The 144,179-nt window shown below is 40.4% G+C and overlaps 4 protein-coding genes across 20 annotated transcripts in view; 2 read left to right on the forward strand and 2 right to left on the reverse strand.

The window, feature by feature from the left end:
• Nucleotides 1-46,552: 46,552 nt before the first annotated feature.
• AASDHPPT (aminoadipate-semialdehyde dehydrogenase-phosphopantetheinyl transferase) lies at nucleotides 46,553-74,482 on the reverse strand. Of its 2 annotated transcripts, none has more exons than XM_035327515.1 (6): nucleotides 74,349-74,482; nucleotides 72,837-73,062; nucleotides 54,080-54,201; nucleotides 53,448-53,609; nucleotides 47,647-47,724; nucleotides 46,553-46,739 (listed from the first exon to the last, which is right to left on the reverse strand). In XM_035327515.1, the coding sequence occupies exons 2-6, from the start codon at nucleotides 73,045-73,047 to the stop codon at nucleotides 46,581-46,583; spliced, it is 732 nt and encodes a 243-aa protein (XP_035183406.1). In that variant the 5' UTR covers nucleotides 73,048-73,062; nucleotides 74,349-74,482; the 3' UTR covers nucleotides 46,553-46,580. The 2 variants fall into 2 exon arrangements, with proteins under 2 accessions (XP_035183406.1, XP_035183397.1); XM_035327506.1 differs by lacking the exon at nucleotides 74,349-74,482 and adding an exon at nucleotides 74,099-74,337.
• A 39-nt stretch (nucleotides 74,483-74,521) lies between these two features.
• On the forward strand, nucleotides 74,522-90,245 carry KBTBD3 (kelch repeat and BTB domain containing 3). 3 transcript variants are annotated; one of them, XM_035327482.1, is made up of 4 exons: nucleotides 74,581-74,644; nucleotides 81,059-81,411; nucleotides 82,523-82,764; nucleotides 85,239-90,245. In XM_035327482.1, exons 3-4 carry the CDS (start codon nucleotides 82,541-82,543, stop codon nucleotides 86,857-86,859), a joined length of 1,845 nt encoding a protein of 614 aa, XP_035183373.1. In that variant the 5' UTR covers nucleotides 74,581-74,644; nucleotides 81,059-81,411; nucleotides 82,523-82,540; the 3' UTR covers nucleotides 86,860-90,245. The 3 variants fall into 3 exon arrangements, with proteins under 3 accessions (XP_035183378.1, XP_035183373.1, XP_035183385.1); XM_035327487.1 differs by lacking the exon at nucleotides 81,059-81,411 and having other exon boundaries at nucleotides 74,522-74,644; XM_035327494.1 differs by lacking the exons at nucleotides 74,581-74,644; nucleotides 81,059-81,411 and adding an exon at nucleotides 82,181-82,284.
• A 3,327-nt stretch (nucleotides 90,246-93,572) lies between these two features.
• On the forward strand, nucleotides 93,573-101,312 carry MSANTD4 (Myb/SANT DNA binding domain containing 4 with coiled-coils). 6 transcript variants are annotated; one of them, XM_035327543.1, is made up of 4 exons: nucleotides 93,573-93,788; nucleotides 94,608-94,732; nucleotides 98,071-98,687; nucleotides 100,503-101,312. In XM_035327543.1, the coding sequence occupies exons 3-4, from the start codon at nucleotides 98,226-98,228 to the stop codon at nucleotides 101,076-101,078; spliced, it is 1,038 nt and encodes a 345-aa protein (XP_035183434.1). In that variant the 5' UTR covers nucleotides 93,573-93,788; nucleotides 94,608-94,732; nucleotides 98,071-98,225; the 3' UTR covers nucleotides 101,079-101,312. The 6 variants fall into 6 exon arrangements, with proteins under 6 accessions (XP_035183434.1, XP_035183443.1, XP_035183458.1 ...); XM_035327552.1 differs by having other exon boundaries at nucleotides 93,573-93,778; XM_035327536.1 differs by lacking the exon at nucleotides 93,573-93,788 and adding an exon at nucleotides 94,191-94,225.
• A 27,498-nt stretch (nucleotides 101,313-128,810) lies between these two features.
• Nucleotides 128,811-144,179, reverse strand: part of GRIA4 (glutamate ionotropic receptor AMPA type subunit 4) — a 236,995-nt gene continuing 221,626 nt past the window's right edge. Inside the window, exons 14-17 of one of the 9 annotated variants that reach the window (XM_035327592.1) lie at nucleotides 138,922-139,036; nucleotides 136,587-136,721; nucleotides 135,082-135,264; nucleotides 129,814-129,950 (exon numbers count right to left, since the gene is read on the reverse strand). In XM_035327592.1, the coding sequence (XP_035183483.1) occupies nucleotides 135,130-135,264; nucleotides 136,587-136,721; nucleotides 138,922-139,036 (385 nt within the window). In that variant the 3' untranslated portion in view covers nucleotides 129,814-129,950; nucleotides 135,082-135,129. Of the gene's footprint in view, nucleotides 129,951-135,081; nucleotides 135,265-136,473; nucleotides 136,722-138,883; nucleotides 139,037-144,179 lie in introns of those variants that run through there. The other 8 variants (XM_035327577.1, XM_035327618.1, XM_035327599.1 and 5 more) reach the window with 8 other exon arrangements.

Here is a 144,179-nt window from a genome sequence, read left to right on the forward strand (position 1 = left end):
ACAGTCTGTGCAATGATATGCTTGGAAACCTTGCTGTTAATCACGTAAGAGGGTTTCTGCTTACCCATAAAAATGGGTATAGCAGATCAAACCAAGACCTATCCCCTTTCCTTTCATTTTGACCCAAAATCTTGAGGCACCATGTGGGAGCAGGCCAAAAATATATGGTGTTCTTCTGATGTTTCTCCAAGCCTGTTACTACTTACAGCTCAGGCACTGTGGTGGTTTCACCCAGATGTGCACCTAAACTCCACCACACCACTCTCTCACTCCCCTTTCTCAAAGCAACAAGGGTTGAAAATATGATGAAAAAGGTCTCAAAGGTTGAAGTGTGGGCAGGGATATCACTCACCAATTACCATCATGAGAAAAACAAAACAAACAAACAAAAACAAACAAACAAACTACAAAAAAAAAAACTCTGCATAATTAGATTAATGCAATTTATAGCCAATTGCTAGCAGATTAGACCAGTGAGAAATAAAAGCAAATCAAAACCCACCTTCCGCCATCCACCCTATTCCACCTCCTCCTCCCGAGCAGCGCAGTGGAACGGGCAATGGGGGCTGCGGTCAGTCCCTGACGCTTCATCTCCGCCGCTCCTTCTCGGTCCCTCTCTGCCCCTGCTCCCCGTGGGGTCCCTCCCACGGGATGCCGTCCTTCCCCAGCTGAGCCTGCGGGGGCTGCCCACAGGCTGCAGCTCTTCAGGAACTGCTCCCACAGAGGCCACCCCTGCAGGCCCCGTGCTACCAAACTCTTCCACTTAAGCCCAATAGAGGCAACCCCTGAGCTGTGAGTACTATGTACTTCACAACCCTCATCGGATTTGTCTTACGTGAACTTTTCCAGCCTCTCCTTGAAGCCATGTAAACTTTAAGAAATCATGCTGAAGAGTTCTGCTTCTCAGCTGCAACACTGAGTGCAAGAAAAATCTTGTTTGCTTTGAGCCTTATTTCTGGCAGCTTCATTGGATGTCCCTACAGCCAAAACAACATGTCTTTGGGAGCTGCAGTTGGGAAAAACTGTGGTAATGGAAGACAGCACTTTGTAGGAGGCTGTCAGTGTTTTGTAAAGTCAGGTCCCAGCTGAGAGCAATGCTCCATTTCTTCACAAAAATGCTTAAAGTACATGAAACTGTAACTGTACTGGTGAGGGTAAGGATTTGGGGCACTTGTGATCAGAACTGGTAGGATTCAATATAACTATCACTTCTTCTGCTCTCTGCCAGGTTCAATATATATATATTTGGTCTCATCAGTAGGGGAATAGGACACTGCAAGAACATCTAAATAAACATTTTAATGCTTGCAGTAATGCTGTAGCTATGTCAAAAGCAGTAAAGATGAATTTTAATAATTTAATAACAATGTTCCCCTCACCTCTGTAACAAATTTTACATTTGGAATTAGCAAGGGAAAAGGACAGTGAAAGGGGGGAGGACAGAGGTTTTGCAGCCCTCTCACTGCAGCTCCATGTGCTGTAGGTAACTCCTCTCTGCAAGCCCCTCCACACCCTCCCTCCATGGAGACACAGCCAGCTGGACCACCAGGCTGAACTGCCTCTTTGTCCAGTCATCAGTGTCATCAGCATGTCAGGTCAGTGGGAGATGGCAAAGCAGACCACTGAGGACCAAGCCCAGGAGCTGAGGTGACCAACCCTTCCCCTCCTGCCCCTCAGCTCTGGGGTGCTTTGTGGGGTGGTCAGCACCACTGGGCTCCTTAAATCCCAGCTATCTTTTCAGTTGTTACCCAATAAATAATTGTTTCATACCTTCAAGGTACATGTATCCTTATTTTGGAGTCTTTTTATGCACAGCTTAAAGATGTCCAAAACAACACATAAGAGGGGTTGTGATACCTGTTATGTGTCAGCTTCCTTTCAGGCTTCTCTTCAACAAAACTTGAGGAAAGCTCATCACCTTGTAACCTGCAAATGTTGCTAAAAGATCACTGCAGTCTGATCTGATGAGAAAAATCAGAAAGGGAGGTGGAGATGGAGGCCACCCAGCTTTCCCCCTTGACTACCAAATAACCCGAATATTTAGTCTAATCATGTTGTGCTTGTTCTTGTTTTTCTCCTGAAGTACCTTCCAGAGTTCAATATAATCTTTCTCAGTCAAAAGGATGCATTTTGCTCTTGTATTTAGGGCTAAACCAACAATGGTGTTTTTCCTCTCATGTGAAAGACTTTGACAGAGCTGAGAATCTACTTTGACTTTCAAAATTCGCTAAATGACCTCCAAGTAAGTCAGTTTAGCTGCAGCTCAGAGGACCACCACAGGACTGACAAATAATAAATGGACTTATCCTCTATTATGACTTAGGGTTTAGTCTGACAGCCTCAAATATCATTTATAATGAATTCTTACCTTTACAGTCTTCTGTATACACAATTTAAAAATGCAGAATATAATATAATATAATACAATACAATACAATATTAGACTGAAATAAGAGGAACTTTCTAATATTCCTGTTTTTCATTAGAACAGTGTTTGCTTATAGAACTACAGATAAGTAGTTTTGAAAGGGAATTTATTCCTCACTAAGCTGGGTAGTAGGGAAATCTCTCTGGGTTAAATCTCATCTTCTGCATCCAGGAACTGTGATGGTGTGAAGCAAAAAGCTCCAGTTGTGGTATCTTGCCCTGCATATAAGCTGGTAATTATTTTTCTAACCAAGCAGAATAAAAAGCTTAATGACTAAATACAGTTTTAAAGAACAACAAAACAGAAGCTAGCTATCAGTTTTTGTCAAGATATTTATGCCAGCAAAATATAGTAGCAAATCTGGCTGCTGTGACTCTGTTGAGGAGATATTCACTGATTTTATCAGAAGCTCAGGAATGTGCAGACACCTGCATGTGCAGATATATTAAGATATCTCCCTCTAAAACTCAGTTCTCAGTACATCTACTTTAAAAATCATCTGCCCAGAATCTTGGGTCTCTTCTTGTTTGTTAATTTTATGCAGTGCCTTCTGACAAACCCAGTTTTTAGCAATTGTGTCTATGCATTTCTAGACATCAGGCATTGACGAAAATTCTGGTAGTTGCGCTTACTAACGGTGCTGGTAGGAGACTGGTTTCTTTTTCTTCTTTTTATTAAAAAAAAAATAAAAAAAAATCACATTTTCTATTGCAGGGAGATGATCAACGTGAATGAAAATCTAATGCTGGGCAAACAACCGTAAGGAAGTAATTCAGTGTTTAATGTACTACATTGGTGATTGAGAGCAAGAATATAGATCCCTTTGGGGATCCTTGGCAGGCAAATCATTAGTCTAGTCCTGCAGACTTACACAATTTGCTATGCATAATTGCAAATAACTAGATTTTTCTAGTGGTTAAGAGGAATTTTAGTGCCTTAAGAATACATTGAAACAACTCACTCCTTATTGGCCACCATTAACTTGCAGCAGTGTTTCATTTCCCATACTGTTGTAATACACAACTCATTTTCTGGAATAGTTCTTTATAGGTGGTAATTAAAGGGAAAGAAAGGAAAGTCAAAAGGTAGTCTGAAAGTTTCTCGAGCAGTTCAGGTTTGTATTGGATGAGGAAGCGCTTCCTAGTAGTGAATCTCTAACACTTGTAGACTGGATGGTGCTTAATGATAAATGCTGAGAAATTCAAAGGTGACTAAGGATTTTGGACAATTTGCTTAAAAGCTCCTTTGGTTTATATAGATGAAGATTTTAAAACCTCCACTACAGAACTAGTTTTCCAGGTGGCTCCTCAGATGGTATGTGATCAGAAACAGAAGGAAATTGTAAAGATTTGGTCTGGTGGAGGCACTACTAATACTGTGTGGAGATGTGGAAAAACAGGAACTGAGGTCCTGGCTACTGAAAGGACAGATTGTTAATGTGTGTCTCCCTGTAGAACTCAGAGACCTGCTCGGAGTTCATTACATGAAGCACAGCTTCCAGGCAGACCGCTGTGCCAGTGGCGGGGGGAGCCTTGGTGAGCTGCTCTGGGGATGATAACCTCCCATATGGAAAGCACCACCTCAGGTATAGCCCGAATTTATCTAATTTCAGTTTCCATACACCATCTTCTCGTGCTTTCTTGACTAGATGAAAGAGCTGTTATCACAAGCCAAAGGAATACGGAAACAATAACCGCTCTTTCCAAAGCCTTCTGAAGCCAATCTGCATGAGCACTGCTCCTCCAACTCTGAGCCTTCTGGGATGGAGCCTTCTGTCCTTTCCTTCCCATCCCAGGCATTTATGGTTTGTCCTGTCCATTACCATGATCCTTGCAGTAGGCCTGGTGTATGTGCCAGTCCTCTTCTCTCACAGTTAGTTCAGATAAAGCAAAGTCCTGCTATTTAGGACAAACTCTTTAAACACAATGAGCAAATGAAATGGCATCCTCTTATCCAAAGGCTACTATGGCAGGCAGAGTATATGCTTCTGTTCATCCTGGGTTTCAGGGCTTTTTCCCCTCCCCTCATACGGTTTGCTCACTTGCTGCCATCACCAAGGCTTTGACAGGAAACTTTCACCAGCACATCCAAACTCACCCAGGCTACGTGGGACTGCAGCCTCTTGGGAGCACTTTTTCTGCCTTGCACTTTGCATTAATTATCTCTGAGCTGCTTTATTTCATGTGCAAAGCTTCTTTAACTCCTCCATGGAGACAGGATCCAATTCATCCACAGAGACAGATGTAACCCCTGCTAGACCTGTCGAACAGCTTCAGAATTATATTTAATATTTATCTACTTGATATTATGGAACTGATTATTCCCTGGGCTTCTGCTGTTTGGCATGCCCATTACCAAAGCTTTTACCGATGTATTTCAATTCCCACTCTCATTTCCTTCTTATTGGTATGAAATGAATCAGAAAATAATATGTTCTACCTCAGAGAAGAGTATTACGTAGAGCTCAGCTGGACACTAAGGACTAGTATTAGTCTGAAAAGAAGGCATGGATGAATCAAAACTTAGAGTGGAGACAAGGGGTAGGAATTAATAACTGGCCAGGATTTTAACACAGAAATGATGAACAAGATGCTCTTTCCAAACATTGGATTTGGAATATGTGAATTTGTAACTCTGTAGAAAAGTACAAAAACATTGCCACGCGAAGGATTATAAAATGCTCATCTCTCAAAGACAATCCTGCATTACAGCACCAGCTAGCTCTCCAGGAACAAGAAGTCACTGATTTACCCTGATGCCTGACTTACCCATGGATTTCATGCACTTCTGCTTAACAGTACCCAGAACCAGAGTGACAACATCCCCCCTCAGAGAAGTTTCACGTGGCTCCCCAGGGAGGCCAGAAAATTTGGACACATTGACCTCCTAGCACTGCACTGAATTCAGCCCATAACATTGTCCTGCTACCTGCCTTTCTCATAATAACCTAATGCATAACGCACTGGCCTCCTGCTGCAGCCAGTGACAGCACAGCACTCCAAAAGCAGACTGGCTGCTCATCCAGCTTGCAAGGAGAGAGGCTGAAGGATTTTGTTTCCATGACTGTGACTTTATCTTCACTAGAAATACACAAACATTTCATAAGAAATAAGTCCTAAGATCTTAGGTCATCGTTATCTTGGATGAGTACCTTCATTTGGAGATGGTGCTTGCCACTGACTTTGCTTTGGAGAGCTTCCACAGATCCATAGCAGCAGTGAGAAGCCTGACTTTGCTACGCAGTCAGCAAAGACAGGTAGCTGCTTACTTAAGTGGTCTAATTTGCCTTCTGAAAGCGTTCAGAGATGGCTGCACTGATTATATAGGACACTTAGCTTGCCTTCAGGGTCTCATATTTAGATATTGCAATACTTATTCCATGCTGCTAACTTAGTCTGAATCTCACTCTTTCTGCAATACATGCCTGAAAAGCTTTTATTATCAAATATAAAAGCAATTCAGAAACGAATAGCTGAATCTTCCATGGGGAAAAAAATAAAAGAAAAAAAGAAAAGAAAACAACAACAACAACAACAACAAAACATTCATACATACATGAAAACACAACAAAACAACAAGAACAAAAAGTTGAATTTCTTTATTGATCTAAATACCAGAGCTAAACTCAGCCTGATGTCTTCCACATTCCATTGTGGGCTCCCACCACTGCGACAGTGCTGCTGACTGATAAATTCACCCTGCATTTTCTCAGTTGTCCTGTCCTGTCCTGTCCAGAAGGACAGCGGGGAGAGAGCCTCAAGATGACTCACTGTACTGGGTCTGGCTGGGATGTTAACTTTCCCTGCAGCAGCCCATACAGTGCTGTGCTCTGCACTTGTAGCTAGAACAGCAGTGGTATCACACCGGTGTTGTGTCTGCTGCTGAGAAGTGCTGGCACAGCATCAGGACTCTCTCTGACCCTCCTAGGGGGTGGGCAAAAAAGTGAGAAAGAAACATCAGCAGGGCAGCTGACCTAAACCAACCAAAGGGATATTCCATACCATATGGTGTCACGCTCAGCAATAAAAGGTGGAAAAAGGAAGAAGAGGGGAGGGGTGGGCTCTTGTTGCGAAAACGTCTGTCCTCCTCCTGAACACTGGCTACGTGCGTTGAGGCCCTGCTTCAAGGATGTGGTCAAGCATCTCATTTGTGGGAAGTAGAGAGTAATTTCTTTCCTCTGCACTTCCACATAGCCTTTACTTGTTTTGTTTTGATATTCCCTTTCCACCTCCCTCTTCCCCTTTCCTTTTTTTCCCTTTAGTTGAATTGTTTAATTAATAATAATATTTCCTTAATTAATTAATAATAATATTTCCTTAATTAATAACAATATTTCCTTAATAATATTTTTTCTCTTAAATTATCCTTATCTCAACCCATGAGTTGTTCTTTCCTTTACTTCTTCCCCTCCTCATCTGAGGAGGGGGAGTGAGAGAGCGGTTGTGGTGTTCAACTGCCTAGCACGGTAAAACCACCACACTCAGCTCCATCCTGCAATCAGGAGCAGAGTACTGGGGGACAAGATAATGCATGCTTAGAAGTTTTCTTATGAAAGTTAAATGTTGTTTGGCCTGTTGCCTTTGGCTTTACTGACCGAGAAGGAGAATTTCTGCATCTTTTTCTCTTTGTCAAGGATAGTCCTAGTTCAGGAAAACATCCAGCTATTTTTGAGTACTGTGCTGAAAAGGTTTGAATGCAAAAGCATGACTAAGCTAGGTCCTGTAGTGGGACTTTTCTGGCATTAAGTTAAATTGAAAACCTGCACAATGGAGTCCTAATTTTCATCAAAAATAGAAATATGTATTTTTCTTTTACACTGTTCTTCCTCAGAGTGCTTTCAAAATATTAATTAGTTAATCCCACAGTGAATCTGGCATTCAAACTTTTCCTACAATAATGATAAAAACTTTCTGTAAATGTTAATGTGCCACTGAACTTTGAAATTGTAGAGACTGTATTGGAAAAGGAATGTATTCTGTCAAAAAGGCTCTGGCTGAAGCATAAAGGGTAGAGAAAGAAAGATTATGCATAAAAATATTGTTCAAAGATACTTAAAGGTCAGACATAGATTTTAAAACTTTCCCCTTCTGAGGGAAAAAGTGTTCCTTCTTTGAAGTACTGTTATCAATTTCTATTTAGGACTTTCTGTGATGCAACCCTTCGATTTTATCTCATTGTGTTAAATATCATCATGCTCCAAGGATGGGTGTTCATTATATTGAATCATTGTTGGTGAATTCTTCCCATGGTAAGAGAAAAAAAAAAAAAAAAGGAAAAAAAAAGGAAAAAAAAAGTTTTAATTTTCAGCTCAAGTTTAATATACTCAAAATGAACTACTAGAAGTTGTCTTAATCTTTATTCTTCAAAGGGAATGCAATCTGGAGGAGTGCTGAGAGCCCAGCTAGGACCAGTACAGGTGTTCAGCAGGGCCCTGCTGTGCTCTCACATACCTGGGTTGTCAGTGACTCCAGAAGGAGCACAATACCAGGGTGCATTTGATAATCGCTGGGTACCTCTGGTCAGAAGAGAATGTAGGACAACCCAAAAGATGATGAATTGTTGCCACCATTTTTTTTTTTTTTTTTTTTTTTTTTTTTTGCACATTAGCTCTGGGCAGAATCTCACCCTGTACCAGAGATACCTTCTCCTCGGCACAGGAAAACCACACCGAGACGTGGAGTCACAACACCCTGCCCCTGTACAGTGGGTGCAAAGGTGACTCCTTGATTCCTGAGCTTTTCATCCTTCTTAAATCACCAAAGCTGAATGTGCTTGGTTAAAAGCCAGACAAAAAGTAATGCCTTGCACACCTGCAGACACAGAATCACAGAATGGTTTGGGTTGGAAGGGAACTTACAGATCATCTGATTCCAACCCTCCTGCCATGAGCAGGGGCACCCTCCACTAGGTCAGGATGCTCAAAGCCCCCTCCAGCCTGACTTCTAACACTTCCAATGATGCAGTGTCCACAGCTTGTCTTGAGCAACCTGTTCCAGTATCTCGCCATCCTCATAGTGAAAAATTTCTTCTTCAGAAGATGAATGCTGGACACTCCTAATGATCTCACTGCTTCAGAGAAGTATCAAACACCTGAAAACTCCATGCTCAGTTCTCCACCTGTACCCATTGCCTTCCCAAGCAGCCACAGCTGTCTGCACCTAATTGCTGCATTGTATGTGACCTGAGGCAACACCCTTCCTCTGCAATAAGGCCTAGTTGGTCTCTCAGCTGAATTAGACGGTGAAATCTATAACATGTCCTTGGTGTGAAGTAAGCATCATTGGTAGGCTGCTATTTTTACTTGCCATAAATCTTTCACATTAAAACCAAGAAACCCCTAAAAAGAGCATGGCTGAGATCACTGGGGTTTACAGCTCTTCACAGAGAATCTTGTAGTGAGAACCTTATCTGAGGAATACTTCCCAGATGCTGTCTCCTTCCCTCGCTGGCAAGCATTGCCAGCTGGCTGCGTGAGATCTTGCAGCTCACTGCAGGCCTCAGTCCTGCCTGCAAGGATGCCATTTAAATATTCACTTTTTGTTCAGCATACTTAATGACCTTTGCAATTATTTACATACTAAATTTCCAATGGCCTTCTGCTGCCTTGAGATCGTTATCTTTAATGAAGGCAGAAAAAGGCAATGAGGTCAAACAGACAGCTCTCTATTGAAACTTTAAGTTCTGCAAAGAGATTGTGGGACTGAATTTACCATTTCCATTCAGCACAGGAGCATCTGCTCTGGGTTCACACAGATTTTTATGATCCTCATAGATGGCTTGCTGTTTTTGGAGTAATTTAGGATTGAGAAAAGTAAAAGTAGGAGCAGCAGTTGCTAAGGATTATTCTGCCTCAGTGTGTCCATGCTTCAGCCAGGATTCAGACAGAGGCAGGGGTACCACTGAGAAATGCTAGCTCATACAAATGTCCCAGGTTGTTCCAGAAACAAATCTGCCCCACACAGTCCCAGATACATGAAGGAGAGCCTATATGCTCTGACTAATGCCAATCTGAGTCCTGTCTTCTGGGCAGGTTGGATGCTCAGCTGACACAGTCAGCCCATGGAAGGCTCTGAGGACCTAATATATGCTCTCAGTCTCCTGAGGGTGGCTATATTGGTTACCCAAAAAGAGAAGCTAAGCAGCTGTCAGTATTAAAGTAATTTAAGAGAGAAAAAAATCACCTTATCTGCTACAAGTTCAGCAGCACACACTGGGTATGGGGGTACATTTCTCACGCGGGTAAGAAATAGTTTCCTTCTGTTGTTAATTTTCTGAGGAAAATTTTTCATCTGTTGAAAACAGAAGATATTTTCTCAGTAAAAAGAAACGATCTTCACTTCATAATCTTATTGAAATTCTGCTGTGGTAAATTCCTTGAGACATACAGACAAGGCAATGCAGCTCTCTCTGGAAGATGGGCCACCACGAGTTAGATCCTACAGCAGAATAAATGGTGCAGTGCTCTCCCGTGCAGAGCTGTATGAATTATTTGTTGTAGTTCCTTTTGCCAAATTTAGCTGATTTTTCTCTTTGTTTAATGGTTCTCAGCAGATGGTGTCTTCAACTTTTTTTTTTTTCAGGTTTGTTTATTTCTATTTATTAAATTAATGTACTGGATTTATGGGAGTTGTGAAATACTGCTACAAGTTTGAAATATGTGCCACGTGATCTGTCATCCATGTCACATGAACTTATTAGGGTGCCCTGAAAAAAAAACAGTAATTTGGGCAGTGGAAAAACATCTTACAGAAAAATATATATATATCAACAGCAACTCTATTCCTAGTATTGATGTAGCAGTGGCAGTTAATGCCAATACAGAAAAAGGTACAGACTGAATGCAAGCTCTGGGAGAGAGGGGTCATTCTGCAGATAACCTTCTTTAGTGGTAGAGGTGAAGCTGCAGCTAAGCCAGCTGGAGATGAGGAAAAGGGCTTAGCCAAAGGTTACAAACCAGAAGAGCTGCTGAGGCTCCCACAGCCCTTGGACTTCCCTGTTTCTCCTCCACATGGTCATCAACAGTATGGCCAAGGAGCCACATCCACCTGGAGTGCGTCTGGAGTGATTGCATGGATCTGTAGGTGATGATCAAGACCATGGGGGCTCAGGTGGTTTTCTCCTTGGTCCTGCCAGCGAAGAGGAAGGTTTGGGGAAGATGGTGTCAGATCCTGCAGATCCACAAAGCCACAGCTGGCATTGTCATTAGGGATTTTTTTGTTGTCAGGGTTTTTACAACCACAGCACCCTCTTTGAGGAGAAGTGGGGAGAGGTGGGGCCTTTTACCTGGAGGACTTCTATGATAAAATGATGTGGATGGCAGGAGAGCAGTGTCTCCCACAGTATGTCCATGCAATGACGTTACTGTCTGGATGGATGGACAAGCAGATGATTAAAAAATATATTTTGAATGGTTAATTGGTTGTACTTGATCTGGAGGCCAATAAGAAAGGGAGTAATTAATTCGTCTATCCCAATACTTACCCTGTAAACATCTCTATCAATGACCCAAAGGAGGAGACAGAGTAAGCTTGTAGGTGTCACCAAACTTGGGGGGCAGGTGGGATCCAGTGTCATGCAACCGGGGGTGGGCGGGGGAGGCTTTCCCTGCTCACACTCTGCCCTGTCATGTGTTATGTGTCACATAGTTATAGATGGAGGTTGTCTTTTGAAGACTTGCTTCCTTTTTGAAATTTTCAGCAACAAAGGCACATCAAGGTTATTTAAGTTTTCAAAGCTTTAGTTGTGTTCGCTAACTTTCCCCCTCCTCCTCATACTAGCAGCTCTGAGTCTTGTTCATGGGGAAGACAAGAATGACAACTTTTCCCAAATCTAGAAAGAGAAGAGAAAGATGAAGAACTGCCATTTCCAAAATGTTTTTGCTTTTGTTCTTGATGCCCTGAAAAAGAACTGGTGCCCCATGAAACCAGCAGAACTGCTTTTATTAAAAAGGTTTCCACATTGCCTTTCAACTCTCTAAAACTCACATGGTCTTTTACCCGGAGCTATTTTTTTGTTGTTGTTCTTTGGGTTGTTTTGTGTATTTTTGTGCTTGTTTGCTTCCTCTCCCTCTCTTGCTTGCTTACTTTCTTTCTCATTGTGTGTTTTGATGATTTATGCATGCCGAAATGCTTCTGGGAATGCCTGTTGCTATTCAGATGCCTGGAGGAAAAATCTTTTGTTGGGAATTGCTGAAGTTACTACTAAAATAATTTTAATATTTTGTTCTTTTGCTTTCCAACTTTAATTGGCTCTGATCCACTTGGAGGCATTATCCTGATCACAAAGTCTTGCCTTATTACTTGGGTTACGTTTCAGTTTAATTTGGTTACAGTGTTTGATACATGGAGGAAGGAGGCTTCTGCGTGTTATTGCTTGGGGAAGGTGCCCTTACATCTCCTCATACTTAGCCTCTGCAGTGCAGAAATCCTTGTGATTATGTGGCTCCAAGAGAGGAGGCACCTGAGAGAAATTAACAGACACCAAATTAGAAGCCCAAATTGCAGCAACCAGGATGTGGGCAGCTGGGCTGAATGCTGACAGCATGTGGTCAGCAGAACAGCACGCACTGTGCTGCTCGTGGGTCCTGGGGGGAAAGTGAAGGGAATATTTCAGTACAACCAGGTGCCACCACCCCACTGCTGTGTTTGACATCTTATGTATCACAGCTGGCCTCAGTGGGTCAGAGCAGCCCCTAAAGTAGTGCCAGACACTGCCCAGATCTACCTCTTTTATCACCCAGCGCCCTGCACTGTCCTCTGCTGTAACAGGGAATCTGGCTTTGGTAACTGTTTGGACTGTTAAAACTGTAGGCTTAATATTCAGATTGCCAAAAAGGTATTACAGGTAATTCTGTGATTCCTTATACATTTGATATTCGTTTTTCAATGTTTAATGTTTTTAAGATTGCACAGATATGGAAACACGGTTATCTGGTCCACCTTCACCTGGCTTGATCCCCAGCTGCTGAGGTGGGTGTAAGTGTTGCAGGCCCCCTCTGCCCACCAGCACTGAGGGACCACGTGTGTGTTTGCACTTCAGTCCTTACCTTGGGGCGTGGAGCAGAGCAGGTCAGAAACCTGTGAGGTTTTCTCTTATTGTGTCAGCTGTCCTTGTTATGGTCGCCAGAAACAGGGAAAATATTTATCCTTATACAGTAAAAGGAAGTGCATTTTTACACACTCAGGAGGAGGGGATAAGGCACAAGAAAAAATTCATCCAATTATCTGAGTGCAGTTCTGGAACTACCCAGAGAAAGACTCAGTAGTGCTGACTCTCCCCCACTGTTTGGTTTTGTCAGCATGGATTGCCTTTCTGGCATGCTTGGTGGTGTCAGAAGGTAACTGCTCCAGCCACAAGATCTCACCATGCTATGTGATATGTGCCTATTAAGCTGCTGCAGCAGTGAGAAGTTTTAATATAAAGATTGCCTCTTGGTGTTACAAGTCATCACGGGCTCTCCCTGATGTATGATTCATGGGCAACTATCTTTTCTGTGTAACCAAAATTATTATAGCCTGGAGGGTGTTTTGTTCTCTGAGAGGAAACATACTGCTTCTTCCTACAAAACTTACTGTTAGCACTTCTGATGCTGATTTTATTCTGAATAAGAAATCACTCCCTATCACAGAAAAGCCTGAACAAACATCACTCTAAGAGCTGAAAATCAACAGTAGTTAAATCTGCAGCATCTGTAGCTAGACCAAACCAATATATGTTTTAATGATAAACAAACTCAAATGGTTGAGTACAGCAGCTGCATCCATCTAATCTTCTTTGATCTTCAAATTGGTTCTTTGGCTGCTTTTCTGGTACAGTACACAAGTACATTAGTGGACTCTTTAATTTGCCGGATAAAAGCACAAATATATAAAACACTGCTTGAAGTTGAAGCAAATAAAATTCAAACTGGAACACACTGAACATTTTTAGTAGTGAATGTAATGATTTTTGATTGGATTATCATTTATAAATTATGTAAAATGTCCAGAATGGATCACACTCCTGAAAAAAATGCTTTAAATGTGTTAAATTGGTGGTTACATGAAGAAACTTGGTAGATTTGTCACTGCTATGAAGCAGTGAGATTATTGTTCATGTGCGCCTCAGCACATTTGTGCAGGCATGTCCCTGGCTGTTACTGAGTGAACCCTCAAGACAAAGCTTTGGCAAATGAGTTCACCCCATCCACCCTTTGGTGTTGTCTCTCCTGAGTGTGCCTCAGAGGCAGAAAGGGCAGAAGGATGTGGATTTGGGGATCTGCCCATGCCTCCATGGTGAGCTGGAAACAGGGATCCCTCCACCCAGACCCACGGCCACAGCTGCAGAAGGCAGGCTGAGTAACGCCAGTAGCTGGCTGTACAAGGCAAACGCAAACAGAAACAACGATCTCAGGTCAACAGTATGAACTGAAAAATGGCCAGATTTAGGAAGTTTCAAACTTTTTTGATTTCTGTAATGAACATACAATTAAATCCTGGTCTCATTAGAACCCATCCAAGGCAGAAGACACAGTAGTAACCCACAGATGACAGTCACACAGGTAATGAGAGAGGCAGAATCACCCATCACGATGTCTTCCTCACAAGTTTTTCAAGAATGGACTGCTACAGATGAAGAAATGCACAATGCTCTTATCTAGGGAGCCCGGTCACACAGCAAACACATTCTCCTTGTCAAGCCCAGCAACATCTCCCTGCGTGCTTATTCATGCTGGGGAGCTGCCATCAGTCCTCATGGTAGCTCCACTTGCTGTGATTTTATTCACAGCTCTTTATCCATCTCTGCAAGACACAATGGCCACACCTGTGAAGACTGGTTGCAAGCTGATTGTGAACTGGCCAGTTTGTAATCTGGTCGGCTGGTCTGGCTGAAGGAACTTCAAACCAAATTGCAGAACTGCTCCTGAGGAACATTTTTCTTATTTTTAATGAGAAACATTTTTCTCACCAGCCTGACTCTAGGCAATCTTTGCTTAGTCTCTTAAAACCACGGGGATTATTTTGAAGACAGCAAAACTACAAGCAAGTTGAAAATATTTGTATGCAATTGAAAAGATCTGCATTAAATGGCAGATGAACAGTAGCCTGGATCTTCTCTAATAGTTCATGAGTTGCATCCCTGTGAAAGAATACGTATGCTTAACACCAGTAGCTACATTAGCAGGTTAAGATAGAAATGTTTTTGTGTGGTACACAGAGTGAAATAAAACCACGTGTCGATCAGCTTGCTCTATGACAAAAATGGCATGAGATGAACAGAGGTCTGCAGCTGAGTTGTGCATTGGAGAGGAATGTGAGTCTGTGCAACCCAGGCTAAGCCATTACAAGGCATTACAAGCTTTAATTTCTGCATGTGTTCCTAAAAGTTCAACATTTTAGCTAACATCATACCAAAGAAAACTAAATGCGGCACACCCGTTAGGATGATATTTAATTTAGATGTTTATACTGACTGCAGCCTGGAAAGTCCTTGACAGCCATTTCATTGTATTTGTTAGAAGATAATATTTTCTGTAGCACTCAAACATCCTTATCATGTCAGAATTTGAAGTAGCAGCCAGGTTAGAGAGTGACTGCTCTGGGAGACCAAGGTGTCTGTTGTCTATATGGGTATTTATGAGTGAAAGGGTAGTGGCTAATCAAAGTACAGCAGGATAATGGGTATGGCAGCACAGAATGAGCTAGGATGCTGTTGATTTACTGTCTTTTTACCTCTATTTCTTGTGAGTTGTCAAAATGGCCTGCTATGAATAGGCAGCTCTACAACACTCTGTAAAATCCTGGACACCTTAAGCAAAACACCAGTGAGACCAAGCAGATCATTGGATGCTGTCAGGTTGAGATCTATTGCCTTTGCTGAGCAGCATGAGTAATCACCAGAAATTGTTTATAGAAGCTGTTTCTTACTGAAACCTAGCTGGACTGGTTATCAAAATGATCTGCACTTCTGTAATATCTGTTGGAAGTCAAACTGTTCCAATAGTTTCCTACATTTCCTACAGAAAAAGGTGATATCATTGCATATGCTTGATAGCAAGGTGCACACAGACTAGCAAGGACCTTAAAGTTTCCAGATCTCTGAAAGTCTGCAATTCCTGTTAATCCCAGTCCTCAGCTGGGCTGTCCAAGGGCGAGAAGTGTCATGTCCCTGATTGCACCAGCAGGCTCTGCAACCCTTTCACTGCTCCAGAAGGCTGTCTGAAGAGGCTGGGGCATTGCTTTTCATAGATGCTCCAAGCTCTTTCAAGGTCTACAGAGGATTTTTGATTTCATGTATATAAATCATTCAGAAATTTGCGCTTCTATTAACCCTGCATTTTTTTTTGTTCTAAAACTGAAAAATGAGTGAGTGTTTGCACCTGTGGTGCTCTTAATGAAGCTCAGGTAGCATATTTGATTCCCAAAACAGTTTGTGAGCTTGATGCAAAGATTCTCACTAAATCCAGTTTTATCTGAATTGCCTCGAATAGGCAGATGTGTATTTTCCTCACGACTATCCTACATACCACAATGGCTTAAGTTTGAAATCAACACTGCATTATTGTGCAGTTGTGACAACCTGCCTTGTAGTTTGTTTTCTAGCTATTTTACCTATTTTTTGTCCATAAAGTCTTTTTTAAGCCTTTTCCTCTCTGCTGGAATTTAAGCTTGCTATTTTGGGACCTGCCAGTTTAAGACATACCCAAATCACACTGTCCAAATATTTTCTGGCACCCAAATAACATCCTGGCACCCAAGACTGCCAGTCTGTGGGAGTGTATTCCTCAGAGGAATGGCAAATCTGAGCAGTTGGACAAACAGGAACTAATCACTGAAATCCAGCTGCTGAAGACCACAATTCATCATCTGGAGGTCAAACTTAGCATTACAGTATTAGACATTTCAGGAGTTTTTTGTTGTACTTTTCTGAGTTGGAGCCAATATAAACATCCACTGACATTTTCTGGATGCTTTTAATCTATATTTGAGACATCTTCTATAGAATGGGTTATTAGATACCTAGATTTAAAAAACTATTTTTATTTTTATTTTTTCTGTTATTACTTGTTTCATATGCATATAGTAACACAGTAGCTCCAATGCAAACATTACTTATTTTTGAATCAGAGGTAGAAAACACCTTTTTGCCCCAAGTGTATTATTTATGAAAAAATGTGATTTCAGAAGAGGTACAGTTTAAATATTTAGTGAGTAAAAATGAATGATAAACACTTATGTAAAAACACAGAATATATGCCTTCATATACAGGTTTGAAAATAAAAACAACACCTGAACTGCTAGAAGAAAAAGAATATATGTTGCTTTTCCAAGCCAACAATAAAATAAAACTTAAAAGCAGGGAAAAAAAAATAAATAGATTCTACTAATGGAATATGATAAACAACAAGGTCACCCAAAATGCTTGCTCTGCCTGAGAATACCTGTTGGAGGCTCACAGGGATCATAACAAAATCCAATGTTATTGAATGTTTTTATTCATAATCTCAAAGTAGGTATGAAATATCTGCTGGGGAAAGCGTGCAGGCAGGGAATGGGGAAGCTTGATAAGGACAGTAAAATCATGCAGACCTGTGAAAAAATGAGGTATTAACAATAATGGTGATTAGGAAAGCACCTGGGAAGATGGTAGCTTTTCCTTCATTTAATGTTTCAGCTAAAGATTTCATTTATCTTCAAATAAAACTTTGATGTCTTTGGGGAAAATAGGCTATAGCCAAACAAGTCATGCTTCACTCAAACCTAAGTTATCTTGCTCAAGATGAAGGTAAGTAGATAAAATTAAAAGAAACACCCCAAGACTTATAGGAGATTCAAGCTCTTCTGCACCTTATTGAAAATTGTCAGAGTGAGTTGAAAATGTAATGTGCTAGTGATTATTCATTCTTTTGTGTGTGTGTGCATGATACAATTAGCTGTAAACAGCAGGTTTGGAACCTTGTAACCCAGATTTTTTTGGATAGTAGTTGACTACTTTAGCCCTCCATACGTTAACAGAAGAATTTAAGTGGAGGGTAGAGAAGGTCTTCAGAGCTCCTGAATCTGTGTGTGCCCCATGGTTCCACCACAGGGGTGACCCTGACGTGTGTTTCATGCCCCTCTTTTTATTCCTGCAATTCCTTGTTTCCACAGAAAAGACACCTGTTGGTGCTGAGCAACAAGAAAGGCAATGAGCAACAAGATGTTCGAAAGTTCCCAGTCTGGGGATCCAGGGGTCCAGAACCTTGTGGGTACCACAACACTCACTGGTACGTAAATCTGAAAAGTAACTATAAAGGACAAAGTACTTAGAGTCTTCACATACTTCACTGAGTACATAATTGAGTCTCATGATATTCTTTTACTGAGTAATAATGAGACAACAAGCTCTTGCAATGATATTGCTACTGTCTCTGACAGTTCGTCTTATAATATTTTTTGTTCTTATTCCATATTTTAACATAGGTCCGGAGAATACAGTTCATCTACCTCAAGTCTGTGTTGGAAATTGCCTTGCACTGATGTCTTGCCATGTCAAGGGGCTTTCACTGACTAACCTGCAAGATCATGATTTGAGTTGCTTGTTGGTAGAGATTGGTGGGTCAGTGCTGGTAAATATTGCTTTTGTGTTTGCCCTACACATACTATATACATTAAGAAAATAATTATATTTTTAAACATACATTTTTGAACACTTTCTCCTACTTTCTTTTTCCCTTGAATTGGAAAGTGCAGGGCAGGGGTAGCCATGAATCTGTTCTCAAACGTGAAACATTTTCCACATGATTGAACAGCATAAGATAACTAAGCACAGTTTGGACCCTTGGAGGGATGAACTCTGCTATTCACATATTCCAGTGTGACTGCAGTATGATTAAATTATAGTTTAAAACTTGATCATTTGCATATTCTCATAAACAAAAGAGTATAGGGAAGATATGTTGTGTACGGTGTTATATAAACTTGGAAACACTATGCCATGGTGGTCCAGATATTTCTGCCCCCAAGCAATGACTTCTGCACAGTAACTCTTTCACCAGTGGCTTTTCAGTTTGGAAGCGCATAAGACTTCTCCTACACTCGTGTCAAAATTTATCTCAGGATCACTTTGAAGCATCACTGTTGATCGCCTAACTCTTTGGTACTGCTCCATGCTGTAAAACTAGCAGTGGTGGAAAGCACCCTGCTGGAATTTACATTTGAGGCAATGCTGAACCTGGTGACAGCCTCTGTGAGAGTGAGGGATGTTCTTTCTCATAAGAGGATGACTTAAATGTATCCCTGTGTTCTCCAAGGATACCTGCATCACATTGCTGTTTTGGATAATCTTCACAACATGCTGACTTAATTTAATTGCTTCAACATGCTTGTAGATGGTTGTATGATAAAAATAGGTGCCTTTTTATGAGATTTTGTTACAAACTCAAGAAAACCAGACACTCACTTCACATTTTAATTGGAAGACAGATCATTATCTGTCAGACTCATCTGAAAAAGCCCATTCTAAATATGCCGTACTGGTGATGTGATATTAGATTTTTTCCTGTAAGGAAAACAGATTGCCTGCTTCTTTCTGGGAAATTACTGTACCATTATACTCAGAACATCACTTAATGTTGGTATAACCTAGTCAGCTGTGCTGTATTATCTAAAGTTTTATTCGGTGGTAAATCTATTGAGTAACTGGACTGCTGTAGGTTAGAGTTTCTGCCTACTTTGTGTCTACTTACTATATTATGGAGACTTCCCCTTAATCTTTCATATCTGTTTTTTCTGGAGCTGGCAGTGTTCTGACAAAGTTGTAGTTAATATTCTAACAGTGCAGTTTGTGTTAGTTGAGTGTTACTCCCCTGAGCAGCTGACATTTTCAATGAAAAATATAATTCTGCACATCCAAGCAGATGTTTCCCAGGGCACCCAGTGCTGCCAGTAGGGATGTGTTAAGGTGTTTTACTGAAGGATGGTTTCTGTTCCAAGCACTGGAGTTAAAGGAGAAATGAACAGAAGAAAATCTGCAATGCCTCATGCTGGAGTTGGTTTCTAGATGCTTACAGTAGTTCCTCCTTAAAATTAAATTTTGTGAAAATTCCTATTCTGTGTTCTAATATATATATTCCCTTTCAAAACTGGTGAAACAAGTGTCAGAGCTGTGATGTTTTATTTGCAACTTCCAAAGCAGAAACAAAAGCCCCTTTTTTCAAAACAACCCCAACATTTTTTTTCAAAGCAGAATTAAGTCAAATTGGAAAGAACAGTGCAGGGGCACTTTCCAAGAGATGTTTCAGCTGAAGTCCCCTGACTGCCCTGCCCTTGTGGGGGTGGCGCTGGTCCCATCCAGGCAGGGCATTTGGAGGCACAGGGATAGGAAGGTGCCTATGCTCCTAACCATGGTGCTAGCACAGCTTCTGCAACGTTAATGAAACACTCTCTCCCTTATTTCTGTAACCAGCTTCTCTTCACTTGCTGCTCCCATGCTTCTTTAACATGAAATTGCTCTGCATCCAAGGAACCCAGGCAGGCAGCCCTTTCCAAGGCTGCTTTCCATGATAAACAAAGTAACAGCATGTAAAGACTGCTAATAAACTGCACCTCTCTCTGGAGGGAAAGCCGTACCTCGGTATCATCCCATTTTCTCTTTATTCCAGGAGTGAGAGTCTCAAGGCCAGCCAAGATGAGCCCCCCCAGAGGTGATGCTGACGCCAGGCTCGCCGTGCACACCAGGCTGCTGGCCCAGGGGCTGCGCATCGTGGGCTGTGAGTGCCTGTGCTCCTAGATTGCTGTTTTCCTCTCTATTTACCATTCTCCTGCACTGCATCACTTTGATATCAGACTTTTTAAAAGCCCTTTCTCCTCCTCCTATGTGTGATTTTCCAAATAACAGGGGTCTTCTGGGAGGTGAAGAAGCAGGTTATGTATACATACATATATACGTTATGCGCAAAAAGCTGGGCTGAAAGAAAAATTTCATGAGAGTAAAGCACTCAGGTACTCAAGAATTAAGAAGAGAAGTGCTATCTGTGCAGTTTTAAATTATGCTCTTTCCATCCTTATATAAAACTGAAGTGACTGAAGTTTTTGTATCTCACAAGACCTGTAGTTCTTCTCCTTTGTCCTGTTTCAAGCTCCATCTGAACCACGTTTGTGCCAACCTGTCAGAGACCAGCACCCCGTGCTGCAGTGCTCCCCATCAGGAGAGGGTTCAGTGATAGGCTGCTACAGCAACTGTTACGCAGGGAAAGAAGTTACTAAGAAAGCCAAACAGCATGCTTTTTATGAGGAATTTGAAAAACAAATCTTTCTGGAGAAATATGGTCTTAAAGGAAATCTGTCATCCAGGCTGCTGTGCAAAAATCTAACAAAAGCAAATTCAGGTTGGCAGTTCCATCCCAAACTTCACTTTTAATTTTTAATCTATTATGTGCAGAGAGACCCGTGAATGTATTTGCATTAGGAAAGACACCTTCAGATGCTGCAAAACTACCTCTGTTCACAGGAAAGGAGAGGATATATGGGGATGGGGGGGGGTATGGGGGGGGGGGGGGATAATTTTTCCCCATTATTCCTCCATTCTGCTGTTGTTGAAATATGTGTTGAATTTTTACAGCAGTGCCATCAGGCTCCCTTGCAGGGCTGTGCCACCGGAGGTGGCTCCAGTAGTGAGGAAAATCATATTCTAGGGTGTCCCCACAACCAAGCTGAGAATTCAGACCAAGCACATATCATTTACCCCCTTGATGCAGTACAGAAATGCCTCCATCCCAGTTCAAGATAAAAATTTGAATTTCAGAGAAAATGTTAACAGGAGAAAGGACTGGACCAGTATTCTGCCTTTGTGAGAGAAAATAAAATTCAAGCTAATTGGATTTTAATGTCTTAAATGTTATAACTCACCTAGAAGCCGGTGTCTCTAGTAGCCTGTAGTCTCAGGATGAGACTTTGCTTCTGCACAAGAAAGTAAGGAGGGCATTGTGTGCATCTCCCTCGCACACATTCCCACCATTCCCTAGACCATCCAGGCTTTATTTTAAATAAATATGTAAAGGGAGATCTATCCTGGGAAAGGCTATTCTATGTATGAGGGCATTGGGAGTTTTGCCAAGGAGAAGGATCTTAGGACAATGCTTTCCATCATGCCATAGAAGTGAAGCACTGGCATCAAACTTGTGTCAGTTGTTGGAGACGTTTCACTCCCAAGGCTGGTGTAAACACTTTGCCTACTGTACCAGAGATAGGACTGTAAATTAGACAATCTCTTGTTGGCCTGGCATCCTTGAATAAACATTCACATATCTGCAGAGTTCAGCTCAATTGCTCTTATCTTCTTTATTCTGCTTCCACTCAGGGTGTAGTCTAGTAACAAGATCAGATCAAGTTACAAAACTGATTTTTCAGCCAGTACCAAGTTTACTCAGAGTATTTCACATCCAAAGCCTGAACAGCCGATTTAGTTCTAATTCTCTGAGCAAATGTGGCATACTGCAGAAGCCTCTACTTGTGTCAGAAATATTTACAAATCTGTACATAAAGGGAACCTGCACCAACAAGGCGGTGACAATTGCTTTCAAGCATCAGAAAGATACCTTCCTTGGTCATCTTGGAAACCCACAGTAAAATTTGCCCAATTCTTCTCTTCTGTGGAAAATTCAAGGAAAATTTTAAGACACAGAGAGAACATCCACTATAGTTCATTATGATTTCCTAAAGCAAAATTTGAGATGTTTAAATCAGATTTGCTAAAGCAGATTAGTTAGAGTTCAGGGTTTTATCCTTTCTGCTAATTTTGCATGGGAATCAGCTATTTCTCTAATCATATTTTGTAGTGGCACTTCAAATATTGTTTAATTATTGCTCACAACAACCTCAAAAGTAATGAAATAGAAGATATGAAAAAGCAGTTGGTTAAAAAACTTTAACACATAAAGCGACTGTTTGCTCAGATCCTAATCATCAAAAAATAATAATTAAGAGTAAGGTGATGAGGCAGCACATTGCATGCTATCCAAAAAAAGCAGACTGAAAAGCTAATTCTGCAGATACTGGTCTCCTCAGGACTCAGGAAGTTAAACACTGCCTTTCACAAAGGGTACGTGGATGGAAGGTCAGCCATGCCACTGGATTACTGTCAGCAATGTGACCTTAGTACAAAATGGAGACATTCCTAAATCCAATGCACAAACTGAGGCTCAGAGGAGACCTTATTGCTCTCTACAACTACCTGAAAGGAAGGTGTGGGGAGCTGGGGGTCAGCCTCTTCTCACAGGTAACTAGCGATAGGACTAGAGGGAATGGTCTCAAGCTGCACCAGGAGAGTTTCAGGTTGGAAATGAGGAGACATTTCTTCTCAGAAAAAGCAGTCAGGCATTGGAATGGGTTGCCCGGGGAGGTGGTGGAGTCACTGTCCCTGGGGGTGTTCAAGGAAAGGTTGGACGTGGTGCTTAGGGACATGGGTTAGTGGGTGACATTGGTGGTTGAGTGATGGTTGGACCAGATGATCTTGGAAGTCTTTTCCAACCTTAATGACTCTGTGATTCTATGACCAAGTTCCTGGACTTTAGCAAGGCTTCTGACACCATCTCAGACAGTATTTTTATATTCAGGTCAGAGCGTAATGATCTGGCTTGGAAACAGAGGCACAGCTGAATCTGGTGAGGCTGAGTGATGTGAAAGGCAACAAGAAAAGCTGAAAAGTCAATAAAAAGAAAACTAAGGGAAATGTGGGACAGCTGCTGAGATCATGGAAAAGGCTGGTGTACTCAATGACTTCTTCACATCAGTCTTACCTGGTAAGATACACCATCAGAAAACCCAGACCGTTGTGATTCATGGGAAAGCCTGGAGCAAGGAAGATTTCTACTCACTAGTGAAAAGTCCAGTTAGAGAATGTTTAAACAAACTAGAAAGCACAAGTCTATGGACCTGATATAATAAACCCACAAGGGTTGAAGGAGCTGGTCAACACCACTCAAGGCCAGTCTTGACTATCCCTGAGGATCTGTGGTGACTGGGTGAGATTCATGAGGACTTGGGGAGAGTAAATATCTCTCTTCTCTTCAAGAAAGGCAAGAAGGGTTTGGGGAACTACAGGCTGGTCAGCCTCATCTTAATCTCTGGGAATGTGATGGAGCAAATCCTCCTGAAAACTGTATTAAATCCTCCTGAAAACACACAAAAAGATAGTGATAGCAAGTAGTCAACATGGTTTTACAAAGAGGAAATTCTGCCTGACCAACATGATAGTCTTCTGAAACAAAAAGATGGAGTCAGTGGGTGAAGGGAGAGCAGTAGATTTGTTTTTCTCCAGTTCAGCAAAGCTTTCAGCACTCTCTCCCATAACATCCTCATAGACAAGCTGATAAAGTTGGGCTAGATAAAAGTACAGTGATGTGGATTATGGAAACAGTCTGCACAGCCAGGTTCAGAGGGTTGTGATCAGTAACATAAAGTCTAGACAGACACCAGTCACTGGTGGTGTGTCCCAGGAAGTGATACTGGGGTGAATACAGTTTATGGTCTTCATTAATGACCTAGATGATGGGATTCACTTATCAAATTCACAGATGATACAAAGCCAGGAGAAGTGGCAGAAAGACCAGCCACTGACACACCAAGGGTTTGCTGCTATTCAGAGGGACCTGGTCAGCCTGGAGAAGTGGGCCAACAAGAATTTCATGTGGTTCAACAAATGAAAATGCCAGTTCCTCTGATAAAGAGAATATTTAAGTGTTATATCAACCCATAGGTTATTATCTGATAGAAGAATAAAATGGGGAGAGGAGAGGAGAGGAGAGGAGAGGAGAGGAGAGGAGAGGAGAGGAGAGGAGAGGAGAGGAGAGGAGAGGAGAGGAGAGGAGAGGAGTTCCACTATTTCTGACAAATAAACAGAATTCCTCTCTTCACTAGCAAAGATATTCTCATTCTGTGCCATTAGTCATTTGAGTTCCACCCAGGTTGGTGAACACCACACCAGTGTACTATGTCAGAGAATGAGCAGATGTGTGGCTGCTGCTATGGGAATTAACTGAGATGTCAGCTTTCATTCACTTTCAGGGCTATAACCCTGAAGTTTCATGTTTATCTTTAAATAGAATATCTCAGAGTTTATGGGAAATCATGAATGTTTTACTACCCAAAATGCAATAAAGCCATTAAACCAATGAAAAACAAATCCCTGGCATTTCTGTAAAAATAAAATAAGGCAAATATAAAAACATCAAAAAGCAGCAAAAGCTACCAAGAGAATTAAGTTATTTCCACTCATTTAAAGAGCATAGTCCTGCAAGCCTTCTGAAGTTCAATTTCTTCTGTTTTTCACAGATCCATTCATATTTGAGAAAGAGAAAAGTATATAGTCAAGCACAACTTGCTGCCAGGAGTCAATCAGGAATTCACAGGACTGCTGAAGGATTAGCTTTTGGATATCTTGAGCAACGCAGGTATCCGACCTCCTGTGGAAGCCGAAGGGTTTTTTCCTGCCATAATCTGAATGAGGTTGTGCACATCTCTGTTGTGCTAACAGCACACAGGTTTGGGACAGCCACAGCACAAGTGCAACACAGCCATATGATTTGGCAGGGCTGTGCTGGTGCAAAGCTGCGCTTGCCACAGAGGGCTCGGTTCACTGGTTGTCTTTCATCTGAGAGCATCCTGAGGGAGCAGGAAAAGGGAAGGCAGCAAAGGAGAAAGACATCACAGTTATAGACAGTGAATGTTAGAAAGAAGCCCTATTCCCATTCTCGCCTCTGTGTAACTCTGTATTCTGGGCAGGGAAAGGGGTGAAAATGAATTTGTGTCAGGATTAATGACAGAGAAAGTGAACAGGAGTATAAGGAAATGAAAATTTTCATTTTCATTCTCTTCCCTTTTCCATTTTCTGTCTTTTGCTTGATACTTCACTCCTCCAGAGAGACAGTCTTTTCCTTCTACATGTGTATGGCATTTAATTTCTTGATATTAATGAGTACAAGCAACTTTTTCATGAAAAGTTGCAAAAAATTACTACTAAGGTAGTAATTGCTGATGCACGTGTCACATCTTCGTTTTCAGGTAATCACTGAATGCAAACAGCAACAAGACTGCATCCTCTGCTTGTCTTTTAGACACCATCTCCCTGCTCATAGCCATTCTCCAGGTGGCAAAATTCACAGCCAGGTGCAGAGCCTTTCGTACTGGGGATTTATTCTGGATATGCATTTGCATTTTTTTTCTACAATTTTGAAATGGTACAGAGGGCTCACCCTCAGGCTGCCCAATTTAAGATCTGGCAAAAAGTGCTGCAGAATTTCCATGCAGAATTCCACAGAGCAGCCATTCCTTCATCATGTTGGAAGCTGGAGTAGCTGTTTATAACTCCGCAAATTCACTTGGTTTCCAGCTGAGATGTTATTTTCCCTAAAGTGTCACACCTTATTTTAATTGCTTTTACTTTTCTTATTGTTATCTCTCATACACTTTGAATTGCCTTTTGCTTGCTCAGTAGCAGGAGAGCAATTATTTGTGAGAAACACATAAATCTCTGGATGCCTCGATACTTCTTTTTGGCTTCAATTGATGGCACTCTCAAATGTTAATTATTTTTTCTACAGATTGTTAAAGTGTTCAGTAATGTTCAAGAAATTGAACTCAAAATACATACAGCAACTTTTACATTTTTGGATGGCTGAGGTTGCAGCTAACTCTGTCCAAACAATCACCGAGAATCAATTTTTTTACAAGCTTTATCGTAACAGCCCATATTAACTTCTGTAATTTGATCTAAAAATGCAAGAAGCTGAACAAAAGTGGTTAACTAAAAAAATCCTCTGGTTTTATCAGAAATAATTAATCACCCTTATCTACATTGAACATTTATAGATGTTTTTCATCCAATAGGTTTAATTCCATAAGGATTGAACTGTGAAAAGCAATGAGCTTCTGAGCTATCTCTGGAGATTGGGCCTGGGAAATTGAAGTAATTACAGATGTTGGTTTTAAAGTGAATGGAAAGCAGCTAAATAAAATTTTTATGAAGTAGTATCTCCATGGCAATACTTGGTCATTGGGCTTAATAGGTACTTGCAATACCTTCAGCTATTTAGACAAGCAGTTTCCCAGGCTATGTTAGTAATTATTAGTCTTCCCATTCCCCTGCACCTGACAAGCATTAGTCTAAGACAAATCAAATTACTGTTCACCTTTTCTCCAGTTTTTAGGTAGACTTCTGAAATACTCTTGGGTTACAGAAATAAAGAAGGAATGTGCTGTAATGTTTCTGAGAAGACATGACACCTGCCATAGGGATTGACTCAGATCCAACACTCACGCCCTATACCAGCACCAGTGCACATCCATACTTGGATGTGGCTGACATTCCCCCTGAGGTCAGTGCATGCCTTTCCTAAGCATTTGCCCTTGAAATCAATGGAATTACTCCCATCAGGAAGTAATTCTCAGTGCTGCCTCTCCCAGCTCCCTCATGTGGATATTCTGACTGTGGCATTGTGCAAAGCACAAGGAATATATTGCCTCTTAAAACAGTAATGAGAATATAGCAAGCTTACATCAATCATCCAAAATGTTTTTGAGGTTCTTCATAATGTAAAATATTGTGTGATAAATTTGAATGTATTGCAAGCCACATAAACACTTTGATTTTAAATGAATTTTTAAACAATCTTCTTCCCATACTTATGCTGATGTTGACATGTTCAAAGTGCTGCACAAGCTTTTGTTCATCCAGTTATCAGAGGAGGAACTGCTGCCCTGTGAGAGACCCTTCACAGCACCAAAACATCACCACTGCTTCCCTCAAGAACTCTGACACCTCACACTTCTCTGATCTTTAGTCTGGGGTGGGCTGGAGGCCACCAAGCTCTTCTGGATGTTCCCTGTCCCAAGTTCTTGCGGGGTAACCCCAGCCAGAACCTGATGAGCAATCATCAAAGGTCAGCTCACGTACACCCATCATGGGTTTGGCTGTCATAGGGTTAATTTTCTTTGTAGATGCTCGCACAGTGCTGTGTTTGATGAAAGCAGCATTGATAACACAGGGATGTTTTAGTTGTTGCACAGCAGCACTCACAGAGCCAAGGACTGTTCAGCTCCTGGTGCTGCCCTGCCAGCGAGGTACCTGGGGGTGCACAGGGAGCTGGGAGGGGACACAGCCAGGAGCTGACCCTGACTGGCCAAAGGGATGTCCCACTCCACATGGCATCAAGCTCAGCAGTAACAGCTGGGGTAGAGGAGGAGGAAGGGGGGAACATTGGAGCAATGGCTTTTGTCTTCCCAAGGAATTGTTACATGTGATGAGCCCTGCTTTCCTGGAGGTGGCTGAACACCTGCCTGCTGATGGGAAGCAGTGAATGGATTCCTTGGTTTGCTTTGCTTGGTGGCTGTTGCTTTACCTGGTGAGCTGTCTGCATCTCAGCCCATGAGGTGTCACACTTTTCCCGTTCCGATTCTCTCCCCCATCCCACCTGGGGACAGCGGGCGAGCCGTTGCATGGTGCTGGGCCGCCTGACAGGGTGAAACCACAACACTCCAGCATGTTTTCTGTTTGACTTCATCTCATGTTGTCAAGCAACAGCTTTCGGAGGTAGTACCTCATTGTACTCCTGTTCTTTTGCATAATTTTGAATATAACCTCTTGCTTGCAGAATTTCATTCCTAAGAAGAGGATAACAGCCTGAGTGCATGAATCGTGGGTATGTCAAAGAAGGCAAAGAGAAAGAAATTGGATGAACATTTATTGATTCAGTTTTATTTACTATTTCATGATCTATCAAAACAGTGGGCCTGTTCAAAGCATCTAATACAGACAACATTTACTGAAAACTTGAGAAGAGTTTTTGAACCAATATTTTTCATACAATAGCCGTCATCTCTTTCTCTCACTGATCAAAGTTTTATTTTAGAAAGCTGTAAATATCTTATCAGAAAGTTCACCAAGGTTTTTCCCTGATCAAATTTCTGAAAGAAAATGACAAGCAGATGTATGAACAGCAACATTCTCATTTGCATTTAGATAAACATTATAAACACAGCTCAAATAGCAGAGGTTCTTGCTTCGCTTGAATCATTACTTTCTATGCACCGTTAGATTTGCAACACACATCATATACTTCTATACTCAAATCGAGGCCAGCCTTGAAAATGTCAGGCAGGGTGTGGATTTAGAATGGGATCATTATTTCAAGAATATTGGGCGAGACTATACGCTGGTTTTAGTATGCAAAGTTTCTTTGACTTCGGTAGTATTAGCCTGATTCAGGCTTGCTAGCTGTCTGGCTCATGGCTATTTTATTATTATTATTATTATTATTATTAAAAAATAAAACCAAACAAGTTTACAATGTGCCCCAGATTGAGGGAAGAGCCCTAAAGTACAAAGTACAAAGTAGAAAATATGATTGCAACACAAAGTGGTGAATATTACATGTTATCTGATGGCAAGGAGAGAATGAAAAATATAAAGCATTTAAATTGGTGCTCAGACAGGTTTTTAGCTGTTATTTCACTAAAACCATCAGAACCCAGGAGGAGCAGTCCTCGTTTACATCCAGCAGAATTTGCAGTCTGCCTGGCAATAGCACCACAGATGTGTTCTCTGGCTACAATTTAAATAAGAACTACATCACAGAACTAATTTAAGCGTGAATTTGTATTGGCATTTAGCATTGTTTTAAAGGCTGTCCAGCACAGTTTAAGCTGTATGAACTGTTCTTCCTACACCTTTAGCATATCCTGTAACTCATTTCAAAATCAAGAGCAAAAGGGGAGATACTGCAGTACTGAAAGTTGGTCTGCTCAAACTTAAATGATGACTTTTTAAATTAAGAATCGTGATTGAGAAATAAATTAGAAAGTAATCAGAAACCTAGCATATAGAATGAAGAAGAGAAATAGGGAATGGCTTTTCTCCAGCAAGCACTCTTGAACAGTATATAAACTTCTTGACCATTTTTAAGGTTATAGCTGAAATCAGGGAGAGGAAGAGCCTCTGTGAGTCTAAAGCAAAATTTAGAGCAGAAGTCTAGATTGTTTTATAACCATGATTCTTTTTTTTTTTTTTTTTTTTTTTGTAGCTGAGAAGTCACAAGGGAAGTGGAAAAAGAGGTAGAACAGTGAGCTCTGGTTTCTGAGTCTTTGTTGGAGCTTTTGTGCCCCTGGAAGGAAGCAGCAGAAGGCCCAGGCCACAAGCCACGTAACGCCACATGCTGGTGTCTCCGGCCGCCACCAAGACATATACAGCTCAGCCCTCATCCAGTCACTGCTCGCATCCTCTCCTCAAACAGAGGGAGAAGGTCTGAAGGCAGGGAGGTCTCTGCATATTAGACATACAGCAGAATAAAGAAAGGGAAGCAGAGGGTAAACGCGTTCCCTTTATCTCACCTTCCCCAGTGCATTCTAGCAGAGCCAGTGCATTCCAATTATTTTGTTTTCATCTTCTTTGTGGCAAAATTCAATTGTGCCTCCATCACTGGAGAGGCCCCGAGCCATTGCAGGGAGCCAGGTCTGTTTCTCACTGGTTACCACTGCACAACAGTGGTCTCTGCGTAACGCTGGCCAGCTGTTACCAGAGCCAAGTAAAGGCAGAGTTGATTACATCTTCCTTCCTCGGTCAAATATAACATTAACAATTACAAAAACTAGCATAAAACAAAATTAAAATCATACAGAGTTTCAAAACCATATCAACATCCCATTAACTAAAACAGTTAATGAGATTCAGTGGGTGCCCAGGCTGCCTTGAGATTTTCTGTCTTGCCTGTACTGCTCCTATTTGTCAAGTGAGTGCAGGCCTATGAGCTCTGGTCATACCTACTGGAGGGTCTATGCCTGTTGGGCTTTGCCACCTGAGATGTCTTTTTGGATTCCAGCTGATACGTTGCCCTTTTCTCCATCCTGCAAGGATGAGAAGATACTGCTGCTTCTTTCACAGTCTGTCTCCATCTGGGCCCGGAACATCTGATATTGAGAACATTAAAACACACAACTCATCAGTTACCATAAAGGTGACTTAGGCACCTGCTTCTGGTTGTGGATTCCCTTCACGGGTCCATGCATCCAGCTTTTGGGCATGGCAGCTCTGAGGAGCGTAGCACCTGGGATCTTTCTGAAGCTGCCCCAAGAAATGCAGACCCATCAACATCGGTGGTAATAAAATGCATAAAGGTATTTTTCTAGATTACTTCATGCCCATTGCCATGATGATGAAACTTTTCACTCCTTGTGGCCGCCATGAAGATTCTACACATCTAGTGAAAGAGAAGTAGCAAACTGGTTGTGTGTCAAGACACTAAAACACTCAAAATATCGGTAAGAGTGGGGCTTTTGAAGTTAGAAATAAATTCTGCTTTGATGGCAGGCTGTTCATTGTCCAATGCAAGTCGGCTGCCAGAATGTCAATATCCAGATTACAAACTCCCCTGCCACAGATGGCATGTCTAACATAATTCTGTCAGACAAATAAGGAAGTAAGAGAAGCAATAGTTCAGTTTATATTTATTGGAGAGAAATACTCTCATGGGAAAATAATAGGAAACATAGTTTATTCAAAAAAGAAAAAAGACACTTTCCTCTTTATGCCCAATTAAGTTAGTCACTGTTTTCATTCCTGTGGTGTATAACATAAATCATTGATAAGCAATAATACAAGACAATCTTTCAAAAGCATTAAGATAGCATAAAACTATTAATTTCTCACATTAAACAAACATTTATCCAAGTATTTCAGCTTAGCAGTTGTGGCCTCTAGCCAGCTCCTACATTTTTATACCTCTGAGATATTATTATGTCCTGACAAATCTTAAATTACATTAACAATAAATGTCATATTTTAATCACCATTTACATGGAATGATCTCATCAAAAGCTCCAGTTGCAATTAGACTTTTCAGACATACCTTGAAAAACAGCTCTATTTTTTGACTTACCACGTTGTTGCGGTGCCTAGCTTTTGAAGTCTTCTGACTAGCATTAAATGATTTGAACATTTTTTGTTTGAATTGACTCAATGCAAGACCAGCTTCAATGATATCCAGCGACAGAAGGTGCAATCATAAAAATTTATCAAACTCAGAAACTGTCTTGCTCACTCACAGATAATTTTAAGAACTGGACATGGGGAGACCTGTCTGCACTGGAAGGTCCAGAGAAGGGGCAGAGCAGAAATGCTTCACAGAGGGCTTACAGATGCAAACTGACTCCTTGCAGAGGGCTTACAGATGCAAACTGACTCCTTGCGTCTACCTGGGCTGCTAGATGTAAAAAGGGTGTGGTAGATTAGCATCTAAACGGCACTCAGGGGATTATGCTGATTTCTGCTTGTCCATTAAGGCTAATAAAGCCTCCAAAAACCATTAAAGCCTCGGGTGGCTTGGGCCAGTCTAACCAGAGCAGCCTTCCCCAGCAGCTAGCACAGGGCAGCCTTCTCTGAGACTGATAAGGATGAAGGGACTGATGAGGAAAAATGCAGGCTTGGGAAAAAGAAATGAAAAACAGCCGCAGAAAGAGCATATAGCTTGAAGAGAGATTTACGGGTTGTGTAGGAGAAAGGAAGAGGATGAAGGATCAACCTGGGAAGTAAAATGTCAATTTATTTTAACAGGAAAATAAGTGGTGTTAGATTGGGGAAGAGGAAAGTGCATCAGGAGAAAAATGGAAGTGAGAAGGAGAAAAGGAAAATCAGAGAAGCTTTTTAAAAAAATGTCCATAGACTTACATTGCAGGTATTCACTTACACTTCTGCAAAATGGGAGCCAAGTGCACTGAGCGGCTTTGCAGACAAGGGAAGGACAATCTCCATCAAAAGAGCACTCAGACTCAGTCCCCCATAGACGGAAATTAAACTGCAAGGGGTAAAAGAATATGAACAGGAAGAAAGCTGGGAGAGTGCACTGTGATTATCCAGTATTTGTGAACTGGCCTGGGATGTAATCAGCATCATAAAAGAGACCTTGCCGAGCAGAAGATAAAAATATTCTGGCCAAGTTGTAGGCTAAGCAGGAAAGCATGGCAAGCAGAGGCCATATACCCTAAGCACAACCGAATTATCTTTTAGTTCATACATACACTCACATTTAATTAAGTTATGATATTGTCAAGCCTTTGGCATGCTGCCTGCTGTATAAACATTTCTGGCGTAGATGTTCTGTAATTCTATTACAGACTTAGTAATTCAAATAGAGGAGTAGGCAGGCATGAAACTACTTAGAAATTTCAGCTGAAAGCCACCTATAGGTTACACAGAACGCCACAACTTGCCAAAGTGGAAGAAGCGATGTCTCCACTCACAGAAGCCACCCGAGGCCTGTGCCCATCTCCTCAGTGCATCAGCAGTCGAACAGCAAAGTCTGTCTTGTATCAGCACAGCCACCCGTGAGCATCCCCCATGTACAAGAGCAGCAGCATCTGAGTTCATAGAAGCTGCTGTTGGATTATTAGGTTTGTCACTGGTGGGATTCAATTATTTCTGTATTATTTGTGTAAGAGTAATGCAGAGAGGCTCCAGCTGAGACCAGGCCTCTGTTTTACTAAGTAATGGGAGACAGTTTCTTCCTCAAAGGGGCCATGCAGTTTCACGTGACAAGATGCAGACGGGGGAAACAGAGGCATCAAGAAGTGATTTTGTTACGGTTGCATAGGCAGACTAACTCCCATTGGCACTTTTGCGGGTGTCCAGTTAAAACGTAACCATATGGTATTTCTTGAATAAAATAGAAGCAAGGCCATCTTAGAACTGTACCATATCAAAAAAATGTTAGAGGTACAGAAATATTTGCTGGAGGAAAGGAGAAAAATATTTTACCACCAGAGTCTGAAACTCCCTGATTCCTCCCTCCCAGCTATGCCTTTGCCCTGTAAGCTATGCCTTTGCCCTGTTCTAACATAAACAAACATTTTGCTTTACACTAAGGAAAAAAAAAATGGTGGTAGCAGATGGACAGACTGGAATCTGATTTTAGATTCTATAATTCTTAGAACAATGGCTTTCACCATGAAAGCTACACTATAAGCCACTCTCTATGGAATCAGGTTTTAGCTGCCCGTATACTTAAGAAGTAAAGTTTCTTCCTCCAAAGCCTTTTTGATACTTATTTGATGCCAGCTCAGGTGATAGATGGGCTTGCAGTCCTTGACCTGCCTTACTCCTCTTACCAATTTTCTCTGGCTACTCAGGACTGTCAGGGGCCTTCTGAAATCAGGAAGAAGTCCCTGCATACTGCAATGGCCCAATGTCTGTGTCCTGCACTAGATGTGAGACTCCTTAGAGTCCAGCAATCTTCCTGAGCACTCACATAAAATCTCAACTCTGTCTCAATTTAGCCAACTCTGTTGTCATGCCAAGAAACTAAACCAAAACCCGTAATCATTTGATCAATCACATTGTTTCAGAAGTCCCAGAAAATTGACTTTCATAAACAAATTAGATATAGTTCAAAATTCCCAGAACTTATGATGTTTCTTCACTATTGCAGCAGCTTTCACCTGGCATTTTTTTCTTCCCTCTCTTCATTGAAGACTCATCTCAGAAGATAAACTTATTCTCCAATTACTTAAATGCATTTACACGACTGAAGCTATATAGCTCTATGGACAGCATATCTGATTTAAGCCAAATGAAAGCTATGCACTTCAACTGCAATGAGCAGTTTACTATTGTCTCTTTTTATCCCAAAAGGTGTCTGAGAAACAGCAATCATTTCTTCAAGTAGGAGCTACCTGACTGCATAATTTAAATGCAAATATCCTACTGTACTTTAGGGAAAACATTTTAAATTAACAAGGTCAATCATTTAAAGATTCGAACAAGCAATTAGAGTGAAACAATGATATCAGAAATATCTGTCTCTTTGTAATACATTGTTTTCACTTGCATGAGAATTTTAATTATGGTATAACCAAGCACACAGCTGAAGTACAACCTTTACCCACACACAGTTTCACCAAACAGAATTAATTCAATACATTTTCCTCATGTTCTACAGGTAGCTAATTAATTGTAGATCACATAACCATCAAAGATTAACAAAATGCTTTTATGTAGGTAGTAAACACTGTATACTGAAAATCCTACTGTATTCAGTATGCGGTATTGGAGCTGAATATACACAGGAAAATTCCATTTTGCCTACAAAGAGACCGGTGACCCTGTTGAACAAGCTGCTCTCTGTGCCTCACAGAGAGGCTCTCAGGGTGGATGAGGTGTACATTGTATAATCTGCTGATACATGGGCTAAAAACCCACTCACCTGATGGCAGCCAAGATAGATGGCATGAAACGATGCTGCTGAAGCTGACAAAATGAAGGATATTCACTCTAAACAGAAAATATTTTCATGCTACTACTTTCAGATCTTTGCCTGTGTACTATTTCAAATGCAAACTCAAAGTAATTCTAATAGGTGGTCCTTTAAATAGATCAAACACTACTTTATGATGAAAAATAATAATACTTTTCAAACTACATATAGGTACTTATGCCTATCCAAACTGCAGAGAAAAACACAGGCTTATCCTTAAGTGAGAAATATCCTTAAGTGTAAGATACTCCAATATGGTACATATATATATATGCATATATATATATATGTATATATATAAAACTCTACATATATATATGTAATAAATTTATAAAACTCTTATGTAACATTATAGATAACGTATTACATAATGTATTACATACACAGCATCCATTATGCATAACACAAGGATATATAAAACCTATAACTATTTGTAAATATCTTTTATATTTTTTGTCTTTTTGCACTACAGTCCCTTCTGCACTGGTTATTAGGATGCACACCTACTACGCCTTAAAATCAAACCCAGCAGTACGTTTGGTATCATGGCAAAAATTGCAAACACTCATGAAAGCAGTCATTAGCATATTCATAGCATAGAAGCAGTGGAAAGATTGAAGAGATTTAATTAGCTATGGATGGTCAGCTCAGGATGTCTGGTGACAGCCATAATTTGGTGAAATGCCACTTAAAACACTTTTTTTTTTTTCTGCGGTGAATTCCAAATTCATAATGCTAACAGAAGTTTAGCATTCTCCATTAATATTTCTTTGGAGCAAGTCTAAACAGGGAAAGTGTTTCCTTTGAATTCTGTAATCTTGCAAATAGTTTCCAATATTTTAGAAACTCATAATGGCTTTGAAAAACTTCAATACCTCCTGTGAAACTGATCTAAAACTATAGTTCAGTAAGCTGCCTACCAATTTCTGTTGTAGTCATAGTGATTAAAGTAATTCCAAGGTGCTTCTCCCATGTGAGGCTGAAATACATTCCTGTGGCATTTTTCCAGAACATGCCAGTCCTATGAAGTTTATGACACAGATCAGTACTCAGATCAATTTTCTACTGCCCAAGATATGGTTTTCTCAATGAGAAAGCCATCAGCAATGGTTATGATTCAAATCCCACTCTCAATTCAGTATATCAGGTCCAACCCTTAGCCATTGTAAATCTGTGCAGATGCACCCTCCAAAAAAATAAATTGGTGCTATGCCAATTTACTCTGAGGGACAGATAGTTAAAAACATAAAGGAAAAAAAAGAAAAAAAAAAAACAACACACCACCATTCTTTTATACACCTTTCTAAAAGTCAAAGACGCATTTGATGATATGAGTGCCAGGATACAAGACTATATGGAGTGATACACACTTGTGTAACTTAAAAGTATGAGGCAGTGGGCACAGCCGGGCACCCAGGAGGCTCCCTCTGAGCACCAGGCAGCACTTCTGTGCTGGGCGGGTGACGGAGCCCTGGCACAGGCTGCCCAGAGAGGCTGTGAGGTCTCCTCCTTGGGGATCTCCAAAAGCCACCTGGACGTGGTCCTGGCTGGGCAGCCTGCTCTGGGTGTCCCTGCTTGAGCAGGGGTGGGACTAGATGGCCTCCGGAGGGCCCTTCCTACCTCAACTGTTGTGTGATTCTGTGATTCTGCTGCAACAAGTTCCCCAAATTTGCTTCTTCCAGCTCACATCACTAGATGTGGTGAAAAAGAATCAAAATTAATTATTAGTCATTAGTTAGGGAGATTAATATTCAGTGACATTAAGTTCAAGGCAGTTCAAGAAACAATGAAGCTACTTAAGAGCCCTTACAACAGAAACATGCACTCTCCACCCCTGCCTGAAACAGGACCAGGTTCAACAACTGTGTAACTGCTGCAGCAGGCTGCAGGAAGCACCACACTCTGCCAGGCTCCTGCTGCTGCTCTATTTGTGTGAGAATACTGAGATGCACTGTGCGACCCCGGCCTTTGCCATCCCTTGGCACTGCTGTACCGATGGAAGGAGCAGAAGCGTGCCCTACCTGGGTAACGAACAGGATCCTGACACACACGGTCAGGCAGAGGAATGGGAAAGTGGCCAGCCTGTATGAGAATTCGAGGGCAGTCCATGTTCATGCTTTCTGTCTGTTATCAGATTCCCCTGGATAAATTGGATGTGAATGGTCACTTGAGTGAAATTCAGACTATTTCAAGATTAAAGGAAAGCAATTTTTTAGAACACTGAACCAAGGCTGGAAACCTTAAACTACTGTGACAACAGAAATTCACTAGTTTGAAAATCTAAGCAGGAACTTCAGAAGTGTGTAAGATGAATACTACTATTTAACCCTGAGGGGAAGGGAAGAAAAAAAAAAAAGAAACACAAGTATTTAAATTATTGACTGAAAAACTGTTTGAAATCATTTCAGATGCTTTGAGACCTTAGAACAAAGTAGAACTACAAACTTCTCTTTGTGAGTTAAAAGCTAGCATGAATACAGTTTCATCTTGTTTTTCATATTTATTTTCCCTCTTCATTTTCGGTTTTAATGTATAATTCATTTAACCATCTTTTCTATTATCTTGCTAGGGCGACATTGCACCAAAGCACTTATAATGATACCACAACATGTCAGCTCAGGGTCAACCCGCTGTCAGCAGGAATTTTCAGCATGCTGAGAGCAGCCGATTGAAAACTTGCAGCAAAAGGCAGATGTTGGAGGGGCTGTGGGACTGAGGGCACAGTGCCAGCCAAGCCGACAGATGAGGAAACAGGATGGAGCTGATACATCAGCTTATTCATGAGCTTTACAAACAAGGGTAAATTTAACCTCAGTGTGGTTGCTGTTGGTAAATCCTCAAAACCCCACTCAATCAAAACCTCAGTGCCCTTGTGGTGGCTACTGGGCAGGTTCTCCCAACACCGTGCCATATGGCAGCACTCTTTACTGCTTTGTAAAGGAGAAATAAAGGTATCTGGGTACCTCTACATGTTCAAGGATCAAAGATGCATTTCAACTAAAATATGCATTATTTACTGTTTACATCACTTATAAATCCAAAGTGTATTTTTTTGTGAGAATGAGGTCCTACTGCAAAAACCTTTGTGTTCCACAACACACTTTCGAAGAAAATTCTTCAGAAATTTCCTTACCTGTATTAGTAAGTGCCACTATGCAACACTGTGGCCTCTTTTATTTGAAAATACCTATCTTCCTACATGCCTTAAATATCACATTATTTTTGCAATTTAGACCAAATGACTCTCTCTAATGTAGAATACAATAATGTTGTTATAGTTTATGTCAAGAAACTGGGTTGCACTTTATTAAATTAAAATTTCAGGAAAAAAACAGGGAGTATCTTTGTCCTGGAAAAGACTTGAACACAGCCAGTATTACACGAATGCCACAGAATGGACAACTGGGCCAGACCTTCATTTTTTGGTTCATCTAAAAGATGTCTCTAAGAGCATGCAGTTTTGTGTTCCCATAAATTGTTTCAGAAATAAGAGTATTAGACAAGTGTTTCAGTAATCCCACATGTCTGGATCTAAAAAACAGCAAGAGAAAAAAAAAACTCCGAAATGTAGAGCCATAAATAGACAACACAAAATCAGAACACAACCATAAAATACACCTTTTATTTCCATGAAGAAATTAAACACTGTCTTAGCAGAAACAGGAATTGTAATTTGTCTCTGCATTATTTTTTTACAGCAAGATACAGCACAAGATGATACAACAAATTACAAAAAAAAAAAAAATTAAATGTTAGCTCTTTTGAGAATAATTTAGAATAGATTTTCATACCAACATTTTTGATAGTGTACAACAATCTAAAATATCTGTACACAGGAGGAACATGCCCAGAAGCACACATATAGGACACTACCATGTCCAGTCACAGGTAGATTTAGGCAGTAGTTAAGGAAGAAAAGTCAAAATGACAGTTTTAGACTTAGTTGTATCAATTTTGCCCAAACACTGCTCATCTTCTTTGTTGACTGTAGAGCTATGGTCATATAAAGCTCCACAAAAGACAAGTTATGCTTACTTGAGGAACTACTTTTTCCTTCCAATCCTTTTCTTTGCAGATCATGGCTTTATTGCAATGTCTTGGGTAAAGGTGATTGTTTGAATGCAAACTGTTGCCTGTGCATTTCCAGGCACCTATAAATTACAACCATATTCACACCACTTCTGCTGATATATCTACCATTTCTTGTTTGAATAAGACCATAGCAGCCTTTGATTAACATCAGTGCAATTAATTCCATAATATAGTAACAAGGTATGTTTTGCATAGGTTTATAGGCTTTGTGAACAACTGAGTGACTTCATAAAATCCACTATTCAAGGCTGCATATTTTCACATCAAATGACACCAGTCATGTCATGTAACTGCAAAATTGTCTTGAGAACAGTTTTGACATTTCAAGTTCCTAATCTGCTCACAAGACAAGGGAGGCTGGACCCTCATCTCTGCTCAGAGCAGAGTGAGGAATCTCTTCCCCTTTGGCCCTGAATTGTCCCTACGCAACAGATATGATGCTCTGGGGATGAAAAAAAGGAGAGGGGGTCAATAACAACAGTGGTAACGGGCAAGACCCAGGAAAGGGCAACTGCAAAAAGGTAGACCAGCAAAGCATGTGTATAAGAACCAGTGCCACAAAAAAAGCACAGAGGGTGCTGGTAATTGGAGATTCCTCTCTGAGAGGCACCAAGGTGCCCATTTGCAGCCCAGACAATCTCTCAAGAGAGGTTTTCTGCCTGCCTGGGGCCCGCATTTGTGACATTGCAAAGAGGCTACGGAGCTTGGTCAAGCCGGAGGACTATCAAGTGTTCTTGTTCTTTCATGTGAGGACACCTAAGCAGTTGTGTGCCATGGGGAATCGTATGGCCTTAGAAACAAAGAATATCCTGGAACCTTCCAGCTTATTCTCAGGAAACAGGGAAAAACTGTGCCCTCTGCAACATTGCAGCAAATGCTTGTATGGGCTACCATGAATGACCCCTCTATTACAAATCAGACAGTTTACAATCCTGAAACATGGGACCAAATTGGGGCCAAGCTTTTGGACTCTGCTACTAAAAACAAAAAGGTTGCGGCTGGACTGCTCAGTCCCTGGCCAGAAATCTGAGGCCTCAAAGAGCCATGTGGGACCACAGTCAGAAACACGTGGTTTGCCAGATAGAGAGAGAGCTGTGGGCTTGTCCACTGATCCACCTGCTGGCCTGGGTAATCAAGAAGAAGAATGGAAAGTGGAAACTGTTACTTGATTTGAGAAATATTAATGAAGTCATGGAAGATATAGGAGCAGTTCCACCAGGATTGCCATCTCCAACTATGCTCCCCCAGTCATGGATATTAATAGTAATAGGCTTAAAGGATTGTTTGATAAGCATTTGTTAGAATTCGGAAAACTTTGCTGTTTCAATTGATAGCTTTTCTGCCTGTATTTTTGCATCTGTCCTCACAGGAGAAAAGACCAAGCATGTATGTAAACATCTTCTGTCAGCTTTTGTGACATTAGGAGTCCCCCAAATTATTAAAACAGATAACGGGCCAGGATATGTGGCCCAGGCAACCCACTCCTTTTTTCAACAATGGTGCATTTGACATCTGACAAGTATACCTCATTCTCCCCATGGGTCAAGCAATTATTGGACGGGCCCATGGTACCCTAAAAGCTATGCTTCAAAAACAAAAAAGGGGGAGTACGGGTATGACCCCCAGGGAAAGGACAGGTAAAGCATGCCATGTTCTTAATTTTTTAAAATCAATGGACAGAGGTCCTCCAATTCACAAACATTTTAATCATAATACCTTAAACTCAGTTAAAGAAAGGGCACAAGTCATGGTAAAAAAAAAAATTAAGCACCAGTCAATAGGAAGGTCCCTACTCTCTAATAACTTGGGGCCAAAGTTATGCTTGTGTTTCAACAGGAGCTGCTCCTAGATGGGTGTCAGCACAACTGGTCTGGCCCGCCTTCTTATCTGCTTTAACATGATCACAGCACTCTCATCCCGGGTTTGGATTCCAGCTCAAACAAAAAACAATGTATGGGGAGGGTCCTGCTGGCACATGCAGGACCCACCAACAGGGGCTCCAGGAGCTGGAGGGGCAGCCAGAGTCCACCCACTGGGCAGCACTCAGTGCCTGCCTCTCCCAGGGATGCGGTTACAGAGTTTGTTAAAGATAGAGAAAAACTACCAGGCATACTAGTCCTGTCTTAATTTGTGTTAATGGTGCTTCCTCTGTTAACAAAGAAGGGGGAGATGTGGGAGTATCGCCATGGGGGTCAACAAGCCCAGTGGTTGGTGATAATATCAGACTCCTGATGAGGAGGCCATGAGGAATGTGAACAAGTTAGAAAGAACAAAGAAGGGTGATTCAGGAGACAGGCCTCCTTTCTCAAACTGCTTGTTCTCCAACTGTTAACACACAGAAGTTGCTAAGTGTAACAACATAAAGGCACAGAAAGTGTATGTCCGAAGAGAAGATGAAAAGGAAAAAGAAACAAGCACGAATGATGGTAGCCGGCAGTACAGGTAGGGCAGAGAGGAGTCGAGCACAGAAGACGGCCACGGATGGTTCTTCAGAGATCGGAAGGAGAAAGAAGGGTGGCTGGCCGAGGATTAATGGATGGGACCTGTTTTTACTGTAATAAAAGGGGTCACACGAAGAGGGAGTGTCGACAGAGAATAGAGGATGAAAAAACGTTTAAAGGTTAGGGGTGTCAGGGGCTATATTTGCTGGGGACCCGAAATAAAACGGAGCCCTTGATAAAATTAAAGAGGTCCCCAGCACGAGCAAGTTGAGTTCCTCATAGATACAGGGACTGAAAGATCTGCAGTCCAAAATTTGCCTTCAGGATGTAAAATTCCGACAGAAAAGGTCCAAGTGATTGGGGCCAAAGGGGAACCCTTCGGGGTCCCTGTTATCAAAGAGGTGTTAATCGAATCGGATTCTAAACTAGGGGTTGGATCTTTGCTCTTAGTACCCGAGGCAGAATATAACCTATTAGGTAGAGACTTAATAATAGAATTAGGTATAAGCTTAGAGATGGTAGATAAGGAATTAAAGATTGGGTTGTGTCCCCTGAGAGCGGAGGATGAGCAAAATATAAATCCTTAAATTTGGTATACTCCAGAAAGCGTAGGAAGATTAAATATTAAGCCCTTTAAGGTAACAGAATCACAGAATAGTCTAGGTTGGAAGAGACCTCCAAGATCACCTAGTCCAACCTCTGACCTAACGCTAACAAATCTTCCACTAAACCATATCCCTAAGCTCTACATCTAAACGTCTTTTCAAGACCTCCAGGGATGGTGACTCAACCACTTCCCTGGGCAGCCTATTCCAGTGACTAACAACCCGTTCAGTAAAGAAGTTCTTCCTAACATCCAACCTAAACCTCCCCTGGCACAACTTTAGCCCATTCCCCCTCGTCCTGTCACCAGGCACGTGGGAGAATAGACCAACCCCCACCTCGCTACAGCCTCCTTTCAGGTACCTGTAGAGTGCAATAAGGTCACCCCTGAGCCTCCTCTTCTCCAGGCTGAACAAGCCCAGCTCCCTCAGCCGCTTCTCGTAAGATTTGTTCTCCAGACCCTTCACCAGCTTCGTTACCCTTCTCTGGACTCGCTCGAGCACCTCCATGTCCTTCTTGTAGCAAGGGGCCCAAAACTGAACACAGTACTCGAGGTGCGGCCTCACCAGAGCCGAGTACAGGGGGACAATCACTTCCCTGGACCTGCTGGCCACGCTGTTTCTTATGCAAGCCAGGATGCTGCTGGCCTTCTTGGCCGCCTGAGCACACTGCTGGCTCATATTCAGCCGACTGTCAACCAATACTCCCAGGTCCTTCTCTGCCAGGCAGCTTTCTAACCACACATCTCCCAGCCTGTAGCTCTGCTTGGGGTTATTGCGCCCCAGGTGCAGGACCCGGCACTTGGCCTTGTTGAACTTCATACCACTGGCTTCGGCCCATCGGTCCAGCCTATCCAGATCCTCCTGCAGAGCCTTCCTACCCTCGAGCAGATCGACACACGCACCTAACTTGGTGTCGTCTGCAAACTTACTGAGGGTGCACTCGATCCCCTCGTCCAGATCATCGGATGAAGATGTTAAAGAGGACTGGTCCCAGTACCGAGCCCTGGGGGACTCCTCTAGTGACCAGCCTCCAACTGGATTTGATTCCATTCACCACAACTCTCTGGGCCCGGCCATCCAGCCAGCTCTTAACCCAATTAAGTGTACACAAGTCCAAGCCATGAGCAGCCAGTTTCCCGAGGAGAATGCTGTGGGGAACGGTGTCAAATGCCTTACTGAAATCAAGGTAGACCACGTCCACAGCCTTTCCCTCATCCACTAAGCGTGTCACCTTGTCATAGAAGGAGATCAGGTTTGTCAAGCAGGACCTGCCCTTCATAAACCCATGCTGACTAGGCCTGATCGCCTGCTTGCCCTGCAACTGCCACATGATGACACCCAAGACAATCTGCTCCATGAGCTTCCCTGGCACTGATGTTAAACTAACAGGCCTATAGTTTCCCAGGTCTACCCTCTGGCCCTTCTTGTAGATGGGCGTCACATTTGCTAGCCGCCAGTCAAGTGGGACCTCTCCCGATAGCCAGGACTGCCGATAAACGATGGAAAGCGGCTTGGCCAGCTCCTCCGCCAGTTCTCTCAGTACCCTCGGGTGGATCCCATCCAGCCCCATCGACTTGCGTACATCCAAATGCTGTAGCAGGTTGCCAGCCATTTCCTCATGGATTGTGGGGGCCACATTCTGCTCCCCATCCCCTTCTACCAGCTCAGGGTACTGGGCGTCCAGAGAACAACTGGTTTTGCTGTTAAAGACTGAGGCAAAGAAGGCGTTAAGCACTTACCTCAGCTTTTTCCTCATCTCTGGTTACTAAGTTTCCCCCCCACATCCAGTAAAGGGTGGAGATTCTCCTTAGTCCTCCTTTTTGTGTTGATGTATTTATAAAAACATTTTTTGTTGTCCTTAACAGCAGTGGCCAGACTGAGCTCCAGATGAGCTTTGGCCTTTCTGATTTTGTCCCCACACCGCCTCACAGCATCCTTGTAGTCCCTCTGAGTGGCCCGCCCTCTTTTCCAAAGATTATAAACCCTCTTTTTTCTCCTAAGCTCGAGCCACAGCTCTCTGCTCAGCCAGGCCGGTCTTCTTCCACACCGGCTCGTCTTTGGACAGACCGCTCCTGAGCCATTAAGATTTCTTTCTTGAAGAGCGTCCAGCCTTCCTGGGGTCCTCTGTCTTTCAGAACCGCCTCCCAAGGGACTCTACCAACCAGCGTCTTGAACAGCTTAAAGTCAGCCCTCCAGAAGTCCAAGACAGCGATTTACTGATCCCCTTCCTGACTTCACCAAGTAAATTTGGACATTCATTTGGACAATGCCCAGACACCTAAAGATCCTGATGAAGTCCAGTGCACAACATCCATGTGGCAGAAGTTTGTACAGGCTGCACCCTCATCACATGCCAGCACACTGGCAGCAATGAATTGGGATGAGAGGATGGGGCCAACAGTGGATGCTGTGTCCAACCAGCTTCATAAATAGGAAGAAAATCTCTCTGCCCCAGTATGGGGCATTTCAGCCATGGAGAGACTGTCCCAACAGTTAGAACACAACTTCCTCCTCACCTAGATGGAAGAATCTTTCAGCCATTAAGTGCCAGCATCCTCCAGCTCTATCAAGGGAGAATCTGGGACACACACCTTGTGGTTTTATTTACGTGACTATGGGGAAGATATGAGCAAGTGGGACGGTGAACTGACCTTGGCCCTAGCTGCGCAGGTACATGAACTGCGGAAATATACAGCAGCAAGAAAAGAGGCCCCTAGGCGGATTGCTGCCCCAATTTCTGCTGGGCAGTGCCTCAGAGGCAGTAGAAGGGCTAGTATTACTCCTGACCCTGACAAAGAGACCTCTGCTTCACCTTTTGAGGAATTAATTGACAGATGCTCCAACCAGGACTAGTGGGGCCCTGCCTCTGGCCAGGTACAGGAGAGAGACAACCGGATTTACTGGACTGTGTGGATTCGATGGCCTGGCTCCCCAGAACTGCAGAAATATCAAGCTTTAGTGGACACAGGCGCACAGTGTACCCTAATGCCATCAGGCCACCTGAACTCATCTCCATCTCTGGAGCGACAGTGGGATCCCGAGAGCTAACCATACTGGAAGCTGAAGTGAACCTAACTGGAAGTGAGTGGCAAAAGCACCCCATTGTGAATGGCCCAGAGGCTCCATGCATCCTCAGCATAGACTACCTCAAGAAAGGGTACTTCAAGGATCCAAAAGGGTAGCGGTGGGCTTTTAGCATAGCTGCCTTGAGCACAGATGATTAAGCAGCTGTCTACCCTGCCTGGTCTCTCAGAAGACCCTTCTGCTGTAGGATTGCTGAGGATTGAAGAACAGCAAGTGCCAATTGCAACTACAACAGTACACCGACAGCAATACTGCACAAACCAAGACTCCCTGATCCCTATCCATGAGTCATTTCATCATCTGGAGAGCCAAGGAGTCATCAGCAAGACTCACTCACCCTTTAATAGTCCCATATGGCCAGTGCGGAAGTCTAACGGCAAGTGGAGACTAACAGTGGACTATCGGGGCCTGAATGAAGTCACGCCACCGAGTGCCACGGTGCCAGACATGGTAGAACTCCAGTATGAACTAGAGTCAAAGGCAGCCAAGTGGTATGCTACAATCAATATTGCTAATGCATTTTTCTCCATCTCTCTGGCAGTAGCACGCAGGTCACAGTTTGCTTTGACTTGGCAGGGAATTCAGTACACTTGGAATCGGCTGCCCCAGGGGTGGAAACACAGCCCTACCATTTGCCATGGACTGATCCAGACAACACTGGAACAGGGGGATGCTCCTAAACACCTGCAATACATCAATGATATCATCATACGGGGTAACACAGCAGAGTAAGTTTTTGAGAAAGGGAAGAAAATTATTCAAATTCTCCTGAGAGCTGGCTTTGCTATTAAACAGAGTAAGGTCAGGGGATCCGCACAGGAAATCCAGTTCTTGGGGGTAAAATGGCAGGATGGACATCACCACATTCTGACAGATGTGATCAACAAAATCATGATTATGTCTCTGCCAACTAGCAAAAAAGAAACAAGCTTTCCTAGGCCTTGTGGGATTTTGGAGAATGCATGTTCCAGGCTATAGCCAGCTTGTGAGTCTTCTATATCAAGAGACTCAAAAGAGTTCCTCTTTTGAGTGGGGCCCTGAGCAACAACAGGCCTTTGAACAACTCAAAAAAGAAATAGCTCATGCAGTAGCCCTTGGGCCTGTCTGTACTGGACCAGCTGTGCAAAACATACTTTACACTGCAGAACCAATGACAGGTCAACTACACAAGGAACTGGGCAAGTGCAACAGTGACGTGAGCTATGCTGGTGCTGGTGTCAAGAAAATCAACTTCACTTGCCCTGAGTGACCACTCTGACAGATGAAGCTGAAACATCAACAGTTTTTATGAACATTTTGGGGAAAGGCCTATGGAATTGAAAGAAGTACAGACGTATAAATACTTTAATGGACAGAGAACAATGGTGATGAGAATATCTATATACTGAACTATGTGGGACCTGAGTGTGGCACAAATGTTATGGAATAAGAGGTGGAGGTTGTGTTGGGTCTGTCTGGGATGGAGTCACCTTTCCCTGCAGCAGCCCACACAGTGCTGCAATTGATAAAGAATGTCAATTTTGAAAAGGTGAGTATCAGACTGTTAAATAAGGAAATATTTTAAATAAAGAAAAACACTTCATTTATACATGTATACATATTCCCACAACCTGAAGAACAGCATGAGAGCTTTGACAATTTCTTCCCTCCCCCTTACCGCTGCTTGTAAGCATTCTTATCTTGAATGTGAACTCTGTTTCACTGGACTCTCCTGCTTAGAACAAAAGTTATCCCAACATGCAGAATCCTCAGGTGCGATTGGAATACCAGACGTGACTAAATCTTCGAAAGTCAATAGTGTAAACTGTGGTTGATTAGGTTCTGTGGAACACACCTACATAAAACACAGTTTTACATGAATTAGTATATATCAATTTTTCTTCCTGCAACCTTCCCTGCCTGGTTTAAACTGCATATTGTTACTGAATAAGAAAGTATTACAGTTAAGACCAATGTCACTGTCTCTAATTTAGGCTATACATTAACTGATAGAAACATATAACAGGACACACAAAAAAGCAAGTTTTTCTTTGAGACTTAGGTCAGAAACCTGAGAGAACAAGGCACAGGGAGTTCTGCAAACACCACAGAATGAATATTTAAGTCCAGAAAAAGGAAAAACAAACTACTCTGTTCTACAGCAGACATGATTATCTGAAATGATAGCATCAGGATTTATTCTAATAGAGGAATGCCTACTCGTATGCCTTTTAAAACCATCAATCACTGGGGTTGTGCATGCACTCAGTCTCCTCCCAGAAACTCATGCTACTTAAGGACAAAAGCTGTAAGAATCAACTCACAATTCCCAATGTTAAACCCAGATTAAGCTCTGATATTGGAGAAGAGTGAGTCACGGTCTCTCCATTAGTCTCATCACATCAAGAAAATTTATATTTCAAAGAAAAAAAGGCTTGTGTTATTGTGCAGTCTGCTGTATGCTACCTGCATGCGTAATTCCAGCAAGGCAAATAGTACAGTTGCAGGAATCTGACAGAGGCTCTAAGTGTCTCTTCTAAATAAAGTCTACACACTATTTCTTTAAACAAAGTCCTTCCCAGCCCTTTTCTGAAAGAGGCACAATAGGACTAAAGTCAGTGAACAACCTGGTTAACACCATGGTTAAGATAAGCTTAATTTTCCTTGGCCCTACATCTGAGACAATAGACTGTTTTAAATAAAGCATCAGGCTAAGCTTACATTCAAGTGATTAGTTACCAAGACCTGCAAACATTTCTTACATCAGAATGTTGCTGTCCAAATCCCTCCTGCTTCCCAAGAGCCACTGCTACATGATGATAGTCATCTAACCGGGTTTCCTAGTAAAGACAAAAACCAGCAATGTAGAAGCATTCCATTTACTCTTGTTTCCATCAAAGACTATTTGCACGGTCAGAATATGGTTCAGAACAACACCAAACCATTAATTAAGATACTTTAAAATAATGACATTGAGAAAGCAATAGTCCTTCTTAGCAGGTTTGTGCTAAGAGAGCTCAAGGACACAAATACAGTTAGCTGGGCTGAACTAGTTACGATAGGTTAGCATCACCTCACCCGTTTGTAGACTTTTACATGCAGGTTTGTGACTTTAGTCTTCCTTTATCAGTCCATTATAAGTCACAAGACATACAACCTATTTTAACCACATGTTTTTTGATGAGATGAGGGTATTCTGAAGAGCAACAATATAAGTATAAGCTTAAACCAATGACTCTCTCACTCTTGGCTTCTGGCATCATGCAAGACCACAACTGACAATTTCTAACAAGACAGTCTGAGCACTGCTCTGTGTTAACATAACTCAATTTTCAAAAAAAATATCTATTTTTAAATATGTAATAGCTATATTTTATGATAGTGTATGTGTAATTTAATAATTTTCTTTAAAAGTCCTCCTCCTCCTCAGAAAGCCTAGCAATTCATCCTAAACAATTTATTTCAGAAGAATCTGCTTTTATACATTATTTCTGAATAATGTTTATTCTATGGTCAAGTAATAAGTCTGTTGGCTTTTCTTTTTTTTTTTTTTTTAATTAAGGGAAAAAGGTTTCCTTTGGTTCTGTATCCAAAACTTTTTACATCATTTCTGCACAACCTTTCTAAAATGGAAATCAAGAATTGAAGAATTCTTGAAGCAAGAATTTTACCTACAAAAACAAACAATTTAGATGTCACCATTAATCTGAATATCAGCTACTAGTCTGGTTGCTCTCTGGAGGTGTATGACTGAATGCATTTCCACTTCCTCAGGAAATACTCCAACGCACTATGTTATATGAAGAAAGCATCACGATGTCCTCCCATTCTTCTGTCAGGTTGTTGTTTGGTTTTTTAGATTTTATCTAAGCAAAATGTCTTCTAAAATAATGCTGTCAATCTGTCTCAGGCTTCCCACAGCTCATCTGCTATACAGCATTTTCAACTATTTCAATTGCAAGGATAACGTTTTTGTGATTCCCCAGTAGCCTTATATATAAAACAGGTGCCAAGATGCTCAGCTCAGATCTATCCAGCTCAGCTAAGACAGCAGCTGCTCTACTCATGTGTAGTAGCACAACTCTTAAGGCTGGGGGACTTTACTGGCAAAGACATGGGTGTCTTGGCAGATATGCGCTGGTGTGGGAGTGCAAGTGTGTTTTACTTCAATCACTTCAGCACCTGAGTTGTGCGTATTTGATTGATTTAGCAGCAAGCTTGGTCTCTGTCACTCACTTAAAACCAAAAACATCAAGCTCATGTTGCTTAGTCTTTCTGCAAAGTGCTGCTAAGAAAATGATCGAGTACTTCAACTTTGTATCAGGAGAAATATTTGATGCCCATAGGAAATGCCAACAAACATGCAGCGTAAACTATTTCTCGTAATTGCAAAAGCTATAGCTGTACTTGCTATAAAGTATTTCAGTAAGCTTTCTACTCCCTTAATATGTCACAAGACTGAAGATGAGCCAAGGATAAAAATGCTACCTCATCATCTGTACACATAACACATTTCTGTAACATTCAAAAAGCAAAAAGAAAACATCTGAGAGGTGATTTATCAAGTATTGGCAAACAATTTATATGGCTATAGGGTGGCAATGTGCTGTACCTGTCTACATGGAAAAATCACCACATCCAGTTTTTATCACCTTCATCACCCTACAACTTTTTTCTCAGTTTTTGTCTGTCCCAGAGGTTGAAGACCGATGAGACTGTGCACACAGCACAGCACAGAGTGGCCTACATCTGCAACTGAACGTCTGAAAACAACTGTGATACAGCTTTAAGCTAAATGCACAGAAATCTGCATTTGTAGAGTGAACATTTGTATTATGTCTTTTTTTACAACTATAAATGTATATAATGTGAAGTCTCTTACGTATTATCAACAATCATTTTTTTGTCAGCTCAAAGCATCGTTTAACAGGAGTAAGGGGGTCACCCCTCTTTAGGTAAGGGGGACCATTCTCCTGCAGAGACCCCACCCAATGCATAGTTCAGAAGGCTCCTAGTCATTTACTTCACATGTCCTTCAGTACATTAGAGATGACAAAACAGTTCCCAGCATCTTATAATAAAACCTAACAAACTCGGCCCTTCATCTTATCTTTGTTGCTTCAGAGAAATGTAAGCCCAGAACAAATACAGAAGGGAAGGAGATCTTCCTGACTCCTGCTAACAGCAGCAAAATCCTTACGTTATGGAGATAATGCAGCAGAGAAACAAACCAAGAAAATCAGCTTCCATATTCATATCCATACTCCATCTTACAAATCAAATTCGACTTCCTACACAGAAATAGAAGATTAATCGAAAGAGCAGTATAGGAAACAAAAAGGACAGTACAGGAACTCCCCAGAGGCCCGGGATTTGTTTTGTTAAGATACATTTGTTTTGTCTGTGAAACAGAAAACTTGTTTTTCTCTGAACCAAACTTACTCAACTCGTTCCAACTAAAGGCACAATGAGAATTATAATTACCACACTTCAAAGGCTTAACAGAATGATGTGTCTGGGATTCAAATCAGTCTGGGTTCACTCAACAGAACAGCTTATGAGGAAACTGTACCTCCTGTCAGCAGAATTGATTGCTATGTAAATCCAGTTGGATTAGCTAGACTTGGGAACAACAAATTTCATTCCTATTTATTCCTGAGAATACAACAGAATGAACTTCTCTTACTGAGGGTGAAAGACTCCATTACTGCTGCATGCCAACAACAATTACCAAATACGCTTCTAATTGAGCCGCGTAATTCCAGTTTGAAATCCATGTTCTGGAAGTAAGGTGTTTGGATATAGACAAAACAAAACAAATATTTGCTGTGAAAAAATGTGAACAATGATTTGTGCAGCAGCAGTGATGGCAGGTGATTCTCAAATGCTGACTGAAGTTTAGGACAAATGGGAGCTTCCTGTATGAACACAGGGATGGGAAAATGGTTTGCTCCCCATTTAAAATTCTTTAATAGAGGCTCCAGTAAGTGCTATTCAACCATCATTCCTGAGTAACAGAATTGTGACTAAAAAGTCACAAATGCACTTAAGTTTTTGCATATCAGTAGCTAGATTTTTTCCCATAGAACAAGTTTGCTACAAATATATATTGTAGACATATTTCTATCTTTAAACTGTAAAACTTGCCAAAATTTTTATTGACCCACTTCCTTCACGTTTATTAACTAGTACTTCATTCTGAAAGTTTTTCTTCAAAAGTACTAAACTGGAGCATAAATAACTATTCAATATTATAATATTAAAAATAATTTAAAAAATCAAGAGTAATGACTCTATGCTAAATTAACAACCTCACACAAATACTAAATACCTCTTCATTTGACTACTATATTTTTAATTGTTACTAAACAAATTATTTTTTTTTAAATGAGCAAAGCATATACGGCTTACATGAACAAACCATACTTAACACACAGATAGCAGACATACCTTAAAATTTAATGTTTCTGAATTACGTTCTACTTTACTCTTCATCCTGTTACCTCCAGTAGAGTTGAAGGGAATCCCATCCCCTTGGATGACTCCCCCATATTTTCCAAAATTAGTGTTTTCTGGTAACAAGTTATTTCAAGAGTTTGGTTCGAGGCCAAATAATCAAATAAAAATAAGAATTCTGTAAGTAACAAAATGGGCATACAATTTTATCTTCTCCAGAGTTTTTTTTTTTTTTTTTAAATGTAAAGTGATGCTTAATTTTAGGCTGGGGATAAGACACTGAAAAAGTGATTTTTTTCCCAATTTAATTTTAATTAATGTTGATATTTAAGAGAAATTATACCCAATAGAGCTAATATTTTAAATTAAAATAGATAATGAATCCTTTCTCTGAGATACTACAATCTGCCTAGTTAGAAGGCTGTGCTCTTGGGAAGTAGGAGGTGAACATGGGAGACGAGACATTGCTCAGACAAAAATTAAATTAAGCTTCTAGAAGTAATTATCGACTAATAAAAAAATAATGCATTTAAGTAATACAGGGAGTTATTTGTATTATCACCTTCAAGCTATTTTAGTCAATCAACAACCAGCATGCCATTGAAGACCAAAATTCGGAGATTCAGATGTCAATCAAAAGAGATAGATGCTTCGCTGACAATGATACAGTTAGCATTAATATAGACAACAGCCCTATTATAAGGGATGTCACAATCCTTTCTATTTTTTTTTATTTTTTTTTGTCAGTCTGTAATTCCCACTGGTGGACTTCATGACATGCTCAGTTCCTAGAGAGCATGGCAATATTAGTATGAGAACTGATTTATTATGGGTAGACTTTTAAAGTAACAGAAATCCAAATGTGACTAGAAATACTGAAAGGAATGAACTGTGAAGGAATGAACTTCCTAACAAAGGAATGAACTTATGCCACAAGTTAAATGTTACCGATATATTTATTATTATGTTTTACTATCATATATGTACTTTGTATACTACATAAAACCAGTACACACCAGAAAACTTATTTTGAGAAGCTCTACTGGGACAGTCGTGTCCAACAACGTAGACGTTTTCAAAATGTAAATGTTTCAAAGCATACTGGAAGCTGAGTACTCAAATGAAAAGTGTGCTTGACTGTTTTGTGAAATAGAACTGCAAAGTCAGTAGGCAGTCAGCTATATGCCTGCTGCACAAACTTGAAGCACAGATAGGGACAACCTGGAGCAAGATGCCCTTTATAAAAAACTTTAAAGTCAACGTCTTTTGCATTTCTTCTGTCCAGTGGTAGACAAAGATCACTCCAGGGTGCTCGTGATTTTTTTTTTTTTGTAGTTTGGATTCTTAGGATAATTAGATAATATAAGATCACAGTACCTCTGTTCTTTCTCTTCCCACCCCTCAAACCTCATTAGATGCCATTGGTCATTTTCATTAATGTTTTACTAGCAACTCTCATTAACTTTAAAGAAAGAAAAACCAAGCAAGCAAAAGCACAACCAAACAAAATCTGGCACTCAGATAGAAGACCGAGCCCAAATTAATGTTTCAAATAAAGGCATTTTTTTTGCATCTACCCATTCCTACACACAACAGCCAGCCAGCACACTAACTCCAAACCCACAAAACCCCATTGCTTATTGTCCATACAAGCAGGTAGAAAAAAACAAATACACCAAACAAACAGCTGAAGACACGTTCTCCATTTTAAGTGTTTAACGTAAATGCTAACTAATGGAGTTAATTGCTAGTCTCATTCTCAACCAACTCAAGAACTTCAAAATTTTAGACACTATTCAGAAGTCAGGCCTGAATACACTTTACTGCACTTCCTACGTCTCTAGGATGTTCCCTAGAGTGCCAGAAAGGTACTCAAAGAACAGAATAAAAAGCCATTATAATGAGTGTACTCTCCGGGGTGCTTTTGTGATCAGAAATATTTTTAGATGCTGCTGATTTATATCCTTTGTTTTAATTTGTATCTCTGCAAAGTGGTTATACAAAATAAAGGTGTGAAGCTGCAATTAAAACATCAAATGTGCAATTTGATTAAGGCATTGAGACTGGTTATTATTATTAAAAATAAATTAGTTTTAAGATTTCTTACCTCAAAAGTCCACTCTTCTTCTTTATCTCCATCCAGCAACATTTGTGTCTCCTTATACACCTTCCCTATTTCCAGTTGCAATGGAGACACATTAAATTCAATTCTTTGTAAGTTAAAGCCAATTCCAACTCCAATAGCCTTTAAAAAGCTTTCTTTTAGGGCCTATAACATAAAATGCTGTTTTCAGAATACGGACTGTTCATATTGGCTGTTGTTAATCAAACTTCTCTGTAAACACTACTTGGGAGCAGACAATGTAGGCCACGTAAATTTAAAGCTTACACCACTCTAAGTGTGAGGGTAGACTGGCACAGTTACCAATAAAAAAAAGTTATCAGCCTTGTTATTACCTGCATTATTGTTTAATAATGAACAGGCAAATAGAATTACTAAATGGTACATACAGATAAGAACCTTTTACTTTGTTCTCTGTGTGATTAAAACTAGCCATAAATCCTAGAAATGTTATCTGTAGTAGTGTTCTTACAAGTTATTCTGGCATTATAAAAGATAAGCTCCGTATGATCATGGAACTATAGAAGTATACAATTTTATCATAGTGAAAATAGTAACAAAAGAAGAATTTGCAGGTTATAGCATTGTAGTCGTTAAATGGAGAAGAAATACATTACCCAGTGCCGATGAAACATATCTAGCTGCATCCATTCATTTTTCATAGACTTGATTACACCCCACTCTGTCTCAGTAAACTGTCGCTTCATGATGTGAAAGAAATTTGGAATTGAGCTGCTACCTGTAAGTTAGAAAAATGTTTACAGAAATGTTAATAGAACAATAGTAAGGAATAAATCACCTCATGTTATTGCTCTAAAGAAAAAAAAAAAAAAGGTCATTCACAAGAAAACAAGAACCAATTCTGCTCTACAATCTGAATTTACTCTACGTAGCCTCAAAGCAGCAAGCAGATGTTGGTGACAGTCTAGGACACAGTATTAAAAGGGAAGTTCCGGTGGCAGAATTACTATATAAAAATGTGATAGGAGGAGTCAAACATATTCTGTATTTTCCGCATTCTCTGAAAAAAGACTGTATTTGACCAGCGCTGACTTCATATAAAAATATATATTCAACTACAAAATAAGCATATACAATCTTCAGTATTTGACAGCTTGATCTAGTAACACTTTATACAACAGCATGCTGTTTGTCAAAATTCATCAAGATATTCTGCCTCCTGTCGTTTGACAGTGGGAATATCAAAGAAAAACTTTTTAAAGCAAATACAAACTCCGAAATTTATCACAGGGAAAAAAAAGGAAAAAAGCCTCAAATACTTAGATTAAATTTAAGTATCCCACAAAAATAAGCACAGCTGTGTACTATTGCCATAGCTTTTCAGGGACTACAGCACTTTTCGCTACTAGTTGGGATTTACTTCGCAAGAGATACTGCAGATTGTGTGGTTGTATTGATCAGTGGCATCTCTAGAATGCACTAGAAGCTATGGACATCGTTACACACTTGACTAATCACCCACAACCTATATCATTAATCAGTATTCCATACAATCTGTCCAACATGGCTTACAGCTGGTTAAACAGACAATGGCACAAAGCGATCTATTTCTTTAGTTGGGATAATCAAAATCTGGATGGAGACAATTACACATATTGAGATGTGTTTTTTTGGTAGGTAATACAATATTCTTGTTAAAGAGAAAAAACAGTTGTATTTAATGTAAAACAATCTCACCTCCCCCATTGCAAGGCCACTCTAATCTCTGATGGATCATGGTGACTGGGAGAAGTGTCTGAAGACTGGAGGGGAAAAAAAGTCTCAATCCTGACATCAAAAATGGCAGGAAAGACTCAGGGAACTACAGGCTGGTCAGCCTCACCTTGATCCCTGGAAAGGTGATGGAGCTGCTAATCCTGGAAACCCTTTCCGGGCACATGAAGGAGAAGAAAAACATCAGAAATCTGCATGAATTCATCAAAGGGCAGCCATGGCTGACCAACTTGTTAAGTTTCTACAATTAAATCATCAGCCTGATGGATGAGGGGGAAGCAGTGGTTATTGTCTTCCTAGACTTCAGTAAGGCCTTTGACGCTGTTCCCCATTAGATTCTCACAGAGAAGCTGTCGAAGTGTGGGCTGGATGAGCAGTGAGGTGGATCAAAAACTGGCTGAACGGATCAATCCAGAGGTGCAAGTCTAGTTGGAGGCCAATAACAAAAGGAGTACCCCATGGGTCAACATTTGGTCCAGCCCTGTTTACATAAACAATCTGGATGATGCAGGTAGAGTGTATCCTCTGCAGGTGACACTGAACTGGGGAGAATGCACCAGAGGGCCATGCTGCCATCCAGAGGGACCCTCACAGGGTAGAGAGGTGGGCTGAGAAGATCTCATGAAGTTCAACATGGATAAATGCAGAGTCCTGCACCTGGGGAGGAACAACCTCAGGCACCAGGACATGCTGGAGGCCACCCAGCTGGAAAGCAGCTCTGCAGAAAAGTACATGGGGGTCCCAGTAGACACCAAGATGAACATGAAACAGCAGTGTGCCCTTGCCACAAGAAAGGCTACTGGTATCGTGGGCTACAATAAAGCATTACCAGAAGCTTACGGGAGGCAATCCCTCCCATCTACTCAGCACTGGTTAGGCCATACCTGGAGCACTGGGTCCAGTTCTGGTCCTTCCAGTACACAAGAGACATGGGAACAACTGGAGAGAATCAAACAAAAAGCCACAAAGATGATCGAATGAACTGGAGTACCTTTCCTACGAGGAAAGGCAGTGAGAGCTGAGACTTTTCACCCTGGAGAAGAAAAGGCTTGGAGATAGGGGTGGAGATCTTATCTAAGTCTACAACTGACTGAAGGGAGAGTGCAGAGAAGACAGAGCCTGGCTCTTTTCAGTGGTGCTCAGTGCTAGAGCAAGAGGCAATGGGCACAAACTGGGACACAGAAGGTTTGGTCTAAATATTAGGGAACACGTTTTTGTGTGTGTATGTCGGTGAGGGAGCCCTGGCACAGGCTGCCCAGAGAGGCTGCGGGGTCTCCTCCTTGGGGATCTCCAAAAGCTGCCTGGACGTGGTCCTGGGCACTCTGCTCTGGGCATTCCTGCTTGAGCCGGGGTGGCACCAGGTGCCTCCAGAGGTCCCCTCTTACCTCAGCCAGCCTGTGATTCTCCCAAACACTACACTACTTTTGAAAACCCATCACTAAATTATCACTTAATGAACACGCAGATGCTAACCGTAGTTCTGTTAATGATTCTTTGAGTGACTAGGGGCAAGTAACTTCCCTTCTTTTTATCAGCGTTCCCCATCTTAAACCCGGGATAAAAGTATTAAACCTTCTTGATAAAGCAGCCATCTTCTACAAGCATTTAAGCACTATATATATATATATATAAAAAAAGATACTGGCTGCAGTAATATTTGATCTGGCAGAATTAGTGTCACAGTAAAGCAGAGATGCAGGTTTTCTGACAATTTCCTTTCCATGTCGTATGTCAAAATGAAACCTGGCATACTCTCTATATATTATAAAACTCATGATGCCCTTAATTTCCTTTATAGACTACAATGGAAAAAAACATCTTAACTCAGAAATTAGGTTGACAGTCGCAGTAGTCAGCTAATGGAATGATCCAGAACAATCTCAGGACAGAACTAACTTTACTTTCAGGAAAAAAGATGATACTAAAAAAGAAAAGCAACCACAATGCCAAGTAGGTCTTGATGGATGACCAAGGCACAGGAAACATCCATCTACTTAGACACTCCAACTTCCTTGAAACAATGAAAAATAACAACAACGTCTTCAACTTGGAGAAAGGCCTTTCATCTTGGCGAGTTTAAATGGCCTATTTTTTATGATCAAATGACTGTATTAAAACATGCTCCATTTTTTTTTTCTTCCTTTTCTTCTCTTGGGTTATTTAAGGGGAGGGTAGTGGTGCACCTGCTTCTTCAGGTAACTGAAATTATGAAACTTTCAAGAATTTCCTGGTATACCTTCCTCCTCAGAGTCCCATTACAGTTCTATTCTTGCTCTCCATAACCCAGGGCTATTCACACCAGAGAAGGCTTTCAGCACCTTGAGTCCTTCTGCCCTACAGGCTGTACCACATAACATGAATGCACTTCATACTTACTAAACTGTTTAGTATACCAAGTGTACAGCACACTCACACAGTACTGCCTTTTCTCTCCTTAATCCTTTTTTTTTTTTTTTTGTCTTAAGTTTCCTCCTCTGTTCAACCCCTGGATGCTCATGCTCAAATTCACACAGTGAGCTGCCACCTCCTCGCTCTGAAAAAGTTCAGGCTCTGCTTTCTCCTGAACTGCCCTCCCCTCCAGTTTCCTTCTTAATAAAGTGCGGTCATTTTGCTCTGAGGAATGGATCAGATTACAGGAGCCAGGGCTATTATTCTCAAGAAATTGCTAGCAGTACTACAGCCTGCCTAGCCTGTTTCCCTGTATCTGTTGGAGTATCAGAGAGGCAGATTCACAGAATTATACAAAAAACTTAGGTAGGAAAGGACCTCTGGAGACCATCTGGTCCAACAGGACCAGACAGAACAGGACCCTGTTTGAAAACAGGGCCTTCTATTGTCCACAGTCCTTTCAAGCAGAGCAGACGTCTTCTGGCAGCCCATGGAGGGGACCATGGTGGAGCAGGTTGCTCTCCTGCCATCCATGCAAGACCACACCAGAGCATATACATGCAGTGCAGCCCATGGAAGACCCCAAGCTGCAGCAGGTGGATGTGCCCTGAAGAAAGCTGCAGCCCACAAATTGACAATGCAGGAGTAGGCTCCTGGCAGAAACCCTAACCCACAGCAGAGCAGATTTTCTGGCAGGATCTGTGTCCTGTGGGGGACCCAAGCTGGAGCATTGTCTTCCAGAAGGGCTGCACTCCATGGAAAGGACCCATGCTGGAGCAGTTCTTGAAGAACTGCAGCCCCTTGGAAGGAAGGGCCATGTTGGAACAGCCCATGAAGGACTGTATCCCGTCCTGCTGGGGTCAGCAAGGGATCAGTGTGAAGAGGAAGGAACGGCAGAGATGAAGCATTATGGACTGACCACCACCCCCATTCCCTGTCCCCTGCACCACGTAGGGTGGCAGATGAGGAAAAAGAGTTGGGAGTGAAGATCAAACTGGGAAGGCAGGAGTTTTTGTCTTCCTCACCATCCTACTATGTTTCTAATAGGCAATAAATTAATCTTCCCCACATCAAGTCTGTTTTGTTTATGTTAGTAACTGATGAGTGATCTCCCTGCCCTGACCTCAACCCATGAGCTCCTCTCTTCTGCCCCTCTCTCCTCCTTTCCTTCACACATTTCAGTGCAGAAGGGGCAGAAGCGTCACTTCCAGTCGCTTCAGTCACTCCCGCAGCTTCTCTCCCTGCCTGATCCGTGGGAATGCAGCAGCAGCAACCAGAAGGCTCCCATCTGCTGTGTTTCTAGGCCAGCCACAGTCTCCAACTGGGAATCGCTGACTTCTTGCTGTGCCTCAGGCAGGTGACTTTCAATTCCAGCCTGGCTTGGACAGGTCCTCTTGCTCTGTCCCCGCCTACATTGCACTTTTGCTTGGAAGCAGCAGCACATCTGATCTGCCTGTGCTTCTTAACATCTACACACTAACAAGCTCCCGAGCAGAAGCCACACAGCTGGGTTCACACAGTACTGAGTCCTTTGTAACATAACCCAGCACTGCTTTCCCAGAAATCAGGGTTATCAAAACAAAACCTCCACAACAAAACACACATGGTGAGAGGAAACATTAGCTGGGAATGCAACTATGTGGAAAAACTTCACTAAAAACTGCATTTTAAATATTCCTTCTTGTAATTCATACTTAGAGCTACTGAAGAATCAGAATTTAGATTCCGATTCCAATACATCCAACACAATTAAACCAATCTTGTCCATCTCAGTTGCAAGTCAGATTTTTTTTTCCCTGTAACACATAACGTGTGCACTTTGGAAAAAAATATTTATGCACATAAATCACTTATTTAGATTGGTTGGCATCAGGAAAGTGGACAGTATTTATCTGATTGGTTTGGGCATCTAACTAGGTGGGGGATCATCACAGAATAAAGTAATTTTTGTGATTTTAGGAATAGGTGAGACAGGTAAGACATTGGCATACATATTTGGAAAACAGAAAAAAATAAATGTAGTTGGAACCAGGGAAAACTGGTAAGCGAGTTCAATGGATGGTTTTGATTAATGGGAAAAGATCCTTATACCCATCAACTATTAGAACTCTAAAAGAACAGACACTAACCTTTTGCTGGTTTTCTCTAAGAGAAAAGTAATTGTGGCAGGAATAGATCTGTGAAAATGCTGCAGAAAAGGTTTCAAGAAATGAAAGAAATCAGAAGAATCTGATTTAGATTCTAAGGGGAAATGAGAGAATGCATTTCAGGAGACAAAAAGCTGAGCCAGTGACACAGAAGGTAATAACATGGCAAGGAGATAGGGATGACATTTCTGAATTAAACATCAAATCAAACTTGCCTGGGTCAAGAGGAATGACAAAAATAAGCTTAAATGTAAGAGTTTTCTTGCTTTGAAATATATTATATTGATTACTGTGAGTGTTCTGTCAAAAATCTAACACCATTTCTTTCCATACCTACCCTTTATTAATATGTTAAAGAGATTTTTTAGTATAGAACCCCAACCATAAAAATGTTGAGTTGTTTTCTTTCCCAAAATGCATGCATCTGTTCAGTCAACCAAATAACTTCATTATAAATTTTATGAAAATCCAACTTAACAGTAGATTTTGAGTGTGATAATTCTTAGCAATGTAAAGTTTCCAAATATATCCAATAATTCGTATAGATACTTCTTTATCAAGTGCCACTTCGTTTACTAGCTTGTATTTATCACCCCTTCCAGCACTTTTAAGAAATTTTGAAATATTTTAATTTGCTTTTCAATAGTAGAGCAAATTGATACTTCTTTACTTATTTGAAAATATATTTTCATTTGTAAATGTTTTCATAATTTACTCCTTTTCCTCCCTTTACGCAAACTGCTGCAAATTCATTCATTTTGCAACTATTAACAAAAATCCCGAAAACATTTCTCTAGTCTACTGCAAACTCCACATGTAAATACTGAAGAGTATTTGTTTTTATATTAGATCATCTTACTGAAGAGCGAAGAGATTCAGCAAGGAAATCTCTAATAAAGTTAACCAAAATATACTGTAGCTTTTTACAATATCCAATTAACTGAAAACAATTTGTACAAGTTATCTGATTGTCTAACAAATACAAATGCTTATTTGCATTAGAAATAAACTGACTGGACGGTCTAGCTGTTCAATATCCGAACTTTAAAAGCACTCTTTCCCCAGAATACGTAGAGTTCCCAAAGCGATTACTAATTTTCTTCTTAAAGAGTAGCCAGTATAGGAAAGGATCTTCATCCACCAAATCTCTGACCACTTCCTCCAGCTGGTGTCTAAATTTGTTTGATAATCACAAAAGAATATCAAGGTTTTATCCTTGAGACCAATACATATTTCATTTCTGCTGACACTTAAGCCTCATACTCCTCTATAGAACATAACACATATTTGAAGGCAGAGTTCACAGAATAAATTAAACGTAAAATTTAGTGAAGCTGTGAAGGCAATTGATTTCTTACCTATATATATATAAGTATATATATATACACACACACACAAAGCTTTATCTCCTTCTAATAAACTTTAAAGCACATTAAATCCTTACAGATACAGTCTCTGTAAACTTTCAAAAATTGTCTTCTATATATTAAAAAGGACTAAATCCAAAGTTCCTGTATTACATTAAAAATATAAGATACCCTGGAAATTTCAGGAAGAGTGAGAAGAAAGGAGTGAGTGACACTGGAAGAATCCAGCACCAAATCTGGAAATAAAACATCTTATATGCAGGCAAGTGTGTACAAGCACACGTGCATGCTCTCCCCCAACAGGCCACTTACATTGAAATATATTTAATAGCATCTTCTCCACTTAAATAACTTTCCTTTCTCCTGAAGGTTAGGTCAAAAATCTGCCTTGTATTTAATCCCTTGAAAACGAACAAGCAAAAAGCCCCACAGTTCTAACTGCCTTGAACTGCATGAAAGGAACAGATCACTGATCAAGAACTAATATCTAATCAATACATACAAGTTCACTTTCAGATGGCAAATGGGCCTAGCCTAGGCCCCTCAAAATGAGCAACTGACATATCAACTGATCAGCCTGCTTAGTACTGTGAAATACAGGCTAGCTATAAATCCTGAAAGCTAATGAACCATATAGGATGAGCACATGCTGAGGTCCTTGGGCTGACCATCCTTTCGGTGAGGGGCACCACACATTTGATTGTATTTTACCATCTCTAGAGGAAACCAAAGTAGATTGATACAGAGGGAACATTTCTTCTGCAACAGATGACCCAGTCCTAATTGTTTATTAATATAAACTAACCCTTATACAGATGTTTAGCAACTGACAACATAGGACAAATAATTTTCTAAATAAATGACTTAAAAGAACCAAACAGAAAATTAACAGAGCATGTTTTTAAATCTATTAGCTCACACAGCTTTAGTGTGAATTGGAAATTGGATTTACAATCTGTGACCTCTCTACTTCCTGCCATTATCCTGAAATTCTCCCAGTGGTACATGTGTTGAACATCTATTCTTGTTTTTCAGTCACTGACGATGTTGTATCTTTGCATGACTCAGAGAAGCAGCATTAACTTTGAAAGTCAGAAAACTTAAGGTTGCTTCCTTTGAATCACTGACCCTTTCCCACACTGTAAAAATGGAAAGGCCATTAAAAAGTCTGCCATAATTAGTGTGTATTATTTTTCTCTGCAGTTAAGATCTTTAAGTCCTTGTAATATTAGCAAAACTGCTAAGGTTTCAATTGCAGTAGTCCTTGGGCCCAGCAGCAATCGATCCTTAAGTAAGCTGCCCTGACAGTCAACAAAAGAAAATAAGGACACATAACTGATTAGATAGCTCTACCTCCGAAAGCGAGGTGGAGAAACATCAATTTTGACACAAGTGTGGCCCTGACAAAAAACTGAAAAAAAAATCACAAATTACCACCTAGATACAGCTTCACATCTGATTCCTCATCAATTCACAGACAGCTCGTTTATGGTCTGCACAAGGTACATGCTGTCTGGTTTTAACTTCTTTTTAGGTAGAGAAAATAAAAATATTTAAAAATATTGAATGATTCAGGAACTATGAACTCTTTTTTAAAAATGTACTTATAACTACAATATAAAAACAATTAAGATAATGAACAATAATAAGAAATAAGAAACCCTTTCTTAACTTGTCTTCTTTATTGCTTGTACCTTTTTCTTGTTTAAACTCTTTCCAAGGTCTTGCATGACCACATCAAGCAGAGATCAAGGTAGCTGCAGTATTCCAGCAAAAAGGTAAATTACCCCCAAGGAAACGGCATTTTAATCAGTTTTCCATTATAGAAGGTATCAAACAGTTACAGCAATTATCTCTTTTTGTTCAACAGCAAGAACTCTGCTTCCTTTTAACACTCATGAAGTTATGATGCATCATGCTGAAATTAAACACAAACCCCCAAAATTGACTTTTATTTATAAAGGCATTATAGCTGTGAGTTGTGAGAACAAAACTAAATATGCAAACCAGCCAACCAAAAAGTCAAACACACTCAGATCTCTTTAAGGGTGACATACATTTAGGAACGTAACGTGTCAACAGAGCCAGGCTTTCTGTCACTCTGTAAAACAACAAAAACCTCCATATGTTGCTAACATGTTTATACATGGCAGCCATGTATAAAATCCTATTTTCCTAACAATCTATAGCCTTGCACTACCAAGCCTTGTGATTGCAGAGGTCAGGACACTGCACAGAAGCCTGTCCCAGAATACAAATCTCAAATCCAGATGGAATAAACATTCCACGATGTCCACAATAAACAACATATAAACATTTTCCACAATTACAATATTCCCATTTCTGTTTATATATTCTCCCTTCTCCCTCTTCAAAATGAAGATGTATTATGGCTTTAAATTTGGGAATCAAAAACAACAACAAAAAACTTTTAAAGCCAACTGTTAGGCTTTCCAAGAGCCAAAAGACTGTCTGGCCTACTCAACAGCTAAAAACCAGCATGTTTTGTTTGGTCTTCCCACAGAGAAGAAACAGCAGTCAGCTGTCCTTCAGCATCTTTCCCCATCAACACACAAATCAACACACACACAGGTCCAAACCAGCCACTGCTGAAGCTGGCTTTTATTGAGCCACTAGGCTACAAAAAAGATGGAAGAGGAAGATGCAACTGCAATGCAGCAAGAACAGAGCACATCCCACAGTTGGAAAAAAAAAAAAGAACTTAAATGACCCATTCACCTCTACCAGTGTACTCTTTTTGGCTGGGATAGAGTTAATTTCCTTTACAGCAGCTGGCAGGGTGCTATGTTTTGGATTTATGATGAAAGCAGCGCTGATAACACAGCAGTGTTTTAGCTGACACTGAGCAGTGCTTACACAGAGCCAGTGTCTTTGCTGGTGGAACAGCAAGAGAAACAATTAGGCTGGAGGTGCACAAGAAGCTGAGATAGGACACTGCCATGACTGCTGATCCAAACTCACCAAAGGGATATTGGCTCAGCAATAAAAGCTGAAGGAAAGCAGAAGGGCAGAGATGTTTTCAGTTATGATGTTTGTTTTCCTACGTAACCACTGTGTGTGATGGAACCCTGCTTTCCTGGAAATGGGTGAACATTTATCTGCCAGTGGGAAGTAGTGAATGAATTCCTTCTTTTGCTTTGCTTCTATGCACAGCTTTGTTTACCTGTCTTTATCTCAACCCATAAGTTCTCTCACTTTTGCCCTTCTGGTTCTCTTCTCTGGGGAGGGGGGATGCTCAAGTGGCCGTCTGGGAAGCACTCACCTGCCTACCAGGATTCATCCACAACAATCAGTTCGGCACCATGCCTAGAGAGATTTCATATTTCAGAGCAGCACAGTCAGCTCAGCAGGGCAATACTCTTATAGACACAATCTCCAAGTGTTTGCTCATGTTTTTATTAAATTGGTTTTTGCCGGGAAAAAGATCAACACGTTTAATACAACAACCAGCAATTCTAATGAAAAGACTTGAAATCTAAACAGAGCAAGTGACAATTTCATTTATGCATGACAAGATTGGATTTTCTGTGAAAATGCAACACAGCACGAAACAGGGATGAATGCCTAAACTTATATTACCAACCTGATACATAGCAAGAAAGAATAGACAAATATTGCACCAGTAAAAAAAGTCTTCAGGTCCTAAACTTCCTCCAAAACCTGACATGACAGCAGCAACCTTATAATGAAGGAACAGAAATATTTGCATTGTTAAAAATAATCAAAGTTTCTCCTAGAAAAGGTGATGTCCCAGGGGAATCCAGACAAAGTTTTTTTTTATTGTTTCATAAAGCAGATGTTAAAATATTTATGATATTTTCTACCATTTTATAAGTCAGACTAAAAATCTGCAAATCTCTCTACAACGTTCTCTTCCACCATTGAAACTAATAAATGAGAGCTCCAAACTGTAACCCTTGCACAAAGAACGTCCAAAGAAACTTTGGACAACACAGAATAAAGACAGCTTTTTTTTTTTTTTTTTTTTGCAACTTTTGCAACAAAAACACATCTACAGAGCTGTTGGAAACTATCAGCGTTACCAATAAACTCCTTTAAAAGCAATGCTTATCATACGTATAATAATTACTGAAACCTTGGCCCTCCTGTTACATCCTTGTGTTAGAATTCCTTAATTTGGAAAGGCAGAGCTAACTGTCATTAGTGTAGGCTGAGAAGTCATTCCTTCATTTAGTTAATATATATATATATATATATATTCAAATCTCTTTAGTCTCTCATTTTGAATGTGTAACTTAATTTCCCCGAATGCCAATTATGGGATAAATTGTGATTACTATAAATTCAGTCTGCAAAAAGATACTTCTGCAACAACCCAGCAAACGTTCTTGTAGTTTCTTTGTTCTACCTCTTATTTTTATGAAAAGCTCCCGTTTTAAGTTTTTTTCCTTTCTTAATTATTAACTTCTCCCTCATTTTAAACATACCTATTCTCCACAAGTTCATTGTCACTGTTCTACGTTTTGCTACCATTTTCTACTTTAATCCAAATGGTTTTATGTTGTCCTATAAAAAAAAAAAAACACACATGTAGGACTGATAAGCTTTTTAGACAGAAACAATTTACCCTCAAAGAGAAGATTCAATCACAAAAATCAAATTCTCCTTTCACAGTTTATTAAAGCATCAGTGCATAATCAATTTTCAGAATGTGAAAGCATTTTTTTTTTTTAACAAACATGATGAAATTCCCACTTAGAACAGTGTTAGAAATTTAAATAAAGCAGAATAATAAAATTGCTATATAATGTGCTCTTTACAAGAATCTTTAAGATGGCTGTTTCTTCCCATCTTCAAACAAAGAACAAAGAAATTCATCCCTGTTTACTCAGTGAAAGGCTTAAAAAAGTGAAAGCACTATGATGCCTTAGTTCAGTAAGGCTAATAGTTAGCTATTTTAACACTACTGTAAATCTGAAATTGAACTGTTTTCATATTTATAAACTCTAACTTCCTACATCAATTAAAAATAGCATTTAACCTAAAACCCTGATTAATTTCTCCAAACAGTGCACGTACTTATTTACAGCTGTACCATTACCTAATAATCCGGCAGTTGTCTATTCTAGCAAAAAATCAGTTGCTGATTCCTGATAAGAGATACAACAATAAAACCAAAACCTATTAAAACTTTGGTCAAGGTAAAGAAAGGCAAGGACAAAAGGACTCCAACAAGGACAAAAGCACTCCAGTCTGTCTTGTCACTTTCTAGGTCAAAAAAATCCTTTTTGCAAAAGCTGAAACACAGAAATTAAAAAAGCATTGTAAGCTCAGAAGCTTAAAGATGGCTGCTAAATGAAAGACTCATGCCAAACATCTTAACTACGATGCAGGTGTGACTAACTCTGAATTTAGTTTATGACTGCCAGAAAAAAACAGCACAAAACTGGCTGGAAAGAGTTTTGCTCCACCAACTGAAGTATGGTATTTTCCATCGTGATGTAGGATTTAAGTACTCTGATTCACATGTGACCTACCACTGAGTTGAAAGTCTCTATCCTGTATTGTGTTATCTCATCTCAGTGAAGAAATAGTGAGAATAAAAATAGAATGAGTTCTGATTGTATTTCTTTGCCTCAGAGAAAAACAGTTTCAAACAATCCAGTATTTGCACATCACGTTCTATTTACTTAAAAAGTATTTCAGGAAGTATTTTTAGATCAAAGTAATATCCTGTAAAATTCACATGTAGAAAAAATACCCTTTTTATAGGGTAATATATATATATATATAATATAGCCTTAATACACTAACCTAGCATATAAAAAGATTCATGAAAAAAAAGCTAACTTCATTGCACATCAGATATTTAATTCTGAAATTATATTAAGATTAAAGATGTCAGGATCAAACTAACTTTAAAGGAATACATACGGAAGATGGCAGGCTGCTGATGAAAGATCAGGAATGAACTGTTCATTTATCTTTATAATTCCATCTATGCTAAGAAACTCTGTTACTGACTAGAAATTCATTTGCATAGTAGAAACATCTAGACTTTTTTCCAAATGCTCAAAGTAATCTTTATTATTATACAATTATTGTCTCTAAAAACTCCCTACTTTACAGGGTTTAAGTGACCAGTAAATCAACAACCCACATAGCACTTAAACCAAGTTAACACTTGTTGCAGGATTTCTTGTCTGCTAGTTAAAAAATTAAATACACTAACACAAGCTGAGGGTTTTTTGCAGGAGATGCTACTAGTACTGTTAGAATCCTTTTCATTTCTTTTGTGAAAGGGTTAAAATAATTTCACATGCATTACCTCTCTAGACAAATGATGCCCACAGCTAATTCCACTAACAAATTTGCAACGCAGTATGCACTTTCCCAAATGACTTTTTAAAAAACATCTTAAAATAATGTTAAGGAAAAAAAAAAAAGAAAGTTTGATCTCATTGATTCTTTCCGAGCAAATAAATTAAAGCCCTGTTTTAAATCTACTACAATAACCTGATGGATAACCAAAAAAAATACCACCACCCTAACACCCTAAGAAACGGTAACATACCATACCTGAAGAGGAGATTTTCCTTTTCTCCTGTCACTACATTATTTTTTTCAGTATTTCAACGGAAGAAAAAGTGATGAACTGTTGCATACCTGCAGAGAGAGTTCTACAAAAGTTCTATTTGCACTGCTAAAAATTGCTATTTGTGTGGCCTGCTTTCACCTTCTAAGACTTAGTTCTTGCAGTAGTTTCAGTTTTAAGATTTTAGTAATAAAGCATAAATAATATTGAAGAAGACTTCTTCAGCACTGAACATAAATAAAACAGAAATAGATGGGACAGATTAAGATGTGACAAAATGTTTATGTGCACCAGGATCTCCTTGTGTATATACTAGCACACTATTAATGAACATATTTCTCAAAACTTGCAGTTGCATGATACTCCGCTGTGTATTTATTCTGCGTATTTTGTTCACTGGTTGAACAATAAAGGAGTGTTAAGAATTAGAGCATTTGAGACCAAGATTTTGTTGGATAACATCACAAGATGGAGCATTCTGTCCTTAACCAAGCATATTAAAAAAATATGTACTCTGTACATATGGAACTCTGTCCTTGTAGCTATTCCAGAGGAAGAGATTATAGCAGATTTAAGCAAGCCTTTATGACCAGAAACATAATATACTTTGCAACTGCAGAGCAACAGCACCACTCAGTGGAACTACCAGATAAAACAATGCTGGTAAAGTCAAAGGTATCCTATATTCATAGCACAGCAGTAAAAAAAAAAATAAATCCTGGTAATTCTGTCAAAAATCATTCTCAGGAAAAAAAAAAAGTGAAAAACCTACTCATATTAGTTCAAAGTACAGAAACTCTAATTACAAATTCTACCCTTAGTATTGCTTATTCACTAACTGACTTTCCCACCACATACCATTACTACGTTTTAGTTACTATTTTATTTCTTTTCCAAAACTACAAATTATAATTTCAAAAATGATACTGTACGGTCATAAACAAAACCTATTTAAAGTTTGGGAGATTTTTTTTTAAACTTAATTCACAAGTGTTTGTGCAAAGTTACATAACATGGAAAATGCAAGATCAGGCACAGACACACTTAAGACATTTATTTTTTACTTAAGATGACAAGCAGTGTCTCTCTCATTACCAAAAGATAGAAAATATATACTCCATATAAGCTGCTGACAGCTGTATCACTTCAGAACAGAGTATGCTAGCTAGGGAACTTCAAAAATTGAAAAAAAAAAAAAAAAAAAAGGCAGTAATTTTGGAAGGATATGTTCCCTACTCCTTTGTATGTACTCTGTAGCTTGCCACTGCAAATTCAGACCGTAGCTACAATGACTTCCCCAATACCACCACTTTCTGTTAACATGCCTACATCTCTGTGAAAATGAAAGAGGCAGATGTGGGTAAAGTAGCATCAAAAGGGACGCATGTTCAGGAATTCTGGCAGCTGATATCTGTCACTAGCTTGTTTCAGTGTGGTAATTTCAATATACACCTTTGCAGTATCACTGCGTTACAAAAAACCATATTCACTCCTTCATTTAAGCCTCTGGAATCACTAGCATCTCCAGAATAACCATCACTTTTCTTTCTCTGGGTAAACTCACTGAGGTCTATTTGTATGATCTCAAAGCACTGTTTTGTCTCGCCAGCTCATGTTCCCAAATTAAATCCACACAGCTGCTCAGCACAGCTGTCAAGGGTGATGTGGCATCATTTGCTCTACAGGGGGAGTTCGTGATCACTGCCATCAACAATACTGGGAAATACTGTCAGGAGCCTCTCTTGATACTGAAGAAGTTAAGAATTTAATGTTGTCCCAAACCCTGTTCTTATAAACTAAAAAAAAAAAAAAAAAAAATGAATTGTTTCACCTCTTTTCCTATATTTACGCCGAGATAAAACTTTTTTCCTGATATCAAATCCTTCTGTGACCTTCAGCTTCACATTATTTGGAAATCCTAGGACAAACAGCTACAAAACTACGTGACAGAAGCCAAACAACAAATTTAACATCATTAGGATGAATACTGCATATTTTTCCTAAATTCAGCTTGCTGAAGTTGACATAACTAAGAGTAAGTGACAATGTGTACTGAGGTGCAGAACCAAAGGCAGGTTGTCTTGTGACAGCATGGATTAAAAATGCTGAAAGAAGATTACACTCAGATACAAGGTAAATGAACCTTGATTTGTTCTGAAACTGCCTGCAGAATGAGCAATAGATCAATGCACCCTAACTTATCCACTATTTCAGTGATTTAATGTGAGGGAAATAGAAAGAAATACTGAAGAACTAAGTTAAAATACAAGAGAAAGAAAGCTGTACAAACAAGATTATTAATATTATTATTTAAATACAGCCAGCTAATATTTAGGTTAAGGGATTTTTTATATTAACTAGAAATAGAGTAAGAACATATCCCCTTACAACGTGGAACGCATTGTATTCCAAAATGGGGAAGTAAAACAAATCCATGTTTCTAAATCTAAGTGATAAATCTAAGTGAAATTAAACCTGTACTCTTCACAATTGCTTACTATTCTCAAAAAAAATAGTTTAACACATTTTCTAAGATTCGTTAGCTGGCTATCAGCAACGTATCTTTAAATTTCCAGTCACATAAAAAAAAACAGGACAGGATGCAAGATACCCTATTTCTATACATTTTATTCATAATCATGTATAAATGACTTTAGTTTTTTTTTTTAGTTCCCAAAAAAGCCTTGAAGTCAACAGAAAATGCGTAACAGTGGCAAGCCTAGCCGACTTGTTTTCAAGCGTAGTTGGTCTTGAGGTTAATTTTTCTTTCACCATGGTTCGTATGGTGCTGTGTTTCAGATCTGTGACTGTAAGTGTTGACAACACACTGACATTTTAGCTACTGCTGCAGTGCTTGCACAGTGTGAAGGCCTTCTCTGCTTCTCAGTCTGCCCCATCAAGCAAACTGGCTAGGGGTGGGCAAGAGATCAGGAAGGGACACAGCCAGGATGGCTAACCTGAACCAGCCAAAGAGATATTCCACATCACAAAATGTCATGCTCAGCAGTAACATGGGGAGTGAGAATGGTTTCAGGAGTAGCCACTGCCTGCGGACTGGCTGGGCATCATCCTGCTGGTGGTGATTGCCTTTGCATCATTTTTTCTCCTTGCTCCCATTTTTCTTCACTTACTAATTTATCCTTACTTCAACCCATAAGGTTTTCCTCACTTGCCTTTCTGGTGGAATTCCCTAGGGGATGGAGGTGAACAAGTGACCTGGTCAGGGCAGAGCTGACAGAAATAGTCAACTCACCACAGTCTTTTTTTTGTCGCACAGCTTGGGACTTGAGGAGTTCAAGTTAACAACAGAGTTGATTGGAGTGCACTAGGTGGAATTTATAGTTGTTATAACTGTTCAACTGTTACTTCCCATTTCTGGTCACAACATCAATTTGTTTTCAATACTGCTTCATTTGTTCACTTACTTGCCCCATGGCATGCTGTTGTTGAACACCAAATTTCAGGGCCTGTTAATGGCTATTTTCAGCACCTGCATTTTGCTGTACTGTTTATCACTTTGCTTTGTTTTGCCTGAAAAAGCCACGATAAAAGCACAGTCCTCGAGCGTAATCTGGTATTTGGGCCCTGCATTGCTCTAGTATCTTCAGCGGTCTCTCTGCTCCTGCCTGACCTGATTCACCGGCCACAGTTTCTGTCAGGAAATGTCCAACTGCTCTGACTATAGCGTGGACGTCTGCTCCAGCACAGTTAAGGAGCGTTTCTACTGCGGTGACAGCACTACATGCTGACCACCATTTTTTGGGTTACCGTCTACAAGTAGAAGGAACAAAGTCAGAGCACTTCACTTTGAACTTCAGTAAAGTTTCTGTGCATCTTACCTAAATGTGCCAATCCAAAAGTTTGATGTTTACAATAAACAGAGTGTAACACTCTCAGAGAGAAAGATGCCAAGTTAAGGTTTGAGTTTTTTAATCCTACAACATTAAAATATTTTGAGCATAAAGTGCTGGACAAATTGAAGATTGCAAATATTTTTTCTTGAGAACACAGCTGTTACTATTTAGTCGGTTTGATTGTTTAATGAGGATTCTCAAAGTCTGAAAAATTGGAGCAAATTGTAAATCCCAGTACGTTTCTTCTTTAACCTAGTCATGCATCAGCCTAGAGAAGAGACGGCTCCAGGGAGGGGTCTTCCAGTACCTAAAGGGGGCCTACAGGAAAGCTGGGGAGGGACTCTCTGTCAGGGGGTGTAATGATAGGACAAGGGGGAATGGCTTTCAAATAAGAAATGGGAGATTAAGACTATATATAAGAAAGAAATTCTTCATTCAGAAGGTGGTGATGCCCTGGCACAGGCTGCCCAGAGAAGCTGTGGATGCCCCATCTCTGCAAGTGTTTAAGGCCAGGCTGGATGGGGCTTTGGGCAACCTGGTCTGGTGGGAGGTGTCCCTGCCCATGGCAGGGGGGTTGGAAGTAGGTGATCTTTAAGGTCCCTTCCAACCTAAACTATCCTACGAGTCTATGAAAATGACCTTTATAAAAGTGCATTTAAAAATACGCTTTACTATCATTCTAATTTACACTTTTGGTCCTTTAGTTCACTAATAGAATCATGTTAGCTTGAAATTTCATACAAGTAAATTAATCAATTTATTTACTTAGTATAAGCCACAGATCTCAATGCTTGTGAAGTTTAGCCCTTTGTGAGGGAGGGGCAACTCTAGCACTTCCTGACGATCCCCTCACTGATCATTACTGCATACAAATAACGAACGCGCCATTTTGCTACGTCACTGGTGTTAATGCATATAACGTCCACATTTATGGGAACGGGAAATAACAGTTAAGGTCTTGCGGGAATGAATCCCATTATCCCTAGCTGGAAAATCATGCCTGCTTCTACCTGCCTACCAGGAAGCAAACTGTAATTAAAATACCTGCAGATGCCAATCCTGCCACTATCACAACAAGATTTATAACTATTTTTGCAGGGTTCCAGTTTTCTAAACTGGAAACATATCCGTATCTGGACTAAAGTGAGCAGCATGTGTAACAACAAAGAAGCAAATATACTACGCATTCATGCATACTCCATGAATAACAGTAAATTCCTAGGACATAGATTGGTTCTTTGGGAAACTTTAAATATGTTAGGCATTTAAATATTACAAAATGAGCTTTCGTCACAATACTGCATTACCTGGTAAACTAGTCTTCATAACATCAATGCCAACTTGGAGCTCAGGCTCAGCTGCAAGAACTGCATAATCCCCTTGATGAGAGACATTGAAGTTGTAATTCGAACAGACATCGAGTATGGTATTTGCCAGGAAAGGTTTCCCTTTTGATGTCCTTTGCAAGTGTATTTCATTCCAAGGTATGCACAGCTTTTCCGCAATTAATTTCCGCATCAGCAGGCGACCAGCCTATGAAATAAAACAGAAGTAATTCACACAGAAGTATTATGCTATGTATGAAGTATTTATGGCTCCTAGAAAACCACTTGCCTAAAAAGAAGTATGCTTTTATTATTGCAGAGAGAAAATGAATGTTTCTGCTAAACCATTTAGGCTTTTCCCTTTTACGAAAGCCCTTGACATATAAACTTAACCAAATCCAAAAACGTTTCACCAGACCTGATTATACAACGTGCTTGCTACCAGTATTAGCACAGAGACAACATAAGGCCCAATATCAAGTAGTCTCGGCCTAGAAAAGTGACAAAGTTGTTCTCTTTTTTGACTTAGGATACTTTACTGCACTGAACAGTAAAACTCTCTCAGAAGCTTTCTTCTCAGTACCTTCAGTTACTTCAGTGCTAAACGAGATACTGAGCAGACAAAAGTGATGAGTAACTATAGGGTAATTAGCAAAATACTGCATTACTGCCCCACTCTTATATAAGATTTTACACCTGAATTGATTATGCAAAAGCCTCTGGATGAAACAGCTTTTTGATTTTACAGATTACACTGCTGTCTTTGTGCAGAATTTCCTAGAACATGCTCGTATTCCCTTCACTCAGAGGGTGGTGAGGCCCTGGCACAGGCTGCCCAGAGAAGCTGTGGATGCCCCATCCCTGGAGGTGTTCAAGGCCGTGCAGGATGGGGCTTTGGGCAACCTGGTCTGGTGGGAGGTGTCCCTGCCCCTGGGTAGGGGGTTGGAACCAGATGGTCTTTAAGGTTTCTTCCAACCCAAACCACTCTATTAATTCTGTGATATGACCTTACCTCCTAAGGCACATCAGACTTGTAAACCTTTCAGAATAACTTCTCATAGCAGAAGGCTACCACCCCTCTTAAGCAAAATTGCAACCAGAGCTGCCAGTGAACAATTCCTAACCCCTTCGTCACCCAGACGTGACCCCGCAGGACCCACTTCTCCACAAGCAGCCCTGCCCGCACCTCCCCGGCCCCAAGGACGAGTCAGCCCCCGGTGCCGTCCCCCCGTTCCCTGTGGTACCAAGGCAGCCTTGGCATCGCGGGCGAACACCAAGCGCCCGATGCGCTCCTTCTCCTCAGGCTGCACCAGCCGCGCCGCCAGCAGCCACTCCTCGCGGCGGGGACGCCAGGAGGCGCAGGGGAAGGCCCAGCGCACGCCGCCCATCGCCCCCTCGGCCAGGACCGCCTCAGCAGCCCCCCCTCCCCCCCCTCTCACGCGGGGCCCCCTCAAGAAGCCCCGCCGCTTTCCTCACACTCCCCCCGCCCCCAACCAGAGCTATCGGTGGGAGGGCCCAGCTGTGGAGCCGCCAGGACCAATCCAGTGCCAGAAAAGCCCTGAGTGACAGGGAAACGCGCCAACCGCAGGCTTACCGGGGAGAAGGAAGATGGGCGGAGGCGTCAGAGCGCTTGGGGAGGGTGGGAGGGGCTTTATCCAGATTGACAGCCCGCCAAGCCATTCCGAGAGAGAGAGCGCGGAGAATGACACCGCAAGGAGCCAATCCGCTCGCGGGGCCCCCGCCGGGGGGTGGGCCAGAGCGGGGCGGTGAGCTGCTGGTGGCGGCTGCAGGTGGGTGCGCGCTGTTCGGCGGGGAGCGCGGAGGTGGGGAGGGAGGCAGCTCTTCGCCGCTTGCAGAGGGGCTGCAGCGGCACCGGCGATCGCCACGTCCCAGAGCCGGGCTGCAAGAGGAAAAAACGGGCCGGCAGGATGAGTCCTGCCTTAGAATGAAGGGAGGCGGCGCCCGGCGCATGCGCGGGCGGGCGGGCATGCGCAGTAGCGGCGCTGAAGCCGCTGCCTGCCCCTGGCGGGCGGGGCGCTGTGAGGGCAGGGGCAGGGACAGGGACGGGAATGGGGTCAGGGACAGGGAGAGGGCTGGTGTCACCGGGTCGGGCCCCTGAAGGCCCCGTCCTGCCCCAGAGGCCTCCTGGGGCCGTTGCTGTGGGTCTCAGTGGGGGGCACGGTGTGTGGAGGTGGTGCCCCCAGCGGCGGGGCCGTTTTGTTCCCCTGGGCTGCGGATTTGGGGCCTCAGGGGAACGGGCAGCCCTTCTGGGCACTTGTGTTTGTGGCTGCGCCTCTCTGTGCTGGCCATCAAGCGGTGAATAAAAGTAATACAGTGGTGTTCTTCAGGCATTTCTTAGAATCTGTTGTTATTCAGCACCCCAGCTCCCTGTAATGTGAAAAAAAAAAAGTGCTGTTTCCCCACAGGCCAGGAGAGCTGTGGTCTTCCTGCCCCAAATAAACCACAGGTATAACTGCATACGGGTTGGTTCTGCAAGGTACTTTGAATGCTGAAGTAACAGCCGGGGAAGAAAGTGTTTCAGCAAGGCATCAGCAGTGTAATTTGTTTCTTTTCAAAAGTGATTCCCAATTTTCCCTGTGACTTAAGCAAGGGATGTCATACCTACTCCCTTGTTGTGCTTTCACACAAAGTGAAATGACAGCTGAGGAGGATTTAGTACAGTCAGAAAAAGCAGGAAAATGCTACTCACAAATACTAATTTTTATTTAACTTTTTTTAATCACATACAGAGCTCAAGAGACTAGAAAACCCAGTAAGAACAGCATTTTTTCTCTTCTGGAATTTGCAGTTATTACTTTTGCCAAAATTTGAAGTACAACATTGCATTTTAATTCCATCTTTTATACTGAAAATGAAAATTACATTTTTTGACATTCCTTATCTAAAATAATTTCCAAAGGAACCTGATGATTTTAAGAAATTTAGCTTTACAATAAAATCCAGGCAGTTTGAGTTCTCCTGATTATTACTTTTTTTTTGTCTTAATGGATTTAAGTGTTTGTGAAAGAATATGCAATTAGAGACTGCTGCTTGCAGAGAGGGAATCTTCCACATTGGGAATGTCTGCAGGAACCAGGGCAATTTCACTGCTTCCTGCTGGTACCATGCTGTTTCTTCTTATTATTATTCCTTTTTATTTTTTTATTTTCATGCTGTTTTTTTGAATCACTTCTAAGGAATTCAAAATGTTAAAGTCTCTGTGTCACTTTTTCTTCTTACAGTACTGTCTCAGTTTGAATTATTGATAAATGTCACTTTTTCATGGAGTAAATGCCTCATAATGTCACATGCATCTTTTTTATTGTCTGAAAATGATTGACTGAGTATTCATTTGCTGTGATGTTCACTTATTTATGAAAAAGCTGTGAGACTGATTTGCACTGAATTTTCCAGACAGGGACCTGGAATTCTGTTACTGTTTGAGACCTTAGATAATTGATACAGTGGAGACAAATAATAATAAAATACAGAAATACAGAACTTTCGACTTAGTATTTATACTTCAATTGTCTTTTAATCCATTCTTGCTTGTATAGTCAACAATTAGAAGAGTTACCAAAGGTGCCCTTTAGACACCAGTTCCACTCATATTTATCTTGCTGAATCATGACCTGTTAAATTAGATGTGTAGCTGGAAGCAGTGTGTGTAAAATTTGACAATAAATTGCTAATTTCTCCCCCTTTGAATAGATCAGGAGTAAAAACAGCAAATCATGTCAATAACTATGTAGTAAACTTGAAATATTAAAAATAAACTTTAAAATATTAATTTAAAACATTGAACTTGACATACTGAACTTGCCAAGATTTTATAGCATTCTAATTCTTACTACACTAAAGCTGATGATGTTTATGAGGGAGTATTTTTTTCAAAACGTGTACTTTCTGTACAGGTAAATTTTGTATTAGAAAACTAAAGCGTCCTCGCAAAAATGAATACAGTTTCTTTATCTTCATTGTCTTAATTCTTTCTTCCTAGATACATAAATATGCTGTAAAATACCAGCACCTACAATCTCTCTTTTTTAAAACCATTTTGTCTAGTAAGACATACCAACCAAGTTGGGAGCAGGTTAAGTGACAAAGGTAATGCTCTCCTGAATGACAATTGGTTTCTCGTGAGATAGTTCTCATAGGTAAGAACTGTTAAGAAATAGTATTTCTTTTCTTCTTTAATTTACAGTGTTGTACAGAGAGTGCTGCAGCACAGTTATATTGTGCTTTGAGATAAAACAGCTAAAGGGTGCTTTACAGCTTTCTGTTGACCTTTATTTGGTATTTCAGTGTTGAGTTTAGACTGTTTTTGATGTGTGCATTATTAGAGGAGAGAGCATCTACACGAGAATGTTATTTGTGCTGTGTGAATGCATTGCTCAAGTAAGATTGGTGTCCATTGTGCTGGGAATGGTCTCGGGTTTCTGTTCAATTGCAGAGGTTCAGTCATGTTTATTGTGAGGCAGGCATGGCCCTGGCATGTTTTTTTCTCACAAAATGCTAGATTAGGCACAATATTTGTGTACGTTCTATACTTTCACAAAGCAACATCCATTTGGCTATTACAAAGTCGGATATATTTCTGTATAGATTTTTATTTTACTGTTATAAATCATCAAAAGAGTTTGGTGTTAGTCTCCTCCAGCGTCACTTTGTCCTCCTCATCTGGGTGTTCATGCTTGATTCTTACTATGCGTGCCTTCGTCCTTTCCTTGTTTAATAAATTTACCTCTGTTATCCACAGCACATCTCATTGCCTTTCTCATCTTCATTAGCACTAAATGTAACTAACCACTTTATCTGTTTGTCGCAGCATCTAAGACTATTTGGGCTGTCAGTTCAGTATGTATAAACACAGGTACTTTCTATGGCTATGTTCTGATCGATGCTCTGGTGACAACCGCAGTAGACACAACCCAAACCAAAGTTTGTTTGCACTCAGAGCTTACTCTGCAGCTCTGTTTGCTTTGCCATTTCACACCTGGAATAAAGTGGATGCTGTCACCTGTTATAGGAAGCATACTGCAGTGGTTATGATTTTAGCATGTGGCTGTTGAGATATTTTGAAAATGGCTGGCTTGGATGTTTTTGGAGGACTGTGTAAGTTTAAAGATACGTGGCATTTACAGTCTCTTCATGTAATGTCTAGGAGTCTACAATTATCCAGGTTATGAAGTTGATATTCAAAAAGGCAGCCGGACTTCCCAGAGGAAGAGTATAAACAGATAAACTGCACATTTCAGTTTCTTCCACACACAGAACTACAAATACATCTAAGAAGGGTTGCCAAAGGTGCCAAATAATAGAAAATCTTTATAATGCTGTTACATCTTTTAACTATTTTTGAAAAGGTAACGAGGTTCAGGGAGTGGTTTCGCAGCAATGTGCTTGGTATACAACCATTAGGGACAGTTAGGCATTTTCTTGAAGCTTTTCACAGAGATAATATACTACTGATGGCAATGTGTCTATACCACATTTTGACTGTAGGCTTATCACACTTTTCAGTGTGGATACCAGACACCTGGGTCATCTAGGTCATTATTTTCTAGACTGCTCTTGGGAAAAGGGCTGTATTGAAATGGGGGGGCCTTGTGAACAGCAGAACTAAAGAGGTCTGGGTCCTTTTTATTGTACTTTGTGATGGACTGTAAGAATGCTCTTACCATCACAACCTTGGTTCTTCCCATAAGGGAAATTCATCCACCCTAACGACTGCCATTTCCTTATGATCCAGTTGTTCGGCTGATAGCTGCTTTGGCTTGCTTTGTGGCCAGACATAAGCTGGCCATTTCTTGACATTCAGCTGTCAGGTGGGCACAAGGCCTCGCATCTCAAGTGGAAATCTAAACAGGCAGCCTTGGAAGGAACATATATCTTCTTGATTATGTGTTAAATGGGGTCGACCTCAATAAATGTCTTTGTCACAGGTCATTGCAGTGGCCAGTGCAGATGTGACTTTCAAGCAGGAAAACTTTAAGGGGGTTTGGTTTCATTTTTTAGAAATCTGGGCTAATACTTAAAAGTACACAGAACTCTGAAATTGGAAAACAAACAAACAAACAAACAAAAAAACAATAATTAAATTCCCTTTGACAAGGCAGAGTGGGAATGCAGGGGGTAGCCATACAGTAAGAGCAGCAGACGATCAGCCATGACCAGATGGAGCCCCCAGGCACAAACCTAGACAGCAACCCAAGGCTCCCTTCTGTCAGGGCGTCTTCATCGAGGAGGCCATACGGCAGGTAGCTGAAGTCTTCCTGAGCCTGTAATCTGTCCCTCCCGACCTCTTCGGGATGCCACGAGTCCTGCTGTTCTTATGGCCAGTGGTGCATCTACCCAGTGACCAAAATGTGGCATCCATCAGCACAAGATGTGAAAATGTTCAGTATGTGAGCAAAGAAGCTTTGCCGAGTGATGGGGTACCCTCAGTCTGGTCACATCAGAGACCATGTTTGATCTCAGAGCAGGCAATCCCCAGCTCCATGTGCCAGCACTCAGGGTCTGATGTGTCACATTATAGCGGGTGCCAGAAGGCAGTTGTCTGAGTATCTGTGGATGGATATCTGAGTATCTGCGTTCTGGAAGAGGGCCTGGGAAGGTACAGCTTTTGTGTGCAATGGGAAGAGGCTATATGGCACGCAGACATATATTAAGGAATTCAAGTAGGAGATCCCAAGTCTAATGAACCGTCTACTGGAGTTTGGTTCGTGGTAATCCACATAAAGACAGAGTCTGTAACTGGAATCCTGTGTTCCTAAAAGGAACAAAAATAAGGAGTCTCATTACCCAGTTTTTCTGAACTCCAGACCTACGCAACATATGTCTGCCCCCCCCATGTTTTAACTCTGCTGTCAGGAACTTGATCAAATATTTATAAATGTAATTGCAACTATTGATTAATTCATATGACTTTGTAGAAGATGCATGAAATAATTATAAATACTACTTGGCTCTGTTTTCAACAGACAAAGTTTTAGCTGAATTGTTCAAGGTATTTTGTAGGGATCTAAAATCATGAACACATCAGTCAAATTGGTAAAATAGTACCAAAAATACCATGTAAGGCAGGAATTTGCTACAGGGGAAATGAGAATTGATGGATGTATTTCTTTTTCAGTGGAGCAGAGGGAGGAGTGAATTAGGCTAAACCACAGCACAGTATTCTGTCTATCTTCCTTAATGGTGGACAAAACCAGTAGCAGTGCATCACTGAAAATTGCTTTTAATACAAAATAAGGAGACACTGCTATCACAGGTTAGGATTAAGGTGCACCGGATGAGTAGTGAGATGCTGCTGAGCATTTAACCATCATGCTGTACAATAAATCTGATAACAATGAAAGAAGGATGAGCTCACACTGGACTGAATGAAGGAAAAGCTGCAAGAAATAATAAACAAAACAAAAATTCAGTCTCATAAATGGCTTTAGAAATTTTGACAGTTGTTTAATTCACCCGAACAAAAGCAAAAGAAAAAGAGGATATCATCACTTGCTCATTGTGAGTGACTAAATATCACAAAGGAAAATTAAGTCAAATGACAGTTTTGTCAGAAGAACAAATATACATAAGCATTAATAAATTGAATGTGTACTTAAAGGAATGCTTGCAGTCTTGTCATCAATAGTAGTGGAAAAGCCTTTCAGTGGAAATAGCAGTGGTAAAAGAAAAATTGGAAAAGATATGCTTTTATGAAAGTGATTATATGATGTCTTTGCCTGCAGAGATGGACCTGATGACAGTAGATCTTTCTGTGTTCCTTATGCAAAGATGAATGTTTCCAAAACTGGTAATTTTACCCACAGAAAACAAGTAGTAAGTCAGAGCTTGACATAGAAATTACATGTAAAAGGAGGAACATGTCTACCATCTATTATCAATGCCAGAATCTTGTGAAAAGGTTTACATTTCCTTTAGAAAAAAAATAATAATAATTTATATAATGCTAATTAAACCTTGAAATTCACTTATTTTAAGTTTCATTCAATTGTGGGAAACTAATTTTACTGAAATGACTGCTTTTTCCAGATCCAGTCTTTTGAGGAGGAAAATTGAAGGTCATAAGAAAAGGGTATTCTAGAGAATTCTGACATACAAAAAAAGCTTTATGATTTATGGAAGTTGGGGTTTATGAGGCCATATGTTATCAGAATAAATGGTGGTCTTGTTCTTCTGTATTTTCCTAGTTCCTCAGGCTTAGAATGGAAAGAGTGAATACATGAGATTGTCTGGCCATGGCAAGGAGAAGATGCCTGCCTGCTCCAAGGGTGCCAGTGCTGGGAGCAAGATCAATGGATCTCTTCTATTCCAGGAGACATGGAGGTCTTTTTGTGGTTGGAGCTACCTGAACTAGATAAAAGCGTAGATCAGTCTGCTGTGAAAGTACCTCCCATGAAGAAGACTGCTTGATGGCGTAGTTTGTTCTGAATGTATCACCTGATTAGATAAGCCTTTTCATGAAATTTAAAAAACAGAATTGGTATTTTTATGGTGTCCGTGTTTGGCTTGGATTTTTTTATCCCCTTCTTTGTCAATTCAGGTGGGCCATTATCTGTTGCTAATTGTAATTGGAATTGTGGAAGCAGAATCCTTTAATAGAAAAACTGTGCCATGTTTCCTTAAGCTTTAAAATAGGCAAGTTTGACACAAGTTTCCAGCAAGGCCAGCTTATGCATCTGTAGCAGTATAAATACATCTCAAGATAGGTGTAAATACAGTATATTTAAAGTTTCTTTATGCCATCAAAGTGGAATAAAATATTTTTAATGTACCAAAAAAAAAAAAAGGGGGCAAAGCCCAACTTACTGTACAAACCATGCACTTTATTCAGTATAGGGCTTTTCACTAGAAAACCTTGTCTACTGAAAGGGAGATTGCATTGTCTTAAGTTTAAATCAGTTCTGAACCCAGTTAACTTACATCTCTGTAAATGGAGCTTCCAGCATGCAGCATAAGCCATAAGCAAACAGAAGGCTTCAGGGGCAAGAGCAGAGGTTGCAAGGTAAAGTTGGTGTCAATTGCCTAAACACTCTGTTGTACTGTCACCAAACTGTCTTGAACTGACCCCACTTGCTAACTCCTAGCAGTCTTGTAATTAGGCCAGGCTGTTGTGTTTGTGCTGTTATTTTCATATGGAGTGCCTAACGGGAATCCAGGAGCCTGTATCTCCTGTGCTCTGTAAGCCTTAGAAAGACCATTGGTCTGCTTTGTGTTTGGGGGTTTGTAGTATGCAGATGAACCTTCTTAGAATCTAAAAATATGATATAAAATTCTCCTTTTCCATCTTCATTTTTCATCAAATTATAAGAGTGCATTTTTTTTAAGGGTAAACCTAGGTTTTTTATGACCATTAAAATGTGTATCACAATCCTTGGCATGTTCCCTGTGGACTCTATTGAAAAAAATCCTACAGGTAGGTACTATTTGTAGATGTGCTTTTTGCTACACGTCAGATATTTTACTTTTCAAAGTATGTCTTCTTTACGTATTTTGTGAAGTAGAAGTATTATTATAAAATTCAGTGTAAAAGTCACTTCAATTTAGAACTGTATATAGGACTTGCAGACCAACTTCAGGATTTGTGTTTTATGGCATATTGATTAAAAAAAATAATGAGACTCTTAAATCAATTACTTATTTTTCCGTTTCAGGAGTAGATTGAAGAAAACATGGCCAATCAACGGGATTACATTAGCAGACCTATTTGCAATGGAATTTCTGTTCCTGAAAGTAAAATCAATTCCTTAGTGGCTGAAGGTCATGGACAACAAATTCTAAAAGTACTACAAAAGTTCAGAGAACAAAATACATTTTTTGACTTTAAAATTATTGTGAAAGATGAAATAATTCCTTGTCATCGTTGTGTACTGGCAGCATGCAGTGATTTTTTCAGGTAAACATAATTTTGGCGTGACTTTGTAGGAAATGGATTGTAAATTCTCTGAGAGGGAGGGAAGGAATACCAAAAAATAAAAGATAAATCAACACAATTTTCATATGTCTGCAGGGTTTTAATCAAAGTAAAAAGGTCAAAGGTCAAACATCATATTAAAGATACTTAAAAATAAAAAAGAAAGAAAGAAAGAGAGAAGGAAACAGAGAAGGAGAGAGAAAGAAAGAGAAAGAAAAAGAGAGAGAGAAAAAAAGAAATTGCAATGTTAAATTTCCAAAGTGATATGAGTACCCTATGAATTTTAGATTCAAACAGCAGTCTGTACTGTGAAATAAAGATATCAAACCATAACTGACTCTGCTGTTTGGTAGAATTGAAATAAGTTGCCTGTATCTGTACCTGAAGGTCTGCAAGTGTATTGTTTGACTTTGTTTGGGACAGTCTATGTACTTAGACATATTTACATTGTGAAACATAACAGGTTGATTCCATATACATCTTGGATTGAACAATTGTGGGTAAATTGTTCATGGTTTTGGAGTGGGTCTGGATTTTGTTATAGTATGATGAGGGCTCAGCATAGCAGTTTTTCTTCATAGTTATCAGATATCTAATCTTTTTTTTTCAAAACTACAGAGTTCAGCCTTTCAGCATAAAACAAATCTGTGATTTTCCTTCCGGTACTTAAAGCTATACATTCTTAAAGGACAGATCATTCACATACAGAACATAAAATTATGAAGAACTTTGCTGAGCTTTTCATTAGGAAGACTCAGTCATGCAATTCCATGCTAAAAATCTGTTTCCAAGTACACTTTTTACTGAAACACAAAGACATTGGTAGAAAGGAATATTAGTATGAAAGAGCTTCCAGTGTTAATTGTTAGAACTGGAGTAAGCACATGGTAACGTGGTCTTTTCACTACCTACAGGCTTTTCAGGATAAATTTGCCAGGAGGGTTTGCATGTAACAGCTGCTAACAGCAGCCATCAAATTCATAAGTTATTGTGGAATGCAAGGCCTTCATGGAATAAAAAGTACCCACATCCTTTAGATAAAAGGTTTTTAATCTGAAAAATGATATTTCTTGCCTTTGGACTTCTCTTAGTTTTGGTTTCATTTTGTATACCTAATATTCAGTAATATTTTGATCCCTACACTTCAGCTTTCAGATTCAAAACTTTTTTTCCTAGACTGCTGTCCTCCTACTGGTATCATTCAGTTGCTGTTGTGTCTAAGTGAAGCTGTAGTGCATTTCCTAGGCATCCTACATCCTTTCCATTTTACTCTACAACTTAGAGATTTACATCATAGCTCTTGGGGCACTGAGGAAAGGTTTCAAAAGATTGGGTTGTTTAGTGTGTAAAAAGGTCTTTGGGATGTAAGGTTCTTACTGTAATTTTACCTTCTTGTTCAGGAGGTCAGGTGAGTTCCTACTTTACCCGATTTTCACTTTCCAAAGAGTATATGCTATACGCAGTGATGTATTTTTTACATTTTGGCTTCATAGAACTATGGGATTTTATAAAACACGTTATACAGATGCTAATTGTGTAACAGAGCTCCTTTTATTAATAGCAACTACATATGATATATTAATAATCCAGATGATATACTTAGTATTTGGAATCATTTGTCTAATTTTTTCTCTGCTATCATTTGTCAAACTCAGGAGCTGTTGCTATTGTGTGCAGTAGTTAAAAGTTAAAAAGTATATCTTAGTAATTTTTAAAAAGCATACTTAGTAATAAAATACTCAGAGTTGCAGTAAAATTTGGACAGACCTACTGATCGATCATGTTTGTTTCATAATTTCAACCACTGTTTGTATTCAGTCACAATCCACTTTCTGCACAAGATTCATTTTATTATCCAATACTATGTCAAAACCTCATTTTTCTGACATCTGCCTGTACCCATAAATCTATCTGTCAACTCTATAGCAAAAATGAAGGTTCTTCATACTATTCTCCTCTTTCACCACTCATCCACTTTTATTACTGAGGAGTGCACCCATCATCCATCCTGCCATTTGTTCCAGCCTGCAATTTTGAAGTCCTTTTTTTCTCTTAATTTTCTGTATTCATCCACAGTGCATGACCTAAATCATGTTAGTTTTTCACTATATATTTTTTAAATCTGCTTTCTTTCTCAGTGTTGAAACTGATGCTGCCCCTAACATTTTCACATCTTTGTTCCTATTGAGAGCTGTGGACTTCATCTCCCTCTGAAAATCCATAGAAAACACAGCTGCTGCTGTCATTTTTATGAGCTATCACTTTGAATACGTTCTTATCACCACTCCTTTATGTCTGCTACCATATCAAGCGAATGTGTTCTTATTTCTGATAACCTTCACATTTTAGATCTATACAGCCATCCCACCTTATTATTTCCTCCTTCTCACATCAGCGTTCTCTTCTGTTTGCTAGATCTTTAATTTCTGTGTATATCTTCTATATTTTATTCACAGAGCCATGTTTGAAGTTAATATGAAAGAACGAGATGATGGCAATGTTACTATTAGTAATCTATCACCCAAGGCAGTGAGAGCTTTTCTTGATTATGCTTACACAGGAAAAACAGAGATAACAAATGATAATGTGGAAATGCTCTTCCAGCTGTCATCATTTCTTCAAGTTTCACTCCTTTCCAAAGCTTGCAGTGACTTTCTAATAAAAAGTATTGATCTTGTGAATTGTTTACAGTTGCTTTCGCTATCAGAAAGTTACGGCTCCGACCGCTTATTTGATCATGCACTAGATTTTGTGCAGCACCACTTTTCCTTGCTACTCAGATCAAGTGACTTCTTGGAGATTAATTTTGAGATACTGCAAAAATGTCTTGAAGCTGATGAACTAGATGTCCCTGAGGAAGAATCAGTGTTGAAAGCTGTCCTTCAATGGACCAAACACAATTTAGAAACACGACAGAAGTATCTGCCTAATTTGATCCAAAAAGTGAGACTACACCAGTTACCTGAAAAGACTTTGCAAGACTTTCTGCATTCTGAAGAATATTTACTGAAAAGTGCTAATTGTTCAGTAATAATCAATGATGCAGTTAAAAGTGTGCAAAACTTTAGTGGACTGTTTCCAGATGCACGTCCTTCAACAACAGAAAAATACATATTTGTTCATAAAACTGATGAAGATGGAGAAAACAGGCATACATTTTGCTACAACATCAAAACAGATAAATGGAAAGAACTACCAAATACACACATGATTGATCTTCCAGGGTCAAGTTTATCTAGCTATGGCGAAAAAATATTTATAACTGGAGGATGCAAAGGGAATTGCTATAGGACTGTCAGGCTTCATATTGCTGAACCGTTTCATGATGCCACAGACCAAACCTGGTGCTACTGCCCAGTCAGCAACGAATTCTCAATCGTGTCAGCTATGACAAAGCCAAGGACAATGCACACCTCTGTTGTAACCTTAAATCAGTTGTTTGTAATAGGTGGAAAGACCAGAGGAGCTCAAGAAACCCGAAGTCTTTTGGATGTAGAATGTTACAATCCTCTTTCCAAAGACTGGAAATCTGTAAGCCAATTACCAAGAGGTATCTACTATCCCGAAGCAAGTGCATGTCAGAATATAATTTATGTCCTTGGCTCAGAAGTAGAGATTACTGATGCCTTTAATCCATCTCTTGACTGTTTCTTTAAGTATAATGCTATGACTGATCAGTGGTCGGAGCTTGTAGCAGAATTTGGGCAGTTTTTCCATGCAACTCTAATCAAAGCTGTTCCAGTGAACTGCACGCTGTATATATGTGATCTCTCCACCTACAAGGTCTACAGCTTTTGCCCAGAAACCTGTGTATGGAAAGGGGAAGGATCTTTCGAATGCGCTGGCTTTAATGCAGGTGCAGTTGGGACAGAAGACAAAATTTATATATTAGGTGGCGATTATGCTCCAGAAGAAATCACAGATGAAGTTCAAGTCTACCACAGTAGTAGGTCTGAGTGGGAAGAAGTTTCCCCAATGCCAAGAGCCTTAACTGAGTTTTACTGTCAGGTCATTCAGTTTAATAAATATAGGGACCCCTGGTCTTCTGTAATGACAATTTGCTCCGGAGAATTTTAAAACTCCTGAGTCAGATGAATCTATTGAAATGCACAAGTTTTAGAACAGATTTTTACGTATTACTTTGCAGAAAAATACATACTATTTTTGTTTTAAGTTATTCAGTTTAAATTGTCAGCTATAGAGTTGTTTTTGAAAGGGTCCATAAAACTGTCATTCATGCTATTCACTATATAAAGTATTACTTAGTTTTATGTACAAGTCTTCTCAGTAGTTATCTGAATAATTTTCAAAACACTACATTTCAAGAAAGAAGTTATGAAGAATTCATCTTGTAATGTGCCATTATTTCTGTAATAATCATAGTTGACCCAGGAGACAAATTGCCGAGTGAGAAAAGTGCTTGCGATACTGTTTTCCCTATGTAACTGAAGTTTAAAAGTAATCTACATTCATGTGCTGTTTTTTTTTTTTTTTTTTTTTTGTCAATTTTATCTTAATAGAACGACCTTAGCAAAGGCAAAAGCCAAAGTGACCTTCACAGCATTAAAACCAGGTATCTAACATGAAGAGACTGATAATTTCTATCATCTCACATCAGCTCTTCCGTTTGACCACTTTTTCTCCATCCTTGTGCCTTAGTAGTAGCTGTACTTTCTGTTGTCATCCCATAGCTGTGGCAAGAAAAACCTTGGTACCATTTTGCAGGATGAGAAAGATTTCTACAGGGTGGACGATTCCTGTGGGAACTTTTCTGTACAGAAGGTCACCTCAGTCGCTGAAAGAAGAAACGCTTTGAACAGAAGTCTTCCATCTCTGAATTCTGCAGCGCTATCTGATAAGCAGCAAGCTGTACAATAAGCTTTAGTTGTTGCTTCAGTTAACTATGGGAAAAGTTTGTATCTTGTAACTCCCAATACTTAAAGTAAATAGTATTTTGAAGTTAAATAACCCTCCCCCCCCCCCTTTTTTTAAAATTTACTTCTATATCAGTTTAAATGAATGACACTTTCATCTTGCACTTCATAGTAATTTTAAGTGTTAAAATATTACATGGTAAACACTACATAATATATTGCTTGAGAAAATTCCTACAGTAATCTATCACCATGTTAAAATTGTAATGGACTTTTCAGTATTACTATTAGTCTAGGCATAAATAGAGAAATGAATTTGATCTCATGCATACAAACTGAGACCTGTGTCTGACGGAAGGACACTGGCATTAGCTAGGTTTCATAAACTCGTTTGTAATCTTCCATAGCCTGAGAATTTTCTTTCTTTCCAGATATTTAAATAAGGTTTTGGGAGCCCTTATGTATTTAAGCCATAAAGTTGTGTTATGCCAGGCAGAATGGTTCTAAACATCTAAGCACGTCTTTTCCAAGTAGCTGAAAAATGAACAAAATTTAGTGAGGTAGCTAAAACATCTTTCACATGGCTTGAGGCAAGTAGGGTAATTTCATTATCACATCTCTACTGCACGTACTGTTTGCAAAAGTCAAGCTCAACATTCGTGCTTAAAGCTTGGTATCACCTAGCAATGTATTTCTCTTTCAGACAGCAAACAATGGCAAGCTCCAATTCTGTGATTTTATTACTTGTTATCAGATATCTTTCAAAAATTACGTAATATTTATCATAAATATTTTCATAAGGATGTAAATGAAAATTATGCACATTCGGATAACCTATTACTAGTGGAACCTTCCCCCTCAGTAATTTCTATTAAGGTATGTGTCAGTTCTGTAGAATTCAATAGTTTGTTGTAGTAGTATTTCAGGTAACTTCCACATTTATTTTGCTCTTTTCATCATGAGTCTCCAGCTCATGTTATAACTACACGTAGACAGGTACCTTTTAGAATTACCATATGGAAATGCAAGTATTTTTATACTGGAACACAACTACTTTTCATTAATGCAAACCAAATGTACTGAATAGTTAAGAGAGATGGAGAAAACTATTCCTGCTTACCAAAACATCAAGAGACAAATAAATAGACATACAGGAGAACAGTAGTTTTAGCTTTAATAAGGCTACTCAAGGTAGCAAAGAGACTTCATTAACCTTTAATTATTGCAACTTGTCACTTTCCATCAGAAATACTAATTCTTTGCTTGTGCTTTCATGCTGTTTTTATACCCAAGTAATAAGTATGCAATTTATGCAATGACAAAAGTGACATATTATGCCCATAACACATGGGTATAAACAGCTATGCAAGTTGGAAGAGACTAGAGAAGTGCGGATTATTTTCAGTTGCCACTGTCCTGACCAAATTGTTGGGCTGCATAAACAGCACTAAGTTAGTCACAAATTCAGGTGATGCTCTTTCCTCCAGGTTTTTCCTTCCAGCACATTTTATCTGGTGGTCCTCCATCCAGCTACTTGCTATACACACACACCTCTATCACATGACATCAGACAGAGCAATGGCGTATGTGGTAAACTGTACAACGTATATATATATATATATATATAGTGAAAACAATGCAGCTTTATTTGGAAAAACACATGCTTCTTTAATATTCTGCGCGACATTTGCACAGGAACTAATGTCAGTTCCCAGTCCGACAAATCGTTCATGGATTTCAAATGGAGTTTAGCTGTCTTAATTGGTGATCAAGAAATAAAGTGGTGTCCGTTATTTTACACTATTGCTTGTAAAAAAAACTAACTGTTAAATAGAAAGAAATTTCTTCCATTATGTAGGTAAGCCCATGAAGGAATAAAAAGGCTATTTGTTGTAGTGTCACATACAAGGGTTATATCTGATAGTGGAATTGAGTGCAGAAGCTGCTGCGCTAGAAAGTCATGGTTAGAAACAAGGCTTTATGATATGACTAATGGCCTATATTCCACATGCTGTGATTAATACCCAGTGATAGATGAAATCTCAGTGAAGTCAACTACACTACTCAAAAGAATATGGATTATTTGCTCGAGGTACTTCTGTAAGCCTGGATCAAATATATATTTTTAGTTGACTTTACACAGCAGCTGTGGAATTTAAAAAGATCCCAAAATTCATGCATTTTTTTCTGTATATTTTCTGACTTTTGAAAGCTCACAGAACTTTATGAAAATGTATATTCCTCTAAAAACAGTCCATGACTAGATTAATGATTACCTATGTTCTCACTAAAATATAGTAAAATGTTTAAAACATTCAAATTGCATGTAAAAGTATATGCTACTATTTGCACTTAAATGATGTAACCAAAACATTTCTAATAGTTGTCTATTATATGTCACAGAACACATTATAAGCATGACCAGTATAATACACATTAAGATAATATATTGTATGTGGGATTTCAATACCCAGTAATGATTATATTGGAATAATCTTAATTTTTAAAGAATGCTATCAAACCATTATGGCACTTTGGTAATGTTATCATATTGGTTGAGTTATAATAAATATCAATTATTCAGGTGTTTATTATGTTTGCACAGATCTGATGATCATTATTTATGTACTACTGAATTTATTTCCTATATTCTAAATACATTAATAGTAAGTCAGTTTACTGCTGTTAGAAAATCATTATATTTTTAAAATGGAGTAGGTTTACTGGGTCAGATTTATTCCTGGTATTACTCCATTAAGAAAGCTCTTCTGATTAGTAGTAACTGTTAGGTAAGGTATAGGATATAGTATGTGCTGTTTGCATTTTGAAATGTGGAGTCTAATTTTAGATGTTTTTGTTTGTAGTTGACCGACAGGAGGCAGCATAAGATCTACTTTAATTAAAACAGAATTAAACCAGGGATATATTTGACAATATTTGTATCTGAACGTTATGCTCAGTTTACTTTTTTTTTTTTTTTCCTTTTTTTTTTTTTTTTTCCCCTTCTAACACTTCTAACATCCAATACAGCACAGTAACATTTTGCTACTGCCTGGGCTCTGCTGATATGTGGAAAGTGCGATACTGTATGTCTGCTGAGATGTTAATTCTTCTGTGAAATAAAGCACTGAGCAACTGAATCCTTCTCAGGTCTGCTTCTGTTGTTGGTGTTGTGTTTTTTGTTGTTGTTGTTTTCCACTCAGTTTCAAAATACAGAGAATCAACAATGTTTCTAATGAGGTTAACAATTAAAGTATGTTTTGTCAAATGAAGAACATTTTGAATATTCGGTTATGACCAAGAGTGCAATTAGCAGGCATAAAAACTGCAATGAGAGTTTTGTTGTTGTTGTTTTTTAATTATCCTTGGACTTTATCTTTTGTATATCAATTTGCTCCTATCAAGCCAAACCAATTGTCTGCTGAAAAGCTCTAAGATTTATTGACTACAAAGTACTTATTTAGCTTGGTATATTTTTATCGGATGCAACTAGATCACATTGGTATGTAGCATTTTTAACAGTTTAAGTATTGCAAATGATTAGGTATTTATTTAGTCTGAAATTGACTTCCATACCACTTTATTTTGCTTAAAGTTGCTTTAAATAAAAGGATATAACCTACTTTAAAATTCAGGTGCAACAGGTGCAGCAATGGCATTAATACAAAACAGGGGAGCTCTGTGTTGTCTTATATTCTTCCAGAACTTAAAATTCAGCAACCTTCAAACCACTGTCTAGAGAAATTAGAGTTATAGCAATAAAAATGGATGCTCCAGTCTCCCAAAGCCTTTGCCCCACAACTAGCAAAAGGCATGTACAAGACACTCCAACAGCATTCACAATGCTAAAACTTATATACTGAACACTGAATTTGCAGACCAAATTTGAGAGCTCCAGTTATGTAGTCCTACGCATGATCAGAAGAAAACTGTGTATGTATGTTTGACAGATACGGAAACCTTTAGTTCACCTTGGACTTTCACAGTTTGTATGTGAAGCAGACTACAATACGGCTTTTCTCACTGTGATCAAAAGCATGGAAGCAAAGTCTGGAAATAATAAAGTTTATCAAAATGTTCTGCATGCATACTGAGCAAGTATAAAGCCAGAAAGAAAGCAGACACCAGGCAGAGCTGCAGCCCACAACAAGCAAGTCTGGCACAAATAGGCAGGCTTCGGGTGCTGAATGATTCCTGGGCAGACTGGTTCTGTGGTACAGTTCATGACCAAAAGTTTCTGCTTATTTGGAAGACTGCTTTTCTGCATATTACAGAACTACATAAGACTTGTAGATGTTTGCCAAATTATGACAATCTCAAACTATGACATGATTTCTCGGAATTGCCAGCAGTATACAAAACAACATAAAGATGCTGGGATTATAACTGTATTTTTCTTAGGCTTCAGTCGAACTATATGTAAATTTGAGTTCACATGAATGAAGGGGCTCTAAGGACTTTTTGGTGGAGGAAGCTGGTATATACCAGTATTTTCCCACCTTTGATTAATAGTCTTTGTAATAGTGGAATAACAATGGGGATGTTATAAATGATTTTAAGACTCAGTCTGAAAATAGTAATATTTATAAAAGGCAAGTAAACAGTGCTGGGTGCGTGGGGAGCCTACACTGTACCAACACGCACCCACAACCGTCGAACTTTCTAGATATTTAGAACATTGTTTTTACATATTCATAAGAAACCTGAGTACGCCTATACATATGTATGACCTACCCCAGCTTTGTATTATAATTAGTATTTTCACAAACTCCTCCTTTTGGCGCCTGCGCAGTGTCTCTTGGTGGTGGTCATTGGGCGTCATGGGGATGAAGGCTTGGCTTCATCACCGCTGGTAACCTTTTGTTCCTGCGCAGACCTTGTTGCGTTCTCATCGTTGAGAGCCCGATGTTACCACCAACCATGGGGGTTGTCAACCCCCATGGCCACACTCCCACATCTCCCCCTTCTTTATTAACATCAACCATCTTCTCGTCACGAATTATTACTCCATTTATCACAGGGAGAAAGGAGATCTATTTAAACTTATGAGCACAGCTAAGAAGCACAGAAATCTTATGCTTCTTAGCTCAAATTATTTTAATGGGCAGTAATCATGTTTAGTGTTTTGTGCTTCACAGTGAAAGAGGGATACTCAGTGAGTTTTAATTAGCAGTAATTAGTGTTGAAAGATTGGCAGGGGTTCAGATTGGTAATGAATTCCACTCTCTCTCTACCTATTACACCTGGATCTACGTTGAATAAGTTTACAAGATCTTTAGTGCTTGCTTGCATCTTACTTCTGAGCACTGTCAAAATACAATAGCGTAACTTAAAGCCTAGGTCATGCTTGGGATTTGTAAAAAGACCACAATATGCAGTATAATATATTGCCAGTAACATGGCATGGTCTCATTACCCAACTTCACTATTTTCCTTCTTAAAATTTTATGATATTTTATACACAATGGGCATGTATAGCAGCAAAACTACCATTTTCTGCAGGCTGACAGCACTTTGTAGTGTTTCTGTGCTTGGTTTGTATTCCAGGGACTCCACTGCCAGAACTGTGGGCTGAAACTGCAAAATAACAACTTAAAGGAGACTTAAGTTTAACCACCAGAGCAATGATCCCCAGAAGCTGTATGAACCAAGTGATAAACAGTAAGTTTATTTCTCAGCCCCCTGAGGCCTGCCCGTAGCCTAGCACAGGCCGCGTTACCATGGTGACGGGGCGCCGCGCAGAGCGAGCGCCAGGCCCCGCCCCTGGTTCCAGCCCCGCCCGCTCACCGACCCGGCGAGAGCCGCGCCGCTGGAAGCTCATTGAAGGAGAGGCGGGCTTTATCAGCGTTTAGCCAATCACCGCAAAGCATCCTCAAGACAAGCAGCGGCTGCAACCAACAGCCGCCCGCGGGCTGCGCGCTGCGGCGGCCCCGCGGGGAGAGCTGTTACAGCGCCCAGCGCGTACCGGGGGCGCCTCGGCGCGGCTGGAAGCAGGGGGGCGGACTAAAAACGAAGCGACGTGCCTAACCCGCCAATAAGCGTGCGGGACGGGCTGACAGGCACGCGGCTCGCCCAACGGGCTGGCGGCGGGCGTTAAAGGGCCGGCGGCGCGGCGGGGTGAGGTGGGTGCAGGTGAGCGGTGCGTGGGGCTCTGTGGGGAGCGGGGTGGGTGGCCGGCCCTGAGGGGTCGCGGGCCCGGTCCGTCTTTGTTGCCGCCTCCCCCGGCCTCCCGGAGGGGCTGCCAGCGGGGGAGGCCTTCCCGGCGCGGCTCCGTGTCCCCGGCCCCATGGGGAGGGGGCTGCGGGCCTGGCGGCCTCCCTCAGGGCCGGCCTCCGGCGCCTCGCCAGGCTCTCGCTACGTGAATGCGGCTCGTCACGGCCCCAGCGAGGGGGGAGGGATCGCGCCTCAGGGCTTCCAGAAAGCCCCGGGCTTCATCATAAGCTCCAAGGAGCTTAAAACTTAAAAACCTTAAATTTCAGAAGAATCGATTGCAGGGTTTCCTAATTTTAAACTTATTTCTTCAGTCATGACCTCTGAGAGTTGTAAAAGAAAAAAGCCAAACTATTTAGGTATAATAATAATTTAAAAAATAAAGGTCAGATTTTTCTAGAGGGTAATTAAAGCTTAATGCTAGCAGTAGCCCTTCAGCCCCGGTGAATGCATGGGGTCTGGGGGTTGTGTGGCCAGTTCTGGCGGTGGGGGGTTTTGTTGTGGTTTGAAATGCCCCATTTCATCATGTTCACACAGTAAGGTTTGAGTGAAGGAAACAAAAAGGCATAGAATGTGGGTGCCTCTGCTGTTCTGTCGTTATGTACTCTGCAGTTATTACTTGTCTGTGTATTTATGTTCACTTTTGCCATACCTGTTTCGTTTCAACACTGACAAATAGTTTCATTTTGTTTAGCCCAGATATAAGGATCGTCTTAACCTGCGCTTGCTTCTGCCTGACAGGACTGCATCAAACTCATAGCATTGTGCTGCTGTCTTACCTGGAAGCACTTTAGAAGCTTTCTGTTCTCTTGTGACCACCAGCGTTTCTGTTTCTCTGGCCAGCAGGTTGCATTTCTACACAAAAGGTGCAAATACGCAAACAGACATTTGCATTTGCAGCGAGCCCTATGCCATGTGATGGGGTGCATGACTGGTCATGTAAGGGCTGTTCGTATCCTGTTACTTCCCAGAGATTTCTGTCACATAAAAAGCTGTAATATTTGTTTAGAATTACTGCTGAATATATGCATTTCCATGTTTTAGACTTGTTACCTGTTCTTGCCCCTTAAATACTTCGAGCATGTTATGGGTCATTTTTCTGAATTAAAAAGTAATATCCTGGGCACCATCTAGCAATATCAGAAACCAGAATATTACAAACCTCAACTTTAGTTAAATAATACTGCTTTTTATTAATATATCAGAAAGGTAAATAGTCCCATAGTGGAATTGATCCAAATCTGGAAGTCAATATAATGTGAAGACAATACACTAACACCATTTGAATTAGTAAGAAAAGAAATGTCTCTAACAAGGCAATATGCTTTCTGAAAGGAAAGAGTTAGAAAAGGTAAGATGTGCTTATCGATTAGTCACGAGTTTTAAAACAGGTAGGTTTTGTAGTTGCTTTCAGGAGCTACTATCTTGCTATAGGAAAAAAGAAGTCTAAAAGAAAACTGCATAGTAAAGGAATATTATGTCAGGAGTTTTCAAGAGTGGAAGGGGAGATAGGGCAGGTGATGCAGAGCAAGCACCTGGGTGAGCAGCAGTGAGACAGACCTGCAGAGTAGCCTGACCTTTGTGTTTTTTTTAACTCGACCTGGAGTTGAGAGGACAACTCAGCTGTATCTTACATATTCATATAGAATTATATTTAGAGGATGAAAAATTGATTTGAAACACCCCTTTCCCTCTGCCCCTCCCCCCTACCCGTGATTGTGCCTACTTTCCTCTGCTATGCTAGCACTGAGAAATTTAGGAAGGGCCAGGGTTAAAAAGAAATAACATGAGCTTTTAAAATCCTGTGATTCCCAGTTACTGGAATGACCAGAACCTTGTTGATCTCAGCTGAGACTAAGTAAATGACTTAGCCAGTGCTTGCTTTGAGATGAAAGCAGCTTTGATTTGGCAAGAGTTTAATATTTATGTTAAGAAAAAAGACAGTTAAGTATCTATTAGTACTCTAAGAGTTTGATTTATCCAGTACTTTGGAAAGTCTGACCCATTGTCCAATAGCTAGCAAAGTACTTGGATGTTTGCTTAGGTACCTGCTTAGAATCAAGCATGTGAAATTCTGCCAAGTTCAGTAAACATACGTAGGGTTTGACCTTAAACTAAGGTTCAGTGCCTTGGTAGTGAAAAGTCAGAAAAATTGTCTGCTCTAAGAGCTCTGTGTAATACTTCTTACCTGGGAAACAGGCAGACAGGCACATGTATGCACACACACACAGTTTCTGAAGTAAACATTAAGTACCTGGCACCAAGAGTTTGGCTTAATCTATTTTTCAATCCAGAATATTTGTTGTATAAGCGACGAAACTTCTAAAAGTGGTCTTAACTCTTTCTGTTTATTGGCAGCTTTTCTGAAGAATTTACCTGCCTAATCAATGGCTTTTTGCATTTTTTTTAATCAACAGAACAAAAAATAGTACTTTGCACAAAGTAAATTTAAGAGTTTGATAGATAGGTCAAGAAATTCAATTGCCGTAATAACAGAAAAGCACCGTCACTGTAATTTGGGTTTGAAAAGCACAGCAGTAAGTACCAAATAAATTGATTGTCTGCTAGACACGAGTAAATATGATACTGCTTCCTTGAAAGCCCAAGTATCTTTTCATGGCAAACTTAAAATAATGACAGTTAAGGGAACAGCTTAAAGATCAGGTAAAAGGTGTTAGAAATAAAATATCTAATTCCAGGAGATAGAGTGCTGCGTTGTGATATAAGTCTGACTTTAAACTGCAGAAAGTTGTTTGCTTCTTTTTATATTACTAGTCATGGCAAGCTGAGTGTCTACATTACCAACATAAGAGCTCATAAGAGCTAGTATATTCTCTAATAATTGCTTTTTTTCAAATGAATCAATTTTATTTTCAGAAAGGCAGGAAGTTTCATTGCATCTTAAGCAACAATAGGCGGTTTACAGTTTGAGGTTTGAGGAGTCAAAAGTGCCAGGTAGCTGCATGGGAGCACCATGCAGTGGTCCACGCTGATGCACGTTTATGTCCTGTGAAATTGATTTGTTCTTGGGACACAGGTCTTGCATGTTGGCTAGCTATTAACCACCAGAAATATATAACATTTGAGCTGTATGCTTCTGGTGGACAAAAGGCAAACTAGATTAATAATACAATAATTAATAATAAGCGTAACTTGAAAGTATAGTGAATTATTGCCCTGGTGTTTTAAAGCCACCTTCTAACAGTGGTTCTAAAGAAAGTCCATGAGGAATCCTAAGATGGACTCTTACCAAGCAGTCTGAACAGGAATCATTGTTGATTCTCAGTCTCTTATTTTTTTGTTGTTTTGTTTGTTTTGTTTTTGGTAATGTGGTCTGTGCTATATTAATCGTTGCAGTAACAGTCTCATGTTTCTCCCACTCCAACTTTCTGCTTCCTTTTAGAGGTGTGCATGATGTCAGGTGTGTTATGAGGTTTAGCTTTCTCCTCAGCATCAGGCATGGGATCAGCTGAAACTGGGGTAGAAGCACGGAGCTTTGAACCTCTGATCACACCTGACATTGAGGTGTTTTACAGTGTGAGGACTATGGAGGATGGCTTTAATATGGGTGTGTGTTGACTTATTCCTAAGTCTAGTTCCTATTAAAAAATCTCTATTGTGTGCCTTTCGTTTGAACAGTTAGTTCAAATAGTTATTTTCTGTTAATTCGGCAGAGTTGCTTCAGTTCTTTTTATGATTAAGATAAGTCAGAAGAACCTCTAAAACTTCCGACTTTTAACATATCTGCCTTTTTTTCCTTCACAGAAGTAGTTTAAAAATGTCTCAAATTTCATTTGCCTAAACATTTTGGTTTTGAAGTAATGGTGTAACAATTTTAGCTTCTTTTGGAAATAACATTCAAACTGAGATGTATATGTCAAATTTCAGCCTTAAGCGTATACCAACTGGCAAAACTGTGTGAGCTGAAGGAAAATAGCTGTATTTCTATAATGGAAATACCAACTCAACCTTAACGGTTTGTGACATGGATATATTAATGGATTTATAATTCATATGAGTTTAAAGAAGCTTATCTGTAACTACTTTATATTCAGAGTTTAACAAAATTGTTTTCTTCTATCAGATGAGCAGTCAATTCAGAATATGCATTCCTTAACGGGTGATTTTGGAGCCAAGTTCATTAAAGGAAAATACACAGTGTATATCTTTGAGACTTATTTTGTTTGTTCTTTTTTTCTCTTAGGAAGCCTGACAAATAGGAAAATACTACAAAGCGAAGAGAAAAATAATTTCACAAGAACTGAGTTCTGCTTTCATTGCTAAATTTTATTTGTATTACTAGCTGATTAACATCAAATAATCCTTGTAGTCTGCTGTGTTAGGTTAAAGCTGGAAAAAATGAAACAATTAAAAAGAAAAAGAAAAAGTAATTTTAGTGTTCAGGAAACTCAAACTCTCCTGAAGGAGATCAGAAAAAGGAGAGAAGTACTCTTTTCAAAACAACTTAATACAACAATTAATGAGATGAAACGGAAGGCTTGGGAGGAAATAGCAGAGTGTGTAAACGCTGTAGGTGAAGGAGAGCAGAGAACAGGGACAGAAGTGAAAAGAAGGTACCTTGACTGGAGAGCACTCATGAAAAGGAAACGCCTGAATGCAGACATCAAGATGGTAGGTGCTGGGTTTCATCTTCCTTCATCCGATCTAGATGACTCTCTCAATGAAGATATGGATGACAAAATGGGATTTGCAAACGAATCTAGTTTTGAATGGCAGAATATCACTGACTTCAGAGAAGCAAGTGGATCTTTAACAGAAATCAAAGTAGAAGAAGAAGAGGAGGATCCACAAAACTTTGAGGTAAGTGAATGGCGTGCAATAGCTATATGCAATATGGCCCCTTTTCACTTCAGTGTGGGACATTTTGCTGTGTTTTTCCATAGCATCTTTTTCTGTCTTGCGTGAATGTGTGAATTAAAGAAATAGTAGAATCAGGTATGTTTCAGAAAAGTGATATTTAAATCTAGCAACTTAAGGTTGATATTCCTTAATACAGCAAGTATGTATTTGTGTGTTTTCCGTTTCTGTGTGTCATAGGTAGGGATTATTTCAGTCAGTAGAATGAAAATACACTCTTGAAGGAAACTGGTTATTATAGTAAGTTAGGCTATTGGAATGGATGAAAGGAGAAGAGAAATCCACCTCTTTAACAAATGAAAATATACATGCCTGGAGGCACAACTGCGTAGTGTTTGCATTTCTTAAAATGGACCCATAAGAGATGAACATGGTATTTGAAGAAATCAGTCAGCCATTCCTCTGTCAGAAATGTAGTGTGAATTGCATCAAGCAGCTGTGAGTCCTGTGGCCTGGCTTCTGCTCTTAGTAGTACCAGTAGTCCCATGCCTGGGATAGGCAGCCAATGAGACTGAAATCAAGTGTTTCATTCTGCCTGTGCAAAGCAATAGTTTTGTTCTGCCTGTGCAAGTGTATAGTGCTCTTTAAAAAAGGAGTACTTTTTTTTTTAGATTGGGAACATCTGAGTTTTAGCTCAGACAGGATGTGCTGCCAAAAATCCCAAGAAATTCAAATGGTAGGGGGACTGCTGCCTGACAGCTGCTGAAGGTGTCTGTCTTCTCTAATACTAAAAGAGCGGCAGTGGCTCTCATTATCTTGTTTTCTGAACCCATAGCTTGATCAGTTTGCCTTCCATTTGCAGTATACACAATGGGTCACAGTGATCCCTTGTGTACTATGAATGTGTAGCACATAACTCCTGCAGAATTACAGCCTTTATGCTCCACCAAGAACAGCGGTACTAACCCCCTAATCATCTGCATCATAAGTAGTTTTCCAGCAAACATGACAACATTAGCTTGGTTGAACAAGTCCTGTTTATTGACCTGCTTAATGCAGTTTGAAGGGTTAGGAGTGTGTGAAAAATGTCAGATGGTTTTAAATACTGTACGGTGTTAAATGTTTTTAGAAATTAAATCCTCGTGTTAATGAGGGCTGGGTTAGCTGACATACTGCATAGTTTATGGATACAGATACTCTGATAGATAATTAGTCACAACAAATTTCCAGTGGCTTAAGTAAATGTCACTAAGCTATATGAAAAGTAAGAACAACGTAGGCTTTCTAGATCCAGTTTTTTCTCAGTGGTTCTGAATACTCTATCTCTCACGCAGTGTTTTCTATACTGCTCTTGCATGTCCACAGACAAATCGATTTTCCATTTTTCATGGCCAAGTATTAACTTACAGATCAATGTTTATCTGTGTAAATGCAAAAAAAAAAAAAAAAGTCTTTTGATCTAACATGGTTATTTTGTAGAATCTAAGTTAAATATTTCTGGAGTATTTTTAAGGTGGAGAAAAAGACTGAGATCGGGGTGACAGAGCACTGCCTCAGGTTGTCCAGAGAGGTTGTGGAGTCTCCTTCTCTGGAGATACTCAGAACCCTTCTGGGTGTCAATCTGGGCAACATGCTCTAGGTGATCCTGCTTTGCAGGTCAGTTGGACAAGGTGATCTCCAGAGGTCCCTTCCAACCTCAACCATTCTGAGATTATGTGAAAAAAAGCAGTATCTGTATTATTCGATGAAGTTGTATGTGACATTATTCTAGCATAGAGACTGGAATGTAATTCTTCTGTGTTGCATTCCTCTCTACAGTTTCCTATGGAAGAAGAAGAAGAAATTTTGTCATCAGTTTTGCCAGATTCAAAAAAAGAAAATGACCTACCAGATTTCACCCACATTGAAGAGTTTGGAAATCTAAGCTCTGCTCAAGCTAGGTTAGCCTATGAAGATTCTCACTTGCTTATAAGTCTGGAGAAGCAGAAGGTGGAGCTGGAGAAGCAGCGACTAGACATAGAAGCTGAAAGATTGCAAGTGGAGAAGGAGCGCCTGCAAATTGAAAAGGAACGTTTGCGACATGTTGACTTGGAGCGTGAGAGACTTCAGCTTGAGAAGGAGCGACTTCAGATCGAGCGGGAGAAACTGAGGCTAGAGATTCTGCATGCTGAAAAACCTGCCCTGGAAAATGATCTGACCCAAACAGAAAAGCCTGTCGTGCAGCCTCTGGATCTAGAAACTGAAAAGTTAAAACTTGAGAAAGAACGTTTGCAGTTAGAGAAAGAGAGGCTGCAGTTCTTAAAGTTTGAGTCAGAGAAGCTGCAGATTGAGAAGGAACGCTTGCAAGTGGAAAAAGAACGCCTGCGAATTCAGAGAGAGGGTCATTTGCAGTGAACTTCTCAACTGAGGAGTCAGTACTAGTGATTAGATGTTCGTAAAATAGAGGTAGTTCTTTTCCTAATGCTGACACTGTCCTAAAGGTTTAATGTTCTGTTCAGAGTTGAATGTTGATGTTAAACTTTAAAAAAAAAAAAAAAAAAAAAAGAAGGGGGGGTAAAAGAATGGTGCTCAATAAGTCAGTGTGCCTACATAAATAAGCTTATGTGTGAAGTTGCGTTTCAGTGTATGAAAACTAAATGTTTATGTTCTCTTGTCTTCAGTATTGTGTTGTATTAGTTTGGTGTCCTTGTTTCACAGACACATTGAGCAGATTGAATGTTGTACTTCTTTTTTTTTAATGCATTAACAGTAAGGGAGCATCAGAATAAATCAGCATATATTCTGAGGGCATGGTGCTGAGGATAGCCCACAGTGAATAGGTGTAGTTAGGCAGAACATAATAACACAAAGTCGTGTTGTGATTGATTCATTAAGTTTAATTTCCGTTTTTGGGTTTTTCTACTCCAACAGCTAAAAGAGGAGTTCAGCAATTGTCTAAAAGTTGAAGTACAGGCTAAATCCACTACAGTGGTGTTTACTGTTGTTCCACGACTTGAACTGATTGGGAGTGTGGAAAATAGTGTTCTTCCTTTTTATATGAAGTATTCATACCAGATAAAGTTACACATAACGATAGTTACCGTAAGGTAACTGTGGGTCCGTCAGGTCATTAATAATGCTGTATGGAGCATTTTACATCTGGATTAGCAAGACGGGCTTAGTAGCAGGATGTAACTGCTGTCTGGTCTGCCCCCTGAAGTAAAGCAACGAGACCTGGCTTGTTCCTTGAAAGAGATTAACTGATGTTGGGAGGCCTGTGAGTGGAGGAGGCTGAGCACAGGCTAAGGAGCGCTGAGCTAGAACACTAAAACTTTTGATACTGCTTCTGCCTAGGCAGCACTGAGGTTATGTCTGTGAGACAGCCTGAAGAGAGGCTTCTGTGGCTGATGCCATTCAGCATGTTTTAGTTAGGCAAACAGCAATGGTCAGTGCTGATGGCTGTCACTATTTTTCAAGCCATTCATTTAAAAGAAAAATAAACCAGGATTTCTGTTATATATGTATTTATAAATCCCAGCTGAGCCAGACTTTAGATTACTCATCTTTCTGTGAGCAACTATCTTTTTTGACTCCATTTGACACTTAGGAGTATGGGAATACTAAATCTGAGTATACAGTGAGTGACTTACGCGGATTCTTGTGCAAGTAAATATATTTATACCACTACAGGATTACTTTTATTCTGCAAAGAAAATGTTATTTTTTTATTACTGAAACAAGTGTGCTTCTACAGTGAAAATAAATTTGACTACTACAACCCAAAATCACTCTTGAGTGTTTCTTTACAGCAATATATGAAGAGAAGGATGGATACTTAATATTGCAACATCCCAAAGTTGCTGGTGCCTGTAAGCGGGAGAGACGAGGCATCTCAGAGTGGGACTCAAACCAAGCACCACTTAATTGAGAAAGGAAAATGAAAGAGATGCAAACCAGCTGGATAGGAATGCCTCAGGGAGAAAAGTATCTGAAATTGTTCTTCGTGAAATAAAGTGAGGACTTCTCATCTCCCTGTGTCAAAAAATATATATATATTAAAAATTGCTTTCTGTGCTCATCTGTCAAAGTTTTTCTCTCAATATGAAAAAATGACTTATCTTCCACTTCTCAAAACATGAGAGAGGCAGAATTGAGAACATCTAGGGGGTTGTTTAATGCGTAGAGCGTTTACCCAGATACAGGGATAACTTGGATTTCACAGTGGCTGTGTCCTAAGGTGACCAACTGTCTAGGTGACTTCTGCAAAACCGAGGAACGAGGGGCAATGCAGCCACCAGTGCATGAGGTGGGGGCCTGATGGACCAAGCCAGGACAGAGAATGCTTCTGTGGTCTTGTCTGTGAGAGGCACTCAGCCAGGGAGGAGCAGATGTGGAATCTGGCTCCTGTTGGGAGTTACTGCTGCTGCACAATACCAGTACTGCTGTCTTTGCGTTTTACTCCAGTTGAATGACTTAAACCATTAAAATAATGGTTTGTATTTTACATTGGACATCTTGTAAATCGTGCCTTAAGAGCATTTTCCCAAGTTTTTTTATAGGGAAAAAAAAGTTGAGATAAATCTAGATGATTATTTTTTCATTTCATAAATTTGAATGCTTCTCCAAATGTGAATAGAGCAGTATGTAAGCAATTATTTCCTCCCAACAACTGTCTATTCAGCCTCCTAGGGAAATGATGGATCCTTTGGTTATACAGAACCTTTTGGAAAATACTGAATGATGAAATTAAGTATCGTCATAAATCACTGAAAATACAGTTTCAACAAAAAATGTAGAGCAAATTACAGAGTTTAATGCAACGATTTTCTAGCCTGTTTTTTTCATACCAAAATTGCAGTCATTTTGTAATTTAAATGTCTTATTTTCAAATACTGTTCTGCACTCTCTTAAAAATTAATTGCCTCATTTACCAACTTGGGCTCTTAACAGCAAAGCCCAAGGGCAAGGTTTAGACCACATAAATGTTACCAAGGTCAAGACGTACACATGAACTCAGTTCCTATGCTAGGTAAATTTGGACTCCTGCTTACAAGAAGACCCAGTGATTGTAAGTAATCTGAGTGATATTCCCAGACTGGGAATGGCTTTAAGACAAGGGAGAAACAACCTGCATATGGAGGAAAAGGCAAGTATTGGGGTGGGGAGGGAAGGTGAAGGGTTTTCACAACACAGCTTGGAGACAGACTGACTAATGCTTCACAGTATCATAAAATAAAATGGAGAAGCTCACACACAGGGCTAAGTCATAAATGGGATCCCCAAGAAGAGCCCAGGAGCCATGCTCCAAGGGGGGACACCTGTGAAAGCACAGTAGGATTCAAAGTCAGCTTCACATCCTTGAGTAGGCTGCCCCGCATTGTCTCCGGGACATTTTGAGCAATTTCACCAGGCATGAAAAATGCTGCAAGCAATACTTGCACAAAGTATAAAATATTTATTAAGACAAAAGATGATTTGGATTTAATAAACTGTCAGAATAAGCATTAGCATCCTTGTTACCTCAAGGAAGACTTTGCTAGCTTGGAGAGGAAGGGTCATCCTTCAGGGCTCCCTGGAGCTCTCTGATAGTGCTGAGTTGCTGTCTTACAACTTCTTTGTTTGGCTGTTTATTTTGTTTTGGGCTTTCTTAATCATTCCATGTTGGTAGGCTTTTTGTCCCTTAAATCTTCAAATTGCTACTGATGCTATCTTAACAATCCTACCTCTGTCTGTATTTTTTTCCCTTGTTTGGCTCTTCTCTACAAACTTCCTGAGATTTCTCTCTCAACTTTGCAGTTTTCTCATCAGTGTGAGCTGAGGGTAGGAGGCTGTGCTGGGCCATGGATTAAAGGCCTGACAGGAGGCCGCAAGTCTACCAGAAAGTCAATCTGATAACAGTCATAGGAGGTCCAGTCTCCCTGATAACTGTCCCTGAAGTCTTGCAGAGCTGAGATCCTAGTAGACCAAGCTGTGGTGCACAGAGCAGTTCTCCAGCACCGACTAGTGGAGTTAGGAGTGGTGTGACTGCTTACTGGTGTCCTTATTGTCACGGCTGCTGCTGCCTCTGGGACGATAGCAAGACTGGGCAGAACGAGGCAAGCCAGTATGACTTTCCTCAAGCTGCATTACGTGCTGGAAAGAGCTTCCTGGTCACTGGCAGCTCTGAAATAGTGTGAAGGGACCAAGAGGGAAAAAAATGTTGAATCTTGCCTTCTTGTGAACCTGAGTGGAGAATGGGGTTCTTTGTTACATCAGGCAGTTCTCCAGTGGTCTGCTAGTAGAAGTTGCCCAAAATACAGCTGCTATGCCAATTATTTAAGTAATCCAGGAGTGCATGTTGTTCATATGTGACATCTTGAACTGAACAATTATCTGCCAAGTGCCTTTTAAAGTGTAGCTGAATTACATTCATATGATATCCCCCTCATTAAACAAACAAACAAACAAAATGTAAATCTTTCAGACAAAATCCTCCTCTCCGAGTCTGGAAAGGGGCTGAAAAATCACATTGGTCACCAGAGCAGGTATCAGGCCCTAGGCTGAGCTGAGGCCCCAGGCTGGTCCTGGCCATGGACGGGGGGAAGGGTAGGGGGGTGGAGGACCAGTAAGGGCTGGTGGTGCCCTCAGGACCCTCACAGCACCTCACAGCACTCTCTAGCAATAGCAGTAGCATGTTACAGTCACGCTGGACGCCCATGCTGTAACACCGGTTGACTCCCATTGGAAATGATAGTCCCAGGATCAGTTGTAACACAACTCGCTGTAAATTTTTGCCTATGGTGTTCAAATAGCATCTCATACTGCAAGTTCTGGTCTGGCACTCAACTTTTTGCTCCCCTTTTCCATTACTTGTGCTAGTGCACTGTCTAAATGTTGGGCTCTTGAGGACAGTGTTCCTTCCAAGAGGCTAAAACTCCTGGACAAGCAGCCCAGGTGGCAAGTCCATGGCAGGGGAGTTTAACCTCTCTCACCCATCCCATGGCACCAGCTAGTAGTAGACAGGGCAGCAGCAGCAGCTACAGCCTCCTACAAAGCTGGCTGTCACTGGAAGTCTAAATCCCCGCAGGCACTGCTGAAGTTTGCAGCTGATGTTAAGATAAAATGTAAAAGGACCAGGTTCTTGCACATATTGGGTGGTTTATTTTGCACCAGTGACTCAGAATGTTTGTAGCTGGTATCATGACTACTAAAAGATTTTAATACAGGCTTAGAAATTGTACTGCATTTTAAAAGAAATATTCAACCTATTTTTTTCCAGATGATCAACTAAGTAGAAGAAACATATTCCAGGCAATAAGAGGGGGATGGCAGGGGAAGAACACTTTCAGTACTGATGTGGGGCAACTTCATCATTTCCTCTCATTCTTTTTTTGTGGGGAGGCTAATTTATAGCAAAATGAAGATTTTGCTATAGTTATGCCACCAGAGCTTTTGGCTCGGTGTCACTCTGTGGTCTGGCCATTTGTCACTCACACAGCATGAAATTGGAGTTTGGGGAGGGAGCATTGGGTGCTCACTCGTGGTCTCATCATTTTTCCTTCCTGGTCTCTCAAAGCAGGATGTCCTGATTCTGGGTCACAGTTATCATGCCAACGAATGCACCACTTCTCAGACATCAGAAAGTGTCAAAACAAATCAGAAAAACAAAGGTTCATTGATATGAGAAAAGAAGAAGCCCTTTTCATGCACTACACATAATCCTTTTAAACTTGACCTACGTTAGAGGACACTTCATCCCCCCCTTTTACAGTTTAATAAGAATACCATTGTTATTTTCTGTTACAGTTTTACTGTTTTTAATTTCCCTACTTCACACTATCAGTAGTTTTATTCTACACATTAGCAGACCGTGGAATACCTTGCCTTGTTACTTCCATATTTTCTAATTGCAACACTCCATCATTAGTCAACTGGTTCATAATGTGGAAGGCAAAGTTGCTATTTCATTTCATGCTATATAATACAATGCTTCTGGTTCAGTAATTACATTGTGCCAGGCCTGTGATCAGTCCTGAGATAGCTCACTCTTGATGGATAGCCCCATCACGGAGTGTATAAGAGTTAAAGGAAGAAGCAAATTTTTAATTTTGCTCCTCTGTCAATTTAGCTACTTGAACACTGCTTTTCAGACTGATATTTATCTCACTGAGATAGGAAGAGATTAGAGAAATGAGAACTTAAAGGAGAGAAGTGAAGTTTGAAAAGCATTTTCTAAAGTTTTGGTTTGCAAAACAGGAAAGATATAAATTAGACATTTTTCCACAGAAAGCTATTATGCATTACTCTGTTAATGGAGTGCAGATCTTTTTGTCACCCGTTCAATGTGCTGGAGAAAACCATTACCTGCTTCTCATAACTATTCCAAGGATTATGTGAAATGAGCTGATGGTCTTACTACTACTACTGTTCCATACCAGGCCTGTGAAATCTATATATATATATTTCCAAATGTTTTCTGCTTTATCACAGGAGTGTTCATGAATCAAGGACTTTTCTGAAGTGGCAACCATCTTTCAAAGCGTCATAAAATATGGGAAGTGCCTCTGCCTAACAAGGGAAGAATTGCAAGTACAGGCATCAGGAAGTTCAATGAGGTTGCAAAAAGAGCCAGAAATACCTTACTAAAAGAATAGGAGCAGGGAGGGCTGTAACCCTCATGGTCAAATGACACTCTAGTGCCCTGAGGTTAAGGTAAAGTTTTATCCTAATAGGATGGATTTACACTTTTCCCTGAAGTACCTTCTAAGAACAAATTTCAGGGACAGAATTTCTTACCAGATGGACTATTGCTTTGCTTCAGTGAAGTGGCATTCATGTTCTTACGTACCTTTATAGAACTGTGTGATTTGATGACAAAAAATATGGATGAGATGTTCTTATTTCTGTAATAAAACTATGTTCTCATTGCTGTTTGACCTTTGCACAGGGCTATACCTCAGGCTTTTCAGTCTCACCTCCTACTTGTCATCCTTTCAGTATCTTGTCCTTCTGCCAAGAACTGGCAGTGAGAGCTCCCCAGTCAGAAATGACAGAGTTAAAAATGCTGCAGAAACTCCAAGATCAAGTACCCTGAAGAGGGTTTGTTCATCTGACCATGCCTAAATGGCAAAGCAACATGAGGAGGGGGTGTCTGCAGAATGACTTACTACTGTCAAGGTCATCTTGTACCGTTGGAAAGGCTTGAGGCTCAGCATTCAGTCACAGAGCTGGTGGAAGTTTAAGGGAAATAGGGCAGCAGGAGGACTTGATTGCTAAGTACACACCCTGCTGTGACAATGGATATAAAGCTGAAAGCACTAACTGTGGCATGAGCCACCATAAAGGTGACCCTGTAAGGTTATTGACAAAAATGTGTATCCACTTAGCCAGCGGCCCACATGTTGGCAGGACAAAGACCATGATAAACTGACCTTCCAGGAAAGCAGAAGGCAGTGACAACTATTCTGGGAACTGATGTCCTATCCCACTTCTGTAGCTACAGGTATAAAGACTAACACACTATCTACCCAAAACTCTGCAAGAGCCTCTCTGAACAAGAACTTCCCTGCAGGAATGCCCAGGACAGACTGGATGCCTCACTGGGGATGCCTGGCTGACTCCAGGCTCCATGCCATGGATCATCTCTGAGGCAAGGATTTTTTTCATCATCAATTAATCTCACTCCTGGGAACATTTTGGTGAGAGTCCTGCTGGGAACACCTCACATAGTATATACAGGCATGCATACAGCTTGCTTTATTGAAGCAAAGTAGTGGTCCAACTGGCCAGAGATTCTGTCCCTGAAACTGGCTTCCAGCAGGCGCTTTTGACCTGAAGTATTCAGTCACTTCACTTGTCTAAATTCTCTGGTAACTTGCAATATATACGTTTCAGTTACTCTTGTAATATGTACTTGCTTTCCTACCAAGTGGTAATTTGTTAACAACTTGTAGTACATATGTATATATCTTTTACAAATAGTAGTTTGTAATAAAGAATCCCCAGAAACCTCTGTGTCCTTGTGTTATGGACACAGGCGGGCTGCCTGGCCCCATGGCCTCCTCCTCCTCTTCAGGGTGAAACTATACAGCATCGCTTTGTTTTTTCCATTGAAGCAGCTGTTCCCAGTGTCCCCCATATGATGCTGTGTATGGATGCTGTAAAAATAAAAGAAAAACACCAGAAAAGCAACAGATCAGGAATCAGAGAGCAGGGCTGGAGTCTGGAGGTGAAAATCAAAGAGGCAGGTGAAGGACAAGAAGGTCAGTGACTGCAGGATTGATAGCATCTTCCTTCTCTTGGCTATCAGGACCAATGTGCTTTTCTATCCATTCATGTATTCAATTGACTTTTAAATGAACGTGTCACTATTACTTTATACCCACTTTATTAATGCAGAGGTCTTTTATTTGACAGACTGCAGGTTGTTTACAAGCACCAACAACTGCTGCACTGAAGGGGGTTCAGGAGAAATGCTGTGAAGCCATAGCAGGTGACCAGTTCCCCCATCGCTGGTATGTATCCTTCTGCACTACTGCAGCAAAACAGCAGTTGAGAAAGTAAAATCGGTAGAAAAGGTGGGAAAATGAACACGTAAAGGTAAAGAGAAGAACTGTGAATTTTCCTCAGCCCCGGTTCTGACGTGCTCAACAAGCACAACTTTTTAGCCACTGGCACCTGGAGCACTTGCAGTACTGAGGGCTACTGGGCTATCCCTCCCTGGGGAGTATTGCTGTTTGGTTGTATGGGAGTTTCAGCTGCTTTTAAAGACTTTTTCAGATGGGAGTACGGCTGCTTTTAGATGTGTGCAGATCTCCCTGGCACAGCACCTGCCCTAGGGCTGGCTATCTGTGCACTAATGGCTTTCCAAATGACTAACACCAGACTATGTCTAAAAGAACTAGCACTGTTCCAGTTACAACTTGGGGCTGGAAAGATCTTTGGTCCTGAAATATAGTGGAGAAATTGTGGGCCAATCCAGAATGGTGTCTGGGAAAGCTCTTATTCTATTAAATGAACTAAGGATTGTCACCTAGCTTAATCTTATAGACAAATGAAAGGTTGTCATCTGCCTCTGAGCTGCCTCAGATTGAAAAACAGCATTTCTGTCGAGTGAGATTGCTGCATCCTATTCTAAGAACTGATTTGTATTTAACTTTCAATACATATTAATATTTTTAAAATTTTTGGCCATAGAGCATCTTGAGTAAAACAAAACAAAACAAAACAACAACAACAAAAACCCACACTTTCTAGAGGCAGTTCTTTCAGAGGCAGAAGTGAAAATAAAGACTTGCCCTGCTTCATTTTTTCACAAAAGGATCCTTCCTGTGCATCAAAGTGCACACTCCTGCTCCTCCTCCTTCCTGGGTCCTGCCAGCTTCCCTTCCTTCAAATTGTTTTCCCATCTGCAGTATTTATAATAATTGCAATGTTTCTGCAAAGAGACAAGGCTGTTTATTTTGGAGGCTATACTCAGAAACTTGTCAATTTTGCTGGACTTTTCTCTAGAAAAGAAAATTCAGTCTATTAGAAGATGCCAGCTTTTATTCAGGATGAGCAAACTCATTCAGATAATGAGTCCCTCATGCCCTCTTCACACTGTCCCTTTTGATAAATGACCATTGTTAAGTCTGAGTGGCTCATATGTTTATTCACTTTGTAGAAAAGAGTTATTTCCTGTAGAACAAAAATCTTTCTGGGAAAGACAGAAATCGAGCTCTCAGAGCTTCAGTTCATAGGTTTTCTTCCAAGAGTTCAGAAAGAGTTTAGGGGAAACACAAAAGCAGTGAAAGTGGAGTAGATTTTGAAAAGCCTCCCACCAAACCTCCTCTGTCATTGCCAAACAGAGGGGAATGACTTTTGGATGGACTCTATCTGTCACTGTCCCTTGGGGTCAGCAGGACCCTCTATATGGCACAGATGGTGGCAGGAGCATGGGTCTGACTGACCAAAGTGGTTGCCACCCCTAACCAGCACTGCACTAATGTTCAAGTGTGTCTGTGGGGATGTATATATGTATGCATATAACCTAAAACAAGTTTAGAAGAATATAGGTTCTGAAGGAGATGGACCCCATGGACCCGAGATAGGAGCCTGAGGGTGATGCAGATACACACCTCCAGTACACGGTCTTGCCCCTGCTCAGGTGCATACTAAAGATCTGAAGTACATGGCATTTTTGGCTGGGGGGGAAGGAGGCTGTTGTTTTACTTTATTGGCCCTGCCCAGTGTGGCACAAGAGGTCTGGGTCCTGTGGCAGGGGGTCTTCCATCTATTGCATGGCCTCCCCACCATCACTCCTGCAGTTTTGGGAACTGGACCTAGAGAAGAAGAAAGAGTTGGAGAGCAAGGACAGTTGGAGAATTTGGAGATGCTCCCAAGAAGAAAGCAAATTTACAGTACCAATAACTCCTAAGAAAAATTAAAGTGCTTATGGCTATCTAGTGACCAAGAGGACTACACAGGCAGTGATTCAAAGTCTCCCGAGCCAAAAATAATAACTATTTTTAAAAGCTGCTTTGAGACTGAAAAAGAGAACAGAAAAAAATAAGTCTGTTGCTAAGAAGTGTTCATACTGACTATCCAATCTCATTGGATGAGACTGATTTTGGACTGACAGCATTCCTCAAAAGTAACTATGGGCTTGCCTGGTAACACTGTTAGAAAACTAGGGGTGCACCAAGGAAAAGGAAATCATTCAACCAGATGGGGAGGTGAAGCTAGCTGCTCAGGCTAGTTGCATATCATGCTTCCCTGACAGACAATTTCTTGTCTAAGGCCTGGAATATGGGGCTGCCCTGGGGTGGGTGTCTGAGACAGGTGAGCAGATGCAGTTTATGTGGCACAACTGCTAACTTCACTGTTCAGAGTTAATTTTAATTGGATAGCTCAAAGTGGATGCCAGAAAGCAGATTTCAGTACAACAGATACAAATGTGGAGCTTTGACTCTTCCCACCCCCCCCCCCCCCCCCCACCGGGGAACTGATGTCTTCCGATTAAGTTTGTTTTCTGTCAGTGTCTCTGTTTCTTCAGAATGTAAATTCCACTCTGATCTTTTAAATCTTGCCTTTTTACAGGAAATATTTATTCTAGCCATATCTCTTCTATTTTCCATTGTTATAAGAAAAATCAATCAATTTCAAACTGAAGTTCACGGTATTTTTTTTAGTTGGTGTAGTGAGAGGGAAAGTAGAAAACAAGTATCCTGTTCTGCTTTCCCAAACCTTGTGTACACTGATTGCCTGGAATCTAATATGCCAAATACACGGATTTTGCATGATGGAGGACAAAGGGAAAAAGCAGAGACTGAGCAAAAAGAGAAAGAGGGTATGAACACTTTTAAACAAGTATTAAAGGAAGGGATAACAAGGGATTTGTGAGAACTAAAAGCAAACACGCACACATGCACACCAAAGTCTGGATATTTTAATCTAGGATTTTGGCTTGTTTCTTACAAAAATCCAATGTCTAGTGGTACCACTGTGAATTTCTGCAACCATTTGATTTGCTGTTTTATTGGTGGGAATCTGCAGGGACAAACAGGTTTACTAGAGCTGAGCATATTTGCGTCAGAAACAGAAAGAATGGCTTGAATCAATTCTCAGTGTACTTCCCTCCAGTGGCTTCCTATACATCTGCACCAAAGCTTGACACACTGCCAGGATGACTCAACAGGGTTAGAAATGGACAGACAACCTCACCACAAAAATACCAGGCGGTTCATCTCTTCAGAGGCACTGTAGAGGATGCAAGGGCTGTGAGAGAGAGAAAACTGAGATGAGGTCTTGGGCATAAATAAAGGCTGATGCCACAACTTACTGGTGTGATCTGGGGGTAGCCAGCCTTGCTATTGTCTGTGCAATGTTCTTCCCAGGGTTACACAGGAAAATTCAGTTTCAAAGGGACTTTGACAGATAACCTTTAGCAGCCCTCATACATTTCAGAAACAAACAAACAAACACCACCACCACCACCTCCAAAATAACACCCTATATATATATTTTGGCACTGTATTCGTGATAAATACAAAATACAGCAGCAAAAAAAAAAAAAACAAACAAACCCTTTTTATCCTTTTGTGTGTGGGGGGGTATGTAGGAGATCATCCAAAAGAAGTCAAATCAAGAAATGCATCACCAATTATCAAATATACATAAATTATTATTTTTTTCTGCCTGAAATGCCAATTCAGAGGGCATACTCACCTACTCATCACATTTCCCACCAAAATTAACAGAATGAGGTTGTAGGCCCGCTGGGAGTAGGCAGGGAAAAAGCCACCACATGCTCTGTGCAGCATGTGATGATAACTCACTGCCACGCAGTCAGGCTCGCGTCCCACCTCCTCCTCCTCCTGTAGGCTGTGGCTGCCCTAGGTTTGGGTGGCTGCAATGCTCCACAGCCAGATCCAGGGAAAAATAATGCCCCAAGGGTCCCAGAAGGGGACTTAGCTTTGTCCTTTTCCTTCCCCGAGTGTCCAGCAAAGGCTGCTGGCCATGGAGATGCTGTTGCTGTCTGCAGGAAGGCAATGGGAGGTAGGAGCATCTCGGCACTTGGGCTATTTCTGGGACAGCAAGTGTGCCACATCTCAGAAGAGGCAAACAGGTAGCTGCACTGCTGGAAAAGGGCAGGGTGGAGAAGTTTTCTATCTCCACCTGTACACACCTACATGAATCTTGCAGGGCTACCATGACGTTTCCTTCCTTCATGCCAAGGTGTTCTTCACTTAACAAGGCTTTCAGGTATATGAAATATGACTGGCTAGCGCTTTGTGCTAACAAAGCCCACGGACACATGGCTTAAGAGTGACTTTATGTTGGGAAACCTTGTAGTACAATGAGATACTTAAAAAATAAATGAATTTAAGGAACGCGTCATGGCATATTTTGATTAAGGTTTAGAAATATCTACATGGGAGATTTGTGATGTTAGAGTGTAATAGTAGACAAAGGCAAAACACAAGAATTATAGTCCTGAATGCAGAAAATAAATGCATTTAACCTTGAAATAAAGACCATTTTTAACCCTGAGGGCTTGCAACAAAACATCCAGGGATCTAGATTTTCTTTCCTTCATTGTCTTTAAGTCAGTTCTCAGTGGCATTTGAAACCCCAGAACCAGCATGAGAAGTCCTGAAGGCCATGGCATATGTGCAGTCTGACGAAGTACTTGTAATTGTTCCTTCTGGACTGTAGACCAGTGAGTACCTGAAAAGCACAAGGGGTTGTCTAGGCTGTCTGTGCTCATCAGTGATCACAGCCTGAGCTCTGCACCTAGGTACACACCCCAGGTGACACGTGGGTATTGTGAAATGGGAATTGACACGCACCACACAAAGATTAGCCTGTTAAACCACCACACAAAGATTAGCTCATGAAACCAAATGACCAGCCCACATCTCAGCGTGGGCATACCCATCAGTGTTTTCTTGATCATCTTAATGCTATCTAAATGATATCATATGCTGATAGATGCTCTTTGTCTCCTTGCAATCCTGCTGTTTTATGTCTTTTCCCAAAATAAATACCAGAAACAAACAACCCCCTCAGCTTCATTTGCAACATTTTGGTTTTACTCTGCTGCAATTGCTTGCTCCCAATAGCAGAGATAACCCCGCAACACCACCCCTATCCATGGCTCCTATCTCTGCTGGGACTTTGCTATAGCTGCTCTAGCCATTCTTTTGGCTCTTTGTCCTAAAATCTTAACTTAGTGCTGAAAATACCTCTCTTTCCTGTATCTAGAGAACTGTGTGCCTATAAGCATAAGAAGGCCAGGAAACGGCATATGGATCTTGCAAAATGAGTAGCAGAGATCTGGGAAATGGGTTGTGTCTGGTGGAGCAGAGTAGGGGAAGGCTATGGGGAAGCAGGGGATTGTGGGGTGCAAAAGTTTCATACATGACATCCTGTTTAATGCTAGTAATTTACCAGGCATGAATAATCCATGAATAATGTTATCAGAATAACATATAACTTGCATGAAGCTCAAGGCCATTGCAAGTTTCCTAGACAGTGCCCATTAAACTCCTTTTAGTGAGCAGAGTTTCAGGTGGCAAAGTCAGTCTTGTAGCTGATCCTCTGGCAATGACTGATCTCCATCAAGTGTAACAGATGGCATCTGGGTTGCTTATTAGAGCATGGATATTTTAGGAGGTGATTGATTTATTTAATGCTTGCCTTTGACTGCAGGAAGGCGGCTTTGTAGAAATTGTAATCCCCAGGAAAGTAGCTGGGCAATTTTTAGGGTACCGTACTGTCATGGTTTTGGCTGAGATAGAGTTAATTTTCTTCATGGAGGCTTGTATGATGATGTATTTTGGATTTTTGGTGAAAGCAGCATTGATAACACAGGGATGTTTTAGTTGCTGCAGAGCAGTACTCACAGAGCCAAGGACTGTTCAGCTCCTGGTGCTGCCCTGCCAGCGAGGTACCTGGGGGTACACAGGGAGCTGGGAGGGGACACAGCCAGGAGCTGACCCTGACTGGCCAAAGGGATGTCCCACACCACATGACATCAAGCTCAGCAATAACAGATGGGGCAAAGAAGGGGGAATGGGGGGACATTTGGAGCAATGGCGTTTGTCTTCCCAAGGAACCATTACACATGATGAGCCCTGCTTTCCTGGAGGTGGCTGAACACCTGCCTGCCGATGGGAAGCAGTGTATGAATTCCTTTGTTTGCTGTGCTTAAGTGCATGGCTTTTGCTTTGTCTAGTAAACTGTCTACATCTCAGCCCATGAGTTCGTTCACCTTTCCCTTTCCAATTCTCTCTCCTATCCCACTTGGGGAGAGCAAGCAAGTGCTGTATGCCTGCCAGGGCTAAACCACAGCACGCATTTAGGAAAAACAGTGAAAAGAAGTTTCACGAAGGCTACATCTACTGACTAATTTAGCATTTTATAGCTGTCTCTATGCAGGCTGCATACACTACTCACCCATTGTTACAGGCATCTCACCATTATCAGCAGTTCCAATGAATGCTGAATATTTAAGGATTGCAGTAGTGGAAGTTCAAATAGCAGTACTTCTGTTTTCCAGCCCTTCTTTTCATAAATCCAAGGTTTGTAGACAACCAGTGGGATTAGGACTGCAGTTCAAGATGCTGATGGGATAGTTGGGTTCCTGTGACAATGGAGACCATTGAACACACCTAGTCTGATCAATGACAGTTGATGATTTATGACATCATCAATCACTAAATTGGCTCACAATGATTTGTAGCTTCCTCTTCAAATCATGGTGTCAGTTATGTGTGTGATGCATTAGAGGTACACAAAGTATTGCTGCTTTCACATCCCATCATTGCATTTTCACCACTCATTAGGACTTCTGCATGAGAAATGCAACAGTAAAGCCAAATGAATCTTTTGGAAACATCTGGGAATTAGCTTAGTAGGCTATAATGCCAAACCAACTGGAAAAGCAGTTGGAGGTGCTAAGACTTGACATGCTGGAGGGAAGGGATGCCATCCAGAGGAACCTGGACAGGCTTGAGAGGTGAGCCTGTGCAAGCCTCATGATGTTCAACAAAGCCAACTGCAGGGTCCTGTATCTAGGCTGGGGCAGTCCCAAGCACAAATACAGGCTGGGTGGAGAATGAATTGAGAGCAGCCCTGAGAAGAAGGGCTGTTGGGGGTGTTGGTTGATGAGAAGCTCGGCATGAGCTGGCAACCCAGAGAGCCAACCTTATCCTGGGCTGCATCAAAAGAAGTGAGGCCAGCAGGGTGAGAAAGGTGATTCTCCCTCTCTGCTCTGCTCTTATAAGACCCCACCTGGAGCCCTGCATTCAGCTCTGGGACCCCCAGCGCAAGAAGGGCATGGAATTACTAGAACATGTTCAGAGGAGGGCTACAAAGATGATCAGAGGGCTGGAGCACCTCTCCTGTGAGGACAGGCTGAGGGAGTTGGGGTTGTTCAGCCTGGAGAAGAGAAGGCTCTGGGGAGACCTTTCAGTGGCCTTACAGTACCTAAAGGGGGCCTACAGGAAAGCTGGGGAGGGACTCTTTGTCAGGAGGTGTAGGGATAGGACATGGGGAATGGCTTTAAACTAAATGAAGGGAGATTTAGATTAGATATAAGGAAGAAGTTCTTCACTCGGGGGGGTGGTGAGGTTGCCCAGAGAAGCTGTGGATGCCCCATCCCTGGAGGTGTTCAAGGCCAGGCTGGATGGGGCTTTGGGCAACCTGGTCTGGTGGGAGGTGTCCCTGCCCATGGCAGGGGGGTTGGAATGAGATGATCTTTAAGGTTCCTTCCAACCCAAATCATTCTATGATTCTATGAAACTGTTGGTATTGGTAATCTATGCTTGGCCACGTGCAATCAGCATGTCTAATCTCTCATAAGAGGGCTCAGACATTAGATAGCTTCACAGCTGGTAAATTCAGCAGAGGATTTGCTGCTGTTTCATATATCAGAAGGAACTATTCACATTTTATGCCTCAAAATACATTTTTCATTCCTGATCACCAGGAGTACCACTGGGCAGCAGCAGAGCTATGTGATTTCATAAGGGACACTAATTTGAGTGAAGCCCTGAGAAGTTTGGTTCCGAGACACAGCATGTGCTTGAAAGTTAAAATAAAAGAAAAACAATTAAATGAATAAATAAATGAAAACATGAATAGTTACAATCTATATAGATACTTTTATTTTTATCTTAATGAATTTACTGAACCAGGGAGGGAGATCAGCATTTCACACATATATATGAAAACATCAAATAGAAGAAGATATAAAATGAATTTTGCTGTGCAGACTAGTAAAGAAGTCTCTGGATGTTTTTAGTACTGAGCACATAAGCCAAATGAAAATATTATTGCTTTGGATGAGTTTTCAGGAATGTTTAGGCAATATTATAATCTCCATGAAAATGTTGTCTTTGCATGTTCTCATGCTTATCTTGGGAGATGAGCAGATGGGCAATTATAAAACAGAGGGGAAATAAAAAAGAAGGAAAAATGGCAAGACTGGAGATCTTGAAAAAAAAACATATTCAAAGACAAAATGTATTCTGTATCCCAGATAAAGGGTTAGGGTGAGAGGCTACTGAGCACATCTGACTTCATCTCACAAAGATGTCTCTTTTGCCAACAACTTTTACATAGCCTCCCAAGCCACACAGGCCCACCTGTGGATGCTGTCTGGTACTCATGATGTCACAGGCCCATAGTATGTTCTTATCCCCTCAATGTTGGCATAACAGTGGTCTGAAAGACAGGTCACAGAACTGGGGGAACGAAACACTAGCTTTAATTTAGCTCTTCTACTTTCACGTAGGGATGTAGGAAAGTTGCTTGTCAGAGAAGCATAGAATAAAAGCCTGAAAGGCAGCACTGGATGTTTTTTTCTGCACCATCCCCCTCTCAAAGCTGGAACATCCAAGTTCAGAGTTAGATCAGGTTCTTCAGGACTGAGTCCAGCAAGTTTTAAATATCTCCAAGAATGGAGCCCTTACAGCCCTTCTGAGCAGCCTATCTCAATTTTTGACCAACGTCTCTGTGAAAAATTTGTTTATAAATATCTAAATGGAATTTCCACTGTTGCAAATTCAGTACATCACATTTTATCCCTTCACCGTTTCTTTGTCTCTTTCATCTCTTTGTATGCAACTCTTGACTCAGTGTTTCCAGAGATGCTCTGTGTTCCTTTGGAATGGTTTTCCTTTGAATTTGTGCTAACAAGATGTTTGGATTTCTGCTTGACCACTAGTAACACCTTGACATAAATGATTTGGCCATTCTACATCTTATTCCAAGGGCTTTCTCCAAGTACTGTTCACTTCGGTGAATACTGCTGTAGTACTTTCTTTGTTGCTGTTTCATCTCTGCATCCTTCTGTTTGACAGTAATGGTAGCTGTAACTGTGGAATTTGGCATATTTTCATTATTTTTATTGTGGGCTGACACCAGTCTTCACTTTGACTGAAATGTTGCTCAACGGCATTTAGTCATGCGCTGATGCCCTGTGTAAATTTTCAATACCACAGTTGGAAAATGTACAAACCTTTTTCTTTCCTCTTCTTTCTTCTAACAAAGAGCATAAAAAAGGATGTTCTAGGAAGGGACATTTTTTGTATTAGCATCATTTTTATAAAAAGTACTTTTAATTTAATTTTAGCATTTATCCAAGAGGACTGCTTTGAAAACAGAAAAGAAATCTGATTGAGGACCTCATACCTAAAGAGAAAAGAGAAATATGTTATCATGCCCAGAAATTCTTCCACTTTCCATCTACTAGAAAACACTTCAGATATATCACCTTTACAGAAATGTGGTGTTTATACCATATCATAAACTTAATATATGGGTATAACTCTTATTTTCCTAATGGATATTTCAGTAAATGGGCCTAAGGAAGTACTATTGAAATATTTTAACTTCTTTCATCTGTAGCTTTAGTCAGAGGAAAGTTAGGATATTTGGCACTTTATACACAGAGAACATTTATATTTACAAATCATCTGTCTGTTTTCTTCATAGTCAATCTCATAAATGAAGCAACTGTTCCCAAACTGTCAAGGTAATGTCACTCGCTTCCATGAAGTCATCACATTACTTCTGTTGCTATAACAACCTACCATTGTCTGTTGCTAATGTCACAAGAACACTGAATTGCCATCATTTGAAAATAACTCTGAAGTGATGACTTTATATGCAGCCTTTCTGCAACACTTTTTGCAAGAAAACTTTTAAAAATGAATCAGCTGTACTAAATATTAATTGCACTGCAACTGGCAATTAGTCAGAAAGAATCAATATTTCTCACAATTTAAGTGTTTTTTTTCTTCCCTTTCCCCTTTTTCTTTTCCATATGATATCAACTGTTGAAAAAGTTTTCTATAAAGCTAATGAGTTGCATAAATAGTACTGAAAAAAATGAATGCAATTTAAGACGGACAAATGTAAAAATATATATTTAAGTAAGATTAATCTAGTATAGAAATGCAGAATGAAGGATGAATGGTTTTGCAGCTATACTGCAGAAAATATTGGGAAGTAATAATACATAGCAAGAAATAAATGAATTAGCATCCTCACACTTCTGCAGATAAAATACATTTCAAATTTAGAAATATTGTCTGCAGTACACATGAAGGAATTGGTGTGCTTTACTTGTGCCCACTCTTTAGGTCTGAGCTTAAACAGCTTTTGGTATGGGAATTCAAGACAAACATATTTCTGTTGGAAAGAATCTTGGAACAGCAGTGTAAAGAGAATCATGCAATGGTTTGGGCTGGAAGGGACCTTAAAGATCGTCTCATTCCAACCACCCTGCCATGAGTGGTCTGAGATGCAGAAATTCTTCTAAGGTTAGCAGACATGGAGGACTGGGTATATTGTATTTATAATGAAAGGAGTAGGTTAGGTTGGAATAAGATCACAACCATCAATGGGGATAAATCAAGACTTCTTGGCACAGAGAAGCTATTCAAGCAGCAACAGTGGAGGAAACCACACTGGGTAGAAGAAAATTTTGGGGTTCAGTGTAGGTGAGCAAAGTTGAAGAACTTGGAAGGGAAAAAGAGGTTTTATTTATTTATTTATTGAGTACCCAGAGCAGGGAAGGAAATTCGTGACACAGGCAAGCTAGGCTTTCACAGAGGGAAGTCTGACAGGAATATGCCAGAGATAAGAGTCATTGTAGGGATCAAATTAAGGAAAGAGAGCTGGAAGGGTGTGGGGAATAACAGAAACACCATGAGCAGGAAAGGTATCCAGTGAGGGACTAGCAGAGCACTATGAGGATATTTTCAATCTCCTCCTCCTTTCTTCCCTCCTTTCTGCCCTCTCACTTTCTTCATTATTCTGGGATATAGTGCCTCTCCCTGGCATAAGCTCTTGCTGTATCCCCCAGTTCACAACTGCCCCTTCAAATTTTTGTTTCCTTTCAAACAATTTCTTCCTTACTAGCTGTGGCCCACTGATGTCTCACAGGGCAGGTCTCTACTTTAAAATCTCACACATTTAGAGTAGACAGAAGAGAGCAGAAAGGATGGGGCCAGAAGCAGGAGCTGGAGAAAAGCCACAGAGAAAAGGTCTTTCTGCTCCTGTGGTTTGCTGATCTGCAAGTGGCAGGATGAACACCACACAAAGTGACTTGTGTGTGTACTTTGTGACCACTGTTGACACCCGTAAAATGAGGTGATAGGACTGGTTGGGGTGGACATCGCTTTCTCTGTGCTGACTGAAAGGCAAAAGCCTCTGCTGCCTTGTGTGAATGCTGAATCTCAAGAGATCTTTTTCCATGTTGACCGCAAGCTGCTAATGCTGTACTACCACACACAATCCCAAAGAGTTTCAATTTCCTTCAGAAAGAGTCAGTGACAGCCATGCTGAATGGGAATTTCTTCTTTGAGTCAGTACCCCTGCAATATATTTGTGGAAACATGACACAGGATTTGCCAAAAGTAGAAGTAGAGGTTAATGCTAATCAGTTCCTTTTCTGAGGTTAATTTAATGTCACAATTACTCCTGGTTATCAATCTTAATACGGGATGTGAAAATCAGGTGGTCGGGTCTGAAAGGAGGGGAAGGTAGGTGAGCACAAAGAACTAAATCCTATCAGCTGTACATGCCAATGGCTCAGATGTCTTACAGTCTTCTTTCAGACTTTGCTTACTGCCTGTGGCCAACTAAAATGGGAGGAGAAGGAAGCCACAGCACTGAAAAATCAGCTCCTGTCTTCTGAGTGTTGAAAAACCTGTCCAAACATAGTGCCCTTAAATACACCCTCGCTCCTGATCCCAGTCCTCCTTGATACAGAGTAAGAGGAGACAGACTAGAAGCTGTGCCCACATGCTTAGGAAAGAAACCTCCCCTTCTGTTCAGAAACTCTGGAAGAATTTCAGACTCAATTGCATTGTGTTTGCCTCTTCAAAGCCTTCAGTGACAGATCGCACACTTGGAAAGTATTGAACCTAATTTAGCCCGATACAGTTAGCGGTGTAACTCAACCTGCCTGACAGCCTCCTTTCTGACGGCTGCTGCAACTCCAGGGCAGCTAAGCATAGTCAGAAATGTCTCCTGAGAATGAACAGGCTTTCTTTCTTAATATTAATTGTAGTGAAGATTGCTTCTTTTAAAATAATTGTTTGGGGTTTTCATTTTCTTTGAGAATGATGCAATTTAATATTTCATAAGGTGTTTTCTTCTTATTGTTACTGTGTATTAGAGCTAGTTTTAAATATTCTCTATATAATTAAAAAAAGAAATGAACTACTATACCTGGCCTCTATAAAAATTATTTAATTTTCAGGTATTTTCAATTTGTTTGCTACCTTCTTGGGCTTAACCCAAGGAAGTGTTCCAGTGATGAGTATTGAAACTGGCTTGCTTGCAAGTGCTTGGGATCATATCCTAGAGGCTCATGATGTTACTTTGCTTAGTGTCACATTGACTCAGCACCTAAGTGATCTGCTGCTTTTGCGTGATCTCCAGTCCTGAATTAGATGGCAAAGCTTTCCATGAAATACACATGGACGTTAAGACCCTTGAAAAGTCTCTTAGAGAAATTGCCAAGGCTAGCCTGAAGAGAAATATGTAGAAATACAGTAAAAAAAATGGACCTTGTTTTCTTCAGAAGCTTAGCAGTAAGCCAAGATTTAGAGGCTGAGATGAAAGAGAAACTACAGAACAGGCAGTGTATTGGGCCTCTATGAGCCAGGTGGAAACATGTTCACATGGGCTAGCACTGTGAGCGCATATCCCAGTACCCTACTAAAACTGTGGGACACTGGCTGTTCTGGCTGGGGTTTCTTCTGTGCCAGATAGTGTGAAGGATTAACAGAGTAACATGGAGGCAGAAGTGTCTGTATTGCCAAGAGTTAATTAACACTCTTCATTTGTAGGAGACACAGATTCAAGTTCCTTCTATAAACAAAATGTACCTGGTTAAATGCACAGACAGAGCTGCCTGATACCTCCACAGGTCCTCAAGATGCCTGTACTTATCTGCCTTCAGTGCTCTTGATCCAAAGTGTCTTGGCTGTGCTGTGCTGGATATGCATTTAGCATCAGGCCCCAGCAGGGAGATGCATTCCCATCTTCTCTCACCTCTGAGAATTCCCTTTTCAGGGCATCCTGCTACTGACATGAGGATTCCTGCCAGCTCACCAGTGCCTTCAGCAATTTTAATTAAATGTGTGCTAACCAACGTTATTTTTTGGAGTCGAGGGCAAAGAGTTATCTCTAGGTGCTGGTGGTGTCTAAATGGCTGCTATGAGAAAAGCAGAGTCCTAAGTAACTTGTTTACACATAGAGTGGAAAACAAGCCACCTCCAGGCTTCAGATGTTGTGAAACCAAATGTCATAAACATACCCTTTAGAGGTGATGGTAGTAACTGTGTCCTTGTCTCCTTATCTGATTGATTTTACAATCAGAGCTAGTCTCACTCTTTTTCACACTTCGGTGGTTGGACTTATGTCTCCATGAGTAGGAGTTGCTTGGTCAAGTGTAGACATCTGCAGTGTAAACGTCGACATTTGAATTAGTCATCGTTGGTTGCCTTCACCAACAAAAAGCAGGAAAGATTGGTAAGGCATGATTATCTCCCCCACAGTCATCTAAAATCAGTCAGATAATGCTGCGTTGTACAAGTTCCTAGATAGTTACATTGAAAATGAAATTAATGTCATCCCAAATATCAACAGATGTCATCAGATATTTCTTTAGGCTTTCAAGTAGTCATTTTCTAATCTTTTTGTTGAAGCTATTAAAAGTATTTTTTTTTTCTTATTATTGTCTTAGTATCAAAGTTAGGGAAATTCTACCAGTTGACAGTATTACAGGTAATCAGAATATTAAAATGTTCCTTTTACAATAAAGCAAAAAAAAATAATAATAATTTGTAGTTTTGTGGTGTGGTCTGCTCAACAAAACATGAAAATTCTCTCACATAATCTGTTATGGTGGAAGACACCTCCTTTTTTACATTGTTATGAACTTGATGACTACTGTTATGTGTAACAAGACACTTCAACAGCTACTGGATTTAAACTTCTACAGTTTTGTACCTTCCATATTCCCCAAAACTTCTACAAAATAAGACCAAAATAGGTGTAGAAATCTCACCAAATCAGAGCTCCCTATCCACACCACTGGTTGCATTTCATACTAGTTTTGCATAGATTTGAACAATTACTGTCAGGTATGAGGCTGGGTAGAATCCTTACCCTAGTACTTGTATCCTTACAGGAACAGCTAAAATATATAACAACTGAAAAAGTCATATGATTTTTTCTACAGTTTTAGAAATATATATTATTCATCTGAAAGCACTTTTAAGTCCAATTCAACAGTTTAATCATGTCAAAGATCTTTAAAGTTATTAGAGATATATCACTTTAAAAAGACATTCAGGCCATGCCCTTTATAACTTTTTAATATTTGATGATAATGTAAGATGATGGATTGGTGAGCTGCGAGAGTGAATCCTCTTTTTAGCCATAAGGAAAGGCTGACAGCAGTGCACGCTCCTCTGAAGTATGATGACAGGGTGCCTTTTCTCTATCCTAACAGATTGGTCCAGGTTCTGAGCTCAGTTACACAAATAATAATATCTATTTGCTTCTAGAAAAGCAATCTGGAACGTGTTGCTAGATTTTTGAATCTGCTGTCAGTGCACAGCCACAAAAATTATTAGGAAGATTTTGAACTTAGGAAAATATTTTTTATATTTTATACTTTATATTATATTGAGGGTGGCCAGAACTTGGCAGAGGTTGCCCGGAGAGGTTAGGGTTTCTCAGCATTTGGTATACTCGAAGCTTGACAGGACTAACCCTGAGCAATCTCTCTAACTTTGAAGTTGGATCTAACTTCAAAGCTGGACCTGCTTTAAATGGAGGTTTGAAGCAGATGACCTTCAGATGTTCCTCCCAATCTAAATTATTCTATGATTATTTACTAGTTTCAGCTTGCCTGGCCTTACATTTGATACAATTGTTATGAAATCAAGAAGTTATTTGGAATCTGCAACATTCATTTCATTTAGAAAAGGAAGTGATTTTACATTTTTATTTATAATTCTGCTCATGACTTCTTGCCCTTAGACATTCCAGCTGAAGTTTAACTGCCTGTTGCATGCCAATTAGACTTTTTGTTGTAACGGTGTTAATTAATCCATGTTTACAACAACTGACTGCAGCTTGTTTCAGGCTGCCATTCTTTTCCTGCTTTTAGAATTAGTGTAGCAGGTATATTCTGCCAGTTGAGAGCTTCAGGAGCTCTCGTCTGCTGTAATTGTCTGATTATGTGTGAAGGTTTGCCTGCACATTGAGGTGGCAGAAGAATACTGGAGCTTCTACACAAAATTAAAGAATATTTTCTCTTCATTCTGACATCCTTCCAGGGCAGATGCCAAAACAGAACCCCTAAGGGACAGCAGGGGACAGGTACCACTCCTTCACCATATACTTATTACAGCTAGTAATATATATTCCTCTTCCCAGGCTCTGTTCTTAAGTGCACTGAGGCAAATTCAACTCAGGGCATATACATTCAGCTCCCAGGATACTCTCTTGGTGAAATTCAGCAATAAAAAGTGGTTGTATAAGACTAACTTTGCCTGTGAGGTCCTCAGACAATCCAGCAAGTCTGTACTGATTTTGAATTTAGTAGGTGTCTAATACAACACACTACCAGTATGGGAGGGTTGAAGGTGTAGAATGAAAAACAACAAATATAATGAAGAATGACAAATCAGGCTTGTCCTACTGTGATTGACACCAGCTCAGAGGACACTTATTTTGAAGAAAATTGTAATATTGTTGTAAGTATTAATGTTATCAGTTGCACTTTGTAACAGTGAGGCTGAAAATATTTTAGAGATAGATAAATGCATATAGCATTCTGTTCAAGATTAAGATAGTTAATTGTAGACATCTGTAGGAAAACTATAGTCTTTTCACTTTCTGTGGAGATCTAGTCGATGGAGGTGCGAAAATAACTTGGCTAAACAGACTTTTGGGCATGACTCAGTTACTCTCCCACTGATAATTATTATCATTTGACATGCCCTAGGCCATTTGAGACATCTGCACAGGGCTCTTAGATCTGATGATCCAGGATCTACAGCAGACATACTTTTCTGGACTTCCAGTAGGAGGCCAGGTAGGATACTCAAAGGCATCTCAGGTGACCCTAAATGCCTAGATTTATGTAGCAGAAATGTGGCTTTTGTTGATAAGAATCTCTATTTTGATGAGACTTAATTAATTTGGCCACATATGGCTACCCTGTACTTTTTTTTTTTTTTTTTTTTTTTTTTTTCTGATTCTGTATAGTGATTGAGATACCTTTGGGACTGGCAGGTATGAATTGAGGTTGATGGGACACTTACTGATCGTGTAGCTGGAGGCCTGGCAGCATGGCCTGAGACACCCAAGGTGGCACCAGATGCCTATGTGAAGGAAAATGGGTCAAGTACTGTTGCCCATGTTCTTTCTGAGGACAAACCTTGGAAAATAGTGTGAATGATATTTGAGTCAATGCCTCAATGTTAATAGCCTCCTTTACTCAGTATACTCCCTTGTTTATTTTTCCCCCTTCAAGACAGTGATTGTCAGAAAGCTGCTTGATGGAGGTGGCTGAAGAAAAAGCAAAGCAGAAGGATGGAAAAGAGCTGAGACCATTGTGCCAGGAGAATAGGATGCAGCCCAGCAGCCACCAGGAGCTGCATTACTACTTCTTGCACGTTGGAACAGTCTTGATCTAATGACAGAGCCTTAGACCCTCATGCTCATTGAACTGGAGACCATAATATTCCTGAACCTGAGGTGCTTCCTCCTCTTTCGGGTCATATTTCCTACCTGCAGAAGGTAGGAGGTTACCTTCTGGCACAGATCCTCAGATGTTCTGGTGAGGAGAAACATAGAGGAGTGAGCAAATTGTGTATCAGGAGAATGGCAAGAGACAAAAGTCTGAGAGATACCCGAGATAGATATGTGAAGATGATTGTAGCAGTCAGGCAAAGGTTACCTGTTTCAATAAGAAAACAGAGTAAGCCACTGTGGAAGACTGATACTCTGGGATTGCTTTCTCAGCCCCCCCAAATTCTAGTCAGTTCTCTCATGTTCCCATCTAGGTTTTTTTTTTGTTCTGTTTTGTTTTATTTTTAATTCATATACATGGCACTTTATTACACACATCACAGTCTCCTCTTCACCTCATCTAACCGAGCTTTCTCTGAACAAAGCATTCCCTGCCCAAGGACAAGTCTTGGAAGTGGAGAGAGGATGCAGTGATTCTCCCCTGTGGCTGCTGGCCTTGCGCCCTTTGGTGATTCAGGGTACTCCACAGCCATGCTGCTTGGTGGCCTCATTGCTCATGCTGCTTGATTGTGAATCCTCTCAGTGGGGATTCTTGGTAGTTACTGACACTGGGTAGGACATCTCAAAGGACTGTGAGGTCTTGTTGCCAAGTGGAAACCCAACTTAGACACCTAAGAATGCACTCCATGGGGTGACATTCCGAACTGTAGCGATGTGCTGTCTGCTGAAGTTGTAAATAGATGTAATACATCAGAGAGACAGGGCAGGATGTAAAGTAACACTGGAAGACAGTAATGTATCCCTGGACAGCACTGGCATTGCTCACAGTCCTGAACAAGGAAAGGCTGAAGACAAACTCCTGGAAAAATAGACAGGCACAGCAGAACAGAATGGACAGCATCCTTCACATTCAGTCTCCCAGTCTGTCCATTCTCTAACAGCAAAAATCAAGACAAACCATTTTTTTTTAACAAAAACAAACAAACAAACAAACAAAAAGCCCTGCAACTTTTTTTTTTTTTTTTTTTTTTTTTTTTTTTCTTTTAATTCAAATGTAAAAAGAAGTCTGAGAGGGATTTCACAGCTTTGCTCTAACAGGAAAATCAGAGAAATCACCATTCTGGCCACCAAAACACAAACAGTTCACAGGATCTCATGAATGAGCTAAACATGCCGGTAAAACATGGATATAAAATAGGTTGATTCACAGCAATTCATCATACACCATGTCGTTTTCCTCTAAGACCCCTGCACACTCAGTAGTGTTTATGCCTTAGGGGTAAGCATCACCTCATCTTCACCTTTGCCTGAACTACCAAGATCTGTGTAAGAATTGGTCACTCTCAGACTAGACTATAGTCAGCAGAAAAACACGTTTTTTACACTGTGATTCAGTTTTTTGATATTTTAATGTCTGCTTTAAGATGAGGTTATTCAGTCTCATTGATTATCTATCTCTAGTAACTATAAAGGGTATCTAGAGTATTTGAAGTAAAGAGATTAATACCTGTATTGATACCTCAACTGAAGCTAACACTTGCTTTGCTACCTCTTACTTGTCCATATTAGATAGGATGAATCTCATGTCCATAGAGCTTTTTTATTTGTTTATTCTTTGCTGTAGCTCTTGGGTGTTGGCCATCACTTGGCACCATTAGGTCCCACTCCTGAAGCCCTGGGACCTGAGAGAAGCACCAGCCACAAAGGATGGTGAAATATAAGCCATCTGAACATGAAAATTTGTGGGCCTGAAAAAATCACAAGGGTATTAGAAGCTATGATTAATCTGAGTATGAATCTGATTTACAGTCTGGGCCTTGAAATGGAGCTGTTACATTGGTGGTAATGGCTTGGATTTGGAGACCACTCCAGTGTCTAGCATGGCCAAGGGGAATAGCCAGCATGAGTAAAAAAATTGTAGCAACTTTGCACCCACAGACATGCCTACTCCTGTAGACATTTGGATTTTATTCAAATAATGCCTGGTAGCATTTCCCTCACCTGTACTGAAAAGGCTGGATGATGAAAGTCGAGGTCGCTGGGTACCATGAACACTGTATGTATCAAATCATTTTGAAAAAACACCATCTTTACTTTCCTGCTCCCTAGTACCACATCCCTTGAAGCCCCCAGAGGACAGACACTATTACTAAATGCTTCCCTAACCTATCAGAAAGAACTTTGATGACTAGTACCAAAACACCTCCAGAATAATCATGATGGTACTTTGGCAGTTCAGAGTCCTGCCTCTCTAAGGACTTCAAAGCACTTCATGAATGTGCAGTCACCCCAACTGTAAAAGATAAGGTCCTGCATCCTGGAGCAATCCTGTTCAATTCTCCAGATGACATAACTAATGGCCCCTAATGACCAGAAAACAACTCAAGCTCTGTCGATATTATAAGAACGTTTGTTGTTTTATTCTTTTTGGTGGGTACAAAAACCACAGTTTCTTACACAGAACAAGATTATAAATAATATCTGTAACATGAGTGACCCGTAGTCTCTTTTGATTCTACACTGCAGACTGATGATGTACTCTAAACATTTTTTTTCTTTTTCTTTCTTGTATTAGACATATGCAAATCTGTGGAACATGAAATGATGGAACAGAATGAAGGTAACAGCAAACAAGAGGATGACCAACAACTTTTATAAAAAAAAAGTCTCTGAATTTTATTACAGCGATGGCATTTTATATCAATTATTGCAATGAATTGTTCCCTAAGATGGTTAGAAAAAAGAATTGTGTTGTCCTCTACCGAATTTACATCAGTTAAAAAGCAAGCATGTTTCAATATTCCTTTTTTTTTTTTCAAAGAAAATGTAAATAATTTCTTTATTTTTTTTTCACAGGATTTACATATTTATTATTTTCTTATCACAGTTTAGTGATTCATTTCTACAGCTGAACAGCTGAATATTCTTCCATTGTATATATTGATGTTCTGGAGACACAGGTTAGCATGTTCATTGACTTCTATAGCTATTTTTCTCTCTTTGTCAAGACAAAGACCAAAATGTCCTTTCTGAGCATGTTCTTCACAGTTTAATGCGCTAAGTTGGCAAGTCTTATTAGTTTTAAGTCCACTCAAGTGAAATTTGTTGCTGTTAATACACCCTTCCCAGCCCCCTCCCCCCAACAAAACTAAATTATGAATTTTCCTGATATAAAATCTGAGTTTGGGTTTCCGAGCTGAGCTCATGCACACATTGTTGCTGATGATGTCTGGCGCATTTGGACGTACTTCCCTTTCTCAGCCAAATTATTAGTTCATCAATGACACTCCCATGTCGTTACAGTCTGTGCTGTGTTCCCATCAGTCACCAACACAGTTTGATTAAGGCACTCAATTATTTTTTTGGTTTTTATGGTAGGTCCGATGCAATTACAGCCAATCCTGAACTTTGTCTAATTGCAGTTCCAGAATGCACGGCCTTCGGGCAGTCGGGAGTCAATACGCGGCCGTTTTCACCCACACTTCCTGTGATGGATAATCTGGCTTTGTTTCTTATGGCTTCAGAAAAGGTAAGCTGTCACCCCCCAAAAAAAAAAAAAAGGAGAAAAGAAAAAAGTTTTAGAAAATTTCTAGCCCTCAAGAAACCAGGACACAACAAACACCAAAATATTAAAATTTAGACATCTGCATTTTTTCATATTAACATTAAAATAATAATCATTTATGTAAAATACATAGCATTTATGCATACTAGGGGAAAAAGTCTAGAAACTCTGAGGGTAAATTTTATTACAATAAGTCATTATCAATTTAAATATAAATTCCAGATTTGAACAAGAAATTAACAGAATAGGGAATACCTTCAACTAAACTACTTCACATTACATTAAATAAAACCTTTCATGAACCTGAAAGCATTAGCACCTTTGAATAAAGTCACGCACAGGCATTTGTAGTCTTAAACCTTCAACTAGGTATTTCAAGATAAAATAAAACTACTGAAAATTGCTTACAAATTGCTATAGCTGTCTTTGTGATAATTGTGATAATTCCATGGACCAAATCTAAATAAATTATTACTTCTACTCATAATACATCCATTCTCAAATCGCTTTTCATATATATATTTTCCTATAATTAGGGAAGGTGGGAACTTTCAAAGGCAATGTAGTTTATAGAGAGAAAATACATTTTCTATAGCTCTTAACATTAGGTCTAAACTTTCCACATGATGTTTTAAAGAAATGCTACTTCAAAATCTTCACCTTCAGGTAAATCAAAAAACTCTCTTATTTAGAGACTGATTGCCTCAAACAGAAGAAAAAAAAATATTTATAGTTATTTCATCTAACTTCAGCCATCCAAAAATCAGCAATCTAATCTAAAAGAACTCTCCCATTAAAATAGAAATAGCTTAGACTGAATGATTTCTAGATGGTTGAAGTCAGAGGAGGTGTCTAGGGTCAACCAACCCACAAAGGATTCCTGGAATATCAGGCACCCAAACTACACTGTATTGAAACAGATTTCAAAGATACTGTGATAAGATACTAATTAGTGGAGGAATTCTGATTTCTAGCCAGCTGAAGTCTATTAGTCTATTCAACTAATGCTTGTAACTGGTGTGCAGGTATGCAATCTGAAATAATGACTGGAAAAAGTGAGAGTCAGGAGGGTTCATTCACATAGGAGCAAAGGGATGATAAACATTATGAAATCATTTTATTTGCCTTATTACTGATCTCTGCATTTAGGTCTTTGTCCCTCTGAGCCCAGTTTCTCCTTCCAAGGTATCAGTATGCCCTAGATTTGGATGAGGGAGATTCCTTAAAACTACCAAATGTTTCCACAGTTTCTGGGTGTACTTCTATGAAATGCACCAGTCTAATATTTTATTGCTGTTATTGGCTCCTTCAAAAACAAATTTTCCAAAGTACAGCTGCCTTTATTGCACAGCAGGATATGGATATAAGAGCAACTTCCCTGATCAATTACTGTAAAAATTTCAGAATAAGACCCCATCTTAAAGAGTGCATTATGGCATTCCCCTTCAGCTGTAAAAACTTTGCTAATTGTCAATTACAATGTCCATAGTAATCCTTTAAAAACTCTCCCTGCTGCCAGAGTCCCTGTGGCAGGGACTGTTACCCAGCATATCTTGAACTAACTCAACAGCTAGATATCAAAAGGGAGAAATAAATAATGAGGGAGTGGGGACCTGGGCCCATACAGAGTTCCGCTGAATAACAAAAACTTCATCTACACCCAGCAGCAAATAAAAAAACCTGCATTTGCAAAGCACAGACACAATGCAATGTGGTGAAATTCCACATGGTGCATGTCCACAGTCCTATTGCAAATGTCAAGGTTCTGCTGCCTGCAGAAATGCACAGAACATGGTTTGGTCAATGGCAAGAAAAGATCTTTAGCCATGAGTTTTGGGAGGGATAAGAGACCAGATCAGATCACAATGCAGACTGGGCTGGAAATGAGAGCTGATTTGAGTAAATTTCCCAGTAAGTCATCATTGTGTACCAGCATCTCTCCATCACTTTGATCAGCTATCTGCTTGCTAATGGAAAATCTGAGAAAGAACTTAAATTTACATGAGATGGGTGAGTTATGCAAAGCTTGATGGTTTTCTAGCTCTATAGAATAAAGCTATAAAGCTTTCTGGCCATTGACAACACACTTAGGACAGAAAGACAGTAAAAAGATATCTACCAAAACAAACAAACAAACAAAAAAAAAAAGGAAAAAAAAAAAAAAAGAGAGAGAATAATGAACAATTTCTCAGCAGCCTTCCATGGAGTAACAGAAAAAGCTGCAATAAGGCAATTCCTCTCTTCTCATGGCACAGATTAACAACAGCTCAGCAACACACTGCAGGAAACAACCCAGACAGTCGACAAAGTCAGCAGGAGCAGGTCAAACTTGTACTCAGGAAGGTGCCATAAAGCAAAGTAACCAGATATGTCTCTGTGTTTTATTTTAAACTAAGCTATGGGTAATGAGCCAGGCTAATACTGTGTTTAATTGGTGTTACAATTTCAGATTTATGGCCTGGCTATAGAAATGGTTTCAGGAGAGGCTGGAATGAGAGGGAAAAGTCTTGATATCTACTGTGAATATTACTCAAGTTGTGGAAGTCTCTGTGCAGTAAGTGCACGTGGTTAATTGTGTTAGTTTCCAAACTAAGCAATAGTGTTAGTTTTTAGATTAATGTCATAAGACTTGATTAAGCTAGTTGTCAGTTTAATCACTTGAAAATACTGACTGTCCTGTTCCTACTGGGAAACGGGACTTTAGGGAGCTGACCTCCTCCGTCTATACAATACAGGTATCCCAGTTGTTGATCCCTTTGTTGCTCAGACTTCTTAAGTACTTGGGTCAGCTGGGGATGTCTTTGACACAGATATTGAAGATGAACTTTTTTTTTTTTTTTTTTTTTCCTCTATGTTGAATTGGAAGTATATAAGTCAAAATAAATGCATTACATGTTTACTGAGCCATCCTCTAGAATTTCACCTTGTTAGCAGTTCACTTTGTTCTTTTTGTTGTTGTTGTTGTTGTTGTTGTTGTTTTTCTGGTAAATGTTGTAGTTAATTTGGTCAATTATGAACAGCACGGGGTGGGAGAGCAAGAGAAGGCAGTGGAACTGGAAGCTGGCTGGTGCGCCTCATGGCCCATGGAGGGGCTGGGTGGTGGCTGGGAAGGCATCCCTGGGATGATCCCTTTGACACCAGTGGGTTTGATGGGAAGAACTCGGCAGAGCTTTTCTCTGGAGCAGCTGCAGAGAGGGGAGCTGGGCTCCGCACTGTTTGCAGACTATCAGGATGACTGGCGTGCTAAGGGCTTAATGCTGATAGATGAAAATGGAGAAGAGGAAAGGATCGCTCCCTCTTCACAACACATCTCCGTTCCTGGTGAGGGCAGATTCAATAGCCCTCCATCCCTTCTAAACATCTTTATCACACGCATGCATACTAGTCCTACCTTTTCATTTTCTGCTGCCTCACAGTGGGTTAATTTCCCTGAGGCAACTTACTTTCTACTGGATTAAATTAGAAGAAGAAAACATGTTAATGAATATTAATTTTCAAGTGGGTTATTTAAGCTTTTTTTTATAAGTTCATCACATAAACTGTTAAAACTTTTTGGTGTCAGCCTAAAAATCAGCATGTTGGTTACTCATGCAGGTTAGGACTGCCAAGCATCTTTCTGTATTAGAGAGTTTTAGTCTTAATATGATCCCTTTACTCCTTGGATAAATAAACATATCAGAGGTTTTGAAGTGCTAAAAGCAGACATTTCTGCAGAAATATGTGTAAAGAGTGCTGTGAGCTCTATCCTGCTGTCGGCTGGCATAGGTTTATGACCCATGTGGGTATGAGCCCCACAGGTGGCCCTGCTCTGCCCGAGAGTGTGAGGTGACCTCGGCAGTCTGCCACCTACAAGCATAAGCTCTTCTATGTGAGGTTCACAAGCAGAAATTTCTCAGGTAACTATTACAGCAAACAAGATAAGGAAAATTAAGAATTTCTGAATTCTATAAATATCTGCTTAAAGTTCCTAAGGTGTTTTTTTTTTTTTTTTTTTTTTTTTTTTTTTTTTATTTTTTTATTTTAAGTTTTTAGATGTCTGCAGCCTGAAATGTTTTTCAAACGTTATCAGAAGTTACCACTGGCCCAAACATGAATTTTCAATAAAATAAAATGTTGGCTTTTTAATATATTTTATCCTGTAAGAATTCAAATTTCTGTTTTAACAAATCCCACAAAACCTTAAACGTTAGAGAAAGGTACTTAGTTTATTTTCTTAGAATACAAAACTGAATCAGCCCTAATTTTTATGTGCAGAATGCAGTAAGGGTAAAAATAAATTCTGCAAGTATCATTATAGCATTTGTTGTACTGTAATCATAGCACTGGGTGGCAACTCAAGTCATGCCAGGGTTAGTTTGGAAAGCCAGTTTGGGCCAGGTCAGTATTTGAATGAAAGCTTTGGGTTATTTGTTTTCTTTAGCACTATATTTTGGATGCATTTTGCTTTGGATGCACTTTATTTGGCAAGGAATATGCTTTCTGGGGCTTTTGATACTGAACAGTACATTGCTCATGATAAGAGAGAACAGTAACAAACTGTATTTTGCTACTGTCCATATACCTTGGGTTTGCTTATAAAAATGGATTGCTGTCACATGTTATCACTGGTGCTCCTTGCTTTGATATGCACACATTATTTTTTATACTAGGCTGGGGATGCTCTCAGTGGTATTCACTAAAGTATTACAGAGAAAAGAGCTCTTTATTTCCATTTTGCATAATTACTTGCACAGGGTTAATTATTTTTAAGATTTTTGTCTGAGAGGAGGCAATGAAACTGGGAGATTGTTACAGTAGTAAACTCTGGCCTGTACCCGCAACACCTGCTTAGCTGGGTGGTCCATCAGCAAACTGATGTTTAGCTGTGCACTAGCAGTTTGGCCTTTTCCTTGCTTATTTCCATGCCCCATATTTTCAATAGTGAACTAAGTGCATAGCTAAGATTTTTTTATGTGGGGAAATCAGGCTGGGTAATGTATACCCAGGGTCATGACTTCTTGTGCAACAGGGAACCAAAGAAAACCACACCGCGACAGCACATCTGGGAAGCTCCCCAGCCAGCGCACGCCAAGCCCCCTCCCTCGCCCCCCGAGGACCCACCTATTCCTTGCAGCGCTCCAGCTACCATGCTCAAACACCATGCTCTGCTCACTCTGTGTCTGCTCTGTACTGTATGGTTCGGTATTGTACCGGCTGTGCCTTTAGCCTGTAAGCTCCTCGGGACAGGGACCTGTTATGTGTTTGGCACACTTCACCTATTGTACAGCGCCGTGTACTCCAGCGCTATATAAATAATAAATAGAAAATAGTAATTGCATCTCCAGTTGTTTCCTCTGAAAAAAAATCTGAGGTGGCAACATAACATTTCTATTCATCTCCTTTCACTTAATTTTTATTTCTTACTTCCACTATAAGGATGGCCCTGTGATTTTAGGAGAAAGTAGTTTTGTTAGAAGAGGAGAGGTGCAGCTTGCTGTTGGCAAGGAGAGGGAGCTCGAGGTAGCACTGAGAGGGCAGGGGACTGGCGCACCTCTGTTACAAAGCAGTCAGTTTAGCTTAGGAGCTATGGAAAAATTACATTTAGAAGCTCAGTGTGCTGCTACATGCCATTTCCAAAGGTCAGGGAGTTGATTTGACTAATGATTAGTTGGTAAGCTAATCACTGCATGGATGAGACCAAATGCATTGGTAAACCACCCCTACACACCTAATAAGGGGAACTATGCAGGATGCAGCTCAGCCATATCAGCATTTTGGTCTGAAATTACTGCGTGAATGTCTAAAAACTATTAGTCCTGAGCCAAGCCAGCACGTTACTGAAAGCTGAGGACAATAATCGAAGTCTGTTCACTGGTTAGTGACTTTTGGTTGTTATTATGGTGGGCAAAGCTTGACCTGAAGCAGAATATTGTGTGTGGGGGGGGGAAAAAAAAAGCCACACAATTAGCATAAAACATGTATCGAAGGGAAGGTGAGGAGCAGGGCGGGGAGGAGGAGAAGAAGGTAAAACAACATTTAGACTTCTTGTAACAGTGCCTTGTCTTTCATTAGGTTAACTATGGTTCAGTGACATTGCCTATCCTAAATCCTCAATGTAAGGAAGTCCCAGTTAGGGCCAACAGAGAATAATAAAGGCTTACAACAATTTATCACCAGAATAGTGCAAATGTTTAGGAGATCAGACTGGCCAATTAAGTAATTAAACACTGGCCCTCTGGATATTTCAAATAGCTATTATTTCCCAACTGATTGAACAACATTTAGTTGTTATAAATGTATTTTTTATGTTAAAATTTTCTTGCAATGCAGATGTCTATTAGCAACATAGAATAGTATGCTGTACATCTGCAGCCAAAAAAACTGAACCACTTTGCACTGAAGTTTTCCAAAATATAAAGCTCTGTTTAGAAGCAAGCACCACTAGACAGACATGTCACAACACTGCGGTACAAGATGCATCACCCACTCACTGTAGTAGGCCCTAAGTCCTACCCCTAAATTTTAATACTTTCGGTTCCATATACGTTGTAACCTTCTCTATAAGTTGCTAAATTCTGGGTATTCTGCGAGGAAGTTGGGTTAAAAGTCTGTGCACTCTTTGCCACCTTCATTCGCTTCGCCTCTGCCCTGGACTTGTAACAGAACTCTATCAAAGCCACCAGCATTGCCAAGCCCAAGCCTCCAACCAGAATGTAGAAGACTCCAGCAACGTTGCTGAGACTCAAGGCACTCGTCTTGTCCTGGGGAAACAGAAGTGACACAGTTAACCCCGGCATCCAGACCCCTGCAGCACAAGCTATACATTAAAACATCAGAAATAGATATAAATAACAACATTTAGCTAAAATTAAATTACCGTCATTTACATGACTCACAAAATTTGACCTATCTGGATCTATAAAATATATTTTAAGCACCTAGTTTTCCTGGCCAACATCGAAGTATTATAAGTATGTTGCCAGTATATCGAGATGTCATGGTTTACTTACTGCAAAGCATTACTTCCACTAGCTGGAGAATTGAACAATGACACATCCAGTTCTCTTTAAGGGACATTTTAACACTGACATGAAATCGCATTTACACAAAGCTCTTTAAAAGCTTTGGAATCCAGAAAAAATCTGTTTACATCAGACAAGATTTTGCTTGATGCTCACTAAAAGAAAAATTTCACTTGTAGTAGGTATTGCTGTTAATTCAAAAGATCCAGACTGACTTTCTGCTATTTAAGTGACAGGTGAAAATAACATCTGAGGCTCAAGTTGTTGGAACAAACACTTCCTTGAAAGTACACACTGTACCATACACATCACCATATATTTACCTCTTACTGTTTTTTTTTTTTTTTTTTTTTTTTTTTATATATATATATTTTATTATATATATAGTTCTGGAACATGCCCATGGACTAAGGCTCTGCAGTAGTATAATTTTAAACAGTAATTTATTAAATCTTATACACTATTGAAAATTTAGAAAACAATGATAACTTTCTTTAGCAAATTCCTAAATATACAACATCTGATAAACAATAACCTTTTTGGACTTACTGTTGTAAATAATTATTCAACATTTCTCTATATTTCAAATGACTGTTCTACATTTCTCTATACTTCACTGCTTAGTTATGAATCAATTATGTTATGATTTTAAATCCATGTGCATTTTTAGCACAGTTCTCAAGGAACTCTCTCAGGATTGACTTCCAAATACTGCATTGTGCCTTAAGATACTTATAAAGCTTTATTTTTATGCAGACTATATAATCTTTACCTAAAGTAAGGAGAGCACTTAACTTCCAATTGTAATTTGTATGAAATGTTAACTTATGCTCAATGTTAGGGTTTAATTTAAAGAGGCACTATTTATTGTGTAATCAGTAGATCAACACAGTAGCAATTCCCATGGGTGTACAGGGGTGTCTGGGGCTTATAGCCAGTCTTCTGCTTTGTCTGTCTCTTTTTAGCTGTCTAAGAGGACTGAATACCTTGAAGGTGACTCAGTTCCTCTGGTGGCAATTGCTAACATGGAACTTAGGAACAAGGAGCAGTCAGGACTGGGAAGGACCTGATTTAATGGACACAGTGGGTTGAGGCTTTCTCAGCTGTGCTTTAGGGGTTTTCTGCCATCCCCTTGATGACTGTCACTCCTTTCTCCAAACCACTTGCAAGAAAAAGCAAAATGTGTAGGGCAGGGAGAGCTAGCAGTCACTGCCCTCATGTTGTCCCCTCAGCTCTGGGCACCACAAACTGGCACCAAGACAGGCACCACAGGGACGTTTCAGACTCCTAGAACACAAGGCTGGCACTAACTCTGGTGCACCAGAAAAATATTTGCTTCTGGGCTTGTCCTCAGGAGCTCCCTGAAGCTGTGAGGATTAGTTTGGGAATGGACCAGGGTAAATACGGGAAGCTGTAGAAAGCTATGAATTACTGAAACTTTTCACTCCAAAGCTTAAATTAGGACTTCCTTGGCTCCTCAAGGAGCAAGAGACCTCCCTAATGGGAGCAAGAAGTGGAAATCCTTCCCCTTAGTGCTTCTCCCTGTCTGAAGACACCCTAAGGCTAGTCAGTCCTAAAAGGAGAAGACATAATTGCAGCCAAGCCCAAATAGCAGAAGGGGAAGGTACATTCCCTGTAGGCAGGATGGAAACAACCAACCCAACCTGCTTCCCCCCAGACAAAAACCCTGCCTTGTAACTCTTCAACAGCTGCCTTCAACACGTAGGAGGATGTTGGTTGATTTAAGGTGATTTATACCACTGAAGACTTCAAAAAGAAATAGTGCTTCTTTAAATTAAAGTGTGACCCCCATCAAGATGGGGCCAAGCCAATTTGCTCTGTGTCTACAGCTGCTTATTTTACTTCTAAGTCATTTTGGTCATTACTCCCTTTACTGCTTTGTGAACACGATAGTAGGTCCCGAACTGCAGCGACTGACCTTACTTCCAGAGTCCTTGGGTCCACATTCACCTTTATCGTACCACCATTTGTTTTTCAGCTTGTCTAAGACGCCTGCCTCACTGAGTTTCAAAACGGCAAGGTTTACAGGAGTTCTTCACGTGGAAAATAACATAAATAACATTATATATGTTATTTTATGTTATTCAAGTAAAACTACATAGAATCGCATTGCAAAGTGACAGAGCAGAGGCCACAGTGGGTGCTATGTCATGTACTGTTGGCCCAGGTTTAGAGACAGACATACGACCGGGACCTGCTCCATCGCTTTAGGTAACAGGCACATACTGCTGGGGAAGATTTGTAAATAAATGGTATGCAATTACTGTGAACCCAAAACTATTGGCTTAGATATATTAACAACATAGCTTTCAGAGATAATACAATACAACTGCATATATGACTTAACAAACATAGTTTTCCTTGTTTTCCATCCATTTTTGGTTTGTAAGCATACAAGCTAGAAACATGACTTGGCCATAGCTATTTCATTTACTGCCCTCAAAATTAAGCTGGCAAGAGAAGGAGCTGCTTCTGCAGGCTGTCACTGCAGCCCTTGGCACATACCTACTGTCACCCTGGGTGCCGACTGCCCCTGCCCTGTGCCTTGGCTGGGAACACCACAGCCAGTATTTCATTTCCATATCCTGTTTCCACATTGTTTCCAAATTCAAAGCTTTTCTTTCCATCTCTCTTACTCAACTAAGCCTTTCAGGGTCCCAGGCTGGTGATTAATTACTACTCAGAATATCTTCCATGGTGTTTGCCATGAGTGATTCAATGGAGTTAAGCATTGAGATGAAATGTATTCTAATGCCTCAAAGCATGAACCACTATGAGTTTACATTGAAGTTACTTAAACTCAGTGAATAATATAAAGTGTTATGATAATGCCCCACCTCATGCAGTTGCAGCAGTTTGTTTTCTAAAAGCCTATCAAATGATTAAGACTTATTTTCTATACTTTCCACTTTGAACCATTGACTGTCCAATTCTTAACATGATAGGCATATATGTATCTATTTATGTGCAGGTGTGCATGAAAATACAATATATATCAGAGAAGGAGGCAGATAAACAGAAACAGCACATGAGAGATGGGCTGCTGGTGACACTGGATGGCATAGAGCCGGATCTTGTGTACCAGTGGATTCCTGTGGTACCATTAATCTCTCATAATGCCCATAATCCATGCCCTGCTAAAATGTCTACTCATGAATTCAAGGCTTAAAATAAAAATAAAGAATGCAGTGCAAATGACAATCAGTACAGGGCAACTGAGCCAGCCAAAATTGATACTGTGAAAGAGAAAAAGAGTTTGTAATTACACTCTGTAACTGATTTAACAGGAAATCCCCAAATGCTTATATATTTGTGTATATATTTGTATATGTATATTTCATATTTAAGAAAGGATGAAGCACACTGTCATGATTTGCTGTTGAGGAAGCCTCAGTGTCACAGCAAAAAGACAATTTTTGACAGCTACAGCTGTGTGAGAGAATTCTCAGGTACTCCCAAGTGATCTCTTTAAATAAAGGAAATGCTTCATCCACTTTTCAAATCCCCCACGCTTAATTCACATGGAATATGCTGCTGCTAGCATGAATTTCTCTTTTTTTTTCTCTCTCTTTTTTTTTTTTTTTCAGTATTTAAACTTGCATTTTGCCTTCAGGCTCTGTGTCAGTGGGTTGTGCATGTTGAAAGTGGAATGCGAGAGTCCCACAGGTGAGAAAGGAGTGGGCAGCAGTTTGGGATGCTGGCACATTGTCTGTCAATATGATCCTCTGTTTGCTTCTAGTAGACGTGTGAAATAATTAATATTATTTGGATAGTCCTCATCTGCAGCATGCCGTGCACTGGCACTAAGCCGAATTTCACTGTTCCCAAATCCCAGCAGTGTAACGGGGCTGATTATGGCAAGGACTGGGGATGTCCAGGTACAGTTCTCACATGGACAGTCAGAAGCCTATGGAGCTGTTGCAGATTAAACTGATTAAAATGGTGTGATAAGTAGGGCTCTGTATGAACTATTAAGACCAGCAGCAAGCTGGGACAAGCCAGAAAGCCTGCCTCCCAGTCTTTTGTGCTTTTATTTTTTTTTTTCTTCCCAGCACAAGTAGTTCAGGTATACAAAGCCTGATACAGACATGGATTTTTTTTTTTTTTCTTTGCAACTGTACGCCTCTTAATACCATGCTTTCTGCACTGTCTCAGCCCTGTTTTTTCTTTTTCTCCCCCCCCCCCCACCTTCGGGGGGGGGGTGTGAAGCAATCAACTTCATACTTAAAATTGCCATACTATCTTTCATATATAAATGAATGCAATAGCAATGGCAATGGCAAACATAGATGAGGCAATTCAATTCCTACTCTTCCCTGAAATATAGCCAGTCATGTACCAGAGGCCAGTTGCTTGTTCCTCCCCTTCACTCTTTTTGCTGAAACTCTTCCTGAATCTCAGTTTAAATCAGCCAGGTGTGGTGGGAAAAGTACACACTCAAAACAGTAAGAGAAGCCCATCTGGAGGGCTGCAAATTTGAAAAGGAACATTTTAGCTCACACTTTTAAGAACACTGGCATATATGCCTGCTTGCAGTCGCAGGAAGTGATTGCAGGTATGGTGACTTTTAATTTATTTAGTCTGTATTGTTTGTTTTTATATTTTAGTAGCAGATTTTCAGCAGCTTTTAAGGGAAATGAATGCTCACATCACCTTGGCTGTCAGGGCAAGTTGCCTTTCTAGGCATCTTTCCTTTCTTTAAAAATTTCTCCAAATAAAATCATTTTGACCGTGCCAGTCACATGTTCAGCGACTACAATGTGTTACTACAGTGCTTACCCACTGGTTGCTGAATAGTCCCAGTGACATTAAAGGGGGCAGGAACTAAGAATCAATATGGTCTACTATAGATGAGCAAGAACAATGTACTTAAATCATATACAGAGGATAGATCCAGCATTTAAAATTAAATTTCCCATCTAGTGCAGTCTTGTATATTACAATAGAAAATGACAATGTAGATTTTTTTAAAGTCATTTGGTGATTCTTGAATTAGTAATTAATGATAACGAGAGCAAGCTGGCAGAGCTGCTGAGAATCACCCTTGTTATATACATAGAGGATCCAAATTCATGTAAGGGTAATGTATGAAAAATAATAACTACAATTACCCTTTATAAATGGAGAAGGATTGGTCCCATGTAGCCACATTGCAAAAATTCCATGTGGCAGAGCAGAGGAGACCCTGTTCTTCTATGTGCTGAAATCAGCAGAGGCACAGCCTGCATGGGTGCAGGGACAGTGGTTTTCCACCTTCTCACCATGTCCTCAGCCCTTCTGCCACTCAGCTCCTTACTTGTTTCCTCCCCATCCTATCCTCTATCACTTTCTGTTGGAAGGGCTGTTTTTCAAGGGCCCAAGCCTGGATTTGCTGCCAGCAACTTCAGCAAAATCACAGTGCCTTAAAACAGCATTAATGAAGTTCTGAGCTCCTTGTGTACAGGGCGATGAATGGGCAGTTACAGCATTTAAATTACAACGCTGAGCAATTCTGAAACCAATGCGGAATTTTAAGAGACAGGGATTTAAAAAAAGCAATCACAAGTATGCTCTAGGAGCACTTTCATTACCCACTCAGGGCTGAGCCATTAATTAAGTGTAAGGTCAGCCTCACCCGCAGAATGAAAAACAAAGGATGCTGTGCTCTCCTGGGGGCTGCTGGCAGAGACAGAGCAGAGCTTCGCCAGCACAGCTTCCTTCAGCCCAGAGGTTTATCACAACTGAGGAATATAATGGCAGAAACTGGGTTTAAATAACTCTCTGTGTATCACAAGGATCATCTCATGAGCTGTACGGTGGCATACAGCTGAGATCTGAAGTACTATTTTCAGAAGCACTCAAATGACTGAGGGACCTCAGCCTTCTCTTCAAACATCACTTAATTGCCAAGGCCACTAGGCCATGGGGGAAGGCAGCATCAGCTACGTGGGGCTGACAACGCAGTCTTATGAGGGAAACTGGAAACTGGATCACAATCTGATCTGATCTTGTATTTCGAAATTTTGGAAGCTCATTCCTTAAAGGGAATAATAACTGGGGAGGCTACAAAAGAGCTTTTAAGTCCACAGAGCGGGGATAGGAGAAATCTTAGTTTATAGAGTAACACAAACTTTTGGAGAACTGCTGAGCTCTTGTGAAACTCCCTGATTTCTATAGTCCTCTTTAATACGATAAAAAAGGTTATTCTGGGTCTAGACTGACGGGTAAATTTCAAATAGTAATAGCACAGTTGGCCAGTTAAGGCTCAGGTGCTGCGTTGCTTTCAGTACAAGAGAGATGTTCTTATTTTTGCTCATGACAATAGGAAGCCCCGTAATTTGGACCAGAGCTGCTAACAGAGCTCGGGTTTTACTCTTTTTAAATTCACAGAGTGAGAAGGCGCATTGGTTAGACATGCTTAAGACCTTAGTTCAGGACCTTATGGTTGTTGTCAGGTTTGCAAAAACAGTGCATGGTGTCCTGTTTATTCCTCTGATGATCAAATGATAGGAAAACAAATCAAAATATTTAGAGCTCCCTTCATTCAGTAGAAATAGTCTTACTGACTTTATCAGATACTACTAGTCTGTTTCTGAGCAAGGGAATGGATTTTGGAGATGATAAGGCTAACTAACACCTTTAGGAGCCAGAGTATCTGCAGTTTAAAAAACAAGACCAGATGCTGCTGCAGTGCAGAATTTGAGCAGTGCATAATGTGTACTCATCTCTGTGATGTGCCTGGTCCTCCTCAGCATGGGCACCGCAGGCACATGATGGACCTGGGGCTTTCTAGGAGCACTGAGCGTCCTCTCCTCTTTTTATGTAGTCTGTATGCATAGGTATGGCTACTCACTTGCCTATGCCTATGAAAAACTGTGGCAAGAAACAGGCCTGAGGTCAGGTGAATGCTGCTGGCAGGCTATATGTAGTTACAGGACCACAGGTTGAGCTCCATCATGATCCTCATCCTTTGCTAGCAATGCCTTACACACTGCATTTTCTACTCCACAATGAACTCCTGCCTGCCACCTGTACTTCATCGACAATATGTTCCTCCCTCCCTCCTGCATTCACAGATCCTCCCTGTTTCTCCATGGACTGAACTTCTATTTTTTTCCCCCACCCTTTCTTCCATCACTTGCCATCACACCAAACTTGCTCCTTCAGCACCTTCCAGACACCTTCCCTGGTGCAGCC

The sequence above is a fragment of the Oxyura jamaicensis genome, chromosome 1 (genome assembly GCF_011077185.1).
Source record: "Oxyura jamaicensis isolate SHBP4307 breed ruddy duck chromosome 1, BPBGC_Ojam_1.0, whole genome shotgun sequence".
Taxonomy (NCBI): domain Eukaryota; kingdom Metazoa; phylum Chordata; class Aves; order Anseriformes; family Anatidae; genus Oxyura; species Oxyura jamaicensis.

Coding starts and splice junctions, on each gene's coding strand:
- AASDHPPT (XM_035327506.1), bottom strand. CDS start 74,242: ATGGGCGGCGTGCGCTGGGCCTTCCCCTGCGCCTCCTGGCGTCCCCGC. Junction 73,063..74,098: donor GCGATGCCAAGGCTGCCTTG/GTACCACAGGGA, acceptor TTTATTTCATAG/GCTGGTCGCCTGCTGATGCG. Junction 46,740..47,646: donor TTGGACAGCAACATTCTGAT/GTAAGAAATGTT, acceptor TGTTTTATGTAG/GTGTGTTCCACAGAACCTAA.
- KBTBD3 (XM_035327487.1), top strand. CDS start 82,541: ATGGCCAATCAACGGGATTACATTAGCAGACCTATTTGCAATGGAATT. Junction 82,765..85,238: donor GCATGCAGTGATTTTTTCAG/GTAAACATAATT, acceptor TTTTATTCACAG/AGCCATGTTTGAAGTTAATA.
- MSANTD4 (XM_035327543.1), top strand. CDS start 98,226: ATGAAACAATTAAAAAGAAAAAGAAAAAGTAATTTTAGTGTTCAGGAA. Junction 98,688..100,502: donor AGGATCCACAAAACTTTGAG/GTAAGTGAATGG, acceptor TCCTCTCTACAG/TTTCCTATGGAAGAAGAAGA.